We start from the raw sequence: 144,179 nt of genomic DNA, 5'->3' as shown, positions 1-144,179 counted from the left end.
TGCTTAACATAAGACTGACGAGTTCTTCTGCAATCTTAGTTCTGCACGTCTTTAAAATTGACAAAATTACCTGACCATCCAGTTACAAATCTTGCCATTCGAAATTCATAACCATTTTCGCAGGTTTGTGAAACGTTTTGAAACGGGCATATGAATGTCTTATAGATGTTCCCTGATTAGTGCCACGTGTTTTACATGACCGAAAAATCACATACAACTTATAAAGTACTGCTTTAACTGCATCAGAATAAACCATCGATGGGTATAATGACAGCCAGTTCAGTTGAACTGTTCTCTGTATGCCTTTTCCGTCATTCTTGAAATTATAATTTTTGTCACATTGCAATAGATTCAGTAAAATCTTTAGGGAATTGTTAGTCTCGTTTTATTTCAACTTAACTAACCACCAGTGGACTGTAATGCTTTTCCTCCAAATGCGTGTAACCGAAAAAGACACTGGCTACATACCCAGTGCTGAAATTACTGGATTTTTAGTACAGATATTTGGAGCTGGCTCAACGCCTTCGTGCGATATTTCTCGATTTTCCCTCACTTCCGTTTTCGGTTTTCATTCGTTTGTGAGGTACAAAAGACTTACGAATATCGATCATTTTTTCACTCCATTCACTCACCTCACAATGCACAAAATTTGTAATAAACCAAATTCGTGGACCATTGTTAACTTATGCACGCCGTTGACAATGGAACAATTGAGAAAGAGGTTCATTCACTGCCAACAACAGTCTCGCTTCTAACTGATCAGCTAGGTTTCGTGACAACTTGCTATAGAGATGTTCATGCTCAAATGTGGCGATTAGTTACCGTAGTAGGGGAAAAAAAACAAATTTTTTTTCACATTTCATGTTTACTAGATAAAATTATATAAATGTAATTTTAAATTATACTGACGTTTATAGAGTGATACATGCATAATAATTCAACATAAAACACTTCGTTTCGCTACAATTTCTAAAATGTTGTGAGCGTGTTATTTTGGGCTACTCGGAAGGGCAAAATGACACACATTTTCTATTACCAGGGTTATTCCTTTATTTTTGCTATTAAATTGTTAGTATAAGCATAAATTATAGCATAAATACATATTATACCTTATTCCCCATGTGGGGTTGTTAGTACCCCCATCGGGCGCCTCCCCAGGTGGCGGATAGGGGAATGCCTCCTAGATATAGGTGGTACTGGGGAAATCAAATACCCAGGGCGGACCAAAAACTAACGAAAGGTAGCGTCTGAACTCCTAGAGGAGCGGCTACAAACAGCGTCTGTTCTCCATGTTAGGAGCGGCTGAACACACACTCTGGAACTTACAATCCCAGTTTTAACCTCGGAATGGCCCAAAAAGCCATCTCCCCCCTGAATTTCAAACAACTATGCATGATGTCAATTTCTCTAGATAGAACTACTCCAGGAGGTAACCAATCCTCCGCCGCTAACAGCAGCGCAATCAGGCCTAAGGATTCTGGAGAGCCTGAAGCACCATGTCGTTCAAGAAATTCAAAATCCTCTAAACTCAAGAAAAACAACGTATATTTCTTTGGAACCCTAAATATTAACTCGCTCTTGAAGCCGGGAAAACTGAAGCAGCTCACCAAAGTCTTGAAGGTATATAAAATCCAAATATGTGCGCTGCAGGAAACCAGATTTACAGATGAAGATTTAATGGATTATAAAGGACACAGGATATTTAAAGGAAAGAAAGGCTGGAACCCATGTGGAAGAGGCCTTCCCCACATTGGAACAGGCTTCATCGTGAAATCAAAATGGGTAAACTCAATAACCGACTTCCAGTCACCTAATGAACGCTTGTCTTTTCTCACATTCCGCGCCCTAAATAAAACCTATATACTTATTAATTGCCACGCACCCATCAACAATGACAATAAGAAAAACCTTCAGAAAGTAGATACATATTGGGAATCTCTAGACCACGAACTTTCTAAAATCCCAACATCAAATGTGAAAATACTGTTTGGGGACTTCAATGCACAAATAGGCCAAGAAAAAAAATACAAAAAAACAGTAGGAAACTACCCGGCTCACAAAAGGACAAACAGAAATGGAGAAAGATTAATAGAACTATGCAAGGGGCATAACTTAAAATTAATGTCTACAAATTTCAAAAAACCTCCTAAGAAACAGAAAACATGGAAATCACCAAATACAAGTATTGGAGAGTTCCAGATAGATCACATAGCCATCACACACTATAATCAAAAAGAAATAATGAATGTGAGAGTTCGGAAAGGGGCAAACATTGTAACTGGCCACTACTTATCGACAATAAAATTAAATTTCATACCACAAAGAAAGAAACAAATACAAAACAGGAAAACTCAAAAGATAGACGCAAACATCTTGAAAGAGAAAAGAGAAGAATTCTGTCAAAACATAGTTATATGTTCGGATAAATGGGAAGATATAAAAGAAGGAATGATAAGATCTGCTCAAGAAGTCGCAAAAATGAAAAAGAGAAAGAAACACGAATGGTGGGATGAGATATGTGAGGAAGCAATAGAACAAAGGATGAAGGCATGGAAGAAATGGCACTCAAGCAAAAGTGATAAGGACTACCTGGAGTTTAAACAGCAAAGATCTTCTACAGCAAAACTCATTAGATCAGTAAAAAGACTATTTGAAAAGAACCAACTTACACAAATGGATAAAGATTTTAAGAGAAACAATAACAGATCCTTTTACAGCACATTCAGACAGAAACTACAAAAATATGTAGCACCAAATCTGTGCTTTAAAGATACCAGTGGAAAACTGGCAATAAATAATGAAGAAAATTGTGAAATATTAGCAAAATATTTTGAACAACTCCTCAACTGTCAGGAACCTATTGAAAAATTACCAGCCAACACCCCAAACACAGTAAACAATAATTCTGAACGCCCATGCCTCATAGAAATCAGAGAAATCATTAAAAACCTTAAGAACAATAAAGCACCAGGGGAAGACATGATAATTGCAGAAATGTGCAAAAGTGTGGATAATACAACTCAAGAAAAACTACTGGGAATAATCAATGAGATTTGGAGAACGGAACGTATACCGGAAGAATGGAAAACTGCATTAATCCACCCCATCTTCAAGAAAGGGGATAAAACCGATGCAAATAACTACAGAGGGATATCTTTACTTCCGGTAACGTATAAAATTCTATCTAAGGCCCTACAAAACATATTGGAGAAACAACTTGATCAAGAAATTGGTGAATACCAAGCAGGCTTTAGGAAGGGAAGATCTTGTGTGGAGCAAATTTTAAACTTGAAGTTAATTATTAAATATAGACGATTAAGAGGAAAAGACATCTTTATCACGTTTGTTGACTTCAAGAAGGCATATGACTCCGTTGACAGAACAACCTTGGTTAACATCCTTAGTGAGTTTGGAGCAGACAAGAAAACAGTCGCAATCGTCAAAGAAACACTTACGGATACCTATGCAAAAGTAAAGTTCCGTGGTGAGGTATCCAGACCATCCAAAATCAGAACAGGATTAAGACAAGGAGATGGGTTGTCACCTACCCTATTCAACTGTGTGTTAGAAAAAGTTATTAGAGAGTGGAGGAAGAAAACGACTGAAGAAGGAATACAAAAAATCAGATTAGGAAGAATAAAGGATGGATTAGAAGTAGATTGCCTCGCTTTTGCTGATGACTTAGCGATTCTGGCAGGAAGTTTGGAGGAAGCAGTCAAACAGATCAATATTCTGAATGAAACAGCAGAAAAAGCAGGACTGAAAATCTCCTTTGAAAAGACAGAGTACCTAACCAATGTAAAAGAGGCACCGAACAATATGATTACAAAGTATGGCCAGATAAAAAAGGTTTCTAATTTCAAATATTTAGGGGAAATCATCCAGCCCAATGCTTCAGATAAAGAAGGAAATAAAACAAGAACAAGAAAAATGGAAATGGCATTCCAGCTAACAAAGAATGTGTACAACAAGAAGTCAGTATCAATTAACGCAAAAATAAGGCACTACAACACTGTGATTAAGCCGGAGTGTCTGTATGCATCTGAATGTTTAGCAATGAACACTAACAAGGAAATGGAAGCTATAGCAAAAAAGGAGCGAAAAATCATTAGAAGAGTACTTGGGCCGCGGTTTGAGAATGATACTTGGAAGCTTAGAAGTAATAGAGAAGTGTATGACAAAATTGAGAAAGTGGGAGATACTATGAGGAAGAGAAGAGTAAGCTCTTACGCCCATTTGAAAAGAATGAATGATGAAAGGCTGACAAAGAAAATATTCATGTTTTTTGACAAGAACCCCAGAACCCAAATTACCTGGTTCAAAGAAGTCAAAGCAGACTTAGAGGAGATGGGTATAGGAGAAGATGATATAACCAACAGAGACTTAATGAGAGACAAAATTCAACATTTTGAAGGATTTGAAGTGAAGAAGAGAAGAACTGGAGGAACAGTGTGGACAGAAGACCGAAGGGAGCAGCACAGAGAGAGGATGAAGACATATTGGCAGAAGAGAAAAGAGGAGGAGCGCAATAGGAGAGAGGAGGAGCGCAATAGGAGAAATGTACATTGAAAAATAGTTGTTTAATGCGGTCCCTAGACGGCCAAAATCGGAAAAAAAATTATACCTTATTCATTAGAACTGTAATCCTAAGAAATTAACAATGTGTTTTAGTAAAACACACCAAAATTTATGGCAAATTATTTTCTGGAAACTTGAATCATACAACTTTAGTCATAGAAAATAATATTTCTTGTTCTAGTTACTGTTTCCATTCCTAACAGGCTTTTTATAAAGAGATACTCTGCTTTCAACAGTCGATATGTGATGCAGCAATGCAGAAGGGACGTAGTCCTATGTCATTTTGCCCTCTTAAGCACAAACGTAATCTTTGGTCTTAATCTCAAAAAGTAACAAACACACAACCACAGTGTCCTTACGGAATTTAAGACTTACAAGGTCTCCCACTCGTAGTAAATTTTCCACACAGGTAATCAGCAATGCACAGTTTTAACAGGTTCCTAAAATAAATGTAGACTTCGTTGACTTTGGTAATGGTTCCTGAATTTCACCGTACCAAATGGTAGCGGGAAAATATTAATGGCTTGTAGGCAACGTGTAGCTTCCACAAGCAATTAATTAAATCAAAGAATATGATCCTGTCCCCTGCCAAATTTTAAAGGAGGCTACTTCGTCATTTTGCCCTTTTATGTCGTTTTGCTTCACTTTTCCCTAATTATGAAATTAATTAAACGAAGGCTGTTGTGCAACAGTTCCTCAGTGAATATCTACCTATAAGTACAGCTACCGATCAGGGTCACACAGTAAAAGTGATATCCCAATCACCATATGAAAATAAATACTCCCTAATTTTCATGTGTCCTACAATCTGTAGAAAGTGACATACACTGTTCTAGTTTGTTGTGTTTGATCCACCAACTCTCCAAGTTTGGTTCCCCTGCAGTTGGCAGGTCTGCTTGACCTTGAGACTTCACCAGTGCTGTTTTTTTCCTCTGTTCTCTCAGTTCTGCCCAGGCGTGGGTGCAGTGCAGAGCCGGCCGAAGTGGCCGTGCGGTTAAAGGCGCTGCAGTCTGGAACCGCAAGACCGCTACGGTCGCAGGTTCGAATCCTGCCTCGGGCATGGATGTTTGTGATGTCCTTAGGTTAGTTAGGTTTAACTAGTTCTAAGTTCTAGGGGACTAATGACCTCAGCAGTTGAGTCCCATAGTGCTCAGAGCCATTTGAACCATTTTTTTTTTTTTTTTTGCAGTGCAGGGCAACTCAGCAACAATGTGTACTCCGCAACAGAAAGCGCAGTGTGTTATTAGACTTGCGAAAACTGAGTCAATTATAACATTGCAACGTAATTTTATATGCGAGTATGGCGGTGAACCACCTACAGCAAAAACTGTCCGTCGTTGGCAGAAGCCTTTCAAGGAAACCGGTAGTGTTTTAAAAGCAAAATCACCAGGTTGACTGAGAACTTCTGAAGATGTTGTTGAGCAGATCCATGTTTCATGTGTTCAGAGCCCGAAGAAGTCATTGGCCAGACGTAGTCTACAATTAGGAGTGCCTAATGGTACTGTGTATGATGTGCGTAAAGGAATTAAGTTGTGCACCTACAAACTGCAACTGTTACCTGAAATACAATCTACTGATAAAATCGATAGGTATGAGTCTGCTGTTGACTTTCTACACAGGATTGATGATGATGTCAATTTTTTAGAAAAAAATTCTCTTTTCTGATGAGGCTACGTTTCATGTTAGTGGAACAGTTAATCATTATAACTGCAGAATTTGGGGGGCAGAGGATCCACATGAAGTTATTCAGTATCGACGTGACTCTCCCAAAGTTAATATCTGGTGCGATTTGATGGAAGATCGTGTGATTGGGTTTCATTATTTTTGTTGAAAAAACAATAAATGGGGACATTTACTGTGACATGTTGACAGAGTAGGTCTTTCGACAAATGGACGATATTGAGGCGGAAAAGGGGCTTGTGTTTTTCCAACAAGTGGCGCCCCACCTCATTACAGTAACCATGTGCGTACGGCTTGACACTCGTTTTCCAGGAAGGCGGAAAGGCAGGGCTGGCCCAATACCGTGGCCACCACGAAGCCCAACCTTAACCTCACTGACCTTTTCTTTTGGGCCACATAAAAAATGTTGTATACAATGAAAAGAGCAGAGACATCAATCATTATTGGGAAAGAATCGTCGCGGTGTTGGTACAGTTACACCGGAAATGTTGGTGAATACATAGTGAGGAGTGGAATATCGTCCCGACGTGTGCATGGCAACAAATGCATCCCACGATGACATCTACTAACATTAAACAAAACATTCATTATATGTACTAATTGATATAATTTTTCATTAATGTCCACACCAAATTTATACTTAAATCTAGTGACTTCTTTTTGAAACACCCTGTATAACGAAATACTGTGCTACTTTAGATTAGCGCCGCAAAGTTGTCAGACATGATTCAGTTTCTTTCTTTAATTTCCAAACTTTTGTTGAGTGTGTTCTGTCGTGCACCTGTTTTGCTATGCAACTAGCAATTTGAGGTGGTGGCTGCGTGAGTACGTAGGAACTGAGAGGATGATTTTTTCATTGCCTGGTAAGGCCACATTTCAGAGACGTATTTGTTACCGAGGGCATTTTTGTAAATTCTCCCACATACACCTATCGCAATGTCGTCAGTCAGTCAATCGGCAGCTTCATTCTGTTCCTCTAGAGTTTATTAGTGTTTAATAGACTTTTCTGATATGTTATCTTTCATTTCTTATCAGCTACATATTGTTCACATGCTCTAAAATCCAAAATATTCAGGCTGTAGAAATGTAACTAATTTTGCAATTTTCGCCATATGAACGTCGTACTGTAAGTTTTTAAGTATTATTTCACCTTTATTATATTTCATTTTTTTATGTTCGTGTTTGACGTCCATTTGTGACACAATAACTTTTAATGTTCGCAGTGTTAGCCTATAACAAAAATGTAACACTGTTGTTCAGGAATGTGTTAGCACATACTCTTGTTAACCAGTACCATATATCGACACTGAAACAAAAATGTCAACTTTGTATCGATGATGTACCAATTGCAAAGTCCCTTTGTTTCATCTTTTTATATTTATGTTTGAAAGTAAAGGAAAATAATAAATTGTGCGCTCCAGTTGATGTTACCTCAGTTTCGAGAACAGCTGCATGCTGATTCTCACACTGCAATATTTCGAAGATCATTATACAACAATTTCCATAAATGTTGAAATAATGAGATTTCTTAGAGTGAAACATAGTGATTTTAAAGGAAGTGTACTCACTTTTAAATTTAATTTCCAGCGTTCAACGAAGTTTTTCATTACTGCGGTGAACTTATCCTTTAACTCACGAGGCGTCGTCTCTTAGACCCCGTAACAATTTTCGAAATCGCTTTCAAAGGCGTAAAGACGATGTGTATACCAAGGCGCCTGCAAGAGTGAACAAGTCTAGTATACAATACTTGCCTTTAAATATGCTACACGAAGAAGAAACGCAGATGATAAACGGGTATTCATTGAAAAAATACGTTATGTAACAACTAAAACGGCTTCTGACATCAAATGTAACAATTGTGTTACTAAATGTGACACTTCTGTCACTCAATGTAACTGGGTTTTCTCTTTGGATGCTGTCAATTGTCAGGATGAGCATTCTAAAGCATTCTGTCAGGGTGAAAATATTAAATAAATTAACTTTTCTCTCTTAACAACATGTGGGCAGGGTGGGTTCTCCCTTGGCTCGGGGGTGAGGTCGAATGAAACATCATTTTTACATAAGATAACTTTTATTGAAGATTTGTACAACTGTATCTTACGGGATGTTCTGGTTCGGAGAGCAGCAGCTGTGTCGTTTGTGAAGTCTTCTGCTGCGGCAGCGGCGGCGGCGGCGGCGGCGGCGGCGTCTGATTATGCGTAGCGGTGTGAATCTCGTGTCGCCGTCTCGCCCAGCTGACAGGAGACGCGCAGCGTGAGGTGGCCGGTTTAATTATTGCGAGCGAAGTCGTGCATCGGATGATACCTTGGGTGTGGCGTCCCAGCGTTTCTCTTCTCTAAGCGGCCGCGTGTGTTGTGCGTCGGCCAGCGGAGCGGTGCGGCGGGGCAAGGCCGGTGTCGGGGACTCGAACCACGGACTCCCGCTTGCCAGTCTTCGGCTGTCAGATCTTCATCCCAGCTCACAGGTGACTGCTGATGTGAGGCCGTCTCCTTCCCGTCCTCACAAGTCACCCGGGTGCGTAAAACCAGACTTCAAATACCTTTTAACTTCTGTCTTCTGGCGCCGCGGCTGCTGCTTGCTATTCCATTACAGCGGCAGACTTGGTGCGTCTGTGCATAATGCAGTCTCTTTTTGCATGACGGTCTTCAGCAGCGAAACTGACTGAACACTACTGCTACTCTTCTTTTCTTCCTTCGTCTCTCGTCTTTGTCTCCATTCCCGTCTCCGTCTTCGTCTTCGTCCCCGTCTTCATCTGTCTTCATCTGTCGGGCCCACCATGTCTCGCGTATTTATTCACTTCAGTTCACTGGAGGTGAACGACTTCACGGCCATTGCCTCTTCTGTCACGTTGAAAAGCTTCTCGAAGAATCTTCTTGACCTCGGTCATTGGCTCTTTGAATGTAGGCGGGGGCCTCTGATCGCATGTGACGACTGAGAAACACGTGAGCCGGTCATTGCCTCTTCCGTCACGTTGAAAAGCTTCTCGAAGGATCTTCTTAACGTCGGTCATTGGCTCTTGGAATGTAGGCGAGGGCCTTTGCTCACATGCGACAACTGAGAAATACGTGAGCCGGTCGGGCGATGCCCTGACGGCTGAATCGACAGCGCCCGCTTATGTGGAACTTGCTGACTTCACGGTCATTGTCTCTTCTGTTCTGCTGTTCAGCCCGCTGAATGCGAGTATGTAACTCTCTAAACTAAACCAAGTTTTCCATTTATATTCTAATTTCTAGTTCACTTTGATTTCACTAAATTATTTACTTAAGTACCACTCAACAATTATACTAGAACTGATATGTGATTACATTTTCACGCAATTTGGGTGCATAGATCCCGAGAAATCAGTACTCAGAACAACCACCTCTGGCCGTAATAACGGCCTTGATACGCCTGGGCATTGAGTCAAACAGAGGTTGGATGGCGTGTACAGGTACAGCTGCCCATGCAGCTTCAACACGATACCACAGTTCATCAAGAGTAGTGACTGGAGTATTGTTACGAGACAGTCGCTCGTCCACCATTGACCAGACGTTTTCAGTTGGTGAGAGATCTGGAGAATGTGCTGGCCAGGGCAGCAGTCGAACATGTTCTGTATCCAGAAAGGCCCGTAAAAAATGTTCAAATTTGTGTGAAATCTTATGGGATTTAACTGCTAAGGTCATCAGTCCCTCAGCTTACACACTACTTAACCTAAATTATCCAAGGACAAACACACACATCCATGCCCGAGGGAGGACTCGAAACTCCGCCGGGATCAGCCGAGGCCCGTACATAACATGCAACATGCGGTCGTGCTTTATCCTGCTGAAATGTAGGGTTTCGCAGGCATCGAATGAAGGGTAGAGCCACGGGTCGTAACACCTCTGAAATGTAACTTCCACTGTTCAAAGTGCCGTCAGTGCGAACAAGAAGTGACCGAGACGTGTAACCAATGGCACCCCATACAATCACGCCAGGTGATGCGCCAGTATGGCAATGAGAAATACACGCTTCCAATGTGCGTTCACCGTGATGTCGCCAAACACAGATGGGACCATCATGATGCTGTAAACCGAATCTGGATTCATCCGAAAAAATGATATCTTGCCATTCGTGCACCCAGGTTCGTCGTTAAGTACACCATCCCAGGAGCTCCTGTCTGTGATGCAGCGTCAAGGGTAACCGCAGCCATGGTCTCCGAGCTGACAGTCCATGCTGCTGCAAACGTCGTCGAACTGTTCGTGCAGATGGTTGTTGTCTTGCAAACGTCCCCATCTGTTGACTCAGGGATCGAGACGTGGGTGCACGATCCGTTACAGCCATGCAGATAAGATGCCTGTCATCTCGACTGCTAGTGATACGAGGCCGTAGGGATCCAGCACGGCGTTCCGTATTACCCTCATGAACCCACCAATTCCTTATTCTGCTAACAGTAATTGAATCGCGACCAACGCAAGCACCAATGTCGCGATACAGTAAACCGCAATCGCGATTGGCTACAATCCGACATTTATCAAAGTCGGAAACGTGATGGTACGCATTTCTTCTCCTTACATGAGGCATCACAACAACGTTTCACCAGGCAACGGCCGTCAACTGCTGTTTGTGTATGAGAAATCGGTTGGAAACTTTTCTCATGTCAGCATGTGGTAAGTGTCGCCACCGGTGCGAACCTTGTGTGGATGCTCTGAAAAGCTAATCATTTGCATATCACAGCATCTTCTTCCTGTCGGTTAAATTTCGCGTCTGTAGCACGTCATCGTCGTGGTGTAGCAATTTTAATGGTCAGTAGTGTATTATAAATTTAACACTTCTACGTCCAAGGACCGTTTTACGATCCCGTAAATAGTAGTGGGCGAATATAAGGATAGTTTTCAATATTAGTGTGGTGTTCTGTGAAACACCGACTTTTGACTTGGTTTCATCTGTGCCTACTGCCCGCCCTCTTATCTCCCACACCCCATGCAGAATATGTATGTCATTTTGCAATTATTTGTTTTGTTTGAATAGTTAATAATGAAATGGTTTGAAATATGGATTGTTTATGGGCCTGAGTACACGTATTTCGAGGTGGCGATTACGTTAGCTGAAGTTATACTGTTTCGTTTGTATGTATTTTGAACTCATTATGGCGAAGAGTAGGAAGCACATGTGTCAGCCCCCAACCCAGGCCATATAGTTCGAAGTCTGCGAAAAAAATTATGAAGAAAAATTAAATTACACTGAGGAGTGAAACAAGATGTTCATCCAAAGCGCAATTTTCATATTTTCACCATGGTCCGTTAAATACTGAGTCCTCAATATCTCCGTTTTCCTAGCAGTGTGAACTGCCATAATATTAGCAAAATAGTCTCCTCGCTCTTGAGCGTAGATTTTGTGAATGAAAAGTTTAAAATGATGACCAGTTCATTGTTCTGGGACAAAATAAGACAAACGCTAAATTTAAAAAATTGCAGTGATTCATCAACATTTTAGTAAGCGTTCAAAGTAGGAGCTGTTTATGTTAGAAAATAACAGATGTGTGAAGTATTCAGGAAACTCAGTGTGAAGTGCCTAAAAACTATGAAAACTATGCCACTGGAATGTGGAATGTAGAGGCGGCAACACTACGTCGAAAATAAATATCGATTTGTGTCATTTTAGATTTGCCCAGCGTGGCAAAATCTTTAATATTTTATGGGTATTCAGATTGATGGCGTAATCCTGAAGGCGCGATATTTCGGCCAGCCTAGTTCTTGATGTCTTGAGACTTTCCAGCGCCAAGTTCTTCATGAGGAAAGCCTGAGGATGTCAAGAAGGCGCCGGCCGGGGTAGCCGAGCGGTTCTAGGCGCTACAGTCTGGAACCGCCCACCGCTACCGTCGCACGTTCAAATCCTACCTTGGGGATGGGTGTGCGTGATGTCGTTAGGTTAGTTAGGTTTAAGTAGTTCTAAGTTCTAGGGGACTCTTGACCTCAGAAGTTAAGTCCCACAGTGCTCAGAGCCATTTGAACCAATTTTTTTTTGTCAAGAAGTCGGCTGGCCGAAATGTCGCGCATTTGGACGACGGCACTCGGCTGAATACTCGAGAAATATTCAAGACACATGGCTTTATTTTTGTGAAGAAATTGACAAAGTAGGGTATATTAGGGTTTTACAACATATCTTAAAGACATTTTATTCCAGAATTACTTAAAACGACCAGTAATAAAGTATCTTTCTTGTACTCATGCTGATACTGCCATAAACAGCGTTCTTAAAGCAAAAGCTGCCACCTAATAGGAGCATCCAGAAACCAAGACAAGTTATGCTCAAAAAGCGCGTGGTGCAGAGTATATGACGCAGCTGAGCACAACGACTTTATTTTATTCGCTGTGCTAGAACAATATTGAAGTAAGATGTAGGATACATGATACATAAAGACTGAGGAGAATGGGTGTCCGAGATCGTATCTTCTCGGAATTATTAGACGTTTCCCTCCTCATTTTTTATTTTATTTGTTTAAATACACATGATAGAGTAACTTCAAGACCAGATATGTGACACAACAGAACTACATTCGAGGGACATACTTTTGAAATTATCTAAACACTGAGATAGCGCCGAAATAGAACCACTTTGCAGCAAGTACCAGCTTCTCACTCAACACTGATGCCGGCGGTTGTTGTGATCCAGTCGAGGACAGAGGTGACTCTGGTGTATCCAGGGGGGTCCCAGCTGCGTCACAGCCCGTGGTTGGGACAAAGCTGGCCACGCCAATCTGCTTGAAGCCTCCTTTGGTCTCGAGAACAAGGGCACTGCCGAAATCACCCTGCAATGCAGACAGTTATTTCCTTACACTTCCGCTGAAAATACGTGCCTTGGACAGTGTAAAAATTAAACCAGGAGCTCTGGATGACTCTTCAAAATCTGTGTATTTACTGATGACACAAGTGTGCTGTTGGAAGACACAAACCCGCCCGTACCAGCCAGTGGATAATGTAACAGCCTGACAAATAGTTCCCAACAAACAGTTTTCTCTTCTATGTGTTTCCAGGTATCACAGATAGAGATCAGTGTATTGTATCGAGCAGATGGACATGTACTGGCATGGAGACAACCTCATGAATCCAGGACAATGTATGCCAACAGGGGACTGTTTTAGCAGGGGGAGGCTCTGTAATGGTGTGGGCCGTGTGCAGTTGGAGTGATATGGAAACCCTGATAACTCTAGATTCTGGCAGGTAACACGTATGTAAGCATCCTGTCTGATCACCCGCATCCATTCATGTCCATTGTGCATGCCGACGGAAGTGGCAAATTCCAGTAGGACAATCCAACACCCCACCGTCCAGAATTGTTGCAGAGTGGCTTCAGGAACATTCTTCTGAGTTTAAACACTTGCGCTGGCCACCAAACTCTCCAGATATGAACATTATTGAGCATATGTTGGATGCCTTGCAACGTGCTGTTCAGAAGAGGTCTCCACCCTCTCGTACTCTTACGGATTTACGGGCAGTCCTAAGGGATTCGTGGTGTCAGTTCCCTCCAGCACTACTTCAGACATTATTCGAGTGCATGCCACGTCGTGTTGCAGCACTTCTGCGTGCTCTCGTGGACCCTACACAGTATCAGGCAGGTATACCAATTTCTTTGGCTCTTCAGTGTATGTAGTAATGAAGCTGTGCAAGTTTTAAGATAACATTTTAAAGTTTAAAGTCGTACGGAGTTAAAACGGAGACAGTTCAGAGGCGACCATCTACCATCGGTTACTCTTCAACTAACAACAAGAAAATAATTTTATACTCATAAAAAGTAGTGGCTGAGTACTGCTGACAACGCTAGAAGCAGTTTTGGTGTAATCGTTCGCTTCGTAGTCTGCACCCAGAATATATAAACGAGGTGTCTGTACCTGGGAACTTACTCGATCATTGGCAGTCATACGAGAATGTGATTCTCTTCGCGTCCGCTTAATCCTCGGATGGCGTTCATAATGCCTGATATTATTCTGTTTCGGTAGAATGATATATTACGTAAAACTGGTATAACTGAGCAAAAGTGAACCTATTGGATTATGAATTTTCTGAGAAACCCGTGTTTTGTTCTCCGTTCTTTGTGCCACCCGGAGATTATTCTCCACTTTTAAAACGGGCAATTGACTTTTCGTAAAAGGGCAGTAGAAATCGTGTCTGAACTGTTTCGAGTGTTGAGTACGATCGACAAGTTTCAATGATTTTTATACTTATTAGTAGGATGGTAGGAGACGAGGTAGTGGCTGAATTGAAGCTGTGAGGACGGGTCGCTCAGTTGGTAGAGCACTTGCCCGCGAAAGGCAAAGGTCCCGAGTTCGAGTCTCGGTACGGCACACAGTTTTAATCTGCCAGGAAGTTTTATACGTTCTGCTTGGGAACACTGACGGTAGCGCACACTAACATTAAACGACGGGCAGACTTTTGTTTATCGTCGTGGTTCCTGCCACTTATGCATTATTGTTAGAGAGCTATGACATTTTACTTCAGTTTAGGCGAGCTGAGAAGTGGTCCTGTGGAAGGAAGAGTATGGACAGTGCGTTCATCATCGCCTTCTGCGTGTTCACACAAATAGTTTTAAGGTCATTGTAAAAGTGTGTGGTATCTAAAAATCGCACAACACTACTACACATTTCAACTTATAAATTAGAGAACAAATGCCATAAATATCACCCACCGCGCCACGCGTTCTAGCATCTGCAAAATGCGCCGTCTATTCAACTGATTGGTAAAAAATCAATCAATTAATTTTTTATGTTAAAGGTTTGAAACTCAGTGTTGTGAAAACATTCTATGGCGGAAGTATCTATCTGTAAGACTGATTCGCGCTTGAGGGACCACGCTGCATTAAATGTGCACAACGGATTAAATTAATCCTTTAGAAGTTTGTGAGTCCCTAGCAGTAAAACTGAAGTTGGCGTGTTAATAATTAATTTATTCAAAAACGTTGATCATGATAGAGGGTTAGCTAACTATGTTCGTCATTCTTTCGTCCAGCCTCGTTGTCAGTCTTGTTGTGTCTAGGAAGCCTGCATACTCGGTTCGCTAGAGAAACAATCGAACAACTCGTACTAATGGGTTTTATCACAATTAATCAAATACATTACTTTGGCAATTACATAGAAGTCGGTTGCGGCGATTGCGTGCTCTTCACATAGGGACCGCTGGTGTCGCGTTGTCGTCCTGGAAGGGAGGTCGGTCAGTGTGCTATTGGCTGACTCCTCCTCACAGCCTTCCCTTCTCTGTCACTGGACCGACTGGTGTACCGGCGCTGACTGTACGCCGTAACAATCATAAGCATGATGTTAAGACTGAATTTTTTTATAAAAGTGTGAATGCACAAAAAAATTGGAAAAGACATAAAATGAAATTACTCGTACTTGGTGCACAATTGAACAATGATTACGATGAAACTGAGATAATCCAAAAAAGGGTTAGCAAAGATAACTGGCGGGTGTTCGGTATTTGCTTAACACAATTTCCCTTTGCTAACGATTTTACTGCAACCTGCCTGCCAGTTAAGAACAGTGATTGTGAGTGTCAGAAGAGAAAGTGGCTTCGCCCATGCAGCTGTGACAGTTCCATCGAACTTGGGAGAGCTAAACCGAAGGTGATGGTGGATCCCCTAATTTTCACTGTTCCCAATGTTCCGGCGCTGCGAAGTACTCGCACCATACTCGTTGATGTGACGTGAGCAGACAGTTGACGGCGAAGCTGGCTGCCGGCAAGTGTGTCGCTACAGCTGTTCTGCTGGGAGCTGCCTTCCAAGTCTGCCATCCCTGTTGAGAGCAACACCTACGGCCTCCTACCACCCCTGAAACTAGAGTCCATTCTCGTTCCGCGTCTGAAGACCAAGTCTCATTTCTTAGAAATCATAGCCAACGCTGTCTGCATTTCGCTCATAGAAAACTCTATGTACCAATCTTTAAAAAGTATGTCTGTACGGTGACTTGTTTTCGAACGCGCGAGAGTGTTCAGATGTGGTCTACTGCGAGCATTCGGCCAGAGGAGGCATTCGGATGGAAGCCAAATAGTGTACTGAAGTTGTCGATCAAGTGTCGAGGTAATACTGGATAGTAATCGGCAAGTACGCGATGTAGTCCAAGACTGAAGCTTTCGTGAAAGTTCAAGTTGCATTCGAATCCCGTCGCGTGACTTCGTTACTATAACTCAATACTAGCTTTCCACAAAGGATATAATGAATTAATAGCGTCAACTCAATCCATAGTGCTTAACGGGTAATAGCACTGTATAATTTACAAAAACTTATTTTTATCGTCTTAAAAACTCTTCTAAAATAGGAGGCAACCCCTGAATAAAAATTTCTTCTACGGAATTCGGAGTTTCTTCTATAGCCTCTAGGATGACCGGAAGCGGACTGCCTGCGCCAACTCGATTCCCCCTTGTAGTGTCTGGGTACAGCCAGAAGCATTTCGGAACAATAATATATTAGCTTGGCGTCAGCAAACGTCAGTACGTGTACGAAAAAGACAGCTCTTTCGCTTCGAGTCTTGATTTTTGTGTGCAGTACTGACTTTTGATAGTTTGTTTTTGTCTTCAAGGTAAACCCTTTTGTATTTCAAGCAACAACAATTGGTAAGAAGGTGTATCCGGGTAGAAAAGACACGAAAGCATCGTATACAACGTGGCGTCGGCGCAGTATGTCATCAAAACCTCCAAATAACAGATGTGAGGCCGGGAGCAGTTCGGAGGGAGCCAGTGACTCTGGTAAGAAACTGAGAGTCAGTGACCAGGAGTCTGATGTGAATTACGGATTGAGCTATGTGATTGTAAATTTTCTTGCCGTTTTCTCTGTTATTTCTCACCACGTGAAATATAAAACGCGCATTATAGACATCATGTTACAAGAAAAAAGTCGTCGAGGCTTATGCTTCACAATAATTATTGCTTCTCCAAACAGCCCCGAAGATGTTATGCCAAGTAGTAAGATATTACGAAATGTATATGAAATCAACGTCGAATCGTCCTAGCAATGTGCCTGCTTGGACTACGGCCAACCGGAATTGTAAAGTTTGGTGCGTTCATGAAAGCGTGACCACCGATATTACCGTCGGTCTCTCCAGAATGAGATTTTCACTCTGCAGCGGAGTGTGCGCTGATACGAAACTTCCTGGAAGATTGAAACTGTGCGCCGGACCGAGGCTCGAACTCGGGACCTTTGCCTTTCACGGGCAAGTACTGTGCTAACTGAGCTACCCAAGCACGACTGACAGCTTTACTTCTGCCAGTACCTCGCCTCCCACCTTCCAAACTTTACAGAAGCTCTCCTGCGAACCTTGCAGAGCTAGCACTCCTGAAAGAAAGGATAGTGCGGAGACATGGCTTAGCCACAGCCTAGGGAGTGTTTCCACAATGAAATTTTCACTCTGCAGCGGAGAGTGGGCTGAAATGAAACCATCGATCTTTGATAATCTGATAGAAATGTTTCCGATCGCAACGCAAACAGTACGGCAGGCTGTCCAAGGATAGCAGATTAATGATAAAAGATTTCCAAAAGTTGAATTTTCTTCATTTTTTTCTTGCATATAACATTAAAAAACTTCAAACGAGTCTTTCTTCGAATATGATTTTTCAAAACGGCACGCAGCACAACTCCAAAGATTTTCAGTCCTCGTGTTTCAAAATTTAACCACAACATTAAAAACATTTCAAAGAGAACCACATAGGGGATTTTCAATTAGTTAATTAAAACAATATTTATTAACAAATGTCATCCTCTCTTGGGGAAAATTGAAGAAAGAAAAGAGTCAAGGAAACACTTTTTTAGGCCATTACAGTGAACTTCACCCAAGGAATCATCAAATGTAATGATACAAGGATATAAGATGAACATCAACAAAAGCAAAACGCGGACAATGGAATGTAGTCGAATTAAATCGAGTGATGCTGCAGGAATTAGATTAGGAAATGAGACGTTTAACCCACTAACGGTAAGGTGAAGTTTCCCGACATAAACGGTAAGGTGGGGTTGGATCAGACCCCACCCTCCAAATATCGATTTTTCGGGGTAAAATAAAAAATGAATAATGGGTAAAAGTTTTATTATCAATTAAACACATATAATATTTGTTATAACAACAAGTTTTTTTTTATTTTTCTAGTCAGTAAGTAAGAATATAAAGTACTTTGGAAAAAAATAGTAACTTGATTACAAAAAAATACCTTAATAAAAATATCCTCTATAAAATTATTGTAAACATAGTAAAAATCAATAGATCAGTCATCAACTAGGAACTTGAGTGCTTTAGAAATTCTAAAGATAGGAACTAAATGAGAAACATCTCTTACTAACTGTAGAAAATAATTATAGTGTCGGCAGTTTCGAAATATAAAGTTCTCAATAATAAATGTCTTTGCACACATAATGTAATAGGAACAAATAATAAATATATGATGTTATCCTGAAAACGATCACATACAGCCCTGAAAATACATATTTGGCACAATTTATCACATCTCAGTTTCTTTACAGCCAGGGCATATAATAACTTTATGCTCCCCACATATAGAACGATTACACTTACTACAAAAAGCATTCCCCTTCCTATCTTTTGATCTGTCACAAAAATCACATCTTCTTTTCTTTAGTGGCTGTGCTTGGGTAGACTTGTCTAATTCGATTGGTTCTTTTTCTAAAAGTTTTCCAATAGACGAACGGAGCTCACAGGGAAGATGTGTGTTATTCAACCTCTTTTCCATAAGAGGTTTTGTCAAAGAGAGCGCAAGATTTTTGAGAAATGATACTCTCGCGTCATTTGAAAAGGTGTCCATTTTGCTGTTGCTTTTGTAAATGATAAAACTATTTATAGCAGCGATGTCTAAAATAGCATAAAAGTACCGCATGGGCCATCTTCTCGATTCTCTTTTTGTGGTCCTGCTGTGGCAAAGCATATCTAATACATCGACCCCTACTTTACTTAGATTGTAGAACTCCACAACTTCAGACTTATTTGATTTTTCATTTATCTCTCCAGAGAAGTGCATAGACGATATCAGGTTTCCTCTTTATTCTGTTGTCCTTGCCAGTGTATGGAATGCCACGCAAAAAATAGAATGTCCTTGCTTCGCATAGTGACATTATTTTCAACCCATATTTGTCGGGTTTCGATGGGATATACGTTTTGAATGGACAAGCACCCCGAAAACTCAGTAGCGTCTTGTGACATATTCAGATGGACTATAATTTTTTTCAGTGTGAGATTCAAACATGTCCCACACTTCTCTGAAAGCCGCAAATTTGTGGTTGATTTTTCTGGCCTGTCTGGTGGCTTTATCATCGAAGCGCAGTTTTTCTAGAAGGAACGCAAACCTTTTCTTGCACATAGTGCAACGGAATACCGGAGGTCCATAGGTTGCTCAGAACATCTCATCTACACTAAGCACAGAATTTTTTAGGACACCACTCATGAAGAGAAGGCCCATCAACCCTTTTATTTCAATGGTCTCTGTTGGTGAATGAAACCGCTGGACCGTATTGTACTTTTGCATAGATTTCTCGATTTCAAGATTTGTGCACAAAACAATTTTTTCTATAATTTTCGAATCTATAAATAACAAAACTATTTCCAATTCACTAGTGACCCCCCTTGACCTTTTGAATGGATGGGTTTCTTGGTCCATATTGTCTCTAAGTCTTTACCTAGCTCAAGATTTATGTCATCATCTACATCTGACAGAATTATCAAACTCGACTGCTCCTGCCGCACAATGAAATGCCTCATCCTCGTCATCAGTATTAGATAATACATCATCCTCGGTTTCTGAACAGTTTTCTGCATCGATATTGTCGCCATCCTCTGACTCAGCCTCCTGTCGGAGAAACTCGTTGTATATCACCTCAGGAGTTCTAAGGAGATGATGCACCTTTTTAGTAAGATGCTAGAAGAGAAAACAAAACTTAGATGTAATATAAACATCAATATGGGGTTGAATCCTCCCCACAAAAGAGACTAAGAAGTGTGACGTAAACTGTAAGGTGGGGTCGGATCCAACCCGAGCGCGGGAAATGTAGGTTTTGGATAGAGAGGGTAGCTGCAGGACACTGACCAAACTGACGTGGCCTCTTCGGCGTTCTCGGGACGACTGGCTGGTAGGGTAGCTGGAACCACAGCGCTCTCAGAAAAGGGAGTGGGGAGTTACAAACAAAACGCTGGGGTTGGATCCAACCCCAACCTTACCGTTAGAGGGTTAAAGTAGTAAATGAGTTTTACTATTTGGGGAGGAAAATAACTGATGATGGTCGAAGTAGAGAGGATATAAAACGTAGTCCGGCAATGGCAAGGAAAGCGTTTCTGAAGAAGAGAAATTTGTTAACATGGAGTATAGATTTAAGTGTCAGGAAGTCGTTTCTGAAAGTATTTGTATGGAGCGTAGCCATGTATGTAAGTGAAACGTGGACGATAAATAGTTTAGACAAGCAGAGAATAGAAGCTTTCGAAATGTGGTGCCACAGAAGAATGCTGAAGACTAGATGGGTAGATCACATAACTAATGTTATGCATTGAATAGAACTGGAGAGATTTGTGGCACAACCTGACTAGAAGAAGGGATCGGTTCTTAGGGCATATTCTGAGGCATCAAGCGATCACCAGTTTAGTATTGGAGGGCAGCGTGGATGGTAAAAATCGTAGAGGGAGACCAAGAGATGAATAAGCAGATTAAGAAGGATGTAGGCTGCAGTAGTGAAACGTCCCCTTTCAACAATTATACAAGACTGTGGTTATCCTGACACACAATATTTTTAGCGCAACGCAATCTGACTTTCAAAAATTCCTACAAAAGAATGGCCCTGACTAACATTAACCTATACCTTTCATAGATCACTTACCTCACCAAAAATCTTCGTTACTCGAACTACTGCAAAACAGCGAGCGCCACTACTGCCAGCTAAATAAAAGATTCAAACTACGGAAGGCACTAACTACTGATAGGCATAGTTAGGAAATGAAAGATTTTAGTAGAGAACAAACAATTTATTTACCTTAATAGTGTTGGAAGATCATAATATACATAGGAGTTCATAACATCCATTCTTACAAATATCAAAACTCCGCCATTTCTCTCCCCACATCCACCACTGCTGGCGGCTCACCTCCAACTCCGCAACGCTACGCGCTGTTCACATCCAGCTGCCGCTGCCCAACACTACAATGGCAGACAACAATGCAAACTAGCCACAGACTGCACACAGCACAGCCAGTGATTTTCATGCAGAGCGCTACGTAACGTTGCCAATAAGAAAACATAAACAGCCTACTTACAGTAGGTACTGGGAGATGAAGAAGCTTGCACAAGATAGAGTACTATGGGGCGCTGCATGAAACCAGTCTCTGGACTGAAGACCACAACAACAACAATGATGAAAGAATCTGTCATCGACAAGGCGTGCAGGAATTATGAGTGAAAGAGGATCACGGTTCGTACAGAATGCACAATTATTGTCCGCCGTGTGCATGCCGTGTACCGGTAAGCATCTCACTTGGACACTGGATGGGCTGCCCTTCTGTTTTCCTCCTGGCACTAGAGATAGGACTTGCAACAGGAATGTGGGTGAGAGGCACTCAAGATACGGACGGACAAAAACCGCGAGCCGATAACGGCACGGCTGGGCCGCAGTTCAGGCCCAAGATGAGCTGTGATTGGCCCGCTGTCAAGGCCACACACGAGGAAACAAAGTGTCACAGCGAAGCAGCTCACCATCGTAACGTCTCTAGTGGACAGTGGAAGTGGGTGGAGGCCCTCAAGATACGGATGGACAAAAACCGCGAGCCGATAACGGCACGGGTGGGCCGCAGTTCAGGCCCAAGATGAGCTGTGATTGGCCCGCTGTCAAGGCCACACACGAGGAAACAAATTGTCACAGCGAAGCAGCTCACCATCGTAACGTCTCTAATGGACAGTGGAAGTGGGTGCAGGCCCTCAAGATACGGACGGACAAAATCCGCGAGCCGATAACGGCACGGCTGGCCGTCAGTTTAGGCCCCACGTCTGGTACCCCTTCTTCCCCGATCCATTCGCGCATGTCGCGTCGATACACTTCCGTATTAACTCTAACTTGGCGGCCTTTCCCGTTGTAGTCATTGTGCGAAGTGTACACTGACGGAAACAAAATCGCAACACCAAGAAATAATTAATACAGTATCTTATAAGATAGATTAAGGAAAGGCAAACCAACGTTTCTAACATTTGTAGGCTTAGAGAAGGCTTTTGACAATGTTGACAGCAATACTCTCTTTCAAATTCCGAAGGTGGCAAGAATCAAATACAGCTGTTTACAATATGTACAGAAACCAGCGGGCAGTTACAACAATCGAGGGGCATGATAGCGCATCAGTGGTTGGGAAGGGAGTGAGACAGGGTTGTAGCCTCTTCCCGATGTTATTCTGTCTGTATGTCGAGCACGCAGTAAAGGGAACAAAAGAAATATTTGGAGCAGGAATTAAAATCCATGGAGAAGAAATAACTCTAACTTGACGGGCTTTCCCGTTGTAGTCATTGTGCGAAGTGTACACTGACGGTAACAAAATCGCAACACCAAGAAATAATTGATACAGTATCTTATAAGATAGATTAAGGAAGGCCAAACCTATGTTTCTAACATTTGTAGACTTGGAGAAGGCTTTTGACAATGTTGATAACAATACTCTCTTTCAAATTCCGAAGGTGGTAAGAATCAAATACAGCTGTTTACAATATGTACAGAAACCAGCAGGCAGTTACAACAGTCAAGCGGCAAGATAGCGAATCAGTGGTTGGGAAGGGAGCGAGACAGGGTTGTAGCCTCTCCACGATGTTATTCTGTCTGTATGTCGAGCACGCAGTAAAGGGAACAAAAGAAATATTTGGAGCAGGAATTAAAATCCATGGAGAAGAAATAAAAACGTCAAGGTTTATCGATGACATTGTAACTCTATCAGAGACAGCAAAGGACCTGGAAGAGAAGTTGAACGGAATGGTTAGTGTCTTGAAAGGAGGATATAAGGTGAACATCAACAAAAGCAAAACGAGGGTAATGGAATGTAGTTTAATTAAATCAGGTGATACTGAGACAATTAGATTATGAAAAGAGACACTTAAAGTAGTGGATAAGTTTTGCTATTTCGGAACCAAAGTAACTGATAATGGTCGAAGTAGAGACGATATAAAATTTAGACTGGCAATGGCAAAGAAAGCCATTTTGAAGAAGAGAAATTTGTTAACATCGAGTATAGATTTAAGTATGTGGAAGTCTTTTTCGAAAGTATTTGTATGGAGTGTAGCCATATATGTTAGTGAAACATGGACGATAATTAGTTTGGACAAGAAGACAAGCTTTCGAAATGTGTTGCTACAGAAGAATGCTGAAGATTAGATGGGTAAACTGCGTAACTAATGAGGAGGTACTGATTAGAATTGGGTTGAAGAGAAATTTGTGGCACAACTTGACTAGAAGAATGGATCGATTGGGATAGGAGATGTTCAGAGGCATCAGGGGATCATCAGTTTAGTATTGGAGGGCAGTGTGGAAGATAAAAATTGTAGAGGGAGCCCAAGAGATAAACACACTAAACAGATAGGTAGAAAAATAAGAGCAAATAGAGAATTCAATACGATGATGAAAATGAAGCGGCAAAAAATTAGAAATAAAAATTTACATTTAAACCAGTTAAATGACCAAAATGTTGATCAAACTCCTTTGATAGATATAGAAATAAAAAAAATTAATGGTTGACGAGGTTCGAACCTACAACCCTCACCATAACATGCTAATATAGTAACCATTGCGCTCAAGCACAACACTGCCCAAAGTTGTTAAACTTTTGATGTGATCATGCAGTCACAACTATGAATTGCAGCCTTCAAAAACTCTGTGTCACTCAGTGTATTGCGAAACTTATCTACTGTAAATCAATCTCTCTGATCATGATATCCGCATATGTAACACTGAATCGCGTTCTGTGCGGAAGTATCTAGTAGCGTTTAGTTAGTGCAGTGTATGAAACGCGTATACTTCGTTAGCATTGCTACGTGTAGCTAAGTTGTTTGTCATGTCCTTATCATATGGGATGAAATCGAAATAAAAGTGACTGACTCACGATTCGGGACCCAAAGACATCAAGAACGAACCTCAGGCGAGGAAATGGAAGTGAACTGACCAACTTTTGTGGCAGTTTGGCGACGCCGAACGTCTCAACGCGTGACGTTGAGAGATCTGATTGGAGTAAAACAGCTCCAACGGATGAAATGTCAACTATCAAGTAATTTTAATCGGTCTATAGTCGACGTAGTAAACAACAATCAACAGGTGGGCAGACTGCATCTTCGTGCTCTCAGAGCCCAGCTTCATGTGGTATTCTGGGAATTAAGACGTAGCTTTGTTCCACTTATACTGCCCTGGCACTGACTTCCGAAGCCTCTGTCGGCCTTCTGCCCAGGCGCCTACCCACAAAGATCGCACATCCGCCACGATGTTGTCAACACGTGCTCAGGCACTGCATCTGTCGGAGTCGTGCACCTGAGAGCTACGACGAACACATAGAGCTCCACTACATACGCTGTGACGCAAAGTGCTTTTCTCGCAAAAAGTCCGGACACTGTAAAATGGGAAGAGTAAGTGCAAAAACATGAGAATGAAATTAGGTGATAACATCCTGTTCACCCAAAATTTCGCCGACGATAAGATCATCTTCGCCGAAGAAGAGGAGGATGTGTCTGATATGCTGAGAATGCTTGAAGAGCAGTATGAGACGTGGGGCATGGAAACTAACTTTACAAAAATTGAATACTTGGTTGTACGAGGTATAGAACGGGCCTTGTTATGGATGATGGATCTATAGAGAAGTTTAGCCATTCATACAAATATTTAGCGATAGTTATTTCGGAAAAAGGCACAGAATGGGAAAGGAAAAGGTGTCAGTTAAATATTTACACTTCATTATTTAGAATAAAACTACACAAAGAAGATCTACGAAATCATCATCGAGAGCATTGGTCTGTACGGTGCTGAACTGTGGTAAGTATCCAAGGACAATGAGAAGAAACTAAAGGCAATGGAAATGGAGTTTTGGAGATGAATTTCTGAAGTAACAAGAAGAGACAAAATAAGGAATGACGTGCTAAGAAAACATATGGGAGTTACAAAAGATATTGTAGACAGAACTGAGAATAAACGGCATGGACATCTTAGACGAATGCCAGAGGACAGATAGCCTACTAAAATGTGGCTCTGGAGACCTCCATGACACAGAAAAAGAGGAAGACCCCAGCTACATTGGAACGACAGAGTGAGGCGTGCGATGCAGGACAGGGCCATGCAAGTTACAGGGAAATGGAATACGACGCTTGATGTGGCAAACTCTCAGAAAGAATGAAGATGTCTGGACATCTATCTCCTGTGTGTTATCACAAACAAGTGTACGCATCACGATATGCAACACCTCTGCACTCTATCACACAAATGTGCTAACTGATCAAAAGTATCTTGACATCCCCATGGAATGTGGGACTGACCACTACGTGTTGTAATAGGCGAATCAGCCAGTTGAATAGGATATGGGGATTATTATGTAGTTAGTAGATAAGCAGAATGGATATCTGGGATGGGCTAAGTCACCTCGAATGTGGACTTGTCCTTTGATGTCATGTGAGTAACAGGTCTATAAAGGACATTTGAACAGTGGCAGGTTGTGGATCTATATTCTAGGTGTTCACATGTTTTTAGATTCAGATAAATATGACAGTGTGAAATTGTGGGCCTACAGCATAGGTCAACCTGGCCCATCATAAGATCAACGTATGTGAGAAGCATGAATAAATGCTACAGTCTCACAAAAGACGATGATGTGCTTTGTGCTTCTGACCGCCTCAAATGGATCACTATACGATAAAATCCAAAACTTAATATACTATATCTCATACAGAATCCCACAAAATAGGGTGCTTGAAAAAGAAATACCTAGTTTTCAGTTCAAATTTAATGGGGAAATTAGTGAAAAAATGCATCTATGTGTACATATCATGAAAGAGAGTTCCTTCAAGTTTTGTTTAATGTTAGTAGACTTAAATGTGGGATCTATTTGTTGCCCTGCACACGTCGTGACGATATTACACTTCTCGCCATGTATTCACCAACATTTCAGGTGTAACTGTCTCAACAGCTGTGACGATTCTTTCCCGTAAGTGATTGATGAAAAAATCCAGTGGGGATAGGTCTGGGCTTTGTGGTGGCCTATCCACCTTCCTGGAAAGCGAATGTCAAAAGTTGCATGCACATGAAGTGCGGCTCCATCTGGTTGGAAAAACACAAGCCCCTTTTCCACCTCAATATCACCCATTTGGGGAAAGACGTACACTGTCAACATGCCACAGTAAACGTTCACATTTATTGTTTTTTCTACAAAAATGAAAGGACAAATCACACGATCTTCCATCAAACCGCACCAGACATTAATTTTGGGTGAGTCATGTTGATGCTGAATAAGTTCATGTGGATGCTCTGCCTCAGTTTTCACAAGCCAAATAACACAATGCGCCTTCTGTTGCAGAGTAGACATAGTTGCTAAGTTAGTCTGCACTGCAGTGCATACATGCCTGGCGTTAACTGAGGGAAAACATGAAAAAAAAAAAAAAACACTGGTGCCGTCTCAAGGTCAAGCAGACCTGCCAACTGCAGGGTAGCAAAACTTGGAGAGTTGATGAATCAAACACCACAAACTAGAAGAATAGTGTATGTCACTTTGTACATATTCTATGACACATTAAAACTCTTTTTCAAACACACTGTATACTGACGTCCGATCTAATTTCACTATATAGTGAGTGATTTGGCATATCTGACGAGTGTGCTGCCGTCTAGCAGTATTAATGGGCAGCGAATCTTCTCCAGTGTGCTACCACCTGGTGGCACTGACGTAAGCTTGTAGTTGAGTGCTAAGGGCTAGACGTGCACACCTATAACAATGCACATTGTTTATCAAATGCGTGTGTCTTTGGCCCATAAGGTAATTACGTCACGCCAGTTGTGCTTGTGCAAAATCTCCTTAAAACGTTCACAACTGAAGGTGTGCTCAAGACTCTGATGTGAAGTTTCATGGACGAAATAAATCTCGGGTGAACCGCCTGGTATGAGTGTGCATAGGACAGAATATTTCGGCAATCGACCACGTTGCCATCATCAGGTGCGGTCCGCGCCCCGCACGCGGTCCAGGTGCAGCGTCCGTTTCCCCGCCGTCTGGGCGCTGCGTCCTATGTCTTTTCGTTCAGAATGGTCTGCCGGCACCGCTCTCGTTATTCTTCCCTCCTGCCCCGAAGTCGGTACACTCTGGGAAATACTCTTTTTCTTCTTAATCCGGGTGATCACGGGTCCCCACTCCTTGCTAAGGATGTAACCGCTGTCACGATTTAGTTGTGGCTCCCTTACTCTGATCTCTATGGCTTCTTTGATGACTCAGTCCCAGTATTTGGAAGTCTGTGTCAGGACTTTGATTTGGTCATAATCTATGCTGTTGGGTTCCGACAGGCAATGCTCAGCGATTGCCGACTTACTGGGCTGTTGCAGTCTAGTGTGCCGTTGATGTTCTCGGCATCGGTCCTCGATCGTACGAATGGTCTGCCCTATGCATACACTACCGCATTGGCAAGGTATCTGATAAACCCCTGATTTACGTAGACCAAGGTTGTCCTTGACACTATCAAATAGGCTCTTGGTTTTGCTTGGAGGGCGGAAGATGGTTTTCACTTGGTGTTTACGTAAAATGCGTCCAATTTCTCCGGACAAGGCCCAACAAAACGGAATAATAGCCAAGGCCGCCTCCTCCTCCTCCTCCACCGGTGCTGCAGGTGTGGGATGTAGAGCCTTCCGAATTTGCCCTTCCTTGCAACAGGGGCTTCAGATGGTCCAATTCTTGTTGGAGACTTTCCCTGTCGGTGTGAGCTCTGTGTTCAAGAGTTTTGAGCACCCCATTCTTTTGTGCTGGGTGGTGGCAGCTATCCGCATGTAGGCACAAATTGGCGTGCCTCTTCTTCCTATACAGGCTGTGGCCCAAAGTGCCGCCAGCTAGTCTTCTAATCAAAACATCTGGGAAAGGATGCATCCCATCCGTTTCGATCTCCATAGTGAACTTAATATTCTCGTGTCTGGAGTTGAGATGTGTGAGGAAGTCTGCCAGTTTATCTCTTCCATGTGGCCAGATAACGAAGGTATCATCCACATATCTAAAGAAACAGGTGGGTTTTAGATGTGATGATTCAAGAACTTCCTCCTCGAAATGTTCCATGTACATATTTGCGACAACGGGTCAGAGTGGACTCCCCATGGCTACTCCTTCTGTCTGCTCGTAGTATTCACCGTCAAATAAGAAGTAAGTTGATGTCAGAACATGTCTGAAAAGGTTGGTGGTCTCTTCGTCAAATTGCTGGCTGATGAGTTCCAAGGATTCTTGTAACGTAACTTTAGTGTAGTGAATATAGATACCACGTCGAAGCTCACCAGTATGTCAGATTCCTTAGGCGCAAGGTTGTTGATGCATCCCAGGAAATCCACGGTGTTGCGGATATGGTGTGTACATCTCCCAACATAAGGGCTAAGCAGTTGTTTGAGGTGCTTGGCGAGAAGGTACGTTGGGGCACCAATATTGCTGACAATGGGACGTAACGGAATCGATTCCTCGTGCACCTTCGGCAGTCCGTAAAGTCTAGGAGGAACAGCAGCCCTCGGGCGTAGCTTCTTGGTAATCTCGTCAGTGAAGCCGGAATCCTTGAGAAGCGCCAGAGTCTTCCTCTCGACCCTCTTGGTAGGATCGGTGTCAATCTTGCGGTATGCGCTGTCACCAACTAGGCCCCGCATCTTCTCAGCATAATCTTGTCGGGATAGGGTCACTGTTGCGTTGCCCTTGTTTGCAGGTAATATTACTATGTCTGGATCTTCTCTTAGCTCCTGTATGGCGGCCCTCTCCCTGTAAGAAATGTTCGGTTTCATCAGCTTTGTTTTGGTTAGAGCTCTGCAGGTTTCACGACGAACTTCTTCAGCAGCTTCAGGTGGAAGTCGAGCAGCTGCTTGTTCCACTGTGCTAATGATGTCAGCAATGGGTAGATCTTTAGGAGTCAGAATATTGCCGAAATATTGTTTCCTATGCACACTCATACCAGGCTGTTCACCCGAGATTTATTTCGTCATAAAATACGCCTGGAGAAATTGAAGAATCACAAGTTTCATGGAGTCTACAGAAGTAGAATGTAGCATAGCGCGGTAGATTCAGTTCCGTGCATTAATACTGCATCTATATTGCGTTTGACAGCATGAGAAGAAAGGTAACCAATATGTCTGAAAGATGTCAAAAGTTTGGGTGTTCACGTGCTCTTGTGCACTTACACAACAGCCGCCGCTGTACTTAAGCCTTTCTAAAGCTATCTGTGTTGGCTGTCAGTGATGTGATCCTGAAGTGGAAACGAGGAGGAACAACTTCAGCTAAACCGAGATCAGGCTGACATTGGGTACTGACGGACAGGGAGCTTCAACCATTGCAGACGATGGTTGTAAAAAAAAAAAAAACGAATAAAACCACAGAAGGAATCACTTGTGAGTTCAAGAGCACTACCAGTAGTCCCCCTAGAACAATGAATGAGCGCAGGAAGTTAAAAAAAGGATCGGGTTCAACTTTTCGAACAGCCCCCTCATAAGCCAAACATTTAAGTGGTCAATGCTAAGTGACGCTTCAGGTGAAAGAGAGACGTCAGTGGACAGTGAATGATTGGAATGAGTGATTTAGAGCGACGACTCACACTATACCCAGTGTCCATACAGTAGAAGGGTTTGGGTTTCGTGAACGCTCTGTAGCGGCACCACAGTTTAGGATAGGGTGCAATATTTCAGAGTGCACAAGTTACAGCTAGGTGCAGGCCGGATTGCAGTAAGTTACTCTGACCAACGGTTGCGAAGTGTAATGGAGGCCACATTGCCGTCGAACCACTGAAAAGTGTAAATGCAGCGGTTTGCATGGTGCAAGCTACAGGCAGAAGGGGCCCACTGGCGCAACAGGCGTGTGGTGCGTACGTTACGTGAAGCGGCGCATTGGCGAAACAGAGGAGCATAGCAGAATATAAATATGTGCCGTTTCCTAACAAGATTCATTGAAGTGTGGCAGCTCTCCTGGACGGTGGGCCATGCCACACCACTGGGCTACACGCAGCAACAGATTGGGTGACAGCGTCCGAGTCCACAGCGGGTCATTGGTTTGACCCTCTGAGGCCAACGTAGGTTCTGCAGCCAGCCAGGGCGGGCCACCCTTTGGCTCGCTACCGTGGTCAGTCGTCTTGGTTCCTGACACTCGCTGGAGACTTCCCAAGGCGAGGGCCGCAGATTCAGCCGCCGGATCATGAGCAGTCGTTGCCGTCGCGTTCTCAGCTGTCGACAGAGAGGAAAAAGCAGCAGTGGAGCTGGCCTATGTGTCCCAGTGGAGCAGCGCTGAGTCAACGGGGAAGGGCCCTGTGATGCAGACTGAGGTGAATGGGGCACTGTAGCTAAAAAACAATAAATCATTTGGAAAGTTCTCGCTGTGTTTTAATACGGCAACTCCTGGCACCCACCCACTACATTTGGTGTCTTCCCGCTACATTTGGTCATCCTGATACATTCGGTGGCACAAGCCAGCCTTTTCAGCTCAGAGAATGTTATGTGCCACCATGTGTAGCGAGATATTGAGGTGGTTGTGTTATGGTATGCAGGTGTTTTGCGTAGCTACGATTTGGTTCCATTATAGCGCTTAAGAAAACGCTACATGTCGGAGGAACACCAACGTGGAATACATTTTGCAGCTTTCTGTACTGCAGACAATGTAGAATGTGTTCAGAGACGATCATTGCATCAGTGTGACAATGCCCCCTGCCACACGGCAGTTTATGTGTCCCAATGGTTTGTGGACAGTAACTAATCCGAAAAGGAATGACATGCCCATAGTCCTGACCTTGACTCACCTCTGCGATGAGTTAGAACGTCGACTTTGCTTCAGATCCCAGCGTCCTACATCACTACTCTCCCTGGTTTCGGCTCATGAGGAAGAACTGATGCCATTCCTTCACACACATACAGATGCCTCATTAAAAATGTCCCCAGCAGTCAGTCATAAAGACAAAGGCAGGACACACCCAACATTAATGTCCACACTAGTACGTGTCCGGGAGTTTTTGATAATATGTAGGTTCCTAAAGCTGCCAAAACTTTGAAGAAGGTGATTATCGCAATCAACATCACATATCAGCAAATGAGTTCCAGATTCAAACTGGAACCTATATGTCAGTGATAAATTTGAACATACGTAATGTTAGCCAGTCCACCACCTTTTCTATGGTGACAAAGCGAAGTGGCAGCTAACAATGGCCGTACAGATAATTACGCAAGTAAGGTATCTGAACGTGGAGCAAAAACCCATGTTTCTGATACTTCCTGGCAGATTCCCGAGTTCGAGTCTGGGTCCAGCACACAGTTTTAATCTGCTAGAAAGTTTCAGTGCACAATCCGCTGCAGAGTGAAAATCTCATTCTGAACCCATGTTTCTGCTTGTTGACTCGCCATTGGCCATTAACAGTTCTGAGTGGCATGCTTTCACAGCATTTGGTTTCAGAATAGACGCCCAAATCAACCTGATATTCTCTATCACTTCATTTAAAGGCTTGAGTAAATACACACATCAAAAAAAGGTTTGCATCACCGTTCTGAGAGTTCCGGAAGCTGTACAGGAAATTGGAATACAGATCGATATAAACATCATTTCCGCGCTTTTTATTCCTCATGAAAACCACACATTGCGTGTTGTACCATCATGCAGCAAGACCTTCAGAGGTGTTGGTCAAGACTGCTGTACACACCGGTACCACTAATACCCAGTAGCACGTCCTCGTGCATAGATGCATGCCTGTATTCGTCGTGGCATACTATCCACAAGTTCACCAAGGGCTGTTAGTCCAGATTGTCCCACTCATCAACGGCGATTCGGCGTAGATCCCTAAGAGTGGTTGGTGGTCAAGTCGTCCATAAACAGTCCTTTCCAATCTATCCCAGGCATGCTCGATAGTGTTCATGTCTGGAGAATATGCTGGCCACTCTAGTCGAGCGATGTCGTTACGCTGAAGGAAGTCATTCACAAGAAATATACGATGGGAGCGCGAATTGTCGTCCATGAAGACGAATGCCTCGCCAATATACTGCAATATACTGTCGATTTGGTTACTCTATCACTCAAGGATGGCATTCACGTACCGTACAGCCGTTACGGCACCTTCCATTACCACCAGCGGCTTACGTCGGCCCCACATAATGCCACCCCAAAACATCATGGAACCTCCACCTTGTTGCACTCGCTGGACAGTGTGTCTAAGACATTCATCGTGATCAGGTTGTCTCCAAACACGTCTCCGACGATTGTCTGCTTGAAGGTATATGTGACACTCATCGGTGAAGAGAACTTGATGCCAATCATCAGCGGTCCATTCGGTACGTTGTACCGCGCTGCATGGTGTCGTGGTTGCAAAGATGGACCTCGCCATGGACGCCGGGAATGAAGTTGCAGCCTATTGCCCACAGTTTGAGTCGTAACACGACGTACTGTGGCTGTACGAAAAGCATTACTCAACGTGGTGGCGTTGCTGTCAGGGTTCCTCCGAGCCATAATCCGTAGGTAGCAGTCATCCACTGGCGCAATAGCCCTTGGGCGTCCTGAGTGAGGTATGTCATCGACAGTTCCTGTCTCTCCTCTATGTCCGAACAACATCGCTTTGTTTCAGTCCGAGACGCCTGGACATTTCCCTTGTTGAGAGCCCTTTCTGGCACAAAGTAACAATGCGGACGCGATAGAACTGCGGTATTGATCGTCTAGGCGTGGTTGAACCACAGACAACACAAGCCTTGTACCTCGTTCCTGGTGGAGTGACAGGAACTGATCGGCTGTCGGACCCTCTCCGTCTAATAGGTGCTCCTCACGCGTGGTTATTTACATCTTTGGGCGGGTTTAGTGACATCTCTGAACAGTCAAAGGGACTGTGTCTGTGATACAATATCCACAGTCAACGTCTGTCTTTAAGAGTTCTGGGAACTGGGGTGATGCAAAACGTTTTTGGTGTGTGTATTTCACTCTTGTAAAAATTGCAACCTGGTCATTGCTCCAATGATACCCTTGTACTGCTTGTGGGAGAATTACAGACCAGTTCTCAGCAAAATCACCGTGAAGCACTAAACATAGTTCTTCAACCTATACGCACCCTTTCACTTCTGCAGTGTGGTGTTGTTGCAATTTCTTCAGATGACGGTATGTTACTGGTTTCACTGACCATTTACCAAGTTCATCAATGAAACTGTCCAAGGCTACACTTTTCTTAATTAATTTATTGTTCTCCCATGTCCCATATGTAATTTGTGCAGAGTTATCTGTTATGTCTTCCAAGCAAAGTGTCTGTAAAGACAGTCCTCCCTTTCCAGGGCAGTCACCACGTTCTTGAAACAAACAAGTCTCTCGCTTTATGTTGCAAACTACTAATGACTTCACACGCTCAACCAAGATGCTATATGTCATATTCTCCAGTAAGTTCTTCAAAGTTACAACACAAAAATTCAAAATTCACAAAGTATAGGCATAAGCAAACTTCTGTAGGTTGGTGTGGAACTACCCACTTAGGTCGTAGTGCATAAAATTTTGATCTTCCAATATGTGAAGTAGCTTAGTTGTTATTATAAATTGAAAAAGTTTCTTTAATAGAGCGAGTCGTGTACATCTTCACTTTCACAAATTTAGACCTTCAACTGTTACAGTTATAGCGTCTTTTTTGTTGGAACTATGGCAATAACAGTCCCATTTATCTTCCAGATAAAATGACTGCACTATTTGAACTTGAGCTGCTTCTGTAGTATGACCATAATAGGGATCTGGTCTTCCAAAGACTCCTTTTACAGACCTCACATTTCTTGATTTTCTACCATGTACTTTGATACTGATGGAACATGGTTCAAAATTGTTTTCTTTGAAAATGTCTCTGGAATAATAGTTGAAACTTGCACCTGTTCACTGTAGATGAATTGATACTTGTGAAAAATTCCTGGCAACAGGTGAAAGAATGCTTTGGTTCCTTTCGTTCTGAAGATGGAATTTCTACTTTGAAGAGTATGGTCAGTTTTTCTGTAGTGTATTCATCCATAGCTTTAGTAATTTCTCTGCGCTCTCTTGATGCATAGAGCATACAACTCGAATTCACTGACCAAGGTTTCTCAACAGGACTAACCTCTGTAGTTGACTGCTTCAGGGTATTTAATTCTTCCTCTACCGATGCAAAATCTGCATCATCTGCACCATAGGGGGCTTTACCTATCACTGTTGCTATTCTGTCAAAACATTTATAGCACAAAAAGTCGTCATTGGAAACATCTTCACTTTTTGAAACAGAGTCTTCAAATGAGAACACTTATTCCCAACCTGAACAAAGTCTGTGTTTTTGTTTGTCTTATATATCACTCTTTTATGGATATGCAAATAGTCAGCACACTTCACTCTCCTGTGGCCCCTGTCAGAAGACATTTCAAACAGTCCTCTTCACAAAACACACTGCAGCTGTGTCAACTGGCAAATTCCTCATATAAACACAGAACTCACTGGATGGTATGAGATTTCTTAGAAACATCTTCAGTAAACAAATTAGCACTAAACAACTAGAATACATAATCCTGCAATGAACAACCACAACAAAAAAGCCGACAAGAAACTAAAACAAAGTAAAAGAAATATCTGCAACAATGCAAGTGGAAAGAAATAATTGCAACAAGGAAAGATATAAGAAATAACTGCAACAAAGACAATAGAAATAAACATTGTAACAAAGAATTTAGTAAAAAACAACTTTGGTGAAGACATACATTATCATCAAAAGCTAAAAAAATGATCTTTTAAAATAAAACTTGTCCAACTGAAAAGTGGAAGCTCTCCTTTGCAGAGAATATAGTACTACATGGTGCTAATCAACAAAAAAATCTAACTTTTCTGGATTGGCATTGCTGCAAATAATTTTTTTCTGTAAATTATAAAACAAAATCAAAAGACGACAGTAAAAGAGCTTTGACAGATATGTCCGAACTGAGGATACCATTGTAATCATAAAGCAATTATCTTTCAAATAAAAAACCCTCTAACAAAATGTCTAGAACTGTTACAGAGATACATCATTTTAAAAGTTTTTCCGAAACTTGCAACTTCAAAATGGTTTCCGCAGTATCATCTTTGGAGACCTGTATCTCGGGGCAGGAATTTTTTTGGAGAAAACAAAAAATGCATGTTTCTTACTTAATCCTGAATTTTAACATATGCTAAATTCAATAACATCCAAGACAAGGTAATCCCCCTGCCTGAAGTGATACGGATCATGCCTTGCATAATTATGACAAACACTGCTGTTCGCATCCCTCTCTATGTGTGCATGGCTGCTAGTAGTCCGGGGTAATGGGGTCAACGTAGTGACTAAATATTTCAGTGATTACTTCTACTATCTACGATCTGTATTTCTGTCAAGCCCTCAGCCTTATTCATCAACTCAGTAGCCTGAGAGTCAGACAAACTTTCAGTGGAACAGTTTCTAGTACTGCTGAGCTGGCGAGGTCACCATCGCCTGTTCTGCCGACGCCACTGGGTGGGCCTGGTGGCCTCTGACACTACACAGCTTATTTTTGCCCTCCCCTATCCATTTCTCACTCCCTTGCTGAGTCAGTGACACTATTATCTTTTGTCATGCCAAACCCCTCCGGCAGTATCATTGTATCACTGTCTCATATGTTCACGCCATCATTGCTGGACCACCACACTCAATTTCTTAATATGTTCGGGTAGTCTGTGCCCTGAGGAACTACCATTGTGAATTGATTATTTCTACTTACCCAGTAAGATACTATTATGTATTAGTATTTAAGGATGCTATTTCATCATTGTATTAGGATTCCAGTGTCTAATCCTGGGTGTCAGATCACGTCTACCTTTATGCTTGATGGTTTCCAAGTAATTTTAATATCAAAAATTTGATTATGTAAATCTAGAGAACAGATTTTGTGCTAAAGTGGTGAATCATGTTGATGTAACTTTCTAAGTAAACAGTGAAGTGTCTTACTTCATAGAATGACTTGTGTATTGTGAATAATTGAATCCTTTTACACAAGTCGCATGTTTTCTGTTAGTGGGTACCACAATATTTAATAGACTGCGATTTTGTTAGTAATTTTTTTTATGGTGGAGTCGGGGGGTAAGTTTTGGTTCTGTATAAACAAGTAACAGTGAATTTAGAATTTCTACATGCCAATAACCCTAAAGCGATTTATGGGCAGAAGGTATTTTCAATGCAAACACCCATTATGCTACCACTAAACGGTTACTGTTAACATGCACTGGCGGATTATTTGGCTTTGGAGCAGTTCCAAAACATTCTGAGAATTTGTACCAACTCAATTGTCGTGATCGCTTTCCAACACTGCAGAAAGTCTGTTGTAACAGAGCCCTCCATAGGCTCTACATCCACTAACTGAGATAGACGTTTCTCGAGGGAGTGGCTGGCACACTATTGCAAATCTGTAAACACCAGTTCTTATGGGAGGGCGAATGGGATACAGGGTGGAACCGCGGTCAAGGGATGTTTACAATTTCTTGCAAAACTTTGTTCCAATCTTTGTTTTGCATTGAATATTTCAACTACTCTCCCAGTATAACTTCATCAGTGCCTGCATGATAAGCCTGTCTGCTGTACAGCACAGAAGCAGTTCATTACAGAAAAAACACCAGTGTGCAGCATTTCTGCAGAAGACCTGGAGTACCCACGCCACCAATTAATCAACAGGCGATGCAGAGATGGAGTGTGTGGTCGCTGGAGAGTCTTGGACGACAGAGTGCAGTCGTTCTTCTCGCTTACGTTCCAGACTTCAGCCAGAGCTGACGGTTTCCCCCATCTGCCCCAGATCCTGTTCGCCAAGACCGGCCACCAGCCTCACGAACCTGAACGGCTACCTTGTACGTTCCCTGTTCATTTATTATTATTGAAGGAACTCTTAGACAGGCGGTCGACCTCTACCTCTGACCCATGACCAAGGCCAATTTGTTCTTTGTTATTCAGAATACATCACAAATTTTCTTTAATCAACTACTTTGTCTGATCGCCTCCCTTCTGGTGCTCACCCACCCTACTCTGAATCCTATACAGCAGCACTTCCTACAAGTTCAGACTCCAGTTGGACGCGTACTACCACCATGGCAGCTTGCACTCTGTCAACACCTGTTTCAAGCTCATGGTGGATGTGCGGGGGGGGTGTCCATTTAAATGAAGTTAGTTGGTACTGCCTGCCCTTTTAAAGGCTCTGAACTGCCTCATTGGGCTTGTTGCTGCCAGTGATGCCCTCCCAACCTGGTATCAAAGGGTATCAATGATTTCGCACTGCCGTTGTCACAGATTTGTATGTGGCACGCCAGATGACACAGTACGCCTTCTCCTGGTCTACCACCATTTTCATGCAGTTCATGTCAATTCTGAAACAAAGGACGCAGAAACGTAACTTTGAGAGTTACTAAACGTTTCGCAAGTAACCCTGATTCCTTATCTCATTTCAATAATGTAATGTCTCTTCTTCTGGACATGGATATAACTGAGGCGAGGACGGCCAATGATCTCTTCAGTGCAGATGCATTCCAGGCTCCAGCTCTTACGGGAGTCGGCGGAATACCGCGAGGAATAAGGATAATGGACGAGGGGCACTATATCCGTGTCATGTGGGTAAGTTGAGAAATGCAGGTCTTACGGGACACCTGCTAGGTTATTTCGTGCGGTTACTATGACCACTGCGTCCAGATGGCGCAGTTCGAATTCTGCTGCCGGTCGCTGTGGCCGAGCGGTTCTAGGCGCTTCAGTCTGGAACCGCGCGACTGCTACGGTCGCAGGTTCGAATCCTGCCTCGGGCATGAATGTGTGTGATGTCCTTAGGTTAGTTAGGTTTAAGTAGTTCTAAGTTGTAGAGGACTGATGACCACAGATGTTAAGTCCCATAGTACTCAGAGCCATTTGAACCAATTTTTTCGAATCCTGCTCTGGTACCAACTTTCAACTTTTCCCACTGATTTAAATCAAAGCCCAATCGCAGTCGATGTGTGTAATTCGTTTGTGTCTTTCTGTCTTATCTCAGCCATATTCCAAGCTATAAAGTTCTGAAATGATAGCCAGACCTTATCGAGACGTAATGCTCCTGGAACTGCACGACATGTAGGGGCGACCTGCTTCGTCAGATAGCGATAGCGGCAGATAGTGGCTGATAGAAGCAATTAGCTTAAGTTAGCTGCTGTTACCGGCACCGAGTTCTTTCCTCTGCTGCTAGTAGCACTTAAGCAGTAGCAATGGCTGTGCGCGTCTTATATTTGCTGGTATCCGCGCTGTTGCTAGTTATGGCGAAGCCGAGTATTACCAAACTGGGTGAGTTTCGCTATAATAAAGATTAAATTCCTTCAGGGTAAAATTTACGCCCAACATCCTTAAATACTTGTATGTAATTAGTACAGCAGATAGATTATTTTAATGAACCATGAAAAAAGTTTTCGTTCCCAATAAAACTGTTGAAGACCAGTTTGTAGTTGAAATGTAATACATACGATGTGTTGCTATAAAAAAACTACATGTATTGCAATCTGTCTTCCTCTATCATTTTTGCACTCAGTGATTCCCTCTAGTAATACTGAATTTATTTCCTAATGTGTTACCATGTGTACTGTCGTCCTGCCACTTCTTTCAGTCAGATTTTTCAATATACTGTTTCTCTCATGATCCTGCATAGAATTTTCATATCTCTTACTTTATAAAGGGGGGAAAGTATTTAAACCGACAAACTCTGGGAGGTTGTTGGGGACATTAAAACAAATATTTTCCCTAATGTCATTTTTACCTGTGAGGAGTATTTAAACCGGTAGAGGAAGATTTCTCTGGTGGCAAATTAATTAAACCAACTAACACGTTTCCATTTTTTTATGACCAAGAGACAACAAATTAACACAACCCAATTTCAATTTCAGTAGATTTTCAAAAATGCCTCCACTGACACGTAAACAAAGGTTACACCGTCGGATCATGTTCTGTCTGACACGGGCAAAAACCCCAGGAGTATCCTGAATAGTTCCTGCTGCTGCTACTATCCTCTTCTGATGCAACAAGAGTTGCTTGAACAAGGTTGAGCATCTCTCCCCACACAAAAAAGTCCAGAGGGGACCTATTGGGGATCGAGCAGGTCATGGTACATGACCACCTTTGCCAGTGAACGCTTCTGAGAACCGTCGGTCCAGGAATCGACGCACACGACGACTGAAATGTGCCGGTGCCCCGTCATGTTGGAACCACATGCATTGTCTTGTAGGGAGCGGGACGTTTTCCAGCAATTCTGGCAATGCTCTGGCAAGAAAATTGTAATAGTGCCTGCCATTTAATGGCCTAGGTAGCAGCTACGGCCCAATTAAACAGTCCCCAACAACACCGACCCACACATTAACGAAGAACCGCACTTGATAAGCGTTAGTAACTGTGGGATGTGCGTTATCCTCACTCCAAACATGCGAATTGTGCATGTTGAAGACTACATCACGCCCGAACGTTGCTTCATCGGTAAACAAAACACAGGATGGAAATGTAGGATACATTTCTCACTGTTCCAGGTACCACTGCGAAAACTGTGCTCTGGGTGGATTATCAACTGCTTCCAAGTTGTGGACACGCTGTAAGTGAAATGGACGTAACAATTGCTCTCGAAGAACTGTTCTTACATTCGTCTGATTCGTCCCCATGTTACGTGCAATTGCACGAGTGCTGATTGAAGTATCCCTCTCCAAATGCTGCAAGACAGATTCCTCAAATTGCAGCGTTCTTACCGTGCGACGGCGTCCCTGTCCAGGTAGTCTACCAAATGACCCGGTCTCACGCAGACGTTGGTACACAGCAGCAAAGGTCGTATGATGCGGGATACGGCGATTAAGATATTGTTGTTGATAAACCCGCTGTGCAGCTCGTCCGTTGTGGTGCGCTACGTAGTACGCACCAACCATATCAGTGTACTCACTCCAGGTGTATCGCTCCATTAGTAAACAGAGACAGTGCACTACTACACTGGTGGACAGCACTTGCCTGCAACTGAAGAGCGTAATACGCCCTCTAACTACTGAAGATCGTAATATGGCCCCTACCGGTTTAAATAATCCTCATAGGAAAAAGTGACATTAAGGAAAAAGATTTTTTTCGATGTCCCCTACAACCTCCCAGAGATTGTCGGTTTAAATACTTTTCACCCTGTCAGTCCAGTTTATTTTTTACATACTCCCATGTCACTACCAACATCCATCACCGAACCCAGGTCGCTTGTCCTGTAGCTCTTGACTCGGAGGGTTACCGGTTGGAAAACTGGTAGTGGAAGATTATCCCTGCCAGTATTTGGTTGGCCCGGACAGGTGAGATGGTGACGTAAAGGCTCTGATCACCAGTCGTTCTGCCAGAGTCCTGGATTAACTTCCAAACCTCTCCACAGTGTCTCATTATGCGAGAGCATTTGACACTGTTCATGGTGACCAGTCCATCGGATGGGCAGGTTAAGGTGGTGGCCGCCTCGGTGCTTTCCGGAACGAGCAGGATATGCGCCAGCATCTGATTGCACCAACACCACCTGGGTAGCGGGCCTACCTGCACCTGATAACGTCACGCCCTGATGATCGTGTCTGTATCGGAACTTCACTGTGACGCACACTGCAGCTGGTTTTCTGATCTGTAACGGCATCAGTTTCTCTGTCTTCTCCTACATAGCCTTCTACACTACTGGCCATTAAAATTGCTACACCACGATGATGACGTCCTACAGACGCGAATTGTAACCGACAGGAAGAGGATGCTGTGATATGCAAATGATTAGCTTTTTAGAGCATTCACACGAGGTTGGCGCCGGTGGCGACACCTACAACGTGCTGATATGAAGAAGGTTTCCAACTGATTTCTCATACACAAACGGCAGTTGACCGGCGTTGCCTGGTGAAACGTTGTTGTGATGCCTCGTGTAAGGAGGATAAATGCGTACCATCACGTTTCCGGATTTGATAAAGGTCGGATTGTAGCCTATCGCGATTGCGGTTAATTGTATGGCGACATTGCTGCTCGCGTTGGTCGAGATCCAATTACTGTTAGCAGAATATGGAATCGGTGGGTTCAGGAGGGTAATATGGAACTCCGTACAGGATCCCGAGATGACAGGCATCTTATCCGCATGGCTGTAACGCATCTTGCAGCCACGTCTCGATTGAGTCAACAGATGGGGACGTTTGCAAGACAACAACCATCTGCACGAACAGTTCGACGACGTTTGCAGCAGCATGGACTATCAGCTCGGAGATAATGGCTGCTGTTACCCTTGACGCTGCATCACAGACAGGAGCGCCTGCGATGGTGTACTCAACGACAAACCTGGGTGAAGGAATGACAAAACTTCAATTTTTCGGATGAATCCAGGTTCTGTTTACAGCATTATGATGGTCGCATCCGTGTTTGGCGACATCGCGGTGAATGCACATTGGAAGCGTGTATTCGCCATCGCCATACTGGCGTGTCACCCGGCGTGATTGTATGGGGTGCTATTGGTTACACGTCTCGGTCACCTCTTGTTCGCATTGACGGCACTTTGAACAGTGGACGTTATACATTTCAGATGTGATATGACCCGTGGCTCTACCCTTCATCATTCGATCCCTGCGAAACCCTACATTTCGGCAAGATAATCCACGACCGCATGTTGCAGGTCCTGTACGGGCCTTTCTAGATACAGTAAATGTTCGACTGCTGCCCTGGCCACCAGATCTCTCACCAATTGAAAACGTCTGGTCAATGATGGCCAAGCAACTGGCTCATCACAATACGCCAGTCACTACTCTTGATGAAGTGTGGTATCGTGTTGAAGCTGCATGGGCATCTGTACCTGCACACGCCATCCAAGCTCTGTTTGACTCGATGCCCAGGCGTATAAAGGCCCTTATTACGGCCAGAGGTGGTTGTTCTGGGTACTGATTGCTCAGGATCTACGCACGCAAATTGCGTGAAAATATAATCACACGTCAGTTCTAGTATAATATATTTGTCCAATGAATACCCGTTTACATCTGCATTTCTTCTTGGTGTAGCAATTTTAATGGCCAGTAGTGTAATTAAACTAAGGAAATTTATTCCATCACGTAAAACAACAGAACAGAATTCCTCTACGATTTGTCAGCGTGTAAATTTGTTTTGACAATATACTACAAACACGAATCTGTAGGCCTGAAGACAAACTGTAATTTTAAACATCTTTATCTCCCGCCCTGGGGATTTATCTTTACTACCTTTACTTAAGGTAAAAATCACTCTTTTTTGGTTTTTCATTGGTTACCTTATCGGTCCACCTAATTTTCAGCACTCTTCTCTAGCACCACATCTCAGATGTTGTGTTGTGCTCCATATGCACCTTCTCAGAAGTTTTTTCCTCAAATTTAGGCCTATATTTGATTCTGGTAAAATTCTCTTGGCCAGGAATGTCATTTTAGTCAGAGATAGTCTGCTTTTGATGTCATTCTTGTTCCGACCGTCATGGGTTAGTTTGCTAGCTACGTAGCCGAATTTTTAACTTCTCCTACTTCTTGATCACCAATCCTCATGTTAAGTTTCTCGCTATTATCACATCTGCTACTTGTCATTACTTTCGTCTTTCTTCGACATACTCTCAATCCATATTCTGTACTCATTGAACTATTCGTTCCATTCACCAAGTCCTTTAATTCTTCTTCACTCTAACTCAGGATAGCAATGTCATCATTGATATCCTTTCAACTTGAATTTAAATTCCACTCTTGAACCTTTCTTTATCTCTGTAATTGCTTTTTCCTGGTATAGATTGAACAGTAGGGGCAAAAGACCACATCTCTGCCTCACAGCCGGCCGCTGTGGCCATGCGGTTCTAGGCGCTTCAGTCCGCAACCGCGCGACTGCTACGGTCGCAGGTTCGAATCCTGCCTCGGCCATGGATGTGTGTGATGTCCTTAGGTTAGTTAGGTTTAAGTAGTTCTAAGTTCTAGGAGACTGATGACCTCAGATGTTAAGCCCCATACATTTTACACAGCAAAATGAGTAGTCGTTCTGCTGCCATTTCCCCAGATGATGTTAGAAATTCTGATGGAATGTTATCTATCCCTTCTTCCTGATTTCTAGAGGCCTTCAATGTACTCTTTTCACTTAGCTGCTCTCTCCTCTACACGTAACAGTGGAATTCCTATTGCACTCTTAATGTTACCATCCTCGCTTTTAATTTCACCAAAGATTGTTTTGACTTTCCTATATGCTGAGTCAGTCCTTCTGACAATCATTTCTGTTTCGATTTCTTCACATTTTTCATGCAGCCGTTCCATCTTAGGTCCCTGCACTTCCTGTTTATTTCATTCCTCAGCGACTTGTTTTTCTGTATTCCTGAATTTCCCTTAACATTTTTGTACTTCCTTCTTTCTTCAAAAAATGGCTCTGAGCACTATGGGACTTAACTTCTGAGGTCATGTCCCCTACAACTTAGAACTACTTAAACCTAACTAACCTGAGGTCATCACAGACACCCATGCCCGCGGCAGGATTCGGACCTGCGACCGTAGCGGTCGCGCGGTTCCAGACTGTAGCGCCTAGAACTGCTTCTTTCTTCGATCAACTGAAGTATTTCTTCTGTTACCTATGGTTTCTTCACAGATAATGTCTTTGTACCTATGTTTCTCCTTCCAACTTCAACTATTAAATTTTCATCTAACTTTACCGACTGAATTATCCAGTCGATATCCTATCCATTCGATATCCTCACATACTTTCTCTAACTCTCCATCTTCGGCTTGCCACATAGGCATGTATACCTGAACTATCGTTGTCGATGTTGGTTTGCTGTCGATTCTGATAAGAAAAACCTGATCACTCAGCTGCGTCGGCCGGTGTCGCTGAGCGGTTCTAGGCGCTTCTGTCTGGAACCGCGCGATCGCTACAGTCGCAGGTTCGAATCCTGCCTCTGGCATGGATGTGCGTGATGTCCTTAGGTTAGTTAGGTTTAAGTAGTTCTAGTTTTAGGGGACTGATGTCCTCAGACGTTAAGTCCCATAGTGCTCAGAGCCACTTGAACCATTTTTTAAACTCAGCTGCTCACAGTAACATACTCTTTGTCTTACTTTCCTGTTCATAACGAATCTCACTCCTGTTATACCATTTTCTGCTGCTGTTTACATTACCCCACACTCATCTGACTAGAAATCCTTGTCTTCTTTCCATTTCACTTCAATAGCCCCTACCACATCTTGATTTAGCCTTTGCATTTCTCTTTTCAGATTTTCTAACATCCCTACCATGTTCAAAATTCCGACAAACGTTATCCTTTCATTGGTTATTCAGTCTTTTCCTCATGGTCACATCCCTCTGGGCAAGACCCTCTCGGATATCCGAATGGGGGCTACTCCAGAATCTTTTGGCAATGGAGAGATCATCATGACCCTTTTTCATATACAGGCTACATGTCTTGTGGACACACGTTATATGCCTTTAATACAGTGGTTTTATTGCCTTCAGCATCCTCATGCCGTTGATCGTTGCTGATTCTTCCGCTCTTAGGGGCAGTTTCCAAACTCAAGTGGAAGAGAATGTTTTGAACCTCTAACAACTCCTGCACCATCTTTTGACAAAGCCGTTGGCAGAATGAGGGTGACTTCTTATGCCGGAAGCCTTCGGTTTCCATTGCTGATGAGTTTTTTTTCAGAATTTAAGCGGTGGTGGGGTTTCAACACATAACTAAGAACTGTTTGATTAGTAATCAAACACACTACCCATAGACCACGGGTGCATAAACCAGTCATATGCAACAAGAAACACACATTCCCTTTTAAAATAAAACAGTGGAGACCCTACAGAACATAAGGATTTATTTTAATGATTACTTTAATAAATTTTTGTCTCCACTAATCTTCCAAAATATACTGACAGCACACGAAACCCATATCATTCGACAAAATAGAACACCTCCTGAGACAATGTTCATTAAATCAAGAAACGTGACAAAGACATTTTATTCACCTAATTTTCCAGTCCTCTAGGAACCTCAAACACAAGAAATTTATTTTTCTTTCATATCCTTGACTGAAAATTCTGTCAGAGTGCGATTGATTTACCTTGTAATTCTTCTTCTTCATTGCTTAATCTGTTAAACAATAAATTAACTAAAACAAGTGTAAAAGGTCTTTTCAGCTCAAAATTAATTCGGAAGTAGCTATATTTGTATAAATGACCAAAATGATGCTGTAGATATTTATATACCGGTGCTTGTCAAAAATTATCTTGTAGCTTGTAACGTACCTACAACTAATATGTAACGTAACTACAGCAAACATGTGACGTTCCTACAACAAATGGAGCCTATGTACGTCTGTGAAAATGGACTCGATAAGCAACCTGAGCTATCAGTAATTGGGATCTAACCTGCATAACACCGTATGCATGTTGTAGGAGTGTCAGTTTCAATGTCACTTACGCCCTCAACAGTTAGGTTTAAGTAGTTCTAAGTTCTAGGGGACTGATGACCATAGATGTTAAGTCCCATAGTGCTCAGAGCCATTTGAACCATTTTTTGAATAAAAATGAGTCGGCTTAGGTCCTGTTAACTATTAAATAACTTGTAAGAAGAGCTTTCATAAATTAAGTCTATTTAAAACTTCAGAAATCATCATGACCAATTATAGTTTGACAAGTATTAGTAATGGCGAAATGACTGACAATGATATAAGTATCAATAATGGCTGAGTACCAGATAACAAATTATTTCAATTTGAAAGTTACCTTGACATTTAATAACCACAGCATATTTATTTGGAGGATAAGGCTGCTTCTTTAACCGACAAGCAAACATGGGATTACTGCAAACTCGGACTAACAATCACGAGCCTAACCCTGCAATTGCGCTTTGCTCTGTGCTTGCAAATTATACCCTGAATTCAATCTTCAAGCGTGGTTAAGCCATCTAAATCTCTTCTGGTTATATAAATAAATCAAGCCTTCAGTTTGGTAAGATCTGCCATCACCGAAGTGGGGGCAGCATGACACGTCTTCTGTCTCTGACCTCTCGACCCACACTACTTACAGTCGCGCTCCCAAGTTTTGCCCTCTATGTTACTAGTCTCGCAAAAATTTATTTCCATTCTTACACAACGCAAAGAATAGCGTTAAGTTGCCTATATTGTTTTCAATGTAATTGCAAGTTCTGACGCACTCCTTGCGTAGCTTCCCTGTCGCTTCTTTAAGAATTTGAACTGGACTTATGGACAAATAGGATAAAAGAACGTAAAAATTCTTAATTATGAAACATATGTAGATATAAACATATAGATTAGACAGTAAATACCGTTTTTACAAAAAACATAGTGAAGCATTTCTTGCTTACTAAAAATGCTCAAATATTTAAACAAAATACATAAATATTTAGAAGTTTTATTAATTATTCATTATTGACTCAATTATCTTCAGACAGTTTGGGGAGCCTTTTAAAATAAGTAATTAGGCACATTTTAATACTAGAAAAATTTCAGCCTGTAAAGTTTAGAAAAATAACAAGAAAAACGTGTAGAGTGTTATTGTTTTGTAAAAAGGGAATGTTCATTGCATAGGGATTATTGTATTGTTTTGCACTTTGCACACTTGTAGAAATATGAGAGGAGGAGCAACGTCGTAAACTGTGTGTGGAGGTGTGTTTAGTGTCTATATCACTAACACCTCGATGTAGAGTGTAGTAGAATCATGCAGCGGTGTGTACAGTGTCTATCTCACTGACACCTGTACTTGAAGAGACTGCATTTTGGGTGACACAGTGGTTTGTATTTTGAATGTCCTTTCCCTGAGACAACAATGTGTAATTGTAGCTCTCGAAGGCAAATCTCAGCATTGGTTGCTGACTGCCATTCAAGAACCCGTGTTTACTGCAGACATCCTTTGTTATGACAGACCTCCTTGGTTGTTGTCATCGTTACTTCGTACTTCATTGTTGGAGACATCACATGTGTATGTGCATTTTAAAATTTGTTTGTGCCCTGACAGATCCCAGTTACTTTGTACTCTACAGATAGAAAATATTTATTGTAAGAACTTTAGAAAACTTTTTACAGCTTCCTGTAAACGTTAGTGAAAATAGGTAAGTAAGTAATGCACATGCAGTTTATCTGAATGAAAGTTCGTAAATTGTTTGATATGAAACACAGATGTATTAACATGAATCTGAAACTATTGTACATAAAACTCATATGTGTGGCATTATGAGAACTGTTTGATTAATAATTATGATATCTGCTTATGTAGCTTATTAAGGTAAAAATATAAAGTATAAATCGAGTATTAAGTAATTCTGCGCTGGCAGATTAGATAAGATTAGATCAGATTTCGTTCCATAGATTCGTGCTGAGAAGATCCTTGTGGATGTGGAACATGTCAATTTCTTTCTTTTTTAAGCTGAAATAATAATACTAATAGTATGAATATATACATCATTTGTTTCTATTAAAAAATTCGTCAATGTAGTAGAAGGAGTTGGCCACTAGTAAGTCTTTCAGGCCCCTTTTAAACTGATCTTTATTTGTAACTAAATTCTTATGTTTGCTGGAAATTATTGAAGATGAGTGTTCCTGAGTAGTGGACCCCTCTTTGAACTAAAGTAAGTGCTTTTAAGTCCTTGTGAAGATCATTTTTGTTCCTGGTATTGTATGTATGAACTGAGCTGTTTGTTGGAAAAAGAGATGTATTATTTAGAACAAATTTCATTAAGGAGTAAATATACTGAGAGGCTGTAGTTAGTATATCCGATTCTTTGAAGAGGTTTCTACAGCACATCCGTGAACTTACTCCACAAATAATACGTATTACACGCTTTTGGACTCTGAAAACTTTTGTTTGACTTGAAGAGTTACCCCAAAATGTCATACCATATGACATTATGGAATGAAAGTAGGCAAAGTATGCAAGCTCTTTAATTTTCATGTCGCCTATGTCAGTTAACACTTGAATTGCAAATATAGATTTGTTAAGGCGTTTCTGCAGTTCTGTGGTGTGCTCCTCCCAACTGAATTTATTATCAAGTTGTAATGCCGGGAATTTAAGACTGTCAACCTCTTCTATCTGCTCTTCCTCATACTTTATGCATACGCTGCGTGGAAACCCCTTACAGGTTCTGAATTGCATATAGTGACTCTTTTCGAAGTTTAATGTCAGTGAGTTGGCTTTAAATCATTTATTAATATCCATGAATAATCTCTTTAGCAGATCTTTCTAGAACTACACTCGACATACTATTTATTGCAATACTTGTGTCATCTGCAAACAAAACGAACTCTGCTTCTGGCAGTGTGACTGATGAGAGATCATTAATGTACAAAAGGAAAAGCAATGGCCATAAGATGGATCCTTGTGGGATATCACATGTAATTTCTTCCCATTCTGATGATGACTGATGACTTAATTCGCTAGTCCCTTGCACTGACACCCTTTGTTTCCTATTAGCGAGGTATGACTTGAACCATTTTGCAGCACTGCCCGTCATACCATAGAATGCTAATTTATTTAAAAGGATGTTGTGGTTCACACAATCGAATGCCGTTGATAAATCACAGTTTTTGCTTATGATATAACCATCAAACAAAGTGTGCTGCATTGTAGAGTGTTATACACAAAAGTCACAAAAAATTATATTGACTAAGAAATGCTTTGCATACTGCAGCGTCATACAAAAAATGACACAAAAAATTTTATATTGTATCACAAATGCTTTGTATATATGAACGTAGGATATGCTACTTGAGGCAGCTATAAGCAAGAATGCTAAAAAAAATATTTCTGCACACGCAATGTTTGGTGCATATTGATTAAACATCTTAATAATGGCTTATATCAGTGTTTTACTTGAGTAACTTTAACGTCTTAATCATCATATATTGAATAATATTGTACTGTTCTAGCAGTTATTTGTATGTTCAGAAGTGCACTTTTGTTGGGAATGGAAGTGCTATCCTACTATCACCCTAACTACCAAAAAACACTCAGGAATCTATATCATCATCGTCATCATGACAAACTAAAGGCTATACCTTGCCGATTTAGCCACGTCCCTCTCTCTATTGTCATCCTCTTCATACGATTTTATCCCGATATCTTCTTTGATGTTATTAAAATACGTTGCTCTTGGCCTGCTCTTGGTTGTTTACCTAAAACTTTTCCTTCAAATGCATTCTTTAGGAACTGGTTGTGTCTCATTATGTACTCTATCATTTTTTATTTTCTTCTTCCTATTAAATTTAGCAGCGTTCTGTTCTCATTCACTTCTCTTAAGACCTGTTCATTACTTTTTCTATCTACCCAGCATGTTTTCGTCATTCTTCTCCATATCCACATTTCCATTGCTTCCGGTTTCTTTTTCTCTGCCTTTTCCAGAGTCCACACTACACATGCATATGTTAAGACACTCCAGACAAAAGTTTTGGCAAATTTTTCCAAATTTCTAGATTTATATGATTGCCTGTTACTAAATTCCTTTGCTTTTGGAAAGCTTGCTTTGCTAAGGCTATTCTTCTCTTTATATCTGTCATACATTTATTGTCATCAGTGATTGTGCTCCCCAAATAACAGAAGTTCTCAACCTGCTCCAGAAAATCATCTTGTAGTTTAATATTAACTTTACCATTTTCTTTTGTCTTCCCTACTACCATAGTTTTTGTTTTCTTCTTATTTATTTTTAGATTAAATTCTCTTAGGATTTTGGTAAATTTTAGCAGCATTAACTCCATTTCATTTACTGAGTCAGCAAGTACTACTATATCATCTGCAAAACGGATACAGTGTATTCGTTCCCTGTTAATTTTAATTCCATTGGTTATTCTTTTCCATTTTTCAATGGTTTTTCCAATAAATAAGTTGAATAAATATGGTGATAATGGGCATCCTTGTTTTTGCTTTCTTCTTCACACCATTCACTTCTGTCTCTGCTTCCTGCCTTTTATACAGGTTCCAGATTAATCTTCTGTCCCTCCAATCGAGATTTAATTCCTTCACTGTTCGAAATAACGGTTTCCAGTTAACCATGTCAAATGCTTTTTGTAAATCTATAAAGGTAAGTAGATTTTCCTATTAACTCCAATTCGTCTTTCTGATACCATCCTCAGAGCTAGTATTGCCTCTCTAGTCCCTTTTCTGGATCTGAAACCAAATTGGTCTTCTCCTAGGTCTGTCTCAAATTTCTTCTTTATTCGATTTTTTATTATGTTTAACATTATTTTGGAAGTGTGGGATAGTAAGGAGATAGTTCTATAGTTCTCACAGTCTAGAGCATTTCCTTTTTTGGAATTATTACCGTTTTGCTGTTAAGCAACTCTGTAGGTGGTTCTTTTGCATCTTCATAGTACTCTTTAATAAGATTATATAAGTACTTTTTTGTTGATTCTCGAATTTCCTTCCGTACTTCTGCTGGGATGTTATCTGTGCCTGTCGCTTTGCCATTATGTAGATCATTCAAGGCACTGTTGAATTCCTCTTTAGATATAGGTGGCCCTATCATGTCAATATCCACACTGCTCTCTTCTTCCATAATTTCCCCTTCATTAGCAATATCTTCTCCTTCATATAGTTCCTCAATATACTGTTTCCATCTTTCGTATACATCCTCTAATTCGATAAGTCGGTCACAGTTTTTATTCTTGACCATATTTGTTTTTGTTCTTGGCTTTATTAGCATTAATTTAATTTTAGAGTAGGCTCTAACAATTTGACCTCCACGTACATCTTGTCGAATTTCCTTATGTTTGTCGTGCATCCACTTTTCTTTTTCAAATCTACATTTCTGTGTAATTACAGTTTTTACTCATTTGTACTTATCGAAATCTTTTTTTCTTCAGACTGTTTCGTTCTTCAATAAGGTCTTGTATTTCCTTGGTCATCCATGGTTTCCTCAGTTCTAGTTCCCTTAATCCTACTGGTTCTTTAGAAGCTACTTTTATGGTCTCTTTGTATCCTTCCAGTCCTTTCCATTCTTCCCTGTTACCTATCAGATTATCAGTCAATTCTTTCATGTCCGCAGCTACTTGCTTTTCCTTAAGCTTTTCTACAAACCACCTGTGTTGGTTAGTTCTTTTATATTTCTTATAGCTGCTACTATAGTTTGCTATCACTAGAACATGGACACTGTCTGTATCACATCCAGGGTATGAGTGGCTAGACTATATTTGATTCATAAATTTCTTTTTGACAAGGATATAATCTGTCTGATACCTTTTGCATCTGCTGGACTTTTCCATGTATATCTTCTTCTCTTGGGCATTTCAAAACGTGTTGGTGACTATCATCTCATGCTGTTCACAGAAATCTAGCAACCTTTCTCCTCTACCATTCATTTTTCCTAGCTCGAACTCGCCATTCCATAATCCTTTGTTTCTTCACCAGACGATGCACTGAAATCACCAATTATGATAAGATTGTCCTTTTCTTGAACCACTTTCATTAAGTCATCAATTTGCTCATATACTACTTCTGCTTCCTCATCCTTGCTATTTGTTGCTGGTAGTAAACCGTAATTACACACAAATCCGTGGGTTGTGCTTTAATTTTAATCATCATTATCCTATCACTGCAGTGGTATGTGTTCAACACGTTGTTCTTCCATTTTGCTCTCAAAACTATAGCGACGCCATTTCTTCCTGTTCAAGCACTACCACTGTGAATGATCCTGAAATCCCCTGACGTAAAATCACCGTTACCACCCTATCTAATTTCACAGATTCCTATCTCTAGTTGTGACTTTTCCATCAGAATCTTAACCTCTTCTAGTTTCCCAGCTTTTGATAGGGTTCTGACATTCCATGTTCCAATTCTCATCTGTTCTTTTATTACTTTACTCTTTACAGCCTTGCCCAAGACATTACCTGCTGGAGATCAGAAAATTTTGAATTGAATGTAGCCATTTTTCTATTTGGGGATCCTGTATCGGATCGTTAATGCAGTGGTTCCCCATTTCCTTCTGCGTCCTCCTGCTGTTGACCATGTTAATGGTTCCTCCTCCTTTAAGGACAATTTCTCATCCCTGGGACAAGGGGGTGTCCCTTCCTTACCTGCTCATCCGCCCTTTACTGGCCGTTGGCACTTGGTAAGGTTGGTCGCCTTGTACCAAGAGCCATTCGGTTAACAGTCATGTGTTAGAAAAGAAAATGAAATGAAACACACCCTCGGGCCTCGAAACCTAATACCGTCGGGGTCGAAGCAGCAAGAGTTGACCAAGAGAGGCTGACAGGAATCTATACTACACATAAATTGGATCCATATTACTACAGGATACGGATTGTAGTAAAGGGGATTGGTATAGTTAGCTTTTTCATTTCACTATGGAATACTATTCAGTATATGTTCTCCCTTGTCTTCTCATCTGAAAAAATTTGATTAGTTCCTATTCTAACAGTAGTGTAAATGTTACATAATTTTTTTTCTTCTCATGGAGATCATCAGCTCCTGTTGTTTGGAAAAATTGTTATTATGCCTTATTTTCACATTCATGGTTTACGTTGCAGTGGGTGCTGCAACGTTTATTGTCGTCATTTTGGTTTCTAAAGCAAGAAATTTGTTAGTGTCTAAGCTAACGAGTGATAAGTTTGCTCAACCTAGAATAATCGTAACAATGACTATTTATTTATAATATAATCCATGTGCCTTGCGCAGCCTTCTTACAAAATACTTAGTATTGGAGGTGTCTACAATGGACCCTCTAGGCATCTTACCTTAATTTACTTATTTCAATACTGCGAAATGCCTTTGAATCCTCTTGTATAACACAAATACTTTCCTGGCAGTGGTGTCATCCCGTTATTTTAATTTTGCTTTCTGCATCTGTTCCTACTGGCAGCTCATACAATTGATAAATGTAATTATGCATCAACTTCTGGAGTGTTTTACAAACTAACATTATGCCTTAGCAAGTGGAAGTTTCTATATGTAACATCTCTTGTCATAATCTGTGAAAAACAATCATTTCATCAGTAAGCGCGGGGTTCTATTATTAAGCTAATGATATAACAATGGTTATCGTTTGTTATCAAAAAGGGGAAGACAGAGGAATTATTTTCTGTGGAGGCAACGGCGATCACCTGCTTCCATAAGGTAGTAAATCTGTTTCTTTCTTAAAAGGAACGCTGCAGCGAGGGCTGTGACGTATTTTGATCACTGGAGTTACACAAAAAAAGGTGAACTGGTAACAGCGTCCTAAGCTGGGCAGCGAACTCCTGCTAATGCGTTTCGCCTTCACCTATCTTGTGGCCAGCTGCGTGTAGTCTGTCACTGTAACTGCTATAATAGTTGTTTATTCTATTAACCTAGCTTCTAAAATTTTCTTACCATTGAAGTGCCATTCTGTAAATTTCCATTGAGTCTCTTTCTTTGGAAATCACCAGTTACCATTGAATTGTTGATTTGGCACACTACCTTGGTCATAATGTATTTGCTGGTGGTTTTGTCGGTCGCAATTGTTGCAGTTGTTAGGACTACTGTTGAATCCTTGCATAGGCTGATTGTTCTGCGCAAACTGTGGGTTCTGTGCGGATTGTTGTGAATAGTCATTTTAGTATGCATGATTTACGTAATTATAATGGCCATTTGAATGGTCATTATTGCCACACTGATTCATAGAAGCTTCCATTTGTCTATTATTTCTACTTTAGCTGTTATCAGATTCTTGTCTATTGAAGTGATTGTCATCATCGTCTTCCAGTTCTTGCAAAAGACCTGTGAATTCGTCAATATCGTCTTTGCATCTACTAGTTACACCGACATGTTTTATGTAAGTGGTCAGTTTTTTTATGCAAATACCGATAAGTTCTGCTGGACTGTGTGGATTGTCTAAATACTGGTTTCTACGCACCATATCTTCAAAGTACAATGTTGGGGTGGTAAATTCCGATCTTCCGAAAGGCTTCTGGTTTAATATGCTGGTTTCTACGCGTGAATGCGTTGTGGGAGACCAATATGCCATCAAAAAGGCGTGGTGAAATTCAGCCAGTGATCGGCATTGTTACGCTATTGAACACATTCTAGAAACCAGCTCATTTTCCAAATAAGAGCACATGAATTACAACTTGTTCGCAATCGGCCATTCAGGGGGTACAGAATAATGGAATTGATCACGCCAGGACCTTGCAAGTATTTCTCTACTAGCATTACGAAATGTTTTAAATTTTAGTGCCCAAAGGAAGTGTTTGTAATCGATCCTATCGTCCCTTCTTGGTTCAAAATTGTGGGGGTAGAATATCATCGATTGGACTGGTTGTTTCCTATCGTAATGTTCAGGGTGGTGGACGCTAGTGCAGATGTGTTCTGAATCAGGCTGTCCTCTAGTATTGTCGCTTATACGGTCAACGGGTATCTGACGCAATCCGATTATTGCGTAGTTTCACAATCTGTTTGTGCTGCAGTAGGAGCTGGTATTTTTTCAGCGTTATAAATTTTCGTTCTAAACAATTTTATCTACCTTTTACTTTTGTGTTGATGAGCATTCGCCCTTGCTGTACATGTTTCATTTTTAAATACTCTTCCGTTTGGGAGAAGTGTACAGGGGCAGTGACGTCAGAGCATGGGTCTACTTTGCTGGACAGGTCTGTGACTTTTGTCCTCAGGTCGTCAGTTTTCTGAGAAATTGTGCCTAATTGCTATACAACAGAGTGAACAGTTTCCTCTATAGAATCTGTTTTGGGGCAAATTTCTGTAATTTTACATGCATTGTGGTCGCGGTGCTGTTTGAGATCCGTGATCAAAGTGCTGGGTATCGCTGCTTTAATAGCAAATGGCTCTGAGCACTATGGGACTTAACATCTGAGGTCATCAGTCCCCTAGAACTTACAGCTACTTAAACCTAACTAACCTAAGGACATCACACACATCCATGCCCGAGGCAGAATTCGAATCTGCGACCGTAGCGGTCACGCGGTTCCAGACTGAAGCGCCTAGAACCGCTAGGCCACCACCTTTAATGGCAGTTAACACATCGTGTTTGTGATTTCGGAAACCTGTCTCAATCCTCGAGATTCTTTCTGTTTGTTGAGTTTTCAGTCTCAACGGTATTAATTTTAGTTCATGCAATGTGCAATGTTTAGTCAGTTCGTAATTGTCTTATTTTCTGTTTGCGACGTCGTAATTTGATTGTGCAAATCTGTTTGCGACGTAATAATCTGCGCCGTTTGAGTTTTCAAGTGTTCTATTGTTGTTTGTGTGTCCTGTTTAGACTCGGTAAACATGGCTTGCGTATCTTGTTGGAACTTGTTAAACATGGTTTCTAACAGTGTTTGCAATGAGTCATTCATGCTAAATTGAACATAGCTGATATGTGGTGCCGTCTGAAGTGCTGCTTGTGCCTCAGAATAACGTACAGAACCTGAATTTACTGTGTCTGAAAACATTTGTCGTGATGTGTCACTGTACTATGATACTTCACTATTCGTTAATTCGGTAGTGTTTTCCGCTTTGCCGCTGAGTTCATCCATCCGTTACATTCTTTGACCCTTGTAATGAGGCAGTATAAATCTGTTTCCCATTTTCCGCTTCAGTCTCTGAAGGCTGCGAATGTTCTGGCGAGTTAATTTTGTCATAAGCGGTGTCTGCATTTGGAAGTTCCCTGAGGTCCCTCATGCAACTATAGGATCTCGTGTTGTGAGCCATCGTTAATAATAATTAGGAATGATAGGACAGAAAATAATTTCTCACCAACGAGTCTACCTCGTTAAAAAATCGTTTATAAATCAGAGATAATGAGTTCTGCAAACGCAAGATAAATTGCTTGCCACTTAGCATCGGCAATGACACACGCAAAGTTAGTCCTCGACAATGAGTCGCGAAATATGTCACATACAAATCTTACGGTTAACATAGATGGACCTTAGTAGACAATTATTGCTGAAAAATAAAATATATATATAATTAGTAACAAGGCAGCACAGCTGTAACCACTGTGTGTGTAATGTTGATCTGCTGCGTTTTTGTAAATTCCATTGGTGTCGTCTAGCGACAGAGTTTGTCATATGTAACGTACCTACAACTATTACAACTTAGCTACAACACATAAAGCCTATGTTCGTCCGTGGAAATGTACTCGATAGGCAACCTGAGCTATCAGTAATTGGGATCTAACCTGCATAACACCGTATGCATGTTGTAGGAGTGTCAGTTTCAATGTCACTTAAGCCCTCAACAGATCGTTACATAAAAAACTTAAAACTAACGTTTGGATAAGCTATCTGACTACATATTTGAATATGAAAAAGTACAGGAACAAATGAACTTGCAAAAATGAATGGATTACAGTACTTGACATGCTGTGGCGTGTCAGTGTCTCTGTTTTGGCTGTAAGTTTTGTACTCACCTCTTTAGATGACTGCTTTTTTCCATGTGGTTTACAGCAATTCGCAGCATAATGCAGCAGCAGCGGGTAAAGCTTGTTGTTACTAAGAATGAATGTAATAAAAAGGAACTTCCTGGTAGATAAAACTGTGTGCCGGACGGAGACTCGAACTCGGGACCTTTGCCTTTCGCGGACAACTGCTCTACCAACTGAGCTACCCAAGCACGACTCACGCTCCGTCCTCACAGCTTTACTTCTGCCAGTACCTCGTCTCCTACCTTCCAAACTTTGCAGAAGCTCTCCTGCGAACCTTGCAGAACTAGCACTCCTGAAAGAACGGATATTGCGGAGACATGGCTTAGCCTCAGCCTGGGGGATGTTTCCAGAATGAGATTTTCACTCTGCACCGGAGTGTGCGCTGATATGAAACTTCCTGGTAGATTAAAACTGTGTGCCCGACCGAGACTCGAACTCGGGACATTTGCCTTTCGCGGGCAAGGCAAAGGTCCCGAGTTCGAGTCTCGGTCCGGCACACAGTTTTAATCTACCAGGAAGTTTCATATCAGTGCACACTCCGTTGCAGAGTGAAAATCTCTTTCTGGTAACAAAAAGGAGTTTGCTTGGGTCCTGTTAACTACCAAATAACTTGAAAGACGGGATTTCATAAATAAAGTCTATTTACAACTTCAGAAATCATCATGACCAATAATAGTATGACAAGTATTAGTAATGGCGAAATGACTGACAATGATATAAGTATCAATAATGACTGAGTACCAGATAACAAATTATTTCAATTTGAAAGTTACCTTGACATTTAATAACCACAGCATATTTATTTGGAGGATAAGGCTGCTTCTTTAACCGACAAACAAACATGGGATTACTGCAAACTCGGACTAACGATCACGAGCCTAACCCTGCAATTGCGCTTTGCTCTGTGCTTGCGAATTATACCCTGAATTCAATCTTCAAGCGTGGTTAAGCCATCTAAATCTCTTCTGGCTATATAAATAAATCAAGCCTTGAGTTTGGTAAGATCTGCCATCACCGAAGTGGGGGCAGCATGACACGTCTTCTGTCTCTGACCTCTCGACCGACACTACTTACAGTCGCGCTCCCAAGTTTCAGACTGTTACTGTCGATATCTGAGTGCTTATTTATTTCCAGTCTTATACAATGCAAAGAATAGCGTTGAGTTGGCTATATTATTTTTAATGTAATAGAGAGTTCTGAAACACTCCTTACAAGCTCTTTGAATTAAAAATCCTGTAAACTGGAAAACCTGATGGGAATAATACGTAATGCTAAATAGTTTCGAGCCACAGAATTGGTGATAGGTTATTCTTCGTTACAGAAAAGTTGGCGACTGGAATCAGTAAACCACTAAAAATCTTCAGGCAGATAGATAACACCCACAGCAATGAGTACAAGATACTGAGAAGTTTGTCTCACTGTATCAGAACATAATCAAGATAAAATATTTTATTTCGTGAATACTAGGAATACACACAAGGTTAAAATTCGCTCAACATACATCCAAAATCATGTAGAAAGTTTCAGTTTGTCACTGGACTCAAGCAAATCAGGGTGAAGAAATAAGTACATAATTTGTTATAACTCTCCCGGAGCACAAACTAATACTAGAGCAGGATTATTTAATATAGGTACCACAATACAAACCAGTGATGTCGTACTCAACAATGAGCACACATTGTTCATATTAACAGGTTACGTTACTCAGAAAATCTGACACACGTTTAATTGTTGGGCACATTGTAAGCTGAAGGAAGTTGGGCATAAATTACAATGCAAACTTCGCTGGAAACTTCCTCACTCTTTGGCTTGTGGAACACGTTATCGAAATGAAATGGGTCTTTTTCATGATACATAAGATGAACTTCTCATAAAACTAAAGGTAAATGAAAAATCGAAAGGTATTTTTACAACTCTACTACGTATAACGAAACATTATTTGGAAACAATAGAAACGGAAAAGATGTAGCAATCAAATTACTACAGGCGTAATAAACGGAAAAGTTGTCTCATGTCAGCACGTTATACGTGTCGCCACCGGCGCCAACCTAGTGTGAATGCTCTGAAAAGCTATATAATTTGCATATCACAGCATCTTCTTCCTGTCGGTTAAATTTCGCGTCTGTAGCACGTCAGTCCGCAGCTCGTGGTCGTGCGGTAGCGTTCTCGCTTCCCGCGCCCGTGTTTGATTCCCGGCGGGGTCAGGGATTTTCTCTGCCTCGTGATGACTGGGTGTTGTGTGATGTCTTTAGGTTAGTTAGGTTTAAGTAGTTCTAAGTTCTAGGGGACTGATGACCTCAGATGTTAAGTCCCATAGTGCTCAGAGCCATTTGAACCATTTTTTTGTAGCACGTCTTCTTGGTGTAGCAATTTTAATGGCCAGTAGTGTACGAGCGAGAGGTTCCTCTCTTGTGTCCGCTGTGCGCTTGTAGACGTCGCTCTTTAGCCACCCCTACAAACATTAATCCAGTGGGGTAAGATCGGGTGACCTCTGTGGCCAAGCAATGACTCCAAGGCGACCGATCCAACGACCAGGATACGCTGTGTTGAGATACTGTGCCACTGGCCGTACGGAATGTGTAGGAACTCCGTCATGCTGGAAGTACATACGAGCTCGCGTTGTCAAAGGGATATCCGCCACGTATTCTGGTAACACATTTTGAAGAAACTCAAGATACCGTGTCCCACTAAGACGGTTATCTAAAACAAATGGACCAACGACTGTCATCAACAATACCGCACCACACGTTGACTGAGAAACGTCGTTGTTCGTTTCCACAGTGGCGTGCGCATTTTCATTAGCTCATATATGAGAGTTGTGCGTGTTGTTGATTCCGTTGCGGGTAAATGTTGACTCATATGTGGAATTAATCGCTCATTGGCAATGATCCACTGACAGAATTCTAGCCGGGCGGCAGCATCTCCTTCATTCAGGTGTTATACACTCTGCCGATGAAAGGGATACAGACCGTGTTCGTGCACTGTGCGTATCACTCGTGTTTGTGGAATACCAAGTTGGGCAGCAATTCTTGTAGAGCTAGTAGTAGGGTTGCGTTCCACTACTTAAGAATGAAGAGTTTGATAGAGCACTGAAAGACCTAAGTCGAAACAAGGCCCCGAGAGTAGACAGCATTCCATTAGAACTACTGATAGCCTTGGGAGAGCCAGCCCTGACAAAACTCTACCATCTGGTGAGCAAGATGTATGAGACAGGCGAAATACCCTCAGACTTCAAGAAGAATATAATAATACCAATCCTAAAGCAAGCACGTGCTGACAGATGTGAAAATTGCCGAACTATCTAATAAGCCACGGCTACAAAATACTAACACTAATTCTTTACAGGCGAATGGAAAAACTGGTAGAAGCCGACCTCGAGGAAGATCAGTTTGGGTCCCTAGAAATGCTGGAATACGTGAGGCAATACTGACACTACGACTTATCTTAGAGAATAGACTAAGGAAAGACAAACCTACGTTTCTAGCCATTGTAGAGATAGAGAAAGCTTTTGACAATGTTGACTGGAATACTCTCTTTCAAATTCTAAACGTGGCAGAGGTAATATACAGGGAGCGAAACGCTATTTACAATTTGTACAGAAACCAGATGACAGTTATAAGAGTCTAGGGGCATGAAAGGGAAGCAGTGGTTGGGAAGGGAGTGTGACAGAGTTGTAGCCTCTCCCCGATGTTATTCAATCTGTATCTTGAGCAAGCAGTAAAGGAAACAAAAGAAAAATCCGGCGTAGGAATTATAATCCATGGAGAAGAAATAAAAACTTTGAGGTTCGCCGATGACATTGTAATTATGTCAGAGACAGCAAAGGACCTGGAAGAGCAGTTGAACGGAATGGACAGTGTCTTGAAAGGAGGATATAAGATGAACATCAACAAAAGCAAAACGACGATAATGGAATGTAGTCGAATTAAGTCGGGTGATGCTGAGGGAAATTGATTAGGGAATGAGACGCTTAAAGTAGTAAATGAGTTTTGCTATTTAGGGAGCAAAATAACTCATGATGGTCGAAATAGAGAGGATATAAAATGTAGACTGGCAATGGCAAGGAAAGCGTTTCTGAAGAAGAGAAGTAGGTACTGGGAGATGAAGAAGCTTGCACAGGATAGAGTAGCATGGAGAACTGTATTAAACCAGTCTCTGGACTGAAGACCACAACAATAACTTAAGAATGTTCTCAGCTTCATTAAGAGTTTGTTGTACGAAACGTGCAGAGGCAACATTTACGCTGGGAAGCGTACCACGCTCACGCAATCCGTGAAACACCCTGGTAAACACCTGCTATCTGGTACTCTGAGATTCGGAAATCGTTGTTGGTATTCTCGCACAGCAGCTCTGGAATTTCCATTGGACAAACCATAGACAAACCCGATGTCGGCATACTCTGCATGCGTGAAGAGCCGTGGCATTTTCACTATACAAAAGTGTATTCGTTGTTTACATAACAACACTGTAGTACCGTGCACTACGACAGGCACTGTCTGACTGAGACTTGAGGTGAACAACTGCACCATGCTCAGGTGAACTGCGTACTGACACGGTTAGTAAGGAAGACTCTACTTGTTTCCCGTTACTAGTAGTCTTTTTCATTGGTTTGTCCGGAAATGGATAAGAAAAGGGCATTAGGAGGTTTTTGTTCAGAATCACCACTAGTGTCGCCCCTCAAATCATGTACCTTTCGCCCTGACTCACCCAGTATGTTATACCTGTGATATGTGATACAGGTGGAAATAATATAAAACTTTGGAACTGTATGCCCATCGTAAATCCAGCAGGCGATAACAGGGATGTATGGGTTTCCTTCGGTGTTCCACTTCTGTTAAAATTGTTGAGGAACGATTTCATAGATAGAGACATTACGCTGTCTAAAGGGTCAAAAAACCAGCTATACAGCAATCTTCTTAAACATCAAAAAAGTGACCTAACAATAACACACCATCTTGCCGAAGCACACTTACGTGTAACTGGACCATCAAGGCAGAACGTAAGGATGGCAGCACTCCTATTTTCACGACGAACATCTCAGACCTTGAAGTATATTTTTCACAAATATATTTAAAGTAATTTTATTGCACTCGTTAACGACATCGTTGATATCTTGAACTGTAGAGATCCAAAAAATTCACTTCTGTGTAGTGGATTTTGAATGAATTTTACAATTCAGGAGAATACTCTAAAGAGATTCCTAGACATCTGTTCAGCAATGGTCACTGTTACAGAGACAGGTGGTTGTCTTTGCAAAAAGATTTCATTACATCAATAAAATCTCTCTTTGGTGTTTTCGAAAGTCTAAAAAGGAAGGAAAGTTAGCTAAATATTAATTTCCAAACTACGTACATCAAGACTGCTGGGAATTTTTCTTTTCAAATGATAATAAACTTGGGCCATTTGAATTAAAGAACAGGGTGCGCCTCCTAATATTGCTGGGTAATGCAGGTGATACTTCGTTCTCTGGGAACACCCCAGTTACAGAAGGACTAAACACACAGCTTTGCCTGTGTGACGTCGAGTCTGCTTCTGGGTCCTTGAGATTCATGGCCAGTAAGTTCTGTCTGAATTATGTAAAAGAACAGCTAGCGCGAGAGATCCCAGGAAGTACTAATGTCGAAGAAATGTATTAACAGCTGTGATATCAGTGTACAATGTCTCCGTAATCCCGGATTGTCTTCCAGATGCGGTGACATACATAGAAAGCTATATTTCATTTAAGCGCTCAAATCGCTGAGAAAAGTCAAGTTGTGCAGCATAATAGAGACTAGATATCAAATTATATCTGGTAGTGGTCTTCACTCTCCGACACCATCACGAACAAACAAAGTGTTGTAGTTTGAAGAAAAATTTGCTACTTTTCATGGAAATGGGGTGTGCAGAGTAACTAAACACAGGTTTCCGAAATTGCTTCTGTTGTGCCCTGACCACTCGTCTCATATGGGGTGCCTAGGAAACGTGCTCAGTCGGATCGCTAGACAACAATTCAAGCAAATCGTATTAATGAATTTTTATTACAGTTAGATAAATGACAATATTTAACGTTCCGAAATTACAAAGAGGCGTCGCAAGCAATGGGTGACAAGCAAATAAGAAGTTTCTTCAGTATTTACAACTCGTAACTGCCTGGACTTCAACTCAGCTGGGACCAGGTGGAGCGAGCGGCGCTTATGTTCTCTTCGCCCAGATGGCGCTCCTGTCTCGGTGTCGTCCTAGAGAGGGGTCGGTCAGCCTACTATTGGCTGACGTCGTCTCACAGCCCTCCCTCCTTCTCCGTTCTTGCCTGACGTCCCAGCGCTTGACATTACGCCGGAACATCTTCACAAAACAACACGAAGCAGATATACCAAAATTCAGATCAAGAACAATTGCCAACATGAGTAATTTCGAAGCAGATATCCTTAGTGTAGCAGCTTAAAACAGTTAAGAAAGGCAAGTCGTATGCTCCAGACTGCATACCAGTCAGATTGCTTAGAGAGCATGCTGATAGAATAGCTCCAAACTTACGTAGCAGTCAAATTTACGGCTCGCTCGTAGATTTATCTGTACCCAATGACTGGAAAGCTACACAAGTCATACCAGCACCCAAGAAAGGAAAGAGGAGTAATCAGTTGAACTACAGACCAAATCACTAACGTCGAATTGCAGTAGGGTTTTGAAACATATGCTGGGTTCAAAGATTATGAATCACGTTGTAACCTCCCCCCAGTTTCGCACCGAACTATGTTATTCGCATACGCTGTAGGTGAAGTTATATTTTAATTATTTTAACATAATGCATATCTTTCCTCCTTGTCATGAGACTCATTGTTGTCCACTTCCGTTATTGTGAAAACTACTAAATGATAACATCTCCTTTCTTAAATGCTGGAATTTATTAATTAAATCACTCAATTTATAAACATTTATGAACATCAAACACTGTGTGCCATTCTGCCACTCATCTCCGGACTCGCTACCGAGCAACCTCTCTCTCTAGCCTCCCACACCCACCAACGGACTCCAACACTCGACTACTGCTTACCCACTCGCACATTGTTGACTGCACTGCAGTCTTTGCTTAAACCATGTATGATCTCTGCAAAGTGCATAATCGATACTATGTAAGGGTACTGTACCCTTACATATCCCCACCAAAATAATACTTTAATATGAAAAAATGTAATAGTGATATTAGATTTGAATATTAAAGTAGAAAATTATATAGAAATACAAAAAAGAAAAAAAATGTAAAATTACATTATTTAGTCAAAACTATTTGCTTATTAATGGAGAACCTCAAGTCATTAAGAATAATTCTCATTTGTGTAAAGAAAATGGTGTTTAAGAAATTCAAGTATCACTTAATCATAGTACATTAATCAAATTATATCATTAAATCACTCAGTAATTAGCAACAAGATAAGTCAAGTTAATCGTAAATGCTTGTGCCCACTGCATAATGTCATTGAATTAACATAGCAACATGAAACACAATGCTGTAACGTCCCAAATAAATAGTATGGCTAACTGTGATAAGCGAATAACAAGTTTCTATTAGCTCGTTCATGAAATTTTGTTTTGAAATGAATTAAATACTAATGATCAGATAGTCACTGTATTGAATGAATAGAAACATAGGCCTAACTGAACGAATGTGATCAAACAATAAACAAAATAATAAACAGACAACTCTAACTACTACACAATATTCACAGGAAAATATTGTATTACTACCCCACATAAATTAACACTCCAAGTGGCAGCCTATTTTGAAAATGCGATACTGTTATATTTATGGCACACAGTTTACAGGGTTAGTAATACAAGAAATTGACAAAAGGCACATACCTTCGAAAGTAATCCATAAACAAATAATCACCTTGGAAAACACTTTTTTTACGTAGCATTTCATATCTAATTACTCTGCTTTAGGTCCTTGCCTATATGTTGAGTCGTAAATCACACGCAAACACGCTGGTTCACTACGCACTGGGCTGTGGCATCGATGCCGCCGGGGATATACCGCCACAATAACAATTACACTTGCGCTGTTTACTCTGCTTTTTCACTTCCCTATATGATGCGATGCAAAACACACGTATTCGTAGCTTTCGACGAATTATAGGGCTGTGGCATCGAAGCCGCCGGGGACTGTAGACTCGTTGTCTCTGCAAATTGGTGGAATTGTAGTAACAGCGTCATAACAGCGACTACCGCGCCTTGTAGCTTGTTGTTGATCAGTTGGCCGCTGACGTCAGCATCCCATGGTTGCTGGAAATTATTAATTAACTCACTCAATTTATAAACATTTATGAACATCAAACACTGTGTGCCATTCTGCCACTCATCTCTGGCCTCGCTACCGAGCAACCTCTCTCTCTAGCCTCCCACACCCGACTGTCACCCACGGACTCCAACACTCGACTACTTCTTACCCACTCGCACATTGTTGACTGCACTGCAGTCTTTGCTTAAACCATGTATGGTCTCTGCATAGCAACACTCGACTACTGCTTACCCACTCGCACATTGTTGACTGCACTGCAGTCTTTGCTTAAACCATGTATGATCTCTGCATAGTGCATAATCGATACTACGTAAGGGTACTGTACCCTTACAACGTCAAAGATAATTGACAAATAGTCAACACAGATTCAGAAAATATCGTTCTTGTAAAACACAACTAGCTCTTTATGCTTACAAAGTAATGAGTGCTTTCGACAAAGGACGTCAGATTGTTTCGATATGTCCGCAGCTCGTGGTCGTGCGGTAGCGTTCTCGGTTCCCACGCCCGGGTTCCCGGGTTCGATTCCCGGTGGGGTCGGGGATTTTCTCTGCCTCGTGATGACTGGGTGTTGTGTGATGTCCTTAGGTTAGTTAGGTTTAAGTAGTTCTAAGTTCTAGGGGACTGATGACCATAGATGTTAAGTCCCATAGTGCTCAGAGCCATTTCAACCAATTTGATTCCATGTTTTTAGATTTGCAGAAGGCATTTGACACTGTTCTTCACAATCGACTTCTAATTAAATTGCCTGCCTATGGAGTATCGTCTCAGTTGTGTGACTCGATTCGTGATTTCCTGTTAGAAATGTCACATTCATAGTAACTGACGGACACTCATCGAGTAAAACAGAAGTACTATCTGACGTTCCTCAAGGAAGTCCTATATACCTCTTTTGTTCCCGATTTACGTAAACGATTCAGGAGACAAGCTGAGCAGTCCTCTTAGATTGTTTGCAGCTGATGCTGTCGTTTACTGTCAAGTAAAGCCATCAGATGATTAAAATAACTTTCAAAGTGATTTAGACAAGATATCTTTATGGTGCGAAAAGTGACAATTGACACTAAATAATTTAAAGTGTGAAGTCCATTATGATTATCCGGGCTGTTATGCCATGGTCGGTTTATCAATTTTGTGCCATCACGTGACCTCACGCCGCGGCGCAGGAGTTCACGGACACGGAATTTAGCGGCAGTCAGTAGCGAGCCAGCGGGTGTGTTGGAGCTTCCATCGAGCCACAGACCCCCTTGAAGATGTCTCCCGCAGACGGAGACGAAACGTTGGGAATTGAGACAAAATTCATCAACCGACCGCGGCATAACAGCCCGGATAATCACAAAGGACATGACATTTCCGGCCGTGAAAGTCTACATTTTAGTATCATAAAGTGTGAAGTCATCCACATGTGCACTAAAAAGAATCATCTAAATTTCAGTTATGCGATAAATCGCACAAAACTAAAATCGCTAAATTCAACTAAATACTTAGGAATTCAATTACGAATAACTTACATCGGAATGGTCACATAGATAATGTTGTGGGGGAATATAATCCAAAGATTGTGATTTATTGGCAGACCTCTTAGAAAATGCACCAGGTCTACCAAAGAGACTTCTTACATTACGCTTGTCCTCCCTCTTCTCGAGGATTTCTGTGCGATGTGGGATCCACATCAAATAGGATTGACGGAGGACATTGATAAAGTTCAGAGAAGAACAGCTCGTTTTGTATTACTGCGAAATAAGGAAGAGAGTGCCAGGGGTATGATACGCGAATTGGAGTGACAGTCATTAAGACAAAGGCTTTTCTCGCTGCGGCAACGTCTTCTCATGAAGTTTCATCGCTAACTTTCTACTCAGAATGTGAAAATATTTCGTTGGCGCCCAACTACATAGGGAGAAATGATTATCATAATAAAATAAGAGAAATGAGAACTGGCACGTTAAGATCTTGAAACGTCCCCTTTAAACAATTATACATGACTGTCCTTAAACTGATACACAATATTTTTTTTAGCGCAACGCAATCTGACTTTCAAAAATCCCTACAAAAGAATGGCCCTGACTAACGTTAAACTATACCTTTCACAAATCACTTACCTCACAAAAATCTTCGCTGCTCAAGCTACTGCAATACAGCGAGCGCCACTACTGCCAGCTAAATAAAAGATTCAAACTACTGAAGGCACTAACTACTGATAGGGATAGTTAGCAAATGAAAGATATTAATAGAGAACAAACAATGTATTTACCTTGATATCATCATATATAAATATAGCAGTTCATGACAAATTTCAAAACTCCTCCATCTCTCTCCCCACATCCACCACTGCTGGCGGCTCACCTCCAACTGCACAACGCTACGCGTTGTTCACAGCCAGCTGCCTAACACTACAATGGCGAGTATTACAACAATGCAAAGCAGCCACAGACTGCACACAGCACAGCCAGTGATTTTCATACAGAGTTGGCGTTACCAATAAAAAAACCTAAACAGCCTACTTACATAGCCCCCATGCTCTCCACAAAAAATTTTACAAATTATTTTGGGCAGTGGTCAATAATGATTTGATAAAATTTTTCATAATTACAATATCAAAGATATCAAATGCACACACTTATTGATACAATGTTGGTCAAAACCTAAAATTTTCTCACAGTCTATAAAGATAGTCCTGATTCATCACAGTAAAATAGCAGTGTTTTTCTCAAAGTCTGAGCTGTAAAAGAAAATGCACACAGAAGTAGTGGATTTCCATGCTGTCTTGAAGAAGTAGTGTTGTTCTTCCAACGGAAAGACAGTGCTGACTCTCGACATGCTGACAGGTAATGGGCCACAACAGAGCAAACCCACTGCAGAGTCAGTCGAAGTTTTGATGAATATTGGTAGGTAGGTCATCACAGAGCAGACCCACCGTAGTCCTGGTAGAGATTACGATATTGGTGGGCCACCAGAGGTGCAGACCCACTGCAGTCCTTGTAGAAATAATGGTATTGATGGATCATCAAAGATGTAGACCCACTGTAGTCCTTGTAGAGATAATAGTATTGGTGGGCCACCAGAGGTGCAGACCCACTGTAGTCCTTGTAGAGATGGCCAGCAGCCATCTGTTGCGATTGTGCAGGTGCACATTCACCATCGAAGAGTCTTGCGGAGAATATAGCAAGTCCATAAACCACCACTTGTGCACTCACAAAGTTTTTGGAATTGTCCTTAGAACCAGCAATGCTGTTATCCAGTCCCTTGCTGAATTATTAACACACGTGCAAACACTAACAGTCCCTACTTCTCACATATTGTCCATATACTATGACCAACAGAAACGTGTGCAGTGAAATGTAACTTACAAGTTAATAATAAGATGAACTGGTGTCAATTACAATTTTATAACACAAGAATACAATTACAAAGATACAGAAAACATCATTAAAAACATAATAATACAGATAACATTTGTAGTAATACAGGTTTTACAAAAGAATAGAAATAAACATATACATCAATGTTACAGGAATTATGGGATAAGTAGATACATAAAAGATCAGAATAAATTTTGAAACATCAACTTCACACATGAGCATTAAAACAAAACAGAATAAATAATGTCTAAGCATCTTTACAAGATAAATAACATAGTATTTGAAAAATTCTACAACAAAAATCTTATTAGTTAAACACTTAAAGACAGGAAAAAGACAAATACACTATGGTACATACACACATAGCAAAATAATACAAAAGGAAAGGACAGGGTTTGTTTTACTGCAGTATTTTGCATGGAGATCTCCCTTTGTTCATCATTATTCCCAAAAAGTCCTATCTAAGCCTGCTTTCTGTATTCTGTTCATATTTCTTTCAAAATAATTATTTCTGATTGTACAATACTCATTTGGACCCAAATCGTTTTCATATAACTTTCAAAGCATTCTTTCCCTATTCTCCATAGTTAGGTTCTTATATTGTCTACCCCCTCTTAAGCTAACTTAAATCTACTGAGCTCAGATGCTAAACTAAGGGACGAGGCAATGCAGCAGCACATAAAACAATTAATATAAACAGCAATAAAAAAATGGAAAATCGCAAAGCAAGCTACAGTAAATCTAAATTACCAAGCAATTCAACATTACAACTAATATGAGCCAATGTTCAGCAACAAGAAAAATAAATCAGTAGTAAAACTAGCTTAAGAGAGTAATACAAAGTGAAATTTAGTAGCACTACGCCTGGCAAACAGCAGCAGCAAATGCTATAAACCTAAACATGACAAAGCTCAAGCAGAAAAAATAGTACACTAAAGACAACAATGCATATAAGGGAAATGTCTATTCACATCTTAATGACTATGTAATTAAAGTGGTGCACCACAAGAAGTTATTCTACAAAAAAAATTACCAAGTAGTTGAAGAGAAAATTCCGTATGCAATTCCTGTGAAGGGAAATGTCTTTGTGCTACCCCATTTTTGGGAAATGTATTACAAAATTAGTATTTACTGGATCTGTAGACAGAAAATATTTATATTAGTACATCTATAAAATTCTATTTTAACCAATGCTGCAGTGCAGCTAGAAACTAGATATTAAAAAAAAATAGGCAAAGCAAGGTGTCAAACGTCATTCACTAACCATATGGCATTTCATAATGTAGTAAGCAATCTTTCAACTAACAAGACAATAGACATAAAATGTTTCTCATCATTTCATTTCAGTAAATATCATAAATTAAGAACTCTACAGTGTAATCATGTTTTCAAGTTTGAGGGTGTCGTATTTACGATGCTTTCTACAAAGGAATGTCGATAGCGAGGATAATGGCCTCCCCCCTTTTTTTTTCTACCACTTAATGGCTTTTTCTCAAGGCGGCTGGCACACCTGGCCGCTCACGACGCATTATGTGCAGGTGGTCACATAACTTTCTTACGGAAATATTTACGACACCAGTTTCCGCTACAGTGACAGTCTCATATAAAAATATTTCACAGGTCAAGAATTTGCGTTACAAATGTGTAGAAACAAAATCCTGTAAATATAAGAGCGTCCAAAAATTTCCGCCAGCATTGTGATACATTCACACATTTACACACATTTCATAACTCTTAAAGTACGATTCTTGGTTTCCAACATCCTTTTTCACAAATCAGAGTCCCTAACCACTGCTCATTATTCCTTACTTATTCGTCGACACTTCTTCGATATTTCATCATAACAGATATGTAGCATACTCAAATAACTCATATAGCATCAGCTTATTAATCATAAACATACCTCAGCAACAGCACAATACACATCATCATCGTAATAATATCATAAAACCTCAGCCAAATCTCAAAAACATCGTAACTTTCTGCAATAATGTCAAAACCAAAAAAAATTCTCTGCTCATGTCAAAAGTGTCATCTGCCTCAAACGTACTTTAAAAATCATGCTCCCTTACCAAATACATCATTCAAAGCTCTCATAGTATCACAATGATTCCGAAAGAATATGAACAGTTTACAAAGTACAGACAAAATACAGTTTCATAAGTGTGAAGTTACCCAACTGTGTATTGCGTAAACATGTGTCACTGATGTAGTAAAAAAATGTTTATCTCTCAGTTAAATGATCAGATAGCTGTGTAATTTGTGTGTTAGAGAAATATGGTACCGATGTGTAAAGTTGTATAAGCAAATACCATATTAGCTAGGGTTCCTTGTGGTTGCCACACACATGGTACACAAAGTAAGCGTGTACCCCCCTGAGGATTAATGTAATTATACCCTCAGGTGTTACAGATTACAACAATGGAATGAAATGTATTACGGAAAACCTTTGTATCATTGTCCTTGAAATATCTTTAAAAATAAATGATTTAAGTACAAAATTAATCACTCAAACACATGTACTGTAGCGCTAAATGTGCGTCTTGCTGTAAGATAATCTCTGTGAAAGTGTCGTAGTTATTGTCCTCTGAAAGCTAAGTTCTGCAGAAGTCAATGTACTTACCTCATGATAAACAAAAGTGCTTTGTGTATAGATATCGTAGTTATTATGCTTATTGGCGTGATGAAGAAAGTACTGTACAGTAACGTATTGTTGTGCTACGGAAAAGGCAATCTCATTGTAGCTATACCACAAAAGTTACTACTAAAACATGTTTTACTTTGTAGAATAAAACAGAAAAACTGTGCAGAAATAAAACAGAAACACTACAAAAGCAACATTGTAAATTGTCACTCATTAGAAGCGTCGTGATAAAACCGTGTAGTTGTCACTTAAACTAACCACTGTGTCGTCTGGTATCTCACAGAAAGTACATTAAACCCAGAAAGTATTTTCAAGTAAACCAAAATGTTGCATTAAAATCTCATTAGCAGTACCAGTATGTGTCCTAAGTATGTAAGCCTGATAGTCGTTACGTAATCGTGCAACTAACAAGCAAGAGTGTATAAATACAACACTGTGTTGTCTGTTCACTATAACAATGCATTCGTAATTTCTGTTTAAAAATGTTCCCTAGGTTCTAGACTGGATATTTAACTTCAAACATTGTTGCATGTTAACAGTTTCTAAGTCTGACAAAGCATACTGGTAATGTAAAGTGAAAAGTTATATGGCAAAGACAAAGTTAAAAAGCAGATTATCTTTCAATAAACAGTTTTACATGTGAAATGTGGTGTAAACCTTTACTCTTCCTAGTGCACAGAGTTTCAACTTCAAAGAATTATCATGTTGTATACATCGGTAAAGAATGCTAAAATTTTTCTCAAGGCTAGAGTCTTATGTTATTTTTCTCGGAGCCAGCGGGCGCACGCGGCTGCCTGCTGTGCGAGTCATTGTCTGTCTCTTTGTTGGCGCGCGCCGTTATTGGGATTTGGAGACCTAACTTCTACAAATTCACCGTGACGAGAGGGCTCTGCCCTGTTTAAATCCCGCCAGTTCTGATGCAATTCAGGTCTGTCGTTACGATCATATCGTCTGTCGTCACGTCGGTAGATGCCATAGTTTCTTTCTTGTCGGTCACGTGGTGGAGAATTTCTCCCTGAATCGAAACTGCGCGCTGGACCGTTGCGTCTAAAGTTATTCTGTCTCCCCTGATAATAATTATTTTGGTTCCCAAATTGTCTGTTTCTCTGATTGTCTCTGTGATAGTCACTACCGCGGAGAGGTGATCTTTCCCTGTAATTATTACTACTCTGCCAACGGTTGTCGTACGGGTGGTGTCTATTTTGGTCACGATTTGCGTTGTAAGAATAGACCAGTCGTGTCCAGTTATTGTTTCTGTCGTCACGGAATTGTGATGGATGTGACCTGTAATTGTTGTGTCCTTGTTTTCGCGTTCCGCGATTATCAGTGTCAATTTCTAGTTCTTGTAACAGTCCCTGAAAAGCTTCAATGTCGTCTTTGCAACGTCCTGCTAAAATAATATGCCATAAATGTTCAGGTAATTTGATTAAGCAAATGCGGATGAGTTCTGAGGGGCTGTATGGGTTTGACAGGTACTGATTCTTGTGCAACATGTCTTCAAAATATTTCACGAGACTGGAGAATTCAGATTGTTCGAAATGTTTCATCATTATGATACCATGTTTTACTCGGTCTTGTGTGGCTTGAGACCAATATGCTGAGAGGAAGGCATGGTAAAATTCTCCTTCACTGTGGCAATCGTGAATGACCAATCGCATTCTTACAGCTGGTTCATTCTCTAAATAGCCACACATAAATTCTAACCTGTGCTCCAATGACCAGTTGGGAGGAAAACAATGAGAGAATTGATGGAGCCACGCTTGTGGACGAATGTCGTTGCCGGAATTCTTAAATGTTTTGAATTTACGTGTAGTAATGAACAGCTTATAGTCAAAATCATCATGTCGGCGAGTCGCATGTCGATCATTGTTACGTCGTGTCGGCCGTTCCATATCAAAATTCGGTGCACATTGCCAATTTCTTTCATAACTTCCGAAATGCCCTGTGTTATTATTTTGCGGCTTTTCCGTGTTTCTAAGTCCCTCTTCCCGTGTTGGAGCGCCAGTGTCCTCTGAAATACGTAATTCTTGTATTACCTGTGTCAGCTGATCTTGTACTTCCCGGATTTCTCTTTGGTGTTGTGTATTAATTTGATTCTGATTTTGTTTGAATTTTCTTATTTGTTCATACTCTTCTGTGTCAGTGAAGGCTACGGGTCTTGTGTCGCTCAGATCATCATCTACCTTTGTAGATAAGTTAGTGACCTGATCCGAAAGTTCGGCTACTTTTTCCGATAGTGTACTTATTTCTTCAGTGTGTTTTTCTGAACCAAGTTTCAGAGTATCTACTGTGTCCTTAAAGTTTTCCTGAGTTTTTGCAAGTTGCGTAACCGAATCGGTAGATGCAACTGAGTCAAATTTAGCTTGCAAGGTCTCATGATTTTCATGAACAATAATTTGCAGTTCTTTTATGGCTGCTTCGTGATTCTGTAATGCATTTTCATGCCGCAAAAAAATAGGTTGAAAATGCTCACAAATTTGTGTTTTTACGTCATTTCAGACTTTTTGACATTTCGATTCAATGTTATGTAACTCACTAGTTAAATCTTCACGTGTTTGTTCAAGAGTTTGTTCCAATGAGTCTAACTTTTTAAGATTTTGTTCCACTGTGTCTAACTTTTGAAGCTTTTGCTGTGTTTGCCTTTGATTTTGTTCCATTGTGTCTAACTGTTGCTGTGTTTGTCTCTGATTTTGTTCCATTGTGTCTAACTTTTCAAGCTTTTGTCCCATTTGTTGCATTAATTGTAATAACAATGCACTGGTGTCTGAAACATGTTCTTCAGTGCTTTTCGGCAGTGAAGTTGCACCGGCAACATTCACATTTTGACAAGCGGAAAATGTGTCTTGACTCATTTGAGAAAACGGTGAGGACGCAAAACCTGAATCTACAGTATTTGCAAAATTGTGTCCTGTAATTTCGGATTCCTGAGGCGAGCTGTTGCCGACCAATCGATCGATAACGCTTCCCTGTTCACTACCTGTTTCACTGTCTACACCATTGTTTGCAGCCCGCTCCATTTCCTTATGCACAGTTACCAAATTACTACTTTGAACGTCTGTTAATTCATTACTCTGCGGCGCTAACACACTGCTTTCGTCTTCACTGTCATTTCTCAGTTTACTTTGGAGCCTAGTATTACGTTTTTCACACGCCATTATTGTCACAGTATTTCACACGATAACACAGAAAAGCACAATTTGAAGAGCAAAAATAAGAGAACACATTAACATAACACTGAAAATAATATCTAGTTAATTGCAGCTGCGAAATACTTGGTGCAAATCTACATGCATGCCACAACTGTTTTACTGTACAACAATGAAAGACTGCAACTACAAAGGAGATTTTCTCTACAATTACGCGCTACCAATAAACAAAAGCTACACTAATTACACAAACTACAAGAAAAAAAAATCAGAAGATTCCAGTGAGGTATCCTCGGCTAAGGGTCGACATATGAAACGTCCCCTTTAAACAATTATACATGACTGTCCTTAAACTGATACACAATATATTTTTTAGCGCAACGCAATCTGACTTTCAAAAATCCCTACAAAAGAATGGCCCTGACTAACGTTAAACTATACCTTTCACAAATCACTTACCTCACAAAAATCTTCGCTGCTCAAGCTACTGCAATACAGCGAGCGCCACTACTGCCAGCTAAATAAAAGATTCAAACTACTGAAGGCACTAACTACTGATAGGGATAGTTAGCAAATGAAAGATATTAATAGAGAACAAACAATGTATTTACCTTGATATCATCATATATAAATATAGCAGTTCATGACAAATTTCAAAACTCCGCCATCTCTCTCCCCACATCCACCACTGCTGGCGGCTCACCTCCAACTGCGCAACGCTACGCGTTGTTCACAGCCAGCTGCCTAACACTACAATGGCGAGTATTACAACAATGCAAAGCAGCCACAGACTGCACACAGCACAGCCAGTGATTTTCATACAGAGTTGGCGTTACCAATAAAAAAACCTAAACAGCCTACTTACAATCAAAGTGTTCATTTTTCACGTGCGCTGTTCGAGAGTGGAACGGTAGAGAAGTAACCTAAAGGTGATTCGGTGAATCCTCTGACAACCACTTAATTGTGAATTGCAGAGTAATCATGCAGGTGTAGATGTAGAAACCAAATATTAAGGTAAAGTTTCTGTTCCCAAGGTTCACGACACTTGTTGAAAGAACGAGAATATTTATAATGATTAGGTATCTGAAACCAGAAGGAAAGGTGGAAGTCATGAAGTGATGTGCTACAAAGGGGAAACAGCTACAGACTGCACCTTCATCTGGTAAAAGAAAATAGAAATCTGGAACAACCTACATTGCTTTTCCATCGAACGACTGAGTTGTTTCTCATCTTATCGTTTATGTGGTCCTGATGTGTAATACATCTGTGATGCCACTTGATTTGATTAGTCCAACGGTGTACTGAACCAACACGAAAGTGAAATGGAGAGTAACACGCTACAGCGACTGTGGTGCGACGCATTTGCGTACAATCACACTGCTGCACTGCTCTGGTCTGCTCAGCCTCACTGTCAGATCGGGGGGTTCGAGCCAATAGATAGGGATGGGAAAATTTCTAAAAATATCGATATACCAGGTGATCAAAAAGTCAGTATAAATTTGAATGCTGAATAAATCACGGGAATAATGTAGATGTAATAATGTAAGACACACATGCTTGGAATAACATGGGGTTTTATTAGAACCAAAAATATACAAACGTTCAAAAGTTGTCCGACAGATGGCGCTTCATCTGATCAGAATAGCAATAATTAGCATAACAAAGTAAGACAAAGCAAAGACGATGTTCTTTACAGGAAATGCTCAATATGTCCACCATCATTCCTCAACAATACCTGTAGTCGAGGAATAATGTTGTGAACAGCACTGTAAAGCATGTCCGGAGTTATGGTGAGGCATTGGCGTCGGATGTTGTCTTTCAGCATCCCTAGAGATGTCAGTCGATCACGATACACTTGGGACTTCAGGTAACCCCAAAGCCAATAATCGCACGGACTGAGGTCTGGGGACCTGGGAGGCCAAGCATGACGAAAGTGGCGGCTGAGCACACGATCATCACCAAACGACGCGCGCAAGAGATCCGTCACGCGTCTAGCAATACTTTTTTTTCTAATAAAACCCCATGTCATTCCAAGCATGTATGTCAATTTTTACCTCTCTGTCTACATTATTCCGTGGTTTATTAAGTTTTCAAATTTATACTGACTTTTTGATCACCCGGTACATTGTGTCTATATTCATAAGAGGTATCTATCTATATGACCCACAAAGCAGTAGCGATATTACGATATAAAGGTCGATATTTTCAGTACTTACACATATTAAAAAAAACTGATCCAAGTCACAGAAATGTTAATCAAACATTTAAAAATTGTGAAATACTTTATTATACTCAACATTAACCGATGGAAGACACACAATGTATATTAAAATCACTTATTTACAAAAAGCTAATTAATGCAGCCAATAATACTAGCCAATCGTATGTCATCTCTCTCTCTCTCTCTCCCTACCTCTCTCTTTTATGAAAAGTATCGATTTGTTAACGTTTGGAATTGTGGATGAGAGTATTTGTAAGTCGTGACGTCGTGTATATTTCGCACACTCGTGATAGCAGCTAAAATATACGGTAACAGTCATCGATGTTGCTATGTAGGTAAATAATTCTGAGTAAAGATACTAGTTTGGGTTGAAACTATTTACGTATTTTGTCAACACACACACGGATAGCTCAAAAATACCGTAGTTTAGGTAAAACTGTAAATAAATATTGTTGCAAAGAGGGTCCCGATATAATCACCTACGCAGCTGCACTATTATCCTCAATGTTACGTAAATTCTTTGTTAAACACTGACACTTTATACTATTAGTTATGATTTGAATAATATTTGCGGCAGTGGAAACAAGATTTTTAGCAGTTAGCGATTTACTCATAAGCAAGACCGAGAGTTATATTATTTATTATATTTGCGTACGTCGTGTGAATTTAATGAAAACTTTTCTCCAAAAAATATTTTCTTTTCCTTATAGCAGAATCTTTAAAATATTTTTTCTTCTTATCTTGAGGGTGATTAATGGCATTTCACGTAATGGGTGCCAGTGCGCCATTGAGACCGAAGACTGGCAGATGTCCAATGATAGAGCTCTAGCGATAATTAATTACTCACATGTAGCGAGAGGTATACAATGAGATTAAAAGGACAAATACTGTTTATACATCTGTTGTGATAAAAACTTACGTACAATTAGCAGAGTCGTGCGATCAGAAGCAACCTCGAACAAAAGCGTCTAACAGATTCTAGAGCTGACACCAGTGTGATCATTTTATTCATCCAAGTCTTTATCCCATAATTATACAGAAATTCCTTGACATAATATAGTCTTTGTTCGAAAATGTTCAAATGGCTCTAAGCACTATGGGACTTAACATCTGAGGTGATCAGTCCCCTAGACTTAGAACTATCTAAACCTAACTAACCTAAGGACATCACCCACATCCATGCCCGAGGCAGAATTCGAACCTGCGACTGTAGCAGGAGCGCGGTTCGGGACTGAAGCGCCTAGAACCGCTCGGTCACACTGGCCGGCTATAGTCTTTGTAATTCTTAGTATTTGCTACACAGAAATATTTTAATTATCAGTTTTTTTATCTTCGAAAGGTATAGACTTTTCTCGTTCCGAAATAATATTTTATCAGAGAGAGCACGTTTACATTCATAGACACGCATATTTTTCTTCTAGACATTAACAGAATTCCCGTTTAATACGTTCCCAGGTCCGTCTGCTTCTGTTAACGGGCTCAGCCAGGTTTACAAAGGAAGCAACTCTTTCGGACGAAAGAGAAGACGCTTAGCACATTAATTACTTTTGAGTGTGTTCTGACAAAACAGATGTGAAATGACGACTAAACATTTCAGACAGCAGAGTCCATTTTCCATTAAATGACAGTGCAGTAATGTGTGCGATTTTTGAGCCAAGTGTACGCTACCCTTACGGTGCGTCTGCCTTTCCTTGATGCAACCAGTCAGGGGGTAAGAGAAGTCCGCATTCCGCCTCATAGTAGGGAGCAGGGGACGATAAATTGAACCATTCTCATACAGTGCTATCACCAAAGGTGTGCATTTTGCTTCTTGTACCTACCGTTTGCAGAGGCAGAAATGACACACGGCAGTAATAAGCTTTCATCAGTATGCATTACAGATACATTCATGTTCAAATCTAATGCTCATTTGTAGTACTGAATATGAAATTAGATTAACCTAGTTGTAGGAAATTTACTGTCAGATTGCAAAGATCGGTAGTAGCTGGAATAGGCAAAAAATCAGGTGAGGAGAACTACAATGCTTATGAATCAAGAAAAGACAGTCGGTATTAAATATCAGTTTATCGGTGTATCCCTAATTTGAATATCGAGGATGTATACAGGGTGGTCCATTGATCATGACCAGGCCAAATATATCACGAAATTAGGGTGAAACGAAAAAACTACACAGAACGAAACTTGTCTAGCTTGAAGGGGGAAACCAGATGGCGCTATGGTTGGCCCGCTAGATGGAGCTGCCATAGGTCAAGCGGACATCAACTGCGTTTTTTTTTTTTAATAGGAACCCCCATTTTTAATACATATTCGTGTAGTTCGTAAAGAAATACTAATGTCTCAGTTGGACCACTTTTTCGCTGTGTGATAGATGGCGCTGTAATAGTCGCAAACATATGGCTCACAATTTTAACGAACTGTTGGTAACAGGTAGGTTTTTTAAATTAAAATACAGAACGTAGGTACGTTTGAACATTTTATTTCGGTTGTTCCATTGTGATACATGTACCTTTGTGAACTTAGCATTTCTGAGAACAATTGCTGTTACAGCTTGATTACCTGTAAATACCACATTAATGCAATAAATGCTCAAAATGATGTCCGTCAACCTCAATGCATTTGGCAATACGTGTAACGACATTCTTCTCAACAGCGAGTAGTTCGCCTTCCGTAACGTTCGAACATGCATTGAAATTGCACTGACGCATGTTATCAGGCGTTGTCGGTGGATCACGACAGCAAATATCCTTCAACTTTCGCCACAGAAAGAAATCCAGGGACGTTAGATCCGGTGAAGGTGCGGGCCATGGTATGGTGCTTCGACGACCAATCCACCTGTCATGAAATATCCTATTCAATACCGCTTCAACCGCACGCGAGCTATGTGGCGGACATCCATCTTGTTGGAAGGACATCTGTCATGCAGTGAAACATGTTGTAGTAAGATCGGTAGAAAATTACGTAGGAAATCAGCATACATTGCACCATTTAGATTTCCATCGATAAAATGAGGCCCAATTATCCTTCCTCCCATAATGCCGCACCACAGATTAACCCGCCAATGTCGCTGAAGTTCCACTTGTTGCGGCCATCGTGGATTTTCCGTTGCCCAGTAGCGCATATTATGCCGGTTTACGTTACCGCTGTTGGTGAATGACGCTTCGTCGCTAAATAGAAGGCGTGCAAAAAATCTGTCATAGTCCCGTAATTTCTCTTGTGCCCGGTGGCAGAACTGTACACGAAGTTCAGAGTTGTCGCCATGCAATTCCTGGTGCATAGAAATGTGGTACGGGTGCAATCGATGTTGATGTAGCTATTCTCAACACCGACGTTTTTGAGATTCCCGATTCTCTCGCAGTTTGTCTGCTACTGATGTGCGGATTAGCCGCGACAGCAGCTAAAACAGCTACTTGGGCATTATCATTTGTTGCAGGTCGTGGTTGACGTTTCACATGTGGCTGAACACTTCCTGTTTCCTTAAATAACGTAACTATCCGGCGAACGGTCCGGACACTTGGATGATGTCGTCCAGGATACCGAGCAGTATACATAGCACACGCCTGTTGGGCATTATGATCACAATACATCAACACGGTATCGACCTTTTCCGCAGTTGGTAAACGGGTAATGTATCACGGAGTAAATACCGTCCACACTGGCGGAATGTTACGTACTTATACGTTTGTGACTATTACAGCGCCATCTATCACAAAGCGTAAAATGTGGCCCAACTAAAACATACGTATTTCATTACGTACTACACGAATACGTAATAAAAATGGGGGTTCCTATTTTTTAAAAAAAGCAGTTCATATTCGTTTGACCTATGGCAGCGCCATCTAGCGGGCCAACCATGGCGCCATCTGGTTTCCCCTTTCAAGCCAAACTTTGTAGTTTTTTCGTTTGATGCTTATTTCATGAGATATTTGGCCCGGTCACGATCAATGGACCACCCTGTATAGATGTCGTTTCTGGAAAAGTGTCGGTATTAAGATACATCGATAATTTTGCTCATTCCTACAGTAGCAAGTGTTCTTCCCAGAAGGTTCCCCTTACCCCCTCCAGCCCCCGCCCCTCCCCCCTCCCCCCGACGAGATGTAGATCAGTGTCTGCAACAGATCTCAGCTTTGAGAAGAAGAGTACAGAATTCAGCAGAAATCTGTCAGAGCGCCACGTCTTGTTTCAGATGCGTGGACTCCACGTAAACAGGCACATGACCGCATCATCGATGGCCACCCAGCAGGGGTCGGCCAGTTCACTCACCAGGCCCTTGTACTTGCCGACGAGCGGTATATATGCGCCGGGTCGCTCATCACCAGAACTGCAGTCCTCACCGCAGCACATAATGTCGTTAGGTGAGTTGAAATAGCAGCTAGCACAACCACAGAGTAGAAATATCTCTGGAGTGAGCATTCTGTTCCGCACATGTTGTCGAAATGAAGCTAGCCTTGTTACGAGATCCCGGGATGACGTTGTTTAAGGCCAGTTGACATTGGCCGTCATGTCATGTCACGTCACGTCAAGGCTTCACGGGAAGAAAGCACTGACGGTATCATAGTCTGCTAACAACCTACACTACTGGCCATTACAATTGCTACACCACGAAGATGACGTGCTACAGAAGCGAAATTTAACCGACAGGAAGAAGATGCTGTGATATGCAAATGATTAGCTTTTCAGAGCATTCACACAAGGTTGGCGCCGGTGGCGACACCTACAACGTGCTGACATGAGGAAAGGCCGGCCGGAGTGATCGTGCGGCTCTAGGCGCTACAGTCTGGAGCCGAGCGAACGCTACGGTCGCAGCTTCGAATCCTGCCTCGGGCATGGATGTGTGTGATGTCCTTAGGTTATTTAGGTTTAATTAGTTCTAAGTTCTAAGTTAAGTCGCATAGTCCTCAGAGCCATTTGAACGATTTTGACATGAGGAAAGTTTCCAACCGATTTGTCATACACAAATAGCAGTTGACCGGCGTTGCCTGGTGAAACGTTGTTGTGATGCCTCGTGTAAGGAGGAGAAATGCGTACCATCACGTTTCCGACTTTGATAAACGTCGGATTGTAGCCTCTCGCGATTGCGGTTTACCGTATCGCTACATTGCTGCTCGCGTTGGTCGAGATCCAATGACTGTTAGCAGAATAGGGAATCGGTGGGTTCAGGAGGGTAATACGGATTGCCGGGCTGGATCCCAACGGCCTCGTATCACTAGCAGTCGAGATGACAGGCATCTTATCCGCATGGCTGTAACAGATCGTGCAGCCACGTCTCGATCCCTGAGTCAACAGATGGGGACGTTTGCAAGACAACAAGCATCTACACGAACAGTTCGACGACGTTTGCAGTAGCATGGCCTATCGGCTCGGAGACCACGGTTGCGGTTACCCTTGGCGCTGCATCACAGACAGGAGCAACTGCGATGGTGTACTCAACGACGAACCTGGGTGAACGAATGCCAAAACGTCATTTTTTCGGATGAATCCAGGTTCTGTTTACAGCATCATGATGGTCGCATCCGTTTTTGGCGACATCGCGGTGAACGCACATTGGAAGCGTGTATTCGTCATCACCATACTGGTGTATCACCCGGCGTGATGGTATGGGGTGCCATTGGACACCTCTTGTTCGCACTGACGGCATTTTGGACAGTGGACGTTACATTTCAAATGTGTTACGACCCGTGGCTCCACCCTTCATTCGATCCCTGCAAAACCCTACATTTCAGCAGGGTAATTCACGACCGCATGTTGCAGGTCCTGTACGGGCCTTTCTGGATACAGAAAATCTTCGACTGCTGCCCTGGCCAGATCTCTTACCAATTGAAAACGTTTGGTCAATGGTGGCCGAGCAACTAGCTCGTCACAATACGTCCGTCACTACTTTTGATGAACTGTGGTATCGTGATGAAGCTGCAAGGGCAGCTGTACCTGTACACGCCATCCTAGCTCTGTTTGACTCAATGCCCAGGCGCATCAAAGCCGTTATTACGGCTAGAGGTGGTTCTTCTGGGTACTGATTTCTCAGGATCTATGCACCCAAATTGCATGAAAATGTAATCACATGTCAGTTCTGGTATAATATAACTGTCCAATGAATACCCGTTTATCATCTGCATTTCTTCTTGGTGTAGCAATTTTAATTGCCAGTAGTGTATTTTCGCAGCACTCAATCGACCTACGGTAGTGGGCATTGTGCGTTAGTCTCTTGCTAAACTTCATTTTACTATTATGCTTTGTTTTCGTGGCAGATTGCTATGTTCCATAACGACGTCGGTTTTTCTCGGTTGAGTGTTATTGCAGAAGCGAAAAATTATTAAAGTTTTACAATAACGGAAATGAGCGATTGTCAGAACGTATGGAAATAAGGACATACGTTGACGAAGCAATTTCCATTACATAATATTTCAAGTAAAAAGGTCAATTGTAATGAAGGAGAAAAATAGTTGTTTACGACATTATTAATTAAGTATGAAAATAACGTAATGGATTAACTGAAAAGACTCAATTTATTCCTTTATAGCTATTGTTTCATGTGTTTGTACGTAAAATAATATTTTAATAGAAATAGCGTGGAACCCTGCACTAAGCCTAGAAAAAGAAGAACGATCCCATAGCATGATGTCCACATCCGACAGCGGTAGGGCGGGGACAGCCAGGTGGTGCAACCACTACGTCCACACCATCCACCACGGCGGCTACCTGCATACCGACAGGAGTGGAGTGGTGGAGGGTCTATCACCCAGTCTAAGAGGGCTGTTCAATAAGCAATGAAACACATTTTTTGCTGAAAGCAGGTTGGTTTTGTTCAAGAGTCCAGTACATCATATTATTGCCCTCTCTCTTGTCAAAAGCACTTTTCTTTAATATAGTCTCTGTGAAATGCGATGAGCTTACAGCACCGTACTGGCACGGCCTGTGCGCCTGCATGGTGCAGCTCTACTGGTCAACGTCAGAGCCAACGTCTGGCTAAGCCAGTAGCCTTCCCGTCATCCACGTACTGCTTCTTGTGGAGTGCATGCCTCACTGGGCCAAGCAGATGGAAGTGGGAAGCTGCGAGATCAGTCAGAAAAATCCAATAAAGTTTTGTGAGCTCCTCTCAGGTGGACAGACTTTTATGAGGCCTTGCGCTGTCATGGAGAAGAAGTTCGTTTGTCATTTCGGTGAAATCGTTTCTTCAATTTCCTGAGGAAAGGACAGTTCACTTCAGAGTTGGTTGTTGGGGAGGGAGGATATCAAACAAAATCAACCCTTCAGAGTGCAGAAAACAGACGCCATTACTTTATTTCCTAAGGGTCCAGCTCTGAACGTCTTCTTCAGAGGAGAGGGTGGATAGCAATGTCCGGCTGTTTGCTGATGATGCTGTGGTGTACGGGAAGGTGTCGTCGTTGAGTGACTGTAGGACGATACAAGATGACTTGGACAGGATTTGTCATTGGTGTAAAGAATGGCGGCTAACTCTAAATACAGATAAATGTAAATTAATGCAGATGAATAGGAAAAAGGATCCAGTAATATTTGAATACTCCATTAGTAGTGTAGCGCTTCACACAGTCACGTCGATTAAATATTTTGGCGTAACATTGCAGAGCGATATGAAGTGGGACAAGCATGTAATGGCAGTTGTGGGGAAGGCGGATAGTCGTCTTCGGTTCATTGGTAGAATTTTGGGAAGATGTGGCTCATCTGTAAAGGAGACCGCTTATAAAACACTAATACGACCTATTCTTGAGTACTGCTCGAGCGTTTGGGATCCCTATCAGGTCAGATTGAGGGAGGACATAGAAGCAATTCAAAGGCGGGCTGCTGGATTTGTTACTAGTAGGTTTGATCATCACACGAGTGTTACGGAAATGTTTCAGGAACTCGGGTGGAAGTCTGTAGAGGAAAGGAGGCGTTCTTTTCGTGAATAGCTACTGAGGAAATTTAGAGAATCAGTATTTCAGGCTGATTGCAGTACAATTTTACTGCCGCCAACTTATATTTCGCGGAAATTCCACAAAGATAAGATAAGAGATATTAGGGCTCGTATACAGGCATATAGGTAGTCATTTTCCCCTCGTTCTGTTTGGGAGCGGAACAGGGAGAGAAAATGCTAGTTGTGGTACGAGGTACCCTCCGCCACGCACCGTATGTTGGATTGCGGAGTATGTATGTAGATGTAGATGTAGAGGTGGTGTGGCGCTATCTCATGGATTGCCGTTATGTTTCAATTTCGAAGTGATGAACCAATGTTTCATCGTCTGTGGCAATGTTCGACAGAAAATTGTCACGATCAGCCACGTAAGACGCAAGAACTCAATACACATGATTCTATGTTACTCTGTATGGTGTTCTGGTAGCCAGCGAAGAACCCAGAAGGCACACACCTTAGTACACCAAATGGTCGTAGAGTGAGTCAGCGCTAACAACAGAGACGTCCAGTTGACCAGCGAGGTGTTTGATTGTGATCTGTCGATCACACCAACTGAGAGTGTCTGCACATTCCAACTTTGCAGGAGTCGCAGCAGAAAATCACAGTCCCTACTGGAACAACAGTCTAGCGTCATTGTCGCTGGAAGACAGATGATCATGGCGCCTGGTTAGGTCTACGCCGAAGAAACACCTCTGGTTGTGGGGCGCTTATAAATCTCAGAGCGAAACGCCAAGGCAGAGGCCCTCGTCGATGCCTTAGCCAAGAATTTCCGACATTCAGCAGACTCTACGGACCCAGCACACATCCAAGAGGTTACTACTCGTCTGCCACAGTATATGCAATCATAAGAAGATGAAGACGTCGGTAGTTGGAGAAGAAGTGACACAACTGCAACATCTGGAAAGCAGGAAAGCATGTCTATCCAGACTGGTGACTAACCATGTGGTGTCACCGCCAGACACCACACTTGCTAGGTGGTAGCTTTTAAATTGGCCGCGGTCCGCTAGTATACGACGGACCCGCGTGTCGCCACTATCAGTGATAGCAGACCGAGCGCCGCCACACGGCAGGTCTAGAGAGACTTACTAGCACTCGCCCCAGTTGTACAGCCGACGTTGCTATGAACGGTTCACTGAGAATTACACTCTCAATTGCCGAGACGATAATTAGCATAGCCTTCAGCTAAGTCAATTGCTACGACCTAGCAATGCGCCATAGCAATTGATAGTTATCGTATGAAGCATGTCTCATCAAGAACGATGTATACAAATGATGGATTAAAGTTAAGTATTCCAGCAGCTACGTACTTTTCTTTATAGCATTCATTCCGTATCCTGTTTCAGACCTCACGCCATCCTGCGTGAGCTTATAGCGTGCATTTCGGCTTTCTCTAGCTATACAACAAACCACAAAATAAAACAGCTCTCCTCAGAAGTGACAGAGCACATAGTAAGAATTTTTAAAGAAATACGGGAGGACTCGTGCTCGAGGTTGAATACCCTGGTCTACTGCCGTCATTCTAACTTATTCAGACAGTTTTACTGGGAGCTGTTGTTGTTGTTGTGGTCTTCAGTCCTGAGACTGGTTTGATGCAGCTCTCCATGCTACTCTATCCTGTGCAAGCTTCTTCATCTCCCAGTACTTACTGCAGCCTACGTCCTTCTGAATCTGCTTAGTGCATTCATTTCGTGGTCTCCCTCTACGATTTTTACCCTCCACACTGCCCTCCAATGCTAAATTTGTGATCCCTTGATGCCTCAGAACATGTCCTACCAACCGGTCCCTTCTTCTTGTCAAGTTGTGCCACAAACTCCACTTCTCCCCAATTCTATTCAATACCTCCTCATTAGTTATGTGATCTACCCATCTAATCTTCAGCATTCTTCTGTAGCACCACATTTCGAAAGCTTCTATTCTCCTCTTGTCCAAACTATTTATCGTCCATGTTTCACTTCCATACATGGCTACACTCCATACAAATACTTTCAGAAACGACTTCCTGACACTTAAATCTATACTGGATGTTAACAAATTTTTCTTCTTCAGAAACGCTTTTCTTGCCATTGCCAGTCCACATATTATATCCTCTCTACTTCGACCATCATCAGTTATTTTGCTCCCCAAATAGCAAAACTCCTTTACTACTTTAAGTGTCTCATTTCCTAATCTAATGCCCTCAGCATCAACCGATTTGATTCGACTACATTCCATTATCCTCGTTTTGCTTTTGTTGATGTTCATCTTATATCCTCCTTTCAAGACACTGTCCATTCCATTCAACTGCTCTTCCAAGTCCTTTGCTGTCTCTGAGAGAATTACAATGTCATCGGCGAACCTCAAAGTTTTTATTTCTTCTCCATGGATTTTAATACCTACTCCGATTTTTTCTTTTGTTTCCTTTACTGCTTGCTCAATATACAGATTGAATAACATCGGGGACAGGCTACAACCCTGTCTCACTCCCTTCCCAACCGCTGCTTCCCTTTCATGTCCCTCGACTCTTATAACTGCCATCTGGTTTCTGTACAAATTGTAAATAGCCTTTCGCTCCCTGTATTTTACATCTGCCACCTTCAGAATTTGAAAGAGAGTAGATTTATGCTTACCAATTAATAATACTACGTCCGATCGCCGTATCCGCCTACAAATACACACGCTATCTCATTGTTCGCTGTACATATCGCCAGCAGCAGCTCATTGTTTAACGCACTCGTCCCAGCGACGCAAAACGCCGCGTGAGCACCAGCACTGCAGCACTGCCTGCGACTCCACTGCAATGTCGCTCCAGTCGGTGTGTTGTATGCCTTCCAGTCCGGTCACTGGTTACGACGGATTCAGCTCCAACACTCAACCCGAAGAACACCAATACCTCATCTCGCACCTGTACGAAGTTTTCGGCCATTGAAACTGAAGGTAAGGGCCACACTGCAGGACTCGGAATTATCTTCCGTTGTGCATTGTATGTCGGCGGTCCTCAGACATCAATTAGTGGTTACACACCTATCACACCTATCACACTCACTGTATCCACCTCGCTAGACTGTAGCGTTTACTATTATCAAAGCTCAGCCGTTTTTTTCACTATTAGCAGGCCTTACTATTTTTGCATCACTTAACAGATGCGAGTATTTTACTCGTCCGTCGCGTTGCAAGTCACATACATACATAAATGGTTCACCTTCAAGAATAAAATTTCACATAAAACTGACAATAGTACATAAATTTTACACAGACATAGGCACTGACAATAATAAAGTTGTCAAATAAATTTAAAATTCACATTCATATTTCATATACGGACTACATGACATGCACCGTCTTACACACCAATATGTAAATTAGAGGTAATCTTGCATTTATTCTGGATATTTCCATTTTCTTTTCTTGTCTTGCAGGACCGACCTCCAGCGCGTTTTTACCTTCATACTACACATGGAAAATACGTTCCAGCACTACTCACTACATGCAAAAAAGAGGATTTGCTAGGGTCTGCTTCAGACATAAAGCTACTTCTAGGATTTCTACTTGTAGTGCGTCGTTAGTGTACTTATTCTATCCTTGGCATTTGATAAATCTTCATACTATGTACAATATTTACAAGTGCTCGATTGTGAGTGAGTATGGAGAATGTTTTATCCCTTGAAAATCCTAACTTCTTCACTGTTTGTTAATCGTCGTAATAGTTCACGTTCATGTACACATATTTCTAGATGTATATCTGCCTTATTGAGGCGACGACATTACGAGGTTACCTTCGTAACGTGTGACTGGTAATTTTACTGTATTTTTGTCATACGTAATTCCACTCATAATTCATTCCCGCTAAAGAAGAAGGTGCTTATGCTAAATGTACTTCCTTCGCTTCTGCGTGTGTCAGGAACTCAGTGTAGAAAATATTATTTCCCTGCATTATGTGCTCATCCCTGCTAAGAATTGTATATCATATTTTCATTTACATCCACCTTATGGTTGCTCAAGATGTAAAAGTTAATCGCTAAGGAAATAGCTTCATACTAAGTTGTTTTTCATTCTGATGTATGTGTGGCAAATTACTGTTCTGAGCGTACGTTAAATGTACCGTGTATCTTTGTTAATATAGACTTCAATGTCTCTTCTTTACTCTTCACTCTTTCTTCAAGATGTTTGTTTTCACAATTACTTACCGTACATATATCAACATACTTCGCTTTCCACACTCATACAGTCATTCATTCTAAGACTTAAGATTATATAATCTATTTCTTTTTACATCGCTACCATGGCCCTTTCCTAGGTACCCCTGTAATATTCATCTTCATATTCATCGTCGTATACCCATATAATAATTCATTAAAAATCTTCCAGATAAATCTTCATTTATACCCATATATTACCTATGGGGTTCTCACACTGGCACCACCGTCATATTTCTTTCTTCCCACAAATATAAATAAACTCATGTTACTCAAATACACTTTCACTCTCTTCCTACTTTGACTCCATATATGGTGTCACCACAAACGTAGATTGACTAATTAATATGTGTTTAGTCCCCCTTAAACATCCCAACAACCACCACCACTAATTAATACCTCCAGTTGAATCTAAAATCTTTCACACTCTCTCTACTTCCTAGTATTATCCAGCAGTGAAATTCATTTATTTCTCCATATCGCTTTTTAATCATACAGTACTTACCTCAGTTATTTTGTTAAAGTTCATGTAATTATGTTGTGTGGGTATTGGTTTGTTTTCGTATTTACTTAGCTTATCTCCCACGTGCTGTACGATCCATGTTCACAGTTTCATTTTGCTGCTTATGCTTTTCCTATAAGGTACAATCTAATTAATAGCAAGTAACATAAGTGAGTCCTATAATAGCAGATTTGTGTGTATGTATTCTCCTTGTACATTAAGCTCACTACTGCTGTTGTTGTCTATAAAGAACTGTAGTTCTATAAAATCTTATAAGATGTGTTATTTTAAAGTTTACATGTCAGTCACACGAATTTTTCTATGTGTATACTTCATTCTACCTTTCACATTGTCGCTTACTTGCGTGCTGTATGGAAGTCACTTAGTTCTAAAGTTCTGTGGTAATCATTTTCTTTTATGTATACTTGTTATTACTTTTCTTTCAAAAGTGTGTTAATCCTGTTGTATATAGTCGGATAGGTCATTTCTTGTGTATATTATCTTCTACTTTGAATTCTGATACTTATTTCCAACTATGTACAATCAATACCCTATGTTAAGTTCACAAATTTAGCGTATTCTACGCTCCTTCTAGTTTACTTGCATCGATGCGCTCCGTTTCTTAAAACTACGTATGCTTAACCTAATGATATACTCTTGAAATTAGTGTTCTTTCAGTATAGTCTGCGACTTGGGAATAAATATCTCTATTCGTTTTGTTTGTATAGTTGATTTACGTTGTAGTAATCAACTGATGGGTACAAAATAAATATTGAAATTAGTTGATGAAAGGAGAAAAAATTAAAATGCTGTAAATGAAGCATGGAAAAAGGAATACAAACGTCTCAAAAATGAGATCTACAGGAAGGGCAAAATGGCAAAGCAGGATTGGCTAGAGAACAAATGTAAGGATGTAGAGGCGTATGTCACTAGGGGTAAGATAGATACTGCCTACAGGAAAATTAAAGAGACATTTGGAGAAAAGAGAACCACTTGTACGAATATCAACAACTCAGATGGAAACCCAGTTCTAAGCAAAGAAGGGAAAGCAGAAAGATGCAAGGAGTATATAGAGGGTCTATACAAGGGCGATGTACTTGAGGACAATATTATGGAAATCGAAGAGGATGTAGATGAAGATGAAGTGGGAGATGCGATACTGTGTGAAGAGTTTGACGGAGCACTGAAAGACCCGAGTCGAAACAAGGCCCCAGGAGTAGACAACATTTCATTAGGACTACTGACGGCCTTGGGAGAGCCACTCCTGAGAAAACTCTACCCTCTGGTAAGCAAGATGTTTGAGACAGGCGAAATACCCTCAGACTTCAAGAAGAATATAATAATTCCAATCCCAAAGAAAGCAGGTGTTGACAGATGTGAAAATTACCGAACTATCAGTTTAATAAGTAACGGCTGCAAAATGCTAACGCGAATTCTTTACAGACGAATGGAAAAACTGGTAGAAGCTGACCTCGGGAAAGATCAGTTTGGATTCCTTAGAAATATTGGAACACGTGAAGCAATACTGACCCTACGACGTATCTTAGAAGCTACATTAAAGAAAGGCAAACCTACGTTTCTAGCATTTGTAGACTTAGAGAAAGCTTTTGACAATGTTGACTGGAAAACTCTCATTCAAATTCTGAAGGTGGCAGATGTAAAATACAGGGAGTGAAACGCTATTTACAATTTGTACAGAAACCAGATGGCAGTTATACGAGTCGAGGGACGTGAAAGGGAAGCAGTGGTTGGGAAGGGAGCGAGACAGGGTTTTAGCCTCTCCCCAATGTTATTCAATCTGTATATTGAGCAAGCAGTAAAGGAAACAAAAGAAAAATTCGGAGTAGGTATTAAAATCCATGGAGAAGAAATAAAAACTTAAAGGTTCACCGATGACATTGTAATTCTGTCAAAGACAGCAAAGGACTTGGAAGAGCAGTTGAACGGAATGGGCAGTGTCTTGAAAGGATTATATAAGATTAACATCAACAAAGGCAAAATGAGGATAATGGATTGTAGTCGAATTAAGTCGGGTGATACTGAGGGAATTAGATCAGGAAATGAGACACTTAAAGTAGTAAAGGAGTTTTGCTATTTGGGGAACAAAATAACTGATGATGGTCGAAGTAGAGAGGATATAAAATGTAGACTGGCAATGGCAAGGAAAGCGTTTCTGAAGAAGAGAAATTTGCTAACATCGAGTATAGATTTAAGTGTCAGGAAGTCGTTTCTGAAAGTATTTGTATGGAGTGTAGCCATGTATGGAAGTGAAACATGGACGATAAATAGTTTGGACGAGAAGAGAATAGAAGCTTTTGAAATGTGTTGCTACAGAAGAATGCTGAAGATTAGATGGGTAGAACACTTAACTAATGAGGAGGTATTGAATAGGATTGGGGAGAAGAGAAGTTTGTGGCACAACTTGACTAGAAGAAGGGATCGGTTGGTAGGACATGTTGTGAGGCATCAAGGGATCACCTATTTAGTGTTGGAGGGCAGCGTGGAGGGTAAAAATCGTAGAGGGAGACCAAGAGATGAATACACTAAGCAGATTCAGAAGGATGTAGGTTGTTTTGTCTATTCATTATAGTAATCTTTACGCCTCTGCACTTAACAAAATTAACATTTTCTCTGTTTCAATTTTACTTCCGCGCTATTTCGACCGCTACGGAATGCATGTACAGTCGTGTACAAAACGAGCGAGACCCCTCGCCTTTTCGTTATCCTGATCCGCAAAGCTTTAAAGTCTGCTACACAGCATTACAGGCAAGGCGACGAAGTGCTACCAACATACTACGCACAGACGTCGAATTGAAAAAATATCCGAACTTTGTCAGACTGTTTTCAGTATGCGTAAGACTACATTAATGCGGATTAGTGTGTTAAACACAACACGTAAATATAAGACATAAATGAAAGAAGAAACCCTAATTAGTATGAACTGTACTAATAAAAATTAATTTCAGCTTATCGAGATAACATAACTGTTTTAGTAAGGCAAAGTACCCCAGATCGTTACGAATTAGCAAAATATTTCGGTCGCGAAACGGTCTGTGCCAACGTTCAGACCAGTCATACTGGATTACCGTTGCTGACCTACCATGAAAGTGTGGAGATTTAACAATGCGTGAAGATTCATAACGAATTTCAGCTAAAAATCATTCAGTGCCACACTTAAGTGAATTCAGTTATTGACTGAAGCGGAAAAGTAGGCAGTAACAAGTTTGAAATTCTACAAGAGTTTCATATTGACATCCACAGGGCGCCAGTACAGAATAAAGGTAGCAATAAAACGTATTGGAGGCGCGAGAATTTCTTAAAATTGCTTTATTGATAGTCTATCTGCCTCCATCGATATTAAAACCGAAAACAAACGAGACCTCACTTGCAGTAGCTAACACCTTTCACTACGCTAGCAGACAACCCAGACAAACAGCCCTCTATTATTACCACAGGCATGAATAAGCCGGTAATTTCGCAATGAAAATGGCAAAATGATCTGCAGTTTCTGTTGCATAGAGCTTTCTGGACTCAAAAACATGAATTTTCTACCTTTTTGTCGCCGCTTACGTGACAATCATTCCGGATGTTTATCGAAATAACAAAATACTGTTATTAGCGAGTAAATTTAGTAGAATAATTCTGAACTACCCCAGGAAAAAACAGCGACATAGCTGCCAAACATATTCTACAAAGTTTCGAATTCTCCATTAGACTCGCCACAGCCAGAAACCGTTCATTAGCCGAAATGTTTCTTAAGCTAGCTAGCAATGGGAATGATCGAACTTCTAAAACGCGGTGGCATTAATACTGGGATCTGAATTACCAAGTGTATAGGCAAATGGATTTTATTTGCATTCCTGTAAACGTGATTTGCATCGAAAGCGTAGCTAGGATTAATATCCTGATGTATCGACTGCAACTAGAATATTTCCAGTAAAGTGTAGGGGGAATTATTTATGCGGCCCTCATCTTCAGTACCTGTCGTAGCTGTTTTCGATGTTAGGATTTCGTCACTTAAATCGGTATAAAGGGAACCCCACTAATGTCACTTTCTTGACCGGCTATCTGTCTACCCAACCCTTAAAACCCGTTTACCTCGAGTACGGGTAGACATAATAAGCCGAAATGTTTCGCACTTCCTGCAGTATACGGTCTCTTGGTGGTGTAAAAAAGTGAGCTTCTATGTCACCGCAATCTAAAGATATGGCCCTTTATGTCAAGAAAATTTACGCGAAAGGTCAAAAAATGGCTCTTCCAGCCTGCGACTGAAGTAGCCGCGCGGTTCGTGACTGAAGCGCCTATAACCGCTCTGCCACCGCACCCGGCGAAGCCCTTTTCACCTCATGTATAATGATAATATTTACTGTCTAGTGAGGATAAACTGTATTCGCCAGCAGCTCAGATCGTTTGACCACGGAACTTTTACGAAGCTACATTGAAATTTTGTTCGAAGTCGTCTGCAATATCCACTTCTAAACGCACTAGGAACGTCGTATGCGATATCCACTCCTAAAGGCGCTGGCAGATATTGCAGTACCACAACAAGTAGTAATTAGTTTATTGTTATTGGTCCATGCATGACACTTTATTTCATATCAATTTAACGCACCTAGTTGTTGTCTAAGGCTGAAAATAATGAACAAAATAATAAATAAACAGCAAACAACTTCGATGTTCAAATCAAATGTAACTCACATGTAGCATATTACAATATAATTTCGTTGTTACATCTACATGACTACATCTACAGGTTTTCTTTGCGTCCAGACTTACGTGCGTGGCAGAGGGTTCATCGAACCACCTTCGGACTGTTTCTCTACCGTCCCACTCTTTAACAGCGTGCGGGAAAAAGGACGACTTAAATCTTTTCTCACGAGCCCCGAATTACATTATTACTGTGGTCATTTCTTCCTGTGTAAGTTCCCGAGGAAATTATGTTTTGGCATTCAGAACACATGTTGGTGACTGAAATTTCGTGCCAAGATCTCGCGGCAACGAAACTCGCTTATCAAATCTGGGACTCTCTCTCCCCTATTTTGTGACATTACAAATCGTGCTACCGTTCCTTGGACGTTTTTGGCGTGCACCATCAATCACGTCTGTCAAGGATCCCATACCGCGCGGGAATACTATAACAGTGGACGGACAAACGTAGTGTAAGCAGTGTTTTCACTAGACCTGTTGCGTATTCTTTGCGTGCGGCCAATAAAACGCAGTCTTCCGTTTGCCTTCCCCACAAGTGTGTGTTTGAGATCGTCCCAGTTTAAGTTTTACTGGGTACTGAGATGAATAGTATTTCGACTTGTGTTTTGTCATGCAACCGAAAGTTTGTTATAATTACTGTACGCAGCTTTTGTGTTTAATGTATTCCTCATTCAACAGAGTACACTCCTCGTACACCACACGTAACTGTTTCAAAGTTTTAAATTGTTACTGCTGTCACCAAGTTGTAGTGGTCATCTAAACTTGCCGTTTTGAAACAAAGGAAAATATTATAGGGAAACATGGCAACTAAGAAGCAGACTATCCAAATAAACAAACATTTCCAGTTCAAGTCGTTGCAGTAGGTCTACTACACTGTTACGTAAATTAGGAACAAAATCCATTAGTAGATCTTTATCAGGAAAACCAGCCCTCATACTGCAAACTGCCACTACTAGAACGAAAGTTTCCAAACGTGCAATCAGTAGTCGAGGAAAATGGACGCATTCTGTCTACTGAATCGCGACTCACGCCACTTACGAGGGACCCGCAAAGTGTCATACCCCGATGTTGCTGAAGCTTCGCTCAGTGAAAGAGGGGACAAAAATAAGCGAACACATGTCTCAGCTAATCTGCAAACACTCGACCGCTTCTGAGAAAACGACGGTCAAAGTTTTCAATGCGCTGCTGCTATAGTGTAGATACCTTTTAGCAGCCGAGCCACCGCATCAGTTGAATCCTTACACGCTAAAAGGTCTGGTTTGTTTTCAGTTCTAATATCGATGGAGGCAGATAGACTATCAGTAAAGTAATTTTAAGAAATTCTTGCGCCTCCAATAAGTTTTATTGCTTCCTTTATTCTGTATCAGCGCCCTGTGGATGTCAATATGAAACTCTTGTAGAATTTCATACTTGTTACTGCCTACTTTTCCGCTTCAGTCAATAACTGAATTCACTTAAGTGTGGCACTGAATGAGTTTTAGCTGAATTTCGTTATGAATCTTCACGCATTGTTAAATTTCCACACTTTGATGGTAGGTCAGCAACGGTAATCCAGTATGACTGGTCTGAACGTTGACACAGACCGTTTCGCGGCCGACATATTTTGCTAATTCGTAACGATCTGGGGTACTTTGCCTTACTAAAACAGTTATGTTATCTCGATAAGCTGAAATTAATTTTTATTAGTACAGTTCATACTAATTAGGGTTTCTTCTTTCATTTATATCTTATATTTACGTGTTGTTTTTAACACACTAATCAGCATTAATATAGTCTTACACATGATTGAAAACAGTCCGACAAAGTTCGGATATTTTTTCAATTCGACGTCTGTGCGTAGTATGTTGGTAGCACTTCGTCGCCTTGCCTGTTATGCTGTGTGGCAGACTTTAAAGCTTTGCGGATCAGGATAACGAAATTGCGAGGGGTCTCGCTCGTTTTGTACACGACTGTACAGCTGTATGTAATTGTAATCTCAATTCTTTTTCACTCATTAGGCTTTTCGTACTGATAAAGAAATGTCATTCTCTCTACTTGATTTCAGTCATGTTAACCTCTGAAGCTTTAGGTCCTGGATTTTAGGAAAAAGGTGCTTGTATTTTCTAGTAGGTCTACATTTTCTACATGCATTGCGCGGTCCTACCTTGTTGTTGTGTTGTAACTGGTACATCCCTCTATTGTACTTTTAGTACGCGGTATGTGGATCAACACAAAATGCTTTAGACACTCTGTGACCAAAATGGTACTGAAACAGAGGTTGACAGACGAAAGGCCGAAATACTAAATGTCTTTTTTCAAACCTGTTTCACAGAGGATGACTGCACTGTAGTTCCTTCTCTAGATTGTCGCACAGATGACAAAATGGTAGATATCGAAACAGACGACAGAGGGATAGAGAAACAATTAAAATCGCTCAAAAGAGGAAAGGCCGCTGGACTTGATGGGATACCAGTTCGATTTTACACAGAGAACGCTAAGGAATTTGCCCCCCTTCTTGCAGCGGGGTACCGTAGTGTAACACCTACAAAGCCTCTCGGTGTTAATAAACCAAAATAGCTCCCAAATTAGCTCCCATGCCCTCGAAATATAAATTCAGAAAATGTCCCAATCCCCTCCACAAGTAGTAATTTACGAAATAGAAATAAGAGACAAATAGAAGGAAATCTATAGTAGAAAAATAATAGGAAAAGAAAAGAATTTTAATCATAAATTTTGGAAGCATGGGAGGGGGGAAAACGATAGAAATGGTTAAATTATTAGTTATTCTTATAGATGAGAAAATCAATATTATAGTCACAGAACGTAGGTCTTGAACACCAAAGATAGCGTTTACTAAAGTATAAATAGACATACAATGCAATTATGATACTCCAGTCTCTACCGTCTAGTCTGTTCGAGGTCAATTAGGGCGTACAGCTTTAGGAAGCGACAATAGGAGCTTTATTTAATCAGGGCGTGAGAATAAATCGCGACGAGATTGTTTTCTGGGCAGCATTAATTTCAGATCAGAATTAGAACTTTTGTCATATTAGAGGAACGGGCAGGTGATCAATAATCTCTCTGACTTTAACGTCACTTCGTGTGAAGATTTAAATATTTTACGGAATTAACGATTTTTGAACAGATTCGGACTTTGTATTGTGATAGTGGAAAAGCTTTACTTCACGCGACTTGTAATCATAATTCGTGACAGTTTATGGATATTAAACAGTAACAATCTTTTTATCAAAAGTGACAGAACATTGTTTAGTATCTCTGATATTGACGGGATTCCAGATTAGATACTTATTCAAAGAACCCCTTTGAATGCGATCGTGTGAATGAACTGATTTATTAATAATTATTGTTAAATAAAATAACATGTTAATTTGAAACTGACTATTCGTCTTGAACTTTACTTCGATTTAGGTTCATAAATAATTAGGTTACTTGATTTTCACCAAGAATAAACTGCAGACTAGTAACTGAAACAAGTGAACGAGAATCTACTGAAAACACTAGTATTAATTTACTTATGGCTTTTTCCTTCAGAACTGGCAAGACAATACGCGTAGTGACTCACTGGGCTTAATTTAAGAACTAGCCGGGATAAAACAAAACCCCTCAATACCAGTCAATGTATAGATAAATTAACATTCCTACTTTCATGCAAGATACGGAAGTCGGGATAGAAAAAAAAGGTTGCTACAGTAGGTCTCTAGAAGAGTTAACGTTCCAAAAGATTGGAAAAGGGCTCAGGTCATCCCCGTTTTCAATAAGGGACGTCGAACAGATGTGCAGAACTATAGACCTATATCACTAACGTCGATCTGTTGTAGAATTTTGGAATACGTATTATGTTCGAGTATAATGAATTTTCTGGAGACTAGAAATCTACTCTGTAGGAATCAGCATGGGTTTAGAAAAAGTCGATCGTGTGAAACCCAGCTCGCGCTATTCGTGTACGAGACTCAGAAGGCCATAGACATGGGTTCACAGGTAGATGCCGTGTTTCTTGACTTCCGCAAGGCGTTTGATACAGTTCCCCACAGTCGTTTAATGAACAAAGTAAGAGCATATGGACTATCACACCAATTGTGTGATTGGATTGAAGAGTTCCTAGATAACAGGACGCAGCATGTCATTCTCAATGGAGAGAAGTCTTCCGAAGTAAGAGTGATTTCAGGTGTGCCGCAGGGGAGTGTCGTAGGACCGTTGCTATTCACAATGTATATAAAGAACCTTGTGGATAACATCAGAAGTTCAATGAGGCTTTTTGCGGATGATGCTGTAGTATATCGAGAAGTTGTAACAATGGAAAAATGTACTGAACTGCAAGAGGATCTGAATCGTATTAACGCATGGCGCAGGAAATGGCAATTGAATCTCAATGTAGACAAGTGTAATGTGCTGCGAATACATAGAAAGAAAGATCCTTTATCATTTAGCTACAACATAGCAGGTCAGCAACTGAAAGTAGTTAATTCCATAAATTATCTAGGAGTAGGCATTAGGAGTGATTTAAAATGGAATGAGCATATAAAATTAATCGTCGGTAAAACAGATGCCAGACTGAGATTCATTGGAAGAATCCTAAGAAAAGGCAATCCGAAAACAAAGGAAGTAAGTTACACTACACTTGTTCACCCACTGCTTGGATACTGCTCACCGGTGTGGGATCCGTAACAGATGGTTGATAGAAGAGATAGAGAAGATCCAACGGGGAGCAGCGCACTTCGTTACAGGATCATTTTGTAATCGTGAAAGCGTTACGGAGATGGTAGATAAACTCCAATGGAAAACTCTGCAAGTGAGACGCTCAGTAGCTCGGTACGGGCTTCTGTTGAAGTATCGAGAACATTCCTTCACCGAAGAGTCAAACAGTATATTGCTCCCTCCTACGTATATCTCGCGAAGAGACCATAAGGATAAAATCAGAGAGATTAGAGCCCACACAGAGGCATACCGACAATCCTCCTTTCCACGAACAATACGAGACTGGAATAGAAGGGAGAACCGATAGAGGTACTCAAGGTACCCTGTGCCACACACCGTCAGGTGGCTTGCGGAGTACGGATGTATATGTAGATGTAGTTGTCCACTTTTGGTGTTGTTGTCTTCTTCCTTCTAATTTATTTATATTTTCTTTTTCTTTCAATTAGTATTTTTTCAGTGTTACGTCAGCGGATCCATGATGTCATCAGAGTACATGGAACATAAAGAAATTATTAACATACATGTATATTCATTGTCTGTAACAGTACTAGTACTCACAGTTCTGCCCACTATGTATGATGCCTGTCACTTGTCGGCACTTAATAATATAATAAAAAATATATAACAAATGTTAAGATGTATGGAAATTGTTGTGGGTTGGCAGGAGAGCCAACACCCTATTAATAGAGAAAGCCGAAAGGCACGCGTTTTAGCTCACGCAGGCTGGCTTGAGGTCTGGAATAGGACAAGGAAATTAGAATTTAGAAAAACGGACGTAGCTGGTGGAATACTTAACTTTAATCCATTAATGGTGAACGTCGGTTTGACGGTACATGAATGACAAGATCAATAGCAACTGGTAATGGCGCCTTGCTAGGTCGTAGCAAATGACGTAGCTGAAGGCTATGTTAAACTATCGTCTCGGCAAATGAGAGCGTAATTCTCAGTGAACCATCACTGGCAAAGTCGGTTGTACAACTGGGCGAGTGCTAGGAAGTCTCTCTAGACCTGCCGTGTGGCGGCGCTCGGTCTGCAATCACTGATAGTCGCGACACGTGGGTCCGACGTATACTAACGGACCGCGGCCGATTTAAAGGCTACCACCTAGCAAGTGTGGTGTCTGGCGGTGACACCACATTCCTCCCCCGCAAATCGCCGTACGGTTGTGTTATAAGGCTTCCGCCTGCCGTAAGGAGGACCCCATGTTGACGTATGCGACGAGGTGGGGAGCCCAACAACAGGCGAGGTGTTGCCACTCGCACCCTGCCATTCGGACCGCGGGGAGCTAGGAAACGTCTGAAAACCTGCTCCAGGGTGCACACCAACATGCGGTGTATGCGCCTGTAGAGAGACAGGTGGGACCGAAGGGTCGACCTCCATCAAGCCGGGGCACCCGACAGGCGAAGACGACATACGGTCCGGAGCGGGCAAGAGTTCCATGTCGGAGGACAACTGGTCACGGGAAGCGATCGGCTGCGCGTGACCCAGGGAGGCGCCCAGCGGTTGCAGCGACGCGTTCACTGCGGGCGTCGCCGGCGGGAGAACAGGCGGCGGCGGCGGTGGCGGCGGCGCGTCGCCGTGGGGCAAAATGGAAGGCAGCGTCGGTAACACCTGGGGCTGAGGCGAGCCAATAGATGGGTTCCCAGGGCGCTGACCGGACGGCACCGTCGCTGAAAGCACACGGCGAGCGGCAGATCCCATGCGACGACAGAGGCGCAGCTGGCTGAGATGCCGGCGCACCTCACCAGAGGCTCCCAAAACCAGATACATAGCGCGTCCGTGGCAGCGAACAATGTGCCCTTCGAGCCAACGCCGTGAACCTCGTTAGTGGCGATAGTAGACAACGTCGCCTGGAGCAAAAGCAGGTGTCTGCCGCTGCACAGGAACCTGATGCGGCGGATGTAGCAAAGACATCAAGGTTCGATGATGACGACCGTGGAGCAACCAGCCGGCGAGCGACCATCTCGGGGCTGAGAGCGATACGAGAACAAAAAGAGCAATAACGCGTCCTCCCGAGAATGCGACTCTTTTAACTTCAACATCTGTGACTTGAAAGTCCCGACCAATCGTTCAGCGGCACTGTTTGACTGTGGCGAAAACGGCGCGGACGTAAGATGTTGAATAACATTGGCCTTGCAGAATGACTGAAATTCTGCGGGCATGAATTGTGGGCAATTGTCGGAAACAATAATCTGTGGAAGACCTTCAATGCAAAAGACAGCAGATAACGCTTGGATGGTGACAGATGACGTCGTGGAAGAGATCCGGACAACAAAAGGAAAGTTACTGAAGGAATCTACCACAACCAACCATCGAGCATTCCAGAATGGACCAGCAAAATCGATGTGTAAGCGTTGCCAAGGAGAAGTGGCTTTTGGCCATGCAAAGAATTTCTGCGGTGGGGCGAATTGTTGTTCGGCACACACCATGCAAGAAGAGCACATATTCGTAATCGCGGCATCGATTCCGAACCAAGTACAGTGCTGACGAGCAAGTTGTGTCGTTCTCACTACACCCCAATGTCCTTGGTGGAGAAGCTGTAAGACAGAGGACTGTAACGAACATGGGATCACGACCCTGGACTGATCGTTACCAGAGCGCAACGGCAAAACACCACGTCGAACAAAATGTCTCTCCTGTTGAGCAAAAAATCGGCGAACCAACGGATCCCTGATCTGTGACTTTGACAAGGGCCATTGCGTAGCAACAAAACACAGAACGGTAGCAAGGACAGGGTCGGCAGCTGTGGCAGTAGCTACACGACGAAAATCAATCGGAAACGATTCGACCACGTCATCGGTTTCCGCATCAATGAACATGCAAGCAGGTTCGGAGGAATCGAATACCCTATCCTCAGCAACAGGCAAACGGGACAACGCATCGGCGTTTCCGTGCTTAGCAGTGGACCGATACAAGATATCGTAGCGGTACTGCAAGAGGAAAATAGACCAGCGAATGAATTTTTGCGCTGTACGTGGAGGTAAAGGCGTGTTCGCATGAAAAAGCGATGTGAAAGGTTTGTGGTCTGTGATGATGGTAAAGTGACGACCATACAAGAAATCATGAAACTTCATAACACCAAATACGAGAGCCAATGCTTCTCTCTCCATCTGTGAATAATTTCTTTGCGCAGACGAGAGCAATTTGGACGCAAAGGCAATAGGGCGATCGTGCGATCCATCTTTGTGCGCAAGCACAGCACCGATCCCGAAATCCGATGCATCTACCATCAAAAAAAGGGGTTTCTGGGGATCGAATGGCGTAAGGCAAGTATTGGAAAGCAACGCCGATTTCAACTGGCGAAAGGCGCGTTCGCATTCCGTCGTCCAGACGAACGGAACACCTTTACGGAATAAGCGATGAAGCGGAGCTGAAATGGAAGAGGCGTGTGGGATATATTTATGATAATAGTTGATTTTTCCCAGCACACTCTGTAGCTGCTTCAAATTCTGCGGCGAAGGCAAGTCTTGTATGGCACGGAGATGCTCGGGACTGGGATGTATGCCTTGGGTATTGAGTACATGTCCCAGGTAGGGTAAGTCACGAGCAAAAAACACACATTTGTCCTTCCACAAGCGAAGACCATTTTGTCGCAAGACCTGAAATAATGTTCCGAGATTGGCTAAATGTTCTTCTTCCATCTTTCCGGGGATCACAATATCGTCCAGATAGTTTGCTGCAGTAGGGACCGACACACAAACAGTTTGTTGATAGTGCTGAAACAATGCAGGGGCGGATGCACACCCAAATGGCAGTCGTTTGAATCGATACAAACCAAGATGCGTGTTAACCACCAAGACGCGCTGGGATTCTTCGTCCACCAGTATTTGCCAGTACGCATCTGCTAGGTCCAACTTCGAAAAATATTTACCCGGGCACAGTTTGTCAAAAAGATCTCCCGGGCAGGGTAAAGGAAAAGTTGCAATCACTAGTTGTGGATTCACTGTTGCCTGGAAGTCCACACAAAGTCTCAATTTTCCCGAAGGTTTTGGCAAAATTACTAAGGGTGATGCCCAGAGAGAAGCCTGCACATGTTCAATTACACCTTGTGATTCCACATCATGTAATGTTTTGCGACCTCATCACGCAATGCGTGGGGAACTTTGCGCGCTCTGAAAAATTTCGGTTGCGCGTTTACTTTCAGTTCCAAACGTGCTTTATAGTTCGTAGCGCAACCAAGGCCCGGTGCAAAAATGTCTGCAAATTCTTCACATAGACGAGAAACACTGTCTGAAGGCACAGTCTGGTTCACTGATAGGACTTGATTTACTATAGACAAGTTAAACAACTGAAATAAATCGAAACCAAACAAGTTCACTGCAGAAGAAGAACGAAGGACGTAAAATGACACAAGTTTTGTTTGTCCTTTGTATGTTGCAAGAAGGCTGCATTGTCCTAGCACAGGGATATCTTGACCGGAATAGCTAGTTAACATTTGCGGCACGCAACGGAGGTGTGCCCAGTTGTTTGTACGTGCCTTGATTGGTGAAACTGCAGCTCCGGTATCGAACTGGAATGGTATCACTTTGCCGTTAATGTCCAAATCTATAAAAAGTTTATTGTCCTGCTGACGACAAGAGCGACTGTCTCGTGCAACGTGAACTGACACTGGCACATAATCACTTGCAACTTGACGGGATTTCCGGCGATGTCGACGCACACTATTTATGGGACGAACACAGTCACTGTTAGAGAGAGTAGCACTGGGTGGAGTGGAATGAACTACATGAATTTCCATGGGCGAAGTTTCGCGAGCCTAAGTATCCTTGGTTCGAATTCGGCGCGAAGCAAAGGGCCTGGAATGGTTGTGAGTGTCCGATCTGAGCTTTTTCTGGCAAACACTCTGAACATGGCCTTTATTATTATAGAAAAAGCAAATAGCTTGGCGTGATGGGTAATTCTCACGCGAATGTCTAGTAGCACACCGCGGGCATGATTTTAGCACTGCACGTGGCTGAGGGCCTGGTGGCAGCTGCGTGGACGGGCGTGAGGGCTGCTTACTGTTCCGTGCAGCGCCCCCGGCGGGCCGGTTAACCTGACACATGGGTGGCGAAGTTTCAAATGATTCCTGATCAAAGTCGAGTGTGTCCTGCCGATCCAATATGTACATCACTTGTTGAAGGGAGGGACTGACTAGTTTCAAAATCTGTTCCCTTATACGAACATCAGAAACGTTCTTTGCAATTGCATCACGTACCATAGTATCTGAATAAGGGAGTCCACATTGACACTCAAAAGCACAATCCCTAGTAAGGCCTTGCAAGGTTGCAACCCACTCCTGATTAGTCTGACCTGCCGTATGTTTTGTACGAAAGAAGGTATACCTTTTCGCAACTACATTGACTGATTCTCTGAAATATGCATCTAATGCAGACAAAATTTCGTCGTAGGACAGAGTTGCTACGTTGCGTTGGGGAAATAATTTGACTGTCACACGGTACGTGGTCACCCCTACGGAGGACAACAAAAAAGGCTGCCGCTCGTTACCTTGAATTCTGTAGGCGGCGAGATGGAATCCAAATTGGTGTGACCACTCCGTCCAGCTTTCCAGTGCAGCATCAGAAGGTCGAAAAGTTGGTGCAACAGCGTGTTGTGGCTGCGTTAGCGGTGGAGCGGCGGCTGACGCATCGTTTTGCATTGCACGTTGACCCTGGACGAGCTGTCCAAGGACATCCAGTAAGGCCTGCGTCTGCTGATTCTGTAAGCGATAAAATTCGGACAGTACATCTGGAGATTGTGGCGAAGCCATTACACAAGTAAATCAGGGCAAAATCGATAAGAATGCGGATTGGCCTCGTCGCCAATGTTGTGGGTTGGCAGGAGAGCCAACATCCTATTAATAGAAAAAGTCGAAAGGCACCCGTTTTAGCTCACACAGGCTGGCGTGAGGTCTGGAATAGGACAAGGAAATTAGAATTTAGAAAAACGGATGTAGCTGGTGGAATACTTAACTTTAATCCATTAATGGTGAACGTCGATCTGACGGTACATGAATCACAAGATCCATAGCAACTGGTAATGGCGCCTTGCTAGGTCATAGCAAATGACGTAGCTGAAGGCTATGTTAAACTATCGTCTCGGCAAATGAGAGAGTATTTTGTCAGTGAACCATCGCTAGCAAAGTTGGTTGTACAACTGGGCGAGTGCTAGGAAGTCTCTCTAGACCTGCCGTGTGGCGGCGCTCGGTCTGCAATCACTGATAGTGGCGACACGCGGGTCCGACATATACTAACGGACCGCGGCCGATTTAAAGGCTACCATCTAGCAAGTGTGGTGTCTGGCGGTGACACCACAGAAATAATGACATTAATCTTTAGGTGAGCCGGATAAGCACAGTAAGCTGAGCTAGGCCTGTAAATGGGTAAAGAACCTTTTTATGCCAATTCCAGATTAGTGAAATAGTCTTCCTCATGTAGGTTTTTACTTACCGATCAATAATACTACGTCTAATCGCCGTATCCGCCTACAAACTCTTGACCGTGTTCATCATATCTTTTGTAATCGGATTTTCGTAGTACCTCCGAAATACAACAGGTGGGCTTCTTGGATTTTTATATATTACCGTACTACTTGGAATAATAACTTGCCGCATGGGATTAGCCTAACGGTCTAAAGTGCTGGAGTCATGGACTGTGCGGCTGGTTCCGGCAGAGGTTCGAGGCCTCCCTCAGGCATGGCTGTGTGTGTTTGTCCTTAGGATAATTTAGGTTAAGTAGTGTGTAAGCTTAGGGACTGATGACCTCAGCAGTTAAGTCCCATAAGATTTCACACATATTTGAACTTTCTTCATCTTTCAGCTGTATAATTGCCCACATCTCTGAGACAGAACTGTGCTGCAGTGGTTTGAGGAGCATTATAGTGAACCCAGGTCACGTCTCGGCGACCAAATTTGCCTGATGTAAATCATATGGAACCCATCTTGGTCGCTATCGGGTGTCATCACCGCGTACGCAAATCGGCGACTCGTTATTTACACGAATTACATGACCTGATGCGTAGACATCTAATGCCACATACCTCCACAAACATACAAGGAAACAATCGGATCGCTGACAGGCAGAATCAGTGATGTATCTCTCTCTAAAGACGAACAAGCTATTAAGCAGATGGTGATAATGTTTTGGCTCATCAGTATAGCTGGTATACCAATTGGCTAAAAGTGGAACACCTCTCGTAGAATATTAGTCTCAACCTACAATTATTGCAGTTCTGAGCATCATATGTAGCATTGTACTTGTTACCAATTCATTAACACAATCCAAAATCATAGCTCTGTATTGTGCTTATTTGAACAACAGAGTGTTATCTTGTAAGACATAAACTAGGTTCAGTAGCAATAATGTACAATAGTAAGAGATAATAATCATTTTTCGCTCTTGTTCAGCCATCAGTAATGTGATTGAGTAACTCTTCACTGGAGTCTAATAACGTTTTTCAGATTTTTGTTGTATGAAACGTTTATACGACACTATAGTGACTCAACAACACACTGTTTTAACTTTTCATTGCTTTTAAGGGATTCTAAGTAATTTTTATCGGTACAAAACATATAGAAGTTAAAACAAAAAGGGTCTGAAAGATACTGACACTAACTTCATGGGCTTAGGCCCAACACTTAAATCTGATGTTAGTTCAGTCACAGTTTGCCGCCTGTCCTGTTTTACCAGTCTGCCCAGCCTATGATGTGCGACATCTGTAATGAGGGATGGCTGTCCAATCACATGACGATTGGACGTGGTTTCACCTTGGTTTCACCATGTGTCGAGGACTCACCACAGTGCTCCTCGAACACCTGAAAAGTCGTGCTGTTTCTGAAATGCTCGTGCCGAGCCTCCGGGCTATCACAATCTGCCCTCAGCCAAACTCAGATAGATAGCGCGCCTTTCCCATTCTAGACACGGACAGCACGCTCACTGATATTACATGCCCTGTGCGTGTATCTGACTAGATTTTTATCGTCTCCATGGGCTTATATCGACAGAATGTCCGATGTGGTTGATCAGAGAATAAACACATCAGTCACTTCTACATAGAAATTCGTCAACAAAGTAAAAGGAATTGGTCACGAAAAAAAAACATTAGGTCCCTCTTAAACAGAAGTTCATCAGCAGTTAATCTTTTTATGGCAGATAACAAGTTACTGAAAACGTGTGTTCCTGAATAATGGACACCTTTCTGTAGCAAAATAATGACTTTAAATCTTTGTGAATATTATTATTATTTGTATCATTATTAGTTCCATGATCTAATCGCTTGGTCTGATAAACATTGTGTTATTTATGACAAATTTCAGTAACGAATAAATGTATTGGGAGGCAGTAGTTAATATCCTTACTTGTTTGAATAGACTCAGCAGAAAATTCTTCAGTTCACACGAGAAACGATTCATATTACACATTTTTGGAGTAGAAAATCTTTAGCTTGGCACTTTGAATTAACCAAAGGAAAGAAAGGTCCGCTGTGACAATACTGAATGAAAGTAAGCAAAGTATGATAGTTTCTCTATTTTTATATCATGTACGTCTGATGAATTTATTATAATTAACACCAAGAATGTTAGGAATACTCAGTGGAGGAAACTTCTAAATTTATTACCAAGTATTAATACCAAGAAGTTTAGAAGTTCACAGGGCAGAAACCTCTAACAAGCTATGAGCTGCATATAATGTGTTTCATCAAAGTTTAATTAGAAAGAATTGTCTATGAATCATTTATTAATGACAATGAAAATTACAAAAGCCATTTTTTCAAAACTGTTTGTTGGAAACGAAACAACCTTGACAAGTCGTAATGTTACTGACGAGAGGTCGCTGATATATCCAATAAACGTAAGGGCCTTGTGGGACGCCATATGTAATTAGTTCCCAGTTGTATGATGCCTGGTCACTTAACACAATACTCTTTTTTTTTCTCATCATTTGCTTCTTATATAGACATAAGATTTGAACCACGCTTCAATCAGAAATTAATATTCTAAATTAATTAAAATTATGTTGTGATTTGCTTCATCAGATGTCTTTGAGAGATCGTGTAAAAAGCCTTCTCAGTTGCGTAGCCCTTAAGAAATCGATTTTATTTCTTTGCTTATGCAAGTGCTTGCGGTCAGCATTCTTAAGTCATTTGGGAAATATTCCAAAATACTGATTACAAAAATGTCAGGACATATTACTAAAATCAGTCGAATAAAGTGTAATCAAATTTATTGAGGTTTTATTGTGTTTGAGTGTGTATGTAGGTACACAAAAATTTCGAATGCAGATTGACAGGGCATAGTTAATTTTTCATCTGTTTTTGTATGTCGCTAATACTGACTACCAACAGTCATACATAAAAATTAGTAGCAACGATAGTTTGCTTCATAACTTGAAACAAGAAATTTACTGTTGCAGGTATAGCAAGTGGACCGTCCGCCTGGGAGGCATCTACCGGAGTCAGGACGAGTCCACTGCCTGGACCGTGGTCTCAAGCTGGGCCCAGGTGCACCCAGAATTCAACACGTCATCCTATTACGGTTACGACGTTGCTGTCATATTCCTGCCCGAGGAAGCTCCTCTGAACAGTGAGTGGCGCAAAAATAACGTAGCGTTCTTGTTCGTAGAGAGAGAGAGAGAGAGAGAGAAAGAGAACATAGTGATGGAATGACAAATGTCATGTGACGAAAGTCTTGAAAAGCGGCGTTTCCAGCCTGATAGTTTTTCGTAATACACTATATAGCTGCTTTCCTTTCAGTTATTGGTTTATTCAGTACTTTTTTATGCTGTTTCTATATTTATACACACAGGTTGGCTCACTTAGGTGTTTCAGCACAAGTATCTCTGGAGTAATAATAGAAAATCAAAAACGACTTTCATGAGTATGGATGGTAGGCAGAGGCTCAGAAAAGTAAAAACTTTGAGACTTTTTAAGACGTAAGTAAATATTAATTTCAACACAAATTTATGTTTTTCTTTGAAATGGACATTCCCATATTACTTCATATGCAATCAATAACATGAAAAATCCCAAAAAGAATGGCGGTTTTTGCATCGCAATACATCAATTACATACAAAATATCAACAATTTATGGAAAGTTGTGAAAAACTTGAAGGTAAAATTAGTAAAAAAGCATTATTACTCTTGTTGAAAATATTAAAGAAATTTTTCTGTTAGATGAATGTGATGATAATACAGTTGTTATATTTTAAGATTTCATTCATAAAAATCAGGATATATTTAGAGAATATTTTACTAGAGGTAAACATGTAGGAATAGATTGTTTTTATTTAACTCAAACATATTCGTTAATACCAAAATACTTTGTTAATATATCTTAATTTTTTTAAATATATTCAGAGACAGTGACACAAATTTTGCTCACATTTTGTCATGAGCCCATTCTAGGTGATTTTGAATTTGACGATTTAAACAATGTGTAGCTTGTATTGGAATAACAACGAATTGTTTTATTACAGTAGATATGAAAAGAAAAATTAATAACAGTAAATACAGAGAAGAGATTTAGAATTTTTTTAAACATTGATCAAGAATGATGAATGTAAACATTGGACATAAATGTTTAATATAAATAATAAATATAACTGTTGAACATAAATGATGAATTTAAACTTTAAATGTAAAAACGCGATTAATTATTGTTTTTCATCCATAATAAATGTTTATAAAATATGATGCTGAAATTGTTAAAAAAGCTAGATGTAATTTAAAGGTAAAGAATTATTTAAAAGAAGAACTTAAAAATTGAAGAGGCAATGAAAATGCAACAGGAAATATTCAAAAAAGAAGATCAGCTAATGGAATACTTAATCTAGATACATCTGATCATGTTGTTACACATTGGATTTGTTATTATAATTCAAAAAATACTAAACACGTTTTTTATTCACTTCTTGTTATATGCTGAAAGAATTAGTAAATTTTTGGGAAATATGACTTTTAATGCAAAAAGAATACCAAGGCGTAACAAATTTGTTTGCAGTCATTTGTTATAATTTTGTCTTTCAAATGTTATCATCACCAGATGAAGCAGACTTAGGACTGTGTCTAAATGGTTATGAAATTAATGAAACTTTAGATATAATAAATGGACATTCTTGGAAATTAGTTAAATCTCAAAGACAATGGAGAATTTAAAAAATCAAAGATATCCAGTCACTACAACCAAAAATTGAGTAAGAATTCTATAATCTTAAGTAAGTGATAATCATATTAGTATCAAAAATGAAAAATATTTAGTCATTAGAACCAAAAATAAGAAAAGGGTTAACTTCAAAATCTAAAGATATTCAATCAGAAATTAAAAATATAACATTCAGTCATCAACAGATCTAAAAATTAAAGAAAAATTAAAAGCAATTAGAGTCATTAGAAACAAGACTCAAAGATATTCAATCAGTAGAACTAAAAATTAAGGACGAATTAGTATCAGCTGAAGCAGACAAATCTGATACCAGATTCAGAATTGAAAAAAAATAACATTACAGTCATTATAAACAAAATTTAAAGACATCCAAACACTTCAGTCATCTTTAGACCCAAAAATAGAAAATGAGATTAATAATTTTCATAAGAATTTAAGTAGGATTATTAATTCAATGCAGTCAGTAAATTTTTTTATATAAATAGAGTTCACTACTGACAGCTTAACAAGTTTTGTATTGAATATAATATTCATTGCACTTATTGCTTTATTAAAGAAGATACAGTATACTTTGATATCAAAGTAAAGGTTAATAAGAATGACATTATGTCATCATTATTTGAGAATTTTAAATTTGAAGTCATTGAAACCAATGGCACTAATCAGTTTTGTTCACTAGATCGTTATAACAATATTTATGAATGTGAGTTTTAGTTTGAATATGAAAAAATAAGTTCTAAATTTGGCTTTATTTTTTAAGAATGGTCTGTGAGGGGTTTTCCAGTCATCTGTCTAAAAACAGTTGCAAGATTAAATATATCATCATAGAATTTTTGTTGTAAATAAATTTTCCAGGTATTTAAATAATTTCAGTAACAAGGAATATCAAATCTTTCTTTCATTCTTAAAATGTGTTTACTGAATTATGTACATGATTAATTCTTCATAGGTGGATGTTCCTTTCTTATAATATTTATTTGCTTGTGAATATTTTTAAAATGTTTTCAAATAACATAATGATTGTATTTAAAACTATAATCATATATTCTTAAAATAGCAAAAGTTGATTTTAAATTCAGATCATTTGCTTATGGACCACACGATGTACCTGTTTCTCTGTTTCCTTGGTTTAGTACATCTAAAGCAAAATCACATGTTTCTTTCCAATTTTCCATACCTGTATCTTATTTTTCATCGTATCCTTAATTTTATTTAGATCTTTTAAATGATTTGTTAGACCTTCATAGAGTGATTTTTTGCCCTTTTGTTTATCCTATTCATTTATCCTTTAATTTATATTCACCACATTTTTCAATTGAGTGTAAAAAGTAATAACTAACCTATTTTTTAATTTTTTTATTTCTTATTTTTTTACTTTAATATTAATGAAAATATTCCAGGTTCACTCATAAATATTGAAGATTTTTCATTTCTTTTTAAGAGTGTCTCCTGACACATTTAAAATTTTCAAATATTTTACAGTCATCTTCATGGACACTTTTCTAATTGCTTGTCACTATCTTTATATTCTAATATTTTGGCAATACTTTCCCTTGCAATCACAGATTATTATTTTCATTGGTAATCATTAATGCTTCGTTATTGTTATGCATACATTAGTTTTTTTAAATCTAAAAATGAATCCATTTATATATAGACAAAATTCATTAAATTTCAATTTTTTTTAAGTCACTTAATTTTTGACTATAAATCGATAGGACAAATAAAGTGATTTGTCCAATGTGTAAACATGAAAAAGAAATTAATAAGGAAATAAAAATAAGAAAACAAAATACACCTTCAAAAATGAATTGTATTAGTGTATAAGAAGGAACTTATCAAAAACTGAAATAAAAATACATTTACTTCTGAAATTCCTACAAAAGATGTAAAAATTCATGATGTTATGATAAACAAACAAAAGAAGGGAGAAAATGTTTTGAGTATCAGAAGCATAAAGATAAGTACTATCAATAGAGTGAATGTTTTTGCAGAAAATTTGTTGTAAAATATAGACTATTTGAAAATGTGTCAGAATTTATCATATCATTAAAAAAATATTAAAAATTTATGAAAACACAAACATGTTTAAAAATAAATTTTTCATTTTAATTATTTAGACATTAATGCTTTTAATATTTACCCTGTGGTAGAGTATTTTATGTTTTGCTGTAAACCATTTATCATTATCAAAGTCTTATACAATTTTATTACATTCAGCTATATATAATGTGTTTAAATCATCTAATCAAAATCATTTTACTCTATTGTTTTATTCTGTCACTTAAAAAATTTTGTAACTGTAAAAAGTAATTTTTTCTTAACAGATTTTTTAACTACTTTAGATTTTCTATGTTCTTAATCTTCTACACTATATGCATACATTTTCGATCGTAAAGTAACATGTCTAACATAATTTTTCCATTTTTTCCTCTTTTATTTTTCCTACAATTTTCTTGATTAATTGTGGAATTTCATATATATTACTTTCTGGATAATGACTTGTGTCAAACTCGTTTACCATTGATTTCATGTCTTTATATAATCTTTGGTTACTGTATAGTAAATGAAAGAATCAGTATCCATACAACATAAATTAATATTTTCACCATAGTTTCGTTTCATTACATTATAGTGGAAATCATACATTTTTACATTGGAATGTGTGTTTTCCATTTGAATGGGCATAGACACGAATCTATCTTTGGCGAGTAGAAGGAGTGAATGGCCCTCCCCACGACTCGATGGAGTCAGTTTCTGCGTGAACCCGTGGGCGGCAGTCGCAAGGTCGTCATCTCGCTGCGGTGGCGATTTGACAGCCGGCAACTTTCGGGTTCCATGGTTTTTAGACAGCAGCTCAGGGCAGCTTAAGAGATGGTTCCATCTAGCGCACTGACTGAGTGCATACCTCGATCCTCCCCAGGTGAGTCGTTCGATGGAGGAGTCCGTTGTGGTTCTGTGGTGCTAGCAGAAGTAGTGTTATCCTTACATTCAGAGGCGATGTTCGGACAAGGAAAGTGCACTGTGCAGTTGAAAGTTTAAAGGCCCAACAACTGGACCATAAGAATTCGCCCGTTCAGTCTGGCGCGAATATAAATGTCGCGTAAGGTGACAACAGGCATTCGAATGGAAGTACGGATCTGACCCGACGTCCAAACACAGAGTCTCCCATAAGCTGACACCAGTCAGAAGACAAACTCGCCGCACGATCCCTATTTCATCACTGTCTCCCTGACACCCTGAATGTCTGACTGACTTCTTGCTGTGTCACAGACTGGATCTTCGCCGGCCGCGGTGGCCGAGCGGTTCTAGGCGCTCAGTCCGGAACCGCGCTGCTGCTACGTTCGCAGGTTCGAATCCTGCCTCGGGCTGGGATGTGTGTGACGTCCTTAGGTTTAAGTGGTTCTAAGTCTAGGGGACTGATGACTTCAGATGTTGAGTCCCATAGTGCTCAGAACCACTTGAACCATTTAGACTGGATCTTCCTTGGCTACTCACATAGCTCACAGACAGCCTTGCTTTTCCACTGTATCAGTGTTGTTATTGTTGGATCAAAATTGCAACTACGCTCAACGGTTGACCCACGTCAGCCTCCCAATGTTTGTAAATGGCGAAAATTTCAGATGTTGTAGTGGTCGTCCTGTCACTCAGAAACTCCCTTCTTGTTCTCAGTTGTTCATCTTGCGGCAGTTCCGAGTTGGCTTCAGTATCCCTAGGTAACTGTGGAAGTGCTTCGCTGAATTCCTGAATTGTCAAAGAGGCAGCCACACAACAAAAAGCTCAGTGACTTCTGAAGGAAAGGCCAGTGTCTACACGTATGTGATTTGTTGGCATCCTTCTTGCTGTCCATCAGACTTTACTCAGTGCAATCCTTCCCGAGCGAGTAAAACACCTGAGAAGGTGTGAAGTCTGTGAGCCTCCTCGCACCGGTTGCAGCTTAAACGATTCCTCCAGTCGTCAGCGCCGGCAGTGAAGTAGTTGAAAGAAGTTGGCTTCTACTGTATCGAGAACATCAAATGCAGTTTTTGCCGAGAGCAAACTCTTAGCAAAACGAAGCGTGTAACATAAAGTAACGTATGGCACTTGTAGAATGTCAGAAAATTTCCATAATGTTCAGGGAGCTAACTCTGAACAGTAACACAATAGAAAGAGTATTGCAGACAGCCGGCCGAAGTGGCCGTGCGGTTAAAGGCGCTGCCGTCTGGAACCGCAAGACCGCTACGGTCGCATGTTCGAATCCTGCCTCGGGCATGGATGTGTGTGCTGTCCTTAGGTTAGTTAGGTTTAACTACTTCTAAGTTCTAGGGGACTAATGACCTCAGCAGTTGAGTCCCATAGTGCTCAGAGCCATTTTTTTATTGCAGACAGCAGACTACACAACTTCGACGTCTGCAACATGAGAACGCTATGGTTTGTTCTGGAAACTCATGAAACGCAGTTTGTAACAATTACGAAAGACAAGATCGTGGTGGATCCCATTCACATTTTAATACCTTTGCAAACTATCTCTCATGCTGGAAACGGAGAAAGGATAGTCGGATAAACACGGTAACACAAGGATGTTATCCGATCTATGACACATCACAAAATTCAATTTTATACACTTATATTATGGTTATTCTAGAGTAAATTTTAAAAGGCTTGCAAAGTACGAGCATTTTACTCTCCTCCTCACTTATCTTTGGTAAGCATTTGCTAAGTTTAACAGAGGCATTGCGTTAGTGAAAAGCTGAACGAGATGAAGCATTATCTGTTTTACACGTCGACGCCTCTCACTAAGTATCGGCAGGAGAGCGCGTGTTTCAGCGCCTACATATGAAGACGGAAAACGTAGTCTAAATTGGTGTTGTGTCAGTATTCATTTGTGTTACACGAATACATTTTTCTCCTGTTAAAATAACCATCTCTGGCCTGTTTGATCTGGTGCCCAGTCAGATACCATGACAACGGTCCGTCGTATGTTGCTTACTTGTACAACGGCTGCCGAAGAAATCGTAACACAACTGTGGTCCTAAAAGACAGTTCTTACAGATTCGTCAATATATTTTTCTCACTGAAAAACGTATGGAAAGTTAGGTCCATCAGACCCCCGCAACTTAGATACGCAACTCAGGACCGTTTGTCAGACTCAGCCCACTCCTACACGAACATTTTTAATAGGAGCTTTTGCACTGGGTCAAGAGCTTCTGCCAGGTAAAGTTGCCTTCAGCACAACAGAGCAAATCATTTAAAAGCAAGTAAAGTCAGGCGAAGAATCTGATATGTCGTTTTTACGGTGTGAGGATGATGATGATTCTGTGTATCATAGAACTCAGAATGCGATGGAGAATAAAAATAATGTCTGCAAAATGTGTGATATGTTACATATATTTGAAAATTTGACACAACGTTGCGTTCTGATACAGACGTATTTTAAGGTACACGTTTCTATATGTCTCTGTGTGTAACTTCAGGAGATTTTTTTGTAACAAGGTTTCTCTATTATTAAATTTACTTATAAATAATAATCGAAAACAGATAAATAAAAACATGTGCATTTAGCAATAGAATGTTGTGTCAAAACTTCAAAGCAACCGGTGAAAAACTTGCATAGATTATCGATTAGTAACAGTTGCAGTTTCTGTATAAGTACAAATGTAAATGTTCATTTCTTCAAAACATCATACCTCCAAAAGATCTTCATAGACTACTTTGAAATTTTGACACAACATTATATTCGAATACTCAGATGTTTTTACATATCTACTTGAGCACTATCTGGTGTATAAGTAATACATATGTAATAAAATGAGAAACGCTATCGAAATGTGAATGCTGATTCTTTAGAACCGTTAATATACGAAAGTTCTTGACAGACGGTAGTGGCGGTGGCAGAGGGGGGCGGGGGGGGTGGGCGTCTATGAGGGCCATAGCCCCCCTCCCCCCCCCCCCCCCTGGAGTATCATATTGCACTGGATAAAATTACTTCAGAGATCAGCGAATACATTACCCCAACAGATTCAATCATTTCTTTTATAATTATGTAGCAACATAGATTGCAATGTATTTCAAACACATTTTAACAAAAGAATAAGAGCGGCATATAGCTTACTACCTAAACCAATAAATATCATTTAACTTAAAATAGGCGTCTTATTATTTATTAATACACATTTTTTGCCCTCAACTCCAAAACAGTTAACAAAAACTAGTTCAAACAACACCAAATTTTACCAATTTGTCAGTACAGGACCCCAACTCTCCTTTTGTTAAGCAATATTCCACTCTCCCAACCACCCTCCCCCCCATTATCCCCCCCCCCTTTGACCGACTTCTAGAATCGCCCCTGACAGACAGCTTCGAAATTATGATACAACATTGAATTATGATACATACATTATTTTAGGTACCTAATTCTGTAATATATGTATATTTCTAACTCATCAAGTACATAAGGTACCTAATTCTGTAAGATATGTATATTTTTAACTCATCAAATATATATACAGGGTGGTCCATTGATAGTGACCGAGCCAAATATCTCACGAAATAAGCATCAAATGAAAAAAATTACAAAGAACGAACTCTTCTGGCTTGAAGGGGGAAACCAGATGGCGCTATGGTTGGTCCGCTAGAGGCGCTGTCATGGGTCAAACGGATATCAACTGGTTTTTTTTTAAATAGGAACCCTCATTTTTTATTACATATTCGTGTAGTACGTAAAGAAATATGAATGTTTAAGTTGGACCACTTTTTTCGCTTTGTGATAGATGGCGCTGTAATAGTCACAAAAGTATAAGTACGTGGTATCACGTAACATTCCGTCAGTGTGGACGGTATTTGCTTCGTGATACATTACCCGTGTTAAAATGGACCGTTTACCAATTGCGGAAAAGGTCGATATCGTGTTGATGTATGGCTATTGTGATCAAAATGCTCAACGGGCGTGTGCTATGTATGCTGCTCGGTATCCTGGACGACATCATCCAAGTGTCCGGACCGTTCGCCGGATAGTTACGTTATTTAAGGAAACAGGAAGTGTTCAGCCACATGTGAAACGTCAACCACGACCTGCAACAACTGATGATGGCCAAGTAGGTGTTTTAGCTGCTGTCGCGGCTAGTCCGCCCATCACTAGCAGACGAATTGCGCGAGAATCGGGAGTCTCAAAAATGTCGGTGTTGAGAATACTGCATCAACATCGATTGCAACCGTACCATATTTCTATGCACCAGGAATTGCATGGCGACGACTTTGAACGTCGTGTACAGTTCTGCCACTGGGCACAAGAGAAATTACGGGACTATGACAGATTTTTTGGACGCGTTCTATTTAGCGACGAAGCGTCTTTCACCAACAGTGGTAACGTAAACCGGCATGATATGAGCTATTAGACAACGGAAAATCCACGATGGCTGCGACAAGTGGAACTTCAGCGACCTTGGCGGGTTAATTTGTGGTGCGGCATAATGGGAGGAAGGATAATTGGTCCCCATTTTATCGATGGCAATCTAAATGGTGCAATGCATGCTGATTACCTAAGTAAATGTTCTACCGATGTAACTACAAGATGTTTCACTGCATGACAGAATGGAGATGTACTTCCAACATGATGGAAATCCGGCACATAGCTCGCGTGCGGTTGAAGCAGTATTGAATAGCACATTTCATGACAGGTGGATTGGTCGTCGAAGCACCTTCACCGGAACTGACGTGCCCGGATTTCATTATGTGGCGAAAGTTGAAGGATATTTGCTGTCGTCATCCACCGACAATGACTGACAACATGCGTCAGCGCGTTGTCAATGCATGTGCGAACATTACGGAAGGCGAACTACTCGCTGTTGAGAGGAATGTCGTTACACGTATTGCCAAATGCACTGAGGCTGACGGAGATCATTTTGCGCATTTATTGCATTAATGTAGTATTTACAGGTAATCACACCGTAACAGCATGCGTTCTCAGAAATGATAATTTCACAAAGGTACGTGTGTCACATTGAAACAACCGAAATAAACTGTTCAAACGTACCTACGTTCTGTGTTTTAATTTAAAAAACCTACCTGTTACCAACTGTTCGTCTAAAATTGTGAGCCATATGTTTGTGACTATTACAGCGCCATCTATCACAAAGCGAAAAAAGTGGTCCAACTAAAAAATTCATATTTCTTTATATACTACACGAATATGTTATAAAAATGGGGGTTCCTATTTAAATAAACGCAAGTTGATATCCCTTTGACCATCTAGCGGGCCAACCACAGCGCAATCTGGTTTCCCCCTTCAAGCTAGACAGGTTTCGTTCTTTGTAGTTTTTCTGTTTGACGCTTATTTCGTGAGATATAATTGGCCCAGTCACGTTCAATGGACCACCCTCTATATATATATATATATATATATATATATATATATATATATATATATATATATATATATATATATATAAAATTTAGATTACGTTCTCTAATTTTAGACACATGAAGACTACATACTTTGTAACATATAAATATGTATTTAAGATATGCAAATATATACAGCAAAAATGAAGTTGTGCTTATGGCTCTTAGTGGCCGGGGGGGGGGGGGGAGATGCACAGAGAGAGGCGGGAGGAGGAGGAGATGCACGGAGGCAGGGGAGAGAAGGAGCTTATGATGTATATCCAATTCTCATATACATTATAAATGTGTGCTTTCTCTGTTCTTTGCCTTCAATTTAAGTAGGCTGAACTAAAACGAAGTGTGACTAAGTACAACTCGTTTCTAATGTTTACTGACGTGTTTAGCAATGTGCTGAGGCCATATTGAGACAGATCCATCAGATACATCTCGTTCAGATGAAATGAATCTTCTTCATTCTCAATATTTATATTGATGTCAGTGCACCAATGCCTTCCCTGTATCCATTTCCTATTATTTAAACTGCTGCGCGTGACTGGAATGAGTGAATGTGAGTCTTTGTAAGACCAATAGATATCAGTTGTCTGCTTGGGCAGTTGTGCGACTAGTGGTTTCGTCAGTGAGAAGGCAGAGAAGTTTAGTATTACTGTTCTCTGGTTTCTCAGGAGTTACAGAACTGAGTTGGCAGGAAGGATCGTGATGATCACTGATTACCCTTCTCCACTAAAATGCGGGATTTGCTTAAGCCCATATTACACTGTCATAGTTCTCTTACAAACCTGTAATAAAAGCTAAAACCGTGCTCTGACTTTTACAAAAGTTATAATAATTGTATCCTAAATGTATCCTACTACACTGTCGTACTTTTGTAAAACGGCTTTTGCAAAATATATGCCCTAAAATTCTTTTAGTGTAACATGGGCTTCGTCCAGTGCTGAATTTTGCCACCGGGATTTAATAAGAACAGGTGTCTGTCAAACACACATTTGCTTCAGGTATTGGAATGTGTTGTTGTTGAGGTCTTCAGTCCTGAGACTGGTTTGATGCAGCTCTCCATGCTACTCTATCCTGTGCAAGCTTCTTCACCTCCCAGTACCTATTGCAGCCTACATCCTTCTGAATCTGCTTAGTGTATCCATCTCTTGGTCTCTCTCTACGATTTTTACCCTCTACTTAGTTCGTAATATTTCATCATCTTTTTTTCTATCTTTTGGTATTTAGGGGGAAATTATATCAAGTACATTAGAAAGAATTTCAGAGCTGAATTTACCATAATGTATTTTAGCAACAAAAAACTTTGTGTGTGTGTGAGTGTGTGTGTGTGTGTATGTGTGTGTGTTAGAGAGAGAGAGAGAGAGAGAGTTGGGTACCATGAGTTGTGCAGCACAAAGAAGCTTCGTCCTTCCTTATAGTTTATAAAGAGAAACTGTTCTCAATCCTTAAACTAAATTATTGATGGTATGTTACTGTGATAAGTGTGAGTGCAGTTTATGTTTTCATGAGTAACTGAGACATAAAAAGTAGATGGCTTTGTGCAGCTACCATGCCACATGGGCAGTGGTACGATTTGAATCTTCTTCTTATTTAACCTTCAGTAAAGGGTAGTGGGGTGCATGGGCAGAACATTTATCTGACTGTGGATGTGAAAATTGAAACAATAAATAAGAATCTTAAAAGCTGGACTACAGAAATTGAAAATATCAAGAAAATTTTTAAATGACGTACTTGACATGTACAAACTTAGGGAAGTGTTGTAGATGGCATAATAATGGTAATTGTAGAGGTTCATGAAATTTAAAAAAATTGTAAGATATTGAAGAAAGATTTCATGTAATTAACGATAAGGAAAAAGAACTTGCGAAGACATCATTAGAAATCTTCTGAGGTTAACCAGTATGGTAAATAGAATGGTTGACAAGTCTGAAAAAGTTTTGGATATATGAGGAGAAAATGCCATTCATTAACATGTGTGTATCTGTAAGACTATATACCAGTACAAGGCATTCTGCACTGAATTCAGTTTAATACACAACAGCTTATTGACAAAATGTAAAGTCATCAACACATGGAAGGCCGTTCAATGGAAATAATTATGCTAAAGGTTAGGGCAGTTGGACCATAATAACTCTCAGAGCAATGCTTAAACCAGCTACTGAGTCTCCCTCTCTAAGCAGAAGTCCTGATTGCCATTTTCATTGACAGCTACAGTGATGCTCAGATAGATAAAATATACGGAGTCAGCAGAGAAAAACCACATATGGCAGGTACACAACCTATACATTTAACCAAGCGAACAAAACTGGTAGTAGAGGATATGAAACAACATCCTGTTTACTGAACATAATATTCGCAAAAACCTCAACACCCAAGAATTATGTACCAAAAGATCGAGAAATGTATGTTGAAATATATTCCTCTTGTGCACAAGAAGCAAATGGAAGACAAAATAGCCCAAGTAGTGTGAAAGGCAAAACAGTTATTGAACTGAAATTAGATGCTAAACACAGCAACGATGAAGGCGTTGACATTTAGCGTAAAGAATGAACAATCGATTTCTGCAACATACAGACTGTGATAACTGTGACTGCTCACACCATCGGCCACTGCCAGGAAGTTCTCATGTGAATGAAATCATATCAGCCATTTCTAATCTTATAGAAAGATCTTTCATCAAATAATTATGGAGACAGTAGTTTGAGAACTACACAATCCAGTGTGCAAAAAAATCCCTCTTAGGCATGTTATAGTATGAGGTTTGGACAACTTGCCAGCAGGTAGATCTCATTAACATGAAACAATATTCTCGAGGACAAAAGGCTTCAAATACATTTTAATAGTTACTGATACATAGTACAAATCTACCTGGACTCAACCAGTGACAATAAAATGAGGAAGGAAGTTGCGTAGGTGTTTGAACAGTTGGTGTAGATGGATACAAATCGTTGCTCAGACAACATTCAAATTCGCCATGGAGGCGAATTTTACAATAGTTATGTTAACATGTTAATGGATTGATACTGAGTGTAGATGTGTTTCAATTTCTGAAGATCACACAAATTGGCAGATATTCTCCCAGAAATAATTGGATAGTTTAAGTGAACTAAATATCATAAAATAAAAATTAAGCCAAATAATGTCCATGGATGAGCTCCTAAATGTGGTAGATCTGTGCTGACAATAATTTAATGTAGTTGACTTGATACATATTTAATAACAGAAGATGGCATTTGAGAAACCTTATTTACCAAACTGGTCAGCAGAGATATTTGTATTAGCAAAATGCATCAAACAAACCCAAGAACTAACATTACAAAGGACAGTGAAGGTGAAGAAATTGCTGGGAGTTTTTACATAGAAGAATTAGAGAGAATCTCTGAAGTGGGCGTCTTTCTCATAGGGCATTTTATCATAAGCCATCGAGATACCAGTGCTTCAGTTAAATGGCTTGGCTTCCCATCATTGCAGAGCACTTGTGTGAATGCTCATGAAAGCATATGGAAACCTCAAACCATGCTCCAGCATACTATGTGTGGTAGGCAGCACATCAGAAGTAGCGATGGTCTTCTCAATAATCTACCAGTGGATTTGCATATTCCTACATATAACTATTGTAGACCAGGAAGAAAGCTTGAAAAACGACTGGTACACTGTGATAAGAGGATTATCTATTGGCTGAGTTGTGCAAGAAGCATAATATTGCATGTGCTACGAATAAACGTTGGAAGAATGTCACACTGCAGACCACATAATAGCTGATGAAACTAGAAAATATGTGGAAGAAGAGACATTTGTATTGGGCAGCGCATTGCAGCAGATGAAATACGTGCACCAAATTTAATTGAGTTTGGAAGTAAATTTCTAACATGCTATGAGTACCACTTGACATACACTAAAGAAGAAACTGAGAAAACCAATGGGAAATTTAAAAAGCTGATCCAGTCAGCATTTTTAGTAGTTAAATGTCCTGAAGCAGAAAGGAGCAGTAAAACGTGGACTGTGCCACCTTTCCTCACCAATGGCCATATTGCATTCCTCCTCTACCAGCCACACTACATTCCCCCAACACTGGCCGTGCCACATTCCCCTGCCATTGGTTGCAGCACATCCCTCCACCTCCAACCACACCACATTTCCCCACTACCAGCTGCACCCCATTCCCACACCACTGGCCATCCCACATTCCCACATCGCTGACTGAACCACATCCTCCCCATCTACTGCACCACATGCTACCACCAGCAGCTGTACTGCATTCCTCCAGCACCATATGTGCTGCATTCCTGACTACTGGCCCCACTGAGTTCCCCCACCACTGGCTGCATTCTGTTACCCCACTGCTGGCTGTGCTGTGTTCCCCTACCATTGGCCACAGTGTGATCACCCACTGCTATACATGCCATGTTCCCTCACCACAGGCTGCAGTGTCCCCCCACCCCCACTGGCTGCACCATGTTCCCTCACCACTGGCAGTGCCACATTCTCCCACTTCCAAACATGTTGTGTTCTCCCATCACAGGCTGCTCCACCATTGGCCGCACCACATCCCCCATCAATGGCCATTACGCATTTCCCCACCACCGGCCGTGCTGCAATACCCCACCACTGAAAGTGAGGCATACCCTCATCACCAGCGTTCCCCCACCATCGGCCAGGCTGTGTTCCTCCACTACTGATGCCACATCCTCTTCCCAGGATGCATGATCAGTCAGCTTGTACAGGGGAGCAGTCCAGTGACTGCATAAATATGCATGACAAAGTATTCCAACATTTCGCCTGATGACGATGAGCAGAAAAGTCTTTGAAATGCCACCGTTTGGTTGATCACCCAACAAGATTTTGCAGGCTAAACACAGTTGGCGGTGGAGTGTTTGTTGCTGTCAGAAGCAGTTTAACTTGTCGCGAAATTTAAGTAGATACTTCCTGTGAGTTAGTATGGGCAGAGTTCATTGTTGGCAACCGGAATAAAATAATAATTGTTTTACCGACCTCCCAATTCAGATGATACAGTTGCTGAAAGGTTCAAAGAAAAGTTGAGTTTGATTTCAAACACGTATCCGACTCATACGCCAATAGTTGGTGGTGACTTTAATTTACCCTCTATATGTTGGCGAAAATACATGTTTAATTCCGGAGGTGCGCATAAAATATCATCCGAATTTGTGCTAAACGCATTCTCTGCAAATAATTTCGAGCAATTAGTTCATGAGCTCACGCGAATAGTAAACGGTTGTGAAAACACACTTGACCTCTTAGCAACAAATAATCCTGAGTTAATAACGAGCATCAAAACCGATTCAGGAATTAGTGAGCACAGGGCTGTCGTAGCAAGATTGAATATTGTAATACCCAAATCCTCGAAAAATAAGCGAAAAATATACCTATTCACAAAAGCAGATAAAAATTCACTTGATGCCGTCCTGAGAGACAATCTCCACTCATTTTAAATTAATAATATAATTGTAGACCAGATGTAGCTTGGATTCAAAGAAATAGTATCGGCAGCAATTGAAAGATTTATAGCAAATAAATTAAAAAACGACAGAGCTGATCCTCCTTGGTACACAAAACTGGTTAGAACACTGTTGCAGAAACAACGAAACAAACATGCCAAATTTAAACAGACGCAAAATCTCCAAGATTGTCGATCCTTTTCAGAAGCTCGAAACTTAGCGCGGAGCTCAATGAGAGATGCCTATAACAGTTTCCACAACGAAACTTTGTCTCGAAACCTAGCAGAAAATCCAAAGAGATTCTGGTCGTATGTGCAGTATGTTAGCGGCAGGAAACAATCAATGCCTTCTCTGCACGATAGCAATGGAGATACTATCGAAGACAGTGCTGCCGAAGCAGAGTTACTAAACACAGCCTTCCGAAATGCCTTCACAAAAGAAGACGAAGTAAATATTCCAGAATTCGAATCGAAAACAGCTGCCAACATGAGTAACGTAGAAGTAAATATCCTCGGAGCAGTGAAGAAACGTAAATCACTTAATAAAAGCGTGTCTTCTGGTCCAGACTGTATACCAATTAGGTTCCATTTGGAGTATGCTGATGCATTAGCTCCATACTTAACAATCAAGCCGGCCATGGTGGCCGAGTGGTTCTAGGCGCTCAGTCCGGAACCGCGCGACTGCTACGGTCGCAGGTTCGAATCCTGCCTCGGGCATGGATGTGTGTGATGTCCTTAGGTTAGTTAGGTTTAAATAGTGCTAAGTTCTAGGGGACTGATGACCACAGATGTTAAGTCCCATAGTGCTCAGAGCCATTTGAACCATTTTTTAACAATCAAATACAACCGTTCGCTCGACGAAAGATCCGTACCCAAAGACTGGAAAGTTGCACAGGTCACACCAATATTCAAGAAAGGTAGTAGGAGTAATCCACTAAATTACAGGTCCATATCGTTGTCGATATGCAGCAGGATTGTACAACATATATTGTATTCGAACATTATGAATTACCTCGAAGAAAACGGTCTATTGACACATAGTCAACATGGGTTTAGAAAACATCGTTCTTGTGAAACACAACTAGCTCTTTATTCACATGAAGTGCTGAGTGCTATTGACAAGGGATTTCAGATCGATTCTGTATTTCTGGATTCCCGGAAGGCTTTTGACACTGTACCACACAAGCGACTCTTAGTGAAATTGCGTGCTTGTGGAATATCGTCTCAGTAATGTGACTGGATCTGTGATTTCCTGTCAGAGAGGTCACAGTTCGTAGTAACTGACGGAAAGTCATCGAGTAAAACAGAAGCGATTTCAGGCGTTCCCCAAGATAGTGTTATAGGCCCTTTGCTGTTCCTTATCTGTATAAACGATTTGGGACACAATCTGAGCAGCCGTCTTCGGTTGTTTGCAGATGACGCTTTCGTTAATCAACTAATAAAGTCATCAGAGGATCAAAACAAACAGCAAAATGATTTAGAAGAAATATCGGAGTGGTGCGGAAAGTGGCAGTTGACCTTAAATAACGAAAAAGTGTGAGGAGGTCATCCACATGAGTGCTAAAAGGAACTCGTTAAACTTCGGTTACACGAAAAATCAGTCTAATCTAAAAGCCGTAATTTCAACTAAATACCCAGGTCTTACAATTACTAACAACTTAAATTGGAAGGAACACAAAGAAAATGTTGTGGGGAAGGCTAATCAAAGACTGCGTTTTATTGACATGACACCTGGAAAATGTAACAGACCTACTAAGGAGACTGCCTACACTACGCGTGTCCGTCCTCTTTGAGAATACTGCTGCACGGTGTGGGATCCTTACCAGATAGGACTGACGGAGTACATCGAAAAAGATCAAAGGAGGGCAGCACGTTTTGTATTATATCGAAATATGGGAGAGAGTATCACAGAAGCGATACGGGATTTGGGCTGGACATCATTAAAAGAAAGGCGTTTTTCGTTGCGACGGAATCTTCTCACGAAATTCCAATCACCAACTTTCTCCTTCGAATGCGAAAATATTTTATTGACACCAACCTAAATGAGGAGAAACGATCACCACGAAAAATAAGGGAAATCAAAGCTCATACGGAAAGATATAGGTGTTCATTCTTTCCGCGCGCTGTACGAGATTGGAATAATAGAGAATTATGAAGGTGGTTCGATGAACCCTCTGCCAGGCACTTAAATGTGATTTGCGGAGTATCCATGTATATGTATCTGTACACGCCATCCGAGCTCTGTTTGACTCAATGCCCAGGCGTATCAAGGCCGTTATTACGGCCAGAGGTGGTTGTTCTCGGTACTGATTGCTCAGGATCTATGCACCCATGCACCCAAACTGCGTGAAAATAGAACATATCAGTTCTAGTATAATATATTTGTCGAATGAATACCCGTTTATCATCTGCATCCCTTCTTGGTGTAGCAATTTTAATGGCCAGTAGTGTATTTTGAGTTATAGCGTCACACAGAGTGCCATATCTGTATGATTGTCCACAACGACACAAAAATTTGCGACGCCCAGTGAAATCTTGTAATGCAGTGATCCAGTTTTTATGAGCGTGAACTGCTGACCTCTGAAGGCAGAATTATTTGAACCTTGTAGCAGACACGGGTGTTTTTTCATCAAAGTAAGTGGTTAACTTGCTAAGAAAAGTGTCAAACTCTCCATGTTATGGTTGTTTGTCAAGAAACAATGTCACTGTGAGCCTGTAAACTCCCGTGCCCACTACTGAAAGAAGAAATGCTTTGCTCGTCGCACCTTGCAGTTGGCGTGACTCCGTATGATTCATCAACTGAGCTAAGTATTCCGACCAGTCCTTATGCTGTTTATAGGAACTTCGAAATGGTGGAATGGCTGCTGGCGGCTATTGCTGAGGCGGTTTGTAGATCCTCTTGTTGTTGTTGTGTTAGCTGAGTCATGGCTTGCAGCAACTGCAGGATTTGCTTGCTCTGTAACTAAATAACACACATATGAGACCCTTCCCTATAATGAGTTTGGATTGGACGCCACACACAAAATATCACACTCGTCTCAGTAGTAGTGTCTGTCGTGGGTCAAAAAGTCCACATACTAACGTACTAGAAGTGTAAAAAGAAATAGCAAGAGTAAGTAGGTGAGAGAGCAAAAACAAAAATTAATGCTGTAGCTTGCGGAGATCCTGTCCCATCCTCGGCGCCACCTGTTGTATCGTACTTCTGATGCGACCACAGAAAGATATTTTACTCGTCACCGTCCTCAACTACTTCTAGTGCGCTGAGGGAAACGCTAGGAGAGGAGAACGAGTGGAATACCGAAACACTGATAACTATTAGTGACAAGGACACAAACATTTATTGACGAATACTCAACTTTGTACAAATTGGCTCTAGCAGGAGATCCACACATGTCTTGGTATTGTGCTTACGCGCGTCTTTCAGATTGTTATCGTAATGTGGGTATATACGCTATGCAGAACAAGAAAAGGAGACCTAATTTCTTAAAATTTGAAGCTAATGCCCTTTCAGAGCTCTTCGGGCGTGATGCGAAAATTTTAGAATATAAAAAAGCAAACAGGTGTAGGTTAAGAAGATCCAGGTCTTGTCAATGGCTTGAACAGCGAATAATGGTGTGCAACGTGCATGGACTTCTAGTAGACGCTGTTCGTTAACTCAATCGAATCTTCATCCAATGTTCGGTTTCCAGTTGAATATTATAGTTAAACTACAGTGTGCGCTGTCAGTTGACACATGGGTAATATATATACTCCCGATGCTGAATTGAGTATCATCACTCTAAAGTGGTTGCTTCATCACCTAGTTTTTAGATAGAGATTAATTTCTTAATTTCATTTGAATGAAAGTGGAGATTTTTCCAAAACTGCTCATCATCAGTGAAAAGGTTATTTACTTAGAACTTACAAACATGACGCATTCCATAAAACCAGGAGATAGGAATATATATTTACACGAAATTTCATAATAACACAACTATCAGTGTGCGGCCTGTGTGTTCTTTCATACATTGACTGATGATAGTTAAGTTACCAGTGGGACCACATCGCAGGCATTGACCTTTGCAACAAGAACTGCAGCCAAAACGTTATTTACAATAAATACTAATACTTCACGTAATACTTCTATTAAATTAAGAAGAGAAACCCAGAATCTTCTAGAAAACAAAAGGTGAAAAATTTAAATATGTTAAGGGAGGTGGACAAAATCCAGCTACCTTTTTTCGCAGCTCGCGAAGCTACCAATTAGGCAATGGTTTCAACTATGCAGCTATGTTTCTGAATTGGTACGCACTGTTCAAAGAGCCTATATACAGATTTTGTTATTTGATATTTAACCATGACAAATGCTATCAGAACTATGTGGTATTGAAATTCACTGTACCAAAGGCACCAGGAAATCCATCCAGCAGACTTAAGCTTTTTGTATTGCGGAGACATTGCTGCTATGATCCCCGATACATTACTAAAAATTATTTGCGCTGTTGTACTATGTACGTTAGCACAGTTATCAATAACTATATGAAATGCACCAGATGAATATGCCCTTAATGACATCAGAAGATTGTTGGTAGACGAGACAGGGTTGTTCCAGTAAGTATGAAATTGCGAAATCACGTTGATTTGACCTAATAAACAACACACTGTTTGTTTTTAAAGACTAAATCTCTCTTCTGATTTCCTGTTTACGTAATCTTCGAGAAGATTTCCCTTTTCCCAAAGTACACCAGTACGGCTGCGGTAAAGATTTACATGGTCAAAATATAATATTTCTTCATCTTCTGTACCATTTAAAACATGAAAACGTGCCTCCACCTTAAAACGGCATGTATTTACTTCATTTTAACCGCGATCTACTCAAGCAGAACGAGTCTCCAGCCACGTTTACCTCCCTCATTTTATTTTAAACGAGATTGGTGCAATCGAATTTTGCGTCGACCAGCGTTAAATTCCGACTTAACCGTGGTTAACTTTTAATTGACGTTGGTGCAATCAGCTATTATTGTGTTGGCTACGACAGGCATAGCGACCACACTATACAGTACTTAATTCACACATTCGATAGCATTCTACGTGTGCTTATCGTGTGTGATTGGAGAACCTGACATTAGTTTGTCAGATCCGTGCGCTGAGCTGTAAATACGTTAATGGAAAAGGAATTTTCAATTAACTTAACTCTACAATGATGCAAATGTCGTGTGACTAGGACCTCCTGTCGGGTAGACCGTTCACCGGGTGCAAGTCTTTCGATTTGGCGCCACTTCGGCGATTTGCGCGTCGATGGGGGTGAAATGATGATGATTAGGACAACACCCTGAGCGGAGGAAATCTCCGACCCAGCCGGGAATCGAACCCGGGCCCTTAGACTGACATTCTGTCGCGCTGACCACTGAGATACCGGGCGCGGACACACAATGATGTATAGTGCTGGATTAGAACAAAACTGAAATGGAATTAGGCATTTACTATACATTAAAATATTGATCTGGTATAATTATCTTGTAATTACGTAAGTGAAAGTGTGTTACACTTTTTCGTTCGTAATTACTGAGAATATTTCTCTTGTTTGAATCCAAATAACAGAACAGCTTAAAAGTACATTGTCGCTCTTTTCAGTAGCTCACCAAGATCAGGTGCTTTGTTCTTTCAGCAAATTTAGTTCTTTAATTTCTTGTAAAAGTACATTGCTTTTCAGACATCGACATTCTTAAATTACTTTGAAGCAATTCACATTCATAAAACACTCACGAAAGTTCATTGGCATATGATTTAAGTAACACATTGACACATGTGCTTGACAATATTCGCTACTAAGTGTGATTGTTTCGAAGAGTCCACCAGTAGCATTTATTGTCTTTAGATTAAGAGCTGTATCCTGTCTACAAATGTAGTAACTTTATTGGACTCTGTTTCGTCTCAGAGTACACAGAGCTCGCCTCGGTTCCGTCGTTCACATTAAAAATGGCAAAAAAACTATGATGTTATTTCGTGTAAAGACAAACATTCGTACTTATTCTTCTTCCTTCACTACCAAGGCGCTAAACAGCAAGAGGAATGTGAAGATAAAAAAAAGTAACCACTTTGAGTGTCAGGTCAAACATGACTTGACAAGGAGTCTGATATGTAGGTGGCTATACCGTATTGCAGAGTTCAGGACCGTATAACAAGGGTTTCTTTGTGAGCAGGCTTTCACGGAAAAACTGGAATCCATTTAGATTCGTCGTCCGCTATTATTCTGATAACCGCATCTGTTACCATAGCAAAATATTGCAGGTCAGAACACCTTGCCAACTAATAAGCAGACTGCAAAGTTGAAGTACATACATCAAAAAGAGTTTTGCATCACCCCAGCTCCCACAATTCCTAAAGATAGATGTTGACTGTGGATATTGCATCACAGACACAGTCCGTTTGACTGTTCACAGATGTCATTAAACCCGCCCAAAGATGTAAACAACCGTGCATGAGCAGCGCCTATTAGACGGAGGGGGTTCGACAGCCCATCAGTTCCTGTCATTCCACCAGGAAGGAGGTACACGGCTCGTGGTGTCTGTAGTTCAACCATGCCTAGAGGGTCAATACCGCGGTTCGATCGCATCCGCATTGTTACATTTTGCCAGGAAGGGCTGTCAACAATGGAAGTGCCCAGGCATCTCGGAGTGAACAAAGCGATGTTGTTCGGACATGGAGGAGGTACAGAGAGACAGGAACTGTCGATGACATGCCTCGCTCAGGCCGCCCAAGGGCTACTACAGCAGTGGATGACCGCTGTCTACGCATTATGACTTGGAGAAACCCTGACAACAACGCTACTATGTTGAATAATGCTTTTCGTGCAGCCACAGGACGTCGTTTTACGACTCAAACTGTGAGCAATAGGCTGCATGATGCGTAACTTCAGTCTCTACATCAATGGCGAGGTTCATCTTTGCAACCATGACCCCATGCAATGCGGTACAGATGGGCCCAACAACTGCCAAATGGACTGCTCATGATTGGCATCACGTTCTCTTCACCGATGAGTGTCGTATACGCCTTCAACCAGACAATCGCCGGATACGTGTTTGGAGGCAACCCGGTCGGGCTGAACGCCTTAGACACACTGTCCAGCAAGTGCAGTAAGGTGGAGGTTCCCTGCTGTTTTGGGGTGGCGTTATGTGGGGCTGACGTACGCCGCTGGTGGTCATGGAAGGCGCCGTAACGGCTATACGATACGTGAATGCCATCCTCCGACCGATAGTGCAACAATATCGGCAGCATATTGGCGAGGCATTCGTATTCATGGACGACAATTCGCGGCCCCATCGTGCACATCTTGTGAATGACTTCCTTCAGGATAACGACATCGCTCGACTAGAGTGGCCATCATGTTCTCCAGACATGAACCCTATCGAACATGCCTGGGATGGATTGTAAAGGCCTGTTTATGGACGACGTGACCAATCAATCACTCCGAGGGATCTACGCCGAATCGCCGTTGAAGAATGGAACCGCCTGGACCAACAGTGCCTTGATGAACATGTAGATAGTATGCCACAACGATTACAATCATGCATCAATGCAAGAAGACGTGTTGCTGGTTATTAGAGGTACGGCTGAGTACAGCAGTCTGGACCACCACCTCTGAAGGTCTCGCTGTGTGGTGGTACAACACGTAATGTGTGGTTTTCATGAGCAAAAAAAAAGGGCGGAAACGATGTTTACGTTGATCTCTATTCCAATTTTCTGTACAAGTTCCGGAAATCTCGGAACCGAGGTGATGCAAAACTTTTTTTGATGTGTGAATTTCATTCAGTGCGGGTACTAATATATTGCATTCCAAATTTAGAAAATATAAATATATGATTCGTAATATTTTGTCTTTTAGGTTACATCAACCTGGTGGCGTTACCTTCTTCTCTCGAGGTCAACGAATCCTTCGTGGGACTACGCGCTCAGGTCAGCGGCTGGGGATATATTAATGGGAGTGGTAAGTTTATTGCCTCAGTTCACTTTCTGATCCCTATCTAAACGAAGTAAAAGATAGTATGGTAGTTACAATCACGTAAAGGGATGCGCACTAGACAGCATCGTGAGCAGTTTTCCCCATTTCGTACAGTTTTTGTCGTTGCTAGACACGATGTTGTGTTTTGTGCTGCATTTGCAAATGCAACCAGCTGTACATAATGAAGTATGCTGTACTACAGCTGTGAGGAATGCATTATTAATTCTTCAGTTACAGAATTTTATGGCAACTAACTTGTACATATTTTTCAGACTGGTTACACAACGTGTGGACAGTTAAGTCATACCCTGGACGAGCTGCTCAAGATTTCTCTAAAGTACTGTGGGAGAGATTGTGACGCCAAATGGCAAAGATAGGACGCATGCTAATTTGTGTACTAACCACTAGAAACTGTTTTATCATCACAGGCTACTGAAAATAGTCGTCAGTGAGATATCGGAAAATATTTCCTCCCAGCCCTGTGTTCCATCAATTCCCCTTGTCTAGGAATTGGATACAGTTCGATATTTTCATCAGTGTTAATGGTAGAGTTCAAATCGCTACAAATTCTAAGTGACCTCCTTGGGCACTAAATTACTACCACGGGCTGGTTGAGGACTGGCTAGACGATACTGTGGTTATTTCTTCCATTCTCTGAAATCTTTCTATTTCTGATTTAACTAGATCAGACATGGTGGGAAGCACTGGGAAAGTCACCACAGTAGTAACTACAACAGTGGGTTTTAGCGATGGAGGACAAAAAAATGTCTTGACCCTATACCAAGGACCGTATCAGGTCATAGAAATGTGACGAATTATGCCATTTGAAGGAGCTGTAGAAGCTTTACCTCAATTGCCTATATTATCGTTAGTCCAGGGCAATGGACCAGGAAAGCAGCAGATGGAAAATAGTACAAGTTAAGGGGTGACAGGCCACCGCGCTGACCCCTCAGCTTTTTATAAACATTTATTTAAGGAACAATGTTACACATTCCAAATACATACTAAGTACATGTACTAACCATGCACACATCTTATACATGAAATGATTTAAACAAAAACAGTTTGATGATTGCAATTATGCTGATGTTCAAGAAATACAACAGGAAATTGTGTTACTGACTAAATTACCAGAAAGAATTAATTGAAGATCAAGAAAAGTTTTTTAAGGACATTCAAACTTCTTCAAACATGAATAAATAAACAACTGCACTTTCAGTTACATGTGCTCCAATCTTTACAGAAGCATAAATATCACTTTATGAAGGATATCAGCGAGTTTTTGGGATAATTTTTACTATATTAATGTACAAAATGAAATCGTCTGCTTGAGAGACAGATTAAGAGAAGAAACTGATCTTTTACCTTCTCAGCTCAGTCGGACTAGCTATGAGCATTTCACACAATTTTATGGAAGTCACCAAAACTTATACAGAATATGCAAGATTTATGCCCATCGCACATAAAAACAATTTAATAATCATATTAGACAATCTCTTAAATACTTGAGAATGGCGGAAAAGAGATGTTATAAAGGTGACTAGCCTTCCTACTACACTTTCTGGACATTAATGGAATGTTAATTATCTGAAGTGATCAGACGTATATAATAGATCTTTCACTGGGAAGCTGACTTACACATCACAGTTCAAAAATGAACAGAGCAACTTGCCAGCCATTGAATATTACATTATATCAGATACAATCTTATGGTTTTAACCAATCGATAAAGACATTTCCATAAAAACTGTCAATTTTCATATACATACTATAAACCAATAATGCAGCTTTAATGTTTAGATGTTGACACTATTAGACACAGAATCTGACTGTCACATAGGTTCTGTACATTAGCTTATAAAATTTCAAAAACTACTTTCTAAAGCAGAAAAAACAAGCACAATAAATTTACAGTAAAAATTTAAATAATCTCCTTAAGGTAACTACAATACATCACTGTCAACACAGTCTTCTTTTTTTATATTAACCAATGTCCATCCTTTCAAATATAGTTTTTAACATATTACCGAACTTTCTCTTGTTATTCGAATACCTTCTAATTTTGTAGTATTCACACAGCATGAGTACCTTGAGGTCTATCGTTCTGTCAGATCCTAGTTTGTTAATGACATAATCAACAAAATTTCCCAGCAACCAGTACATAGCGTTATTTTTCGCCTCTGGGAAATAGCGTGCTTCAGTCCTGTGTATCAATGACAGCGATATACTCTCAGGGGATGTCCTTGTAATCAGAGCTATTTGCTCTCGGATCAACTTCCAACTATTCATGTGGCCGCTGCAAGTGTATCTGGAATTATTGTGGCAGCTAGATGGCATTGTCGACATAAATTTGTTTCACAGAGTCCGATTGCGTGCAGTCTTTTACTGGTGCCAACTATGTTGTTAACTGTCTTGTACCATGAATTTTTTAAATTAGACGTAAGTACATTAGAACTAATGTTTTTCGAAATGTCAATCCAATCAATGTTTGGAAATTGTCGTCCTATTTTGTTCCTTCCTTCTCTTTCCTTTCGTTCCCGCATTATGACTCTTGATATTAGGTGCCGTGACTGTCTGATTTCGGCACTTGCATAACTGAACTCAACATAGAAAACCCTCACATGCTGTAAACTACTTTTGACATTCTGCACGTCAATCGGGGGAAGCAGGCTTCGAGGTTTAATGATCTCGAAAAGTTGGCTGGTTATGCTTTCTCGCGAGTCTCTTATTAAATTAACTTCCCTTTTGATAAAAAGTGCAGAGGCTTTATCCATTATATCAGTTAATCCTAGTCCACCATTTTTAGAATCTAAAGTGGCTACTTTAGCAGGTACTCTGAACACTTCACTTTCCCACAATAAGTTTGTAATTTTGGATATTATTCTCCTCGCTATCGTTCTCGGTATTGGAAACAGCTGGGCAGTATAATAAGCTTTAGCAATGATGTATGAGTTGATATACTTCGTTCTTTGAACTTGGTTCACATATCGAGTTAAATTTTCTATAATGGCTGCTTGCATTTTATCTGCTGAAACTTTCGAATTTAAAGCCATTATTTTCATGGGACATGCTGTCAGGGTGATCCCAAGTGTTCTACGCTGTCGGACTAATTTTGCTCACTCGACGTTGATATTATCAAAACCTTTGAGATTTATCACCTTACTTTTTTTTCGTTTGCATTGGCTGCAGATACTCTACAGTACGTATCAATCACTGTTGCTGACGTGGTTACTGTAGTGTTGACAGATTGCCAACACTACGCACATTATTTAAGGGAGGCGGCCATTAAGCAAGCAGGCGGACTTGATGGTCTGAAACAGGATACTTCATAAATGCGATAAAGAAAAGTACGTAGCTGCTGGAATACTTAACTTTAATCCACCATTTGTATACAGCGTTCTTGATGAGACATTTCATACGATAACTATCAAACTACGTAAGGCTAATGGCGCCTTGCTAGGTCGTAGCCATGGACTTAGCTGAAGGCTATTCTAACTATCTGCTCGGCTAATGAGCGATGCTTCGTCAGTGTAGTCGCTAGCAATGTCGTCCGTACAACTGGGGCGAGTGCTATTCCGTATCTCGAGACCTGCCTTGTGGTGGCGCTCGGTCTGCGCTCACACAGTGGCGACACGCGGGTCCGACATGTACTAATGGACCGCGGCCGATTTAAAGCTACCACCTAGCAAGTGTGGTGTCTGGCGGTGACACCACAGTTACCTCTTCATCATTCCCTATAATGACCCCTATATCGTCAGCATAGGCTCTTATAACTGGTTTATTTTCTGATAATGTTAATCCTTTTAATCTAGCATGGACATGCCCAAGGAAAGGTACCAGTGAAATGGCGAAGAGCGATGTGGAGAGAGGACTCCCTTGGGGAACACCTCGTTTTATTTCTATCGGCCTGGATTGCTGACAATTCACCGCTATTTTAGCATATATTCCAGTTGCTATGTTCTTTATGAACTGCATGACCCTGTCGTTGAAACCTAGTTTCTTCAATGTCTGTAGAAGATATTCATGATTAACTATATCGAAGGCTTTATAAAAATCTAAAAAAACATAAAGCACACTTTATGTTTGTTAGAGATGTTATTGCAGTGATATCCCTGAATTCTGCTAGATTTTGAAAAATGGTTCTGCCTTGCGCGCAGTTCTGATGTTTACTAATAATTTTATCTGTAAGGCATGAAATTCTCTTGTTTACTATTCTAGCTATTAATTTATAATCAGAATTCAGCAGTGAAATTGGACGAAAATTATTTAAATCTTTGTTTCCATTATTTTTTGGCACAAGAACAATTTTACTCTCCTTAAACTCAGCAGGAATCATTTTACCCTGAATAACCTGACTTACAGTTTCCGTGATTTTCGCACCCACTATTGGCCAGTAACGGATGTAAAACTCTGCTGCCAGGTCATCCGGTCCTGGGGATTTTTTTGGTGGTGAGGCGCACAGGCATACACGTCCTCTTCATTGACTACCTCGAGAAAATTTTCGTTGTCATCTTCTGTCCGCTTTGGGGCTAGGATCTCAAGGAATCCTTCCAAGGGCGCATCACTACTTTGATTTACAGAATATAGCTCGCAATAATAGCGATAAATCTCGTCCATGATATCCTGCTGGGTTTTGAGAATCGTACCGTTTTTTGTTCGAATTTCATAAATAAAAGTCCTTCTTCCGTTCCTCGTATACTTCACTAAATGATACAGGGAAGTAGTTTCGTCTTCTGACACCAAATTTGCCTTCCATTTTGTTTTCAACCCTTCCATTTGATTTCTTTTGGTATTAAGTAACTTGGCTTTGACTTTTTTTATGTCTGCTATCCGAAATCCGAAGTGAGGAATCTGCGGAGACCTGATCATACAGATCTCTCAGAAAGGAATAGTAATATTCTATAGTGCATTTCATTTTTCTTGCGCTCTGGGAACTGTATTGAAGAAAAACCTTTCTCAACTTTGGCTTCGCCATTTTAACCAACCAGTCGATGTCAGTAGCATATCTACTGCGAGCACGCAGGCATATTGCCCATGCGTCTTTAATCAGGTCTTCCAAATCGTGATTTACTAAGAAGGAAATGTTCAAATTCCACTGATTCTTGAATCGGCGAACTGGCTGTCTTGTTATATTTATGCAAGCTAAGACATTTCAATGCTTTGAAAACTACGTAGGAATGGTCTCTACTTTTGTCACGGAAGTTTCAAGATTTTTAGATATGTATAATCTATCTTTTGTGGACTGGCAAGACAGCCAATCCACTATGACAGGTAGCCGAAAGGCACGCGTTTAATCTAACGCAGGCTGGCGTGAGGTCTGAAAAATGACAAGGAATTGAGACTAGCAAAAAAGGTACGTAGCTTCTGGAATACTTAACTTTAATCCATAATTGGTGAACATCGCTCTTGACCGTACATGCATCACAAGATAAATAGCAAATGATAATGGCGCCTTGCTAGGTCGTAGCAAATGACGTAGCTGAAGGCTATGCTAACTATCGTCTCGGCAAATGAGATCGTAATTTGTCAGTGAACCACCGCTAGCAAAGTCGGCTGTACAACTGGGGCGAGTGCTAGGAAGTCTCTCTAGACCTGCCGTGTGGCGGCGCTCGGTCTGCAATCACTGATAGTGGCGACACGCGGGTCCGACGTATACTAACGGACCGCGGCCGATTTAAAGGCTACCACCTAGCAAGTGTGATGTCTGGCGGTGACACCACACTATCAATCCTCCTACGCGATGCTGCGGTGACATAAGTGAACTTAACAATGGAGGGGTATTTGATTTCCCATGTAACCTTTAATTCTAAACCAGTAATTAGTGGTTTTAGTTCACTAGAGAAATTAAAGTTAGGTACATGATCTTTTCGATTTAAAACACAATCAAAATAGTCTCCAAATAATTTCTTGGATTTTTCCTTAACATGTAAGTCAGTTCATCTTTGAAGAAAGATGCCCTGTCAGCTCGGTGAGAGTTTCCTGAGGGGGCATACATATTGATGATAGTCACATCATAGATATTTAGTCCTGTTCCCCTTCCGGATTCCAGTCGTTCCACCGCACTTACTGGAATCCCTTCCCTCACCAAACAGCAGTTGCAACACTTGTTTCGGGAGACACATTTATGTAACTGGCATAACCGGGAATTACTATATACGACATTAGATCGTCTTGTAACAGGGCAAAATCAGTCGCGGATTCGTACAAAAACTCCTTAAGTGCCGATAATTTCAAATCGAACGTTATTTTATTTATGTCTATAGTGGTTACAGAATAAGATTGCGTCATTGCGCTGGCACTATGTAGTTGTTTTGATGAACTAATTCAGTTTCCTGTGATTCAGTGTTCAGTTAAACTATTAACAGTTTTCCCGGAAGGCTGAACATGGAATAACACTTCAATCAGTTCATTAGTTACTGTTCCATTTTTTTCTACTTCTGAGGTTTTCTCTTGTACCGGTAGCAGACAGATTTCCTTGTAAACTTTCTGAATTTTCCTCCAGTGATTCGTGTAGGACCGTTTCGTACCGAACATTCTTTGGGCTTGGGTCGCCCTTTCCGGGTTTTTCCTTCCCTTGGTTACGAGCTACATTCACATTTGACTGCGTTTTTATTTTACTTCGCTGGTCATCTGGAGCAGCAGCAGACGCTTTCGCAATTTCTGTTGTGGCGCCTGCCCTGCGGTGTTAACCGTGATATCATTTTGGCCACTACTTCCTTGCTCTTTATTAATATCAGTTAGTTCCTGATCGAGAGAAACAAATGGAGACGGCAGTTTTGCAACCTCTCCATGAATTTGTTTACTAACAGATAGCTGCTGATCTTTGCAATCAGCTACTTCACCTGTTTTTCCTTGCAAATTAATACTGACTACACCCCCTTCATTTTCTGGTACCGTATGTTTATTATCTTTCTGTTCATCAGTTTCCATTGGCATTCTGTCTTCCGGTTCCTCCACCTCCTCATCGCACTGTTTTTGCTTGCGAACTGAGGGAGTTGTACAGGACAGCTCCTCCTCTGAACAACTATCAGTCGTCTCCAGAGGTCGTTTCTTCGGTTGCATTTCAGTTTCACGAGTAGTAGTAACAGGGTTTCCCCTTGTTGTTAAAGGGGAAATTGACTGTTATCGTGCCGGCCGGAGTGGCCGAGCAGTTCTAGGCGCTTCAGGCATGGATGTGTGTGATGTCCTTAGATTAGTTAGGTTTAAGTAGTTTTAAGTTCTAGGGGACTGATGACATCAGATGTTAAGTCCCATAGTACTCAGTGCCATTTGAACCATTTTTTGACTGTTATCGTGAAGGGAGACATCAGCTTGGCCCGCTGCGTTAACATCCTCAATCAGCTGATCTGGGCTATTCTTTGGTAATAGATCATTTAAGTTGTATCAAATTCCTTTAAGAACAGCAGTACGCTGCGAACATTCCTGTCTGAAGTGGTCGGTTTCGTTACGTATACGACATGTAGCTTCCTGACCTGTATAAACAATTTGTGCCTTATACCCACGAACACTTACGTGAGACGGAATATTTGTCTTAACGTCCATCTCTACACAGCGGACCCCGTTGAAACATTGTAGTTTAAAGCGAGGCGACAATCTTTCATTTCCAACTGATTTAACGTCCCCGTACTTTGAAAGAGTTTCGTTAATCTTATCATTTTCAATTTCAATGGGAAGATTCAAGACACGAACGGTTTTATAATCAATATCTGCTCTACAAAAAAATGTTCAAATGTGTGTGAAATCTTATGGGACTTAACTGCTAAGGTCATCAGTCCCTAAGCTTACACACTGCTTAACCTAAGAACAAGCACACAGACCCATGCCCGAGGGAGGACTCGAACCTCTGCCGGGACGAGACGCACAGCCCATGACTGCAGCGCCCTAGACCGCTCGGCTAATCCCGCGCGGCTCAGCTCTACAGATGGAAACCTATTTTTCCTGATCTGGTTGCCAGGTATGGACGGTTTCAGAATTGAGTCCAGTTACCTGTGTAACCCAGTCATCTACTTCCAGGGATGTCACCTGAACAGGACGTAATTCCTTGTCAAAAGCAAATACCAGAGTATTCTTCCTGATGTTTGTAGGCACGATTAATCCAGCTACGAAATTTCGGTTAGAAACCGAAATTCCAATTAGTAGCCGCACGAACAGAAGGAGCGATCAAATCACAAGGAATATGAACTAATACGGAGATTAACGGACGGACAGCACTCGGCGAAGCACAAGCACACCGATATAGACACGGAAGTGCAGCGCAGCAGTAAACAACTTCCACTCGCTAGCGAGGCTGAAACGAAACTGTCAGAGCGGACTGAAGCGGCTGGGAAAGGTTGCCTGTAGATGTGCCCTCACTTGTCTTCTGAAAAACGCAGGGGTCGCGTCGAGCTGAAGCAAAATGCGGCGACGAACAGGCATGGGAACATCATTCAGCATGTCCAGGAGAACCTCTAACCTGAATACAAGATACGTGCTACCGTCAGGTCGATCGGCGACAATGTACGACCGAATTAGAGTCTCCGACGATGTCTGTCCACACTTTAAGGGCAAATTTGCGTTGTGAGGAATGCGCTCATGTAGCATGTGGGTTCACAAACGCCCACGTATGCAGGCTGTGAACGTTCACCCGCTAGAGAGGGAACACAGCCAAATCGCTGAAGAGGACACTCGCTGTAAAGCTTCGGTCTGCAGTGGATTCCTGCAAAAACTGCGACTCCAGTCCCATGCGCTTGTTATAGTCTTCCAGTTGCAGTGCCTGGACGCGTTGTAAATGAAGCGGATGGAATCCTTCGTCTTGCAGAATCCGCCAGATGGAGGGTTGGGGATATACACTACTCGCCATCAGAATTGCTACACGACGAAGATGACGTGCTACAGACGCGACAGGACATCTTCCCGACAGGAAGAAGATGCTGTGATATGCAAATGATTAGCTTTTCAGAGCATTCACACTTGGTTGGTACCGGTGGCGACACCTACAACGTGCTGACATGAGGAAAGTTTCCAACCGACTTTTCATACACAAACAGCAGTTAACCGGCGTTGCCTGGTGTAACGTTGTTGTAATGCCACGTGTAAGGAGGAGAAATGCGTAACATCACGTTTCCGACTTTGATAAAGGTCGGATTGTAGGCTATCGCAATTGCGGTTTATCGTATCACGACGTTGCTGCTCGCGTTGGTCGAGATCAAATGACTGTTAGTGGAATATGGAATCGGTGGGTTCAGGAGGGTAATACGGAACGCCGTGCTGGATTCCAACGGCCTCGTATCACTAGCAGCCGAGATGACAGGCATCTTGTCCGCATGGCTGTAACGGATCGTGCAGCCACGACTCGATCCCTGAGTCAACAGATGGGGAAGTTTGCAAGAAAACAACCATCTGCACGAACAGTTCGACGACGTTTGCAGCAGCATGGACTATCAGCTCGAAGACCATGGCTGCGGTTACCCTTGACGTTGCATCACAGTAGGAGCGCCTGCGATGGCGTACTCAACGACGAACCTGGGTGCACGAATGGCAAAACGTCATTTTTTCGGATGAATCCAGGTTCTGTTTACAGCATCATGACGGTCGCATCCGTGTTTGGCGACATCGCGGTGAACGCACATTGGAAGCGTGTATTCGTCATCGCCATACTGGCGTATCACCCGGCGTGATGGTATGGGGTGCCATTGTTTACACGTCTCGGTCACCTCTTGTTCACATTGACAGTACTTTGAACAGTGGACGTTACATTTCAGATGTGTTACGATGCGTGGCTCTACCCTTCATTCGATCCCTGTGGAACCCTACATTTCAGCAGGATAATGCACGACCGCATTTTCAGGTCCTGTACGGGCCTTTCTGGATAAAACAAATGTTCGACTGCTGCCCTGGCCAGCACATTCTCCAGATCTCTCACCAATTGAAAACGTCTGGTCAGTGGTGGCCGAGCAACTGGTTCGTCACAACACACCAGTCACTACTCTTGAAGAACTGTGGTATCGTGTTGAAGCTGCATGGGCAGCTGTACCTATACACGCATTCCAAGCTCTGTTTGACTCAATGCCCAGGCGTATCAAGGCCGTGGTTGTTCTGGGTACTGATTTCTCAGGATGTATGCACCGAAATTGCGTGAAAATGTAATCAGATATCAGTTCTAGTATAATATATCTGTCCAATGAATACCCGTTTATCATCTGTGTTTCATTTTGGTGTAGCAATTTTAATGGCCAGTTGTGTAATTGGCGCGGGGTACACCTCGTGTACTTGTTGACGACGTTAAGCTGCACCGCTTCGAGAAGGCTTTCTTCCGCCGCAACTGTCAGTGTTGTTCGCTGGCGACCAGCGTCCGGCTCTGCACATGGAACAAGCCGGTTGCACACAATCGGTGATGTTGGGTGGCGAACAGTGTGTGGTGCGGCACCTTCCTACCGGGATATTTCACACGATACAATCGCATTGCTTCTCGTCTATTGCAGCTGACCGCGCCATAAATCGTATGCATCTCAGCCATTTTGCGATACATGTAACCAATCATGCCACTCCTAACGCTTCCACGCTGTGAATGTTGAGGGACTCCGTGCACTATGCCCGTCTTTGCCTCTCGTGACCGTAGCGACTCCCAGTTCCTATGTCACTACTTATCCTTGTTGTATGTTCGATGTGCCACGCCAGTTTTTAAACATTCTTATGAACCACCAGGTAGAGCCGTTCGGCTATACATGTGACAACAGAAGATTGACACGTCTCTAATAACACAATACGTTACTAAATAATAATGACTACAGAAAGCAATTGTTTGATATCGTTAGAGCTCAGCTATGTTAATTTGGAAAAGATATTTTAACTCATTTTCAAAAAGTAAATGACTGAATGAGGGTAACTCTTTGGTTATGACAGTAATCTATGTAATGTAAGGTTATCATTTGCTAATGTGCACCAAACTCCAGGACATGACAAGCTGCTTACTTTGAATAAGCTGTAATTACCATGAAAACTGACTGAATCAAATCAGCAACTGTTGTCTGTCAACAGATTGATGTGCCAAAATATGAACCATGACAGTACACGATTGCATTATTACAATAAACACATATATGAAACTTTGAACTTATACTTTTCTTTCATTTGAGATTGCCAGAATTATTTTAAGTTGTTTTACTTTACTTTGTCTTCACTCAGTCAGAATGACATTGCCTCTTAGTATTATTGAACACTACTTTTAAGTCATTCAGGCTTCATTCCTAATTACCTTCAATTATCTTCCCAGCAGACAAACAAAACCGGCAATGATAGTATTTTATTACGTTTCCTCTAGCTAATTAAACAGCGATACTCGAATATTCAATAACTGGAAAGGAATGGAACGCTAAGTTGGTGACATCGACTGATAACAGCGACAGTATCAGTAAGCTTATAATGAATTCTACTCTGTAAATGATGAAAGTCTATATGAATGCAGCTTGCCGCTAACTTGGTGTAATGTTTTGTCTGTACAGAAGTGTATCTGTCGCCTTTATCGCTCTTTCACCCTCACACATAAATCGGTACAATAAAGTCAGGGCTTCGTGTTTTCTTATTAGGCTGATCCGTGAAAACAAACAATTATGCTAATGGAGGATTCTGAGTAATTTCTCGAATTTCATTCGCTCTCTCTCTCTCTCTCTCTCTCTCTCTCTCTCTCTCTCTCTGTCCTTTATCTGTGTACAGTTTAACTATATTATTTACGTGAAATCAGCCTAGTAGAATCTCTGGTGGAGCCCTTCGTCTTAATATTCAGCGGCTGGCTTGCTGGAAAAGATCTTTACATTTGTTATTATTCTTAAGCGCTGCATTCAGTTGGGAAAATCGATCGTTTGAACAATTCGTTCAGTTTACGACAGATCTAAAATTTCAGATGTGGACGAAGCCTTTTTGGACGATTTCAAAAAACTCAGAGATTGCAGGCTCTCTTCGTCACAGCTGAAACTTCCCAGTTAATTACAGGGCCCAGACAATCATCAATGATTCAGACAGAGAACTCATTCGTCATTCACTCTAGAATAAAATGGTCACAAACCTTATTTCTGAGGAAAATTGTATATTGAATCCATTTTCGTACATGTTCCGTTTTCTGTTGGTTCCAAGTCTCATGTAATTTTCTTTTACAGGGTTTTCTTTCTCTTTATATATCACGCTAGCGGCACAAACTTCCTAGCTCGCTTTAGCGCGAAGACGAGTAAATAAATCTCTTTTAGCAATCCGATAATCTTCCCACCGATACTTCCGAAGCTGTTCCTTTTTCCCACTGTAATAACCATGGAGCATACATTTCTGTACCTCTGTTGTTCCAAAGAATAAACGTGCTAGAAAAAAATACCTTGGCGTCGACGAGCTGTCGGCGCATATATTACTAGAAAATCTGATCAGATACTTTTCAAACGTAAATACATGTGGATGATTTGGTTATTATTATTATTATTATTAAGCATTACAATCCATGAAGGCTTTTTGCTGCAGAATGGACAATGTTGAACCACTTTGCTCTGTCTTTACAAGTAATTTGCCACTGTCTGTCATGTCCTAGTTTTCTGAGATCGTCTTGAATATTGTCCAAGTATCTCATGCGTGGGCGTCCAAGAGGTCGTCTTCCGGTGGGAATCTCTTCAGTCACTTTCTTGATGGTCCTGTTTGGTGGTGCTCTGATGACATGCCCTATCCATTTCAGTCTTTTGGCTTTAATTTTGGCCACTATATCGGAGTCTTTATATAATTTGTAAATTTCATTGTTATTTAGCAATCTCCATTCATCACTGATCCTATCTCTTATGGGTCCAAATATTTTTCTCAAAATTTTTCGTTCAAATACTCTTAATCTGTTTTCCTCTTTTTTTGTGAGAGTCCAGGTTTCAGATCCATAGGTGAGTACTGGTATGATCAATGATTTG

The 144,179-nt window shown here is 41.1% G+C and overlaps 1 protein-coding gene across 1 annotated transcript; it reads left to right on the top strand.

Annotated features, from left to right (window-relative positions):
- The first annotated feature begins 38,614 nt into the window (after window positions 1–38,614).
- Window positions 38,615–132,193, top strand: LOC126424649 (trypsin-3-like). Its single transcript, XM_050087381.1, has 5 exons — window positions 38,615–38,690; window positions 80,529–80,697; window positions 107,717–107,886; window positions 131,155–131,256; window positions 132,144–132,193. The coding sequence occupies exons 1-5, from the start codon at window positions 38,615–38,617 to the stop codon at window positions 132,191–132,193; spliced, it is 567 nt and encodes a 188-aa protein (XP_049943338.1).
- Window positions 132,194–144,179: the final 11,986 nt, after the last annotated feature.

The sequence above is a fragment of the Schistocerca serialis genome, chromosome 10, assembly GCF_023864345.2.
Source record: "Schistocerca serialis cubense isolate TAMUIC-IGC-003099 chromosome 10, iqSchSeri2.2, whole genome shotgun sequence".
NCBI lineage: Eukaryota > Metazoa > Arthropoda > Insecta > Orthoptera > Acrididae > Schistocerca > Schistocerca serialis.
The sequence above is the reverse complement of the archived record's forward strand: the minus strand, read 5'-3'. Positions and strand labels throughout refer to the sequence as shown.

Bases quoted from the DNA above. Each gene is read 5' to 3' on its own strand.
- LOC126424649 (XM_050087381.1), top strand. From the start codon at position 38,615: ATGGCTGTGCGCGTCTTATATTTGCTGGTATCCGCGCTGTTGCTAGTT. The intron at 80,698-107,716 runs GTGAGTTGAAAT...TTACTGTTGCAG, and splicing joins GCAGCACATAATGTCGTTAG to GTATAGCAAGTGGACCGTCC. The intron at 107,887-131,154 runs GTGAGTGGCGCA...TTTGTCTTTTAG, and splicing joins CGAGGAAGCTCCTCTGAACA to GTTACATCAACCTGGTGGCG.